The 121,896-nt window shown below is 38.6% G+C and overlaps 1 long non-coding RNA gene, 1 other non-coding gene and 2 pseudogenes across 2 annotated transcripts; 1 reads left to right on the top strand and 3 right to left on the bottom strand.

Annotated features, from left to right (window-relative positions):
• Positions 1–5,922: 5,922 nt before the first annotated feature.
• LOC147365608 (dolichyl-diphosphooligosaccharide--protein glycosyltransferase subunit DAD1 pseudogene) lies at positions 5,923–6,254 on the bottom strand (annotated as a pseudogene).
• A 2,175-nt stretch (positions 6,255–8,429) lies between these two features.
• LOC147365607 (uncharacterized) lies at positions 8,430–9,223 on the top strand (annotated as a pseudogene).
• A 14,904-nt stretch (positions 9,224–24,127) lies between these two features.
• Positions 24,128–88,236, bottom strand: LOC147365606 (uncharacterized). Its single transcript, XR_015132290.1, has 4 exons — positions 88,065–88,236; positions 36,594–36,669; positions 26,721–26,769; positions 24,128–24,513 (listed from the first exon to the last, which is right to left on the bottom strand). It is a non-coding gene; the product is annotated as an uncharacterized LOC147365606 (long non-coding RNA).
• A 24,545-nt stretch (positions 88,237–112,781) lies between these two features.
• On the bottom strand, positions 112,782–112,888 carry LOC147365605 (U6 spliceosomal RNA). Its single transcript, XR_015133537.1, has one exon. It is a non-coding gene; the product is annotated as a U6 spliceosomal RNA (small nuclear RNA).
• Between the last annotated feature and the right edge of the window lie 9,008 nt (positions 112,889–121,896).

Here is a 121,896-nt window from a genome sequence, read left to right as displayed (position 1 = left end):
CTCATGTAATACGGGCTAAGGTCATATGATCATTTTTAGTTACCCCGTTAGCAAATCCTACGGAAATATCAGTCCTGGCTTCAGAACAGGAGACCAGTTAAAATCCATTATTCTCAGTTTTGAACACTCTGCTGGAACTCTGGCCCAACAGAAGAGCCATATGATGCCCTAGGAGGAGAGAAGAATAAACATATAGTTTCTGTGGGTTCACTTAACCTAAAAATTAGTTTAGACTTTATTAAGAATAGATCTATAGCAATCAGAAACAGATCAATGACTCCAGAAGTCAAGAGAAGCTATTTCCCAGGTAATAGGAGAAATAGAGAAAGAAACCTCTCAAAGTTAATCTTTAGTGGCTCACTTATGCTGGGTCATTTCTCCAGAACCTTCTTCTTGCCTTTTCCATTTGTGTGGTGGTTTTAAAATGCGTCCACAAATTCTTTTATAGTCCTCTCTGCAAGAGCTGGAACTTCATTCCCTCTTTTGCATATGGGCTAAATGTACTGATTTATGTCTAAGAAATAGAATACGGCAGAACTGATGCTCTGTAACTAGGCCATAAGAGGCACTCCTTGTTCTTTCTCTTGGACTACTTGCTCTGAGGAAGGCCAGCTGTCATACTTTAAGGACTTTTAAGAATCCCATGAGGAAAGGGGACTTCTCAGGTGGCCCAGTGGTAAAGAATCTACCTGGTAATGCAGGAGATGCAAGAGACGTGGGTTTAATCCCTGGATCAGGAAAATCCCTTGGAGTAGAAAATGGCAGTCCACTCCAGTATTCTTGCCTGGAAAATTCCACGGGCAGAGGTGTCGTGGGCTACAGTCCATGGGGTTACAAACAGGTGGACATGACTGAGTAGCTAAGCGCGCACGCACACACACACACACACACACACAAGGCAAGGAACAAAGGCTTCCTACAAAAAGCTATGTGATGAGAGGTCTTAGAAGTGGACCCTCCAATAACAGTCAAATGATACTGACTCATTGCTAGAGGTCTGTTCTTCAGATGATGTGTTGAGCTGCAGACTCATGAGAAATGCTGCATTAGAACCTCAGCTAAGCTGCTCTCATATCTCTGACTCACAAAAACTGTGTTTTAATAAGTGTTTGTTGTTTTAAGTCACTAAGTTTTTGGGTAATTTGTTATGTAAGAATTGATAACTAATACCATATGATATTTAAAATATCCAAGTAAATTAAAAAACTCATATATTCTTTCCTGAGATATGCATGCCTTGTATGTCCAAAAGGTACCAATATTCAAAAGCACACCTTAATAATTTCGCCATATATAGGTGTATCAAATCGCCACATTGTTCACCTTAAACTTACACAACGTTATATACAAATTATAACTCCATAAAGCTGGAAAAAGTAGCACTTGACCCCAAGTCAGATGCTGTAACTTCTTTTGATATTAGTCTACTCAGTTACACAAGTGTGATTTGTAATGCATAGATGGTTCAGCTGATAACCTCCTCTGCTCTCAGCAAAAGAAATTGTTCCAACAGGAGTTACTTAAAAGATATTAACAAGTTAACATAATGTGAATCTTTTTATTAGAAAATCATCTCAAGGTCAATAGCCACATGGGCCACTAGCAAATAATAAAGATCAGACTCCATTTTATAAAATTATTCCTCTGGTATTAATATTTTAAATTCAAAGATTACAAAGATTACAATTTATTCCTATTTGCTTAAGATCACTGTTAAAATTCAATCCATTTCAGTGGATTACCTTATTTCGGAAGCATTATTCTTCTTAGTATGAATGAACGGTGTAAGATTAGGGTATGGGCCTCCGAGGAGGAAAAAAGAAGGAAAATGATTCAAAAACTGAGTGCTAAGGAGAATTTCATTGTCTTTCCAGACGTTCTAAGAGTGGTCCTGCACGCTTTTAAGATCTGTGAAGTAGATGGCATTAGTTCCTCCAAAGGCAGAGACCAATTGTGTGTTTGTTATGGATAGCACAATACCATCCAGTCAGTGGAATACTAAACCACAACAAAATCATCAGGCACCAGATAAAGTCAGACATCTATCCTAATTAATAGCTGTTAGACTTGGAACTGTCAACAATATCATGCAAAACTTCCTGGACATTTTCACTGGAGTCACCTAGAAACCACATCAACAATAAATAGCAAGACAAAAAATTTACCCAAGGAACAAAACCAGACTTGTGGAGTGTTGCTGGTGCTGAAACGAAGCTTGCAGCCACTCAGCAGAACACTGTTGTCTGTAATCAAGTGATGTAGCCGAAGCCTGCAGCTATTTGAGATGGTCAACCAATGTTGACCACAAACAATCAGGAGAAATAGGGCCACAGTGAAGAACTGAATCAAAAGACATCCACTTTCTATTGAAATCAAAAGCAAAGAACAGGCCATGCTAGGGATCAGAAATCACAGAGGCCTCAGAGTGCAGCTTTAGCAGTAAGCAGAAAGAGATTGTGGATACAATCTCCCTCAGATGTAGAGAATTTTAACCAAAAAATATAGTAAGCATCATGTTATATACACATATAATCAACTGTACAGGCTGTGCCCTATTCCTATCAACAACCCGCCCAGAATATACACATGGAAGCTACCACTACCTCTGAGCCCACTTATGGAGCAATCTTTTCCATTTTCTATTAAGTTAGACTATATGAAATAGAGAACCCTTTTCCTGCATGTGTAAAACTGAAATGTTGTCCTAAAGCCCTCAGGAGTCTCAGTCTTTGACGTAAAGAACACTTGAGATCATAGGAAAACAAAGCATCATCATAAACCAATTTTTTTAAATGCTTAACTTAGATTCCAGTGAAACTGTTTAATGGGAAAACACTAAAAAGTCAGAAATATGAGGCATATATTACTTTGACACTCTAGATTTGTTTTAACCACAGATTGAAATTAGACATTATTTTAGAGTGGTAAAAAGCCATTAAAGTTGATTTTTGTCAAATTTTTATTCAGGCCACAGATGTTAGCATGACACTTGATTCTTTTGGTTTATGGGGAAAACTAGAACAGAATGTTCACAGTACAACTGATATATGGCCTGTCTGCAATATTATTTCATTTTTTTTTAAATGTGAGATATGATTTTGATAATTGAAAGGATTCCATAATAGAGAGACTGGCTTAGTAGGTTGACAGGAAGATCTATAAAATGGAGGTAAAGTGTTTTTTTTTTTTTAATTATTACATTATTTACTTATTGTAAAAGAACCTGAATTATATTCCCAACTTTCCATTACTTATCTAAGAATGCTGCTGCTAAGTTGCTTCAGTCATGTCCGACTCTGTGCGACCCCATAGACAGCAGCCCACTGGGCTCTGCTGTTCCAGAGTCTCCAGGCAAGAACACTGGAGTGGGTTGCCATTTCCTTCTCCAACTTATCTAAGAATATTTCATATATTTTTAAGATTTTAGAGATAAATAGGGAGGATATGTGTTGTCTTATACATTGTATTTTATAAATACACAGTTAACTTTTTAAAATTGTGTATTTAATGTGGCAGCATGTTAAGCAAAATAATTTGTTTCCTGAATTCACAGGATCAAATATTTTCCCAATTCTAAATAATAGCATCCCCAAATAATTTTTCATCTAGACTCCAATATTACTTTATGAAAAGGAAAACAAATAGCATGTTAAACCACTTTATAAAGTAGATTTTGTCTTCAGATATCGTGCATAAACAAAGCCTTGTGACTTGACAGTACCAGGAATTAATTTGCTAGTAAGGCAAAAAACCCTTCAATGTGTTGGCAACACTCTGCCTCTGGCCTTTTAACTTTTTAATTCCTTTTATTAATTATATTAATTCCTTCCACAATACCTCTAATGGCAGAAGTAAATCACCCAAAAGACTCTTTGCTGCTGCTGCTGCTGCTGCTAAGTCGCTTCAGTCATGTCTGACTCTGTGCGACCCCATAAACGGCAGTCCACCAGGCTCCCCTATCCCTGGGATTCTCCAGGCAAGAATTCTGGAGTGGGTCACCATTTCCTTCTCCAATGCATGAAAGTGAAAAGTGAAAGTGAAGTCACTCAGTCGTGTCCGACTCGTAGCGACCAGACCCCATGGACTGCAGCGTACCAGGCTCCTCCATCCATGGGATTTTCCAGGCAAGACTCTTTAGCCACTTTCATATGTCCAGCATCCTCAATCCACCTCCCTGAGACACCGGTATAAATTTATGTCAGAATAAGCATAGATACTTAACATTCCTCTTGGGCTACAGGGAGATCGGAAAATGTCAAGTCATGGTAAATGACTCATGGTCCAGTATGGAAATACTGAGTATGAATAAATGAGACAAGTCCAAAGATGATGAACTGCTGGGAGGCCATCAAATTCACTGGATTCATCTATGATCATCAGAATAAAATGTATTTTTCCCAAAAGGAATCTTATTCTTCTATCTTTCAAAAGCATCACAGCCAAGTTAAAAAGACTAGATATCTCACAACAACCAAGAACTTGAGTTAAGACTCCTTCAAGATTGTCTATTATAAATTCTATCTATATAGATGAGGAAATTCAAGCTCAAACATTTGCCCTGGGTTCCTAGGGATTTTTACCAGCACTCTTTCTTTAAAAAAAAAAAAAATTACTTTTTATTATTAAATGGGTTTCCCTGGTGGCTCAGATGATAGAGAATCTGCCTCCAATGCAGGAGACCTGGGTTTGATCCCTGAGTTGGGAAGATCCGCTGTAGAAGGGAATGGTTACCCACTCCAGTATTCTTGTCTGGAGAATTCCATGCACAGAGGAACCTGGTGGATGAGAGTGTACGGAGTCACAAAGAGTCGGGCATGAATGAGTGATGAACACACTAACACTATTCCATGCACAATCATACATGTATTTATATTCATTTAAACAATAATATTAGAAAAAATAAGCACCCATGTACGTCCCTCACTATGCGTGAAATAGAATATCACCAGTATAGATGTGTGGAGAAGGAAAAGGCTACCCACTCCAGTATTCTTGCCTAGAGAATCCTGTGGACAGAAGAGCCTGGTGGGCTGCTGTCCACAGGGTCACACAGAGTCGGACACGACTGAAGCAACTTAGCATGGATACATGCATTGGAGAAGGAACTGGCAACCCACTCCTGTAGTCTTGCCTGGAGAATCCCAGGGACAGAGAAGCGTGGTGAGCTGCCATCTATGGGGTCGCACAGAGTCAGACATGACTGAAGCAACTTAGCAGCAGCAGCAGTATAGAAGTGAAGTCTCCAATTCCTTCTATGATGGGATCCCTTTCTCTCCATCACTGGTAAACTACTAGCCCAAATTTTTCTTTCTTTTCCTTTTAAAAAATTTTATCATTCATGATACACACATACCCATGGTTGTTTTGGGTTTGGGGTTTTTCTTTTTTACTTTTTATTTAGTTTTTTTTTTTTTTTTTTTTTTCATTTTTAGGAGTGACTGTATAGTCCCTGGAATTCTCCAGGCCAGAATACTGGAGTGGGTATACTTTCCTTTCTCCGGGGGATCTTCCTAATTGAACCCAGGTCTTCCGCATAGCCTATCCCTTCTCCAGCGGATCTTCCCAACCCAGGAATCGAACCGGGGTCTCCCACACTGCAGGCGGATTCTTTACCAACAGAGCTATGAGTGAAGCCCTTATGAATGACAGGGAGTTTCTTTACTTGGAATGCAAAAAAGGTTATACTTCATGCAAGTCAGAGGCTGTGCTAATAAATGCTCATTACAAAGCTGTTCTGACAAGGAAGCTGGGGAACTTCTCAGGGCTATCCACCGCGTCCCAAATCTGAGTTGGTAGGAAGTGTAAATCTGAAAAAAATCCGTGTGTCCAACAAACTGCAACCTCAAGAGCTCTCATCCGGGGAAATCAAAAAGTGAACATTCTTCTGGTCTCCTACTCCTCCATTAAGTACATGGGAATGATTTAGGCAATGAAATTCATGACGAGGTGCAGAATGATGCTGGCACAGAGAAAATCAGCAAAGCCTCCCTCCAGCGAGATACCAAGGAAATTCATTTTGCTCTGTGGGTTGGTCTGTATTCTCATATTAACCTCTAAAATGAAGCTCCCCACACAAGAGATGAAGCTCAAGAGGAAAGAACTGAAGGGGAAGGTCCCCATGAGGACACAATAACCAAACTGCAGTGTCCTGGTCAGCAGTATATAGGGAGACATGCATCCAACCACTTGAGACACAGAGAAAGAGAACCCAAGGACTCCTCTGAGAACTGTGAGGTGACCGACATGACTACACCCTCAATATTCCAGCCCATGCACCCCGAGCTTCCAGCAGACCCAAGCAGATGTAACTACATTCACTATTATTTAATTTTACTCATTTTGTCATTTACATAAATGGTGTCATTTCATATGCATTCACCCGTCACATTTTTTGCTTGGTGTTGCATTATTTTGATAAATATGTTAATGTGTGTAGTTACAGTTAATTCATTTTCATTGTTTCAAGCCATTTTGTTGTGTGTGTGTGATAAGTAACTTCAGTCATGTCCCACTCTGTGCAACCCTATGGATGGTAGCCTGATAGGCTCCTCTGTCCATGGGATTTTCCATGTAAGGATACTGGAGTTGTTATCATGCCCTTCTCCAGGGGATCTTTGACCCAGGGATTGAATCCATGTCTCTTATGTCTCCTGCATCGGCAAGCATGTTCTTTATCTCTAGTGCCACCTGGGAGCCCCATTCTGTTGTATGTATATACAGCAATTTGTTTTTTCACCTCTTCAATTGATGGACATTAAATTGTGTCCTAGTTTTCACTCTTAGGAGCAATGCTAACCTGAATGGTCTCATACGTGACCTCTGGCAGAAACATCCAATGGCATCTCTAGGGAACATACCCTGGGAAAGGAATTTATGGGCCAGCAGGTGTGTACATTTTCAACTTTATAAGGTATTGCTGAACTGGCTCCCAAAGGAGCTACATCAATTTGTCTAACCATTCTTCCTTCTTGATAGCACTATCAATTATCCAGGGGTCCTTATTAGAGAAAAGAAGGACGTTGGAGGAGAGTCAGAGAAGATGTAATGATGCAGTTCCTTGGCAGACCGAGGAATTAGGCAGCTGCTAGAAACTGGGAAAGACAAGGAAACAGTTCCCCCCTAGAGCCTGCAAAAGAAGCAGAGCCTGCTGTTCCATTTCAGACTTCTAACCTCCAGAACTATATAATACATTTGTGTTTTTTAATCCACTAAGTATAGGGTGATTTGTTATAACAATAAGAAACTCATGCAAATGGGTAGAGGCCGTGAGGAACAAAAAGTTGTTCTTTTCATTTTCTAAGATCCAGCCCAACCACTAAAGGGCTGAGTTACGAGCAGTTATTTGGGCTTTTCAACATTTAAGAGACCACACCTTCAATCTTTTGACTAACTCCTGATATATTATAGGGTTATTTCCTCATATTGAAACTGCTAATATTCTGGAAAATAAAACTACCATCTTCTCCTTATTTGATTTACAGAAAGAGATTAAACATAGAGATAAGAAATATTTTGTGGGATATATGAGAGCCCATTCCAGCTTGCCCGGCCCTTTGCATGAAGGAAATGCTTTGGCAGATGCATTAACTAAAGTAATTGCTTTAAACTTACATGAAAAGATTGACAAGGCCAAAAATTCTCACAAAATTCACCATCAAAATGCAGCTGGTTTAAGGTATGAGTTTCCTATCCCTAGGGAAGCAGCTAGACAAATAGTTATGTCCAAATTGCCCAATATTTAATCCATCTCCACCATTAGGAGCAAATCCCCGAGGCCTTAGGCCTAATGCTGTCTGGCAAATGGACGTAACTCATATCCCAGCCTTTGGAAAACTCTCCTTTGTGCATGTTACCGTGGATACCTTTTCTCATGTTATTATAGCCTCTGCTAGATCAGGTGAAGCCACAAGAGATGTAATTCAGCACTTGTTTCAGTGCTTTTCCCAAATAGGACTTCCCAAACAGATAAAAACAGATAAAGCCCCAGCTTATACTTCTGCTGCTTTTAAGAGATTTTGTCAACAATTTTCTATAGTACATTCAACAGGAATACCTTATAATCCCCAAAGCCAAGCCATAGTGGAAAGGGCACACCAGACTTTAAAAAGTCAGATAGCTAAATTAAGACAGGGAGAATTTAAATATTCCTCTCCACATCATGTTTTACACCATGCTTTGTTTGTAATTAATCATTTTAACGTGGACACAGAGGGGCAGACTGCAATGACGAGACACTGGACTCCTGAAGGGGCTATGACTCGGCCTCTGGTTAAGTGGAAAGACCTCCTTACAGGAGAGTGGAAAGGGCCAGATATACCGCTAACTTGTGGGAGAGGGTATGCTTGTGTGTTTCCACAGGATTCCACTTCTCCTGTTTGGACCCCTGAGGTTACTAAAATCCCTGAAATCCCAGAGTCCAGGACTGAAAAAAAGATGAGGAGACCAGAAGCTCATCAGGTCCAGACCTGAGGGAGCCAAGGAAACGCCAAAGGGCCAGTGATCCTTCACTTGAGGCTTCACCGCTAGTACATCGCTTCAGGCACCTGGCGCTTCAGGAGAGACATGCTGATCGAGTTCAACCGTATCCTGCCCCAGCTCGTTGCCATCATCATACTTAAACAACCACCTCCAGCATGGTACCCATTTGGGGCCACCTTAAACATCTGGCTCAGAGGGCTGAAGAATTAATAGAAAGGGGGAGATATGAGGCCACTCCTACGGTAATGTTTGTGGCTATGCTTGCTGTGTTGGCTTGTCAGCCGAGGCCCTCCAGCACAGAAAAATTTCATTGGGCTTATTTGCCTAATCCATCTTCTTTCCAGCCTGTTGACTGGATGAATTCGTGTTTTTGTTAATGATACTCTTCTTTTGGGCAGGGCTTTTATCTATCCTAATAATGCTAAAGCAGTGGTCAGCACTCCCTTCAATTTTTCAGGCGTGTCCATTCATCCACCTATTTGCTTTGCCATACCTTCCTTTTTACAAGGAGCAGCTCCAGTTTTGAATGGATGTGTTAGCACTTCCTTGAAAGGTATGCTTACTGATTCTCCGAGAAGCGATGGCAAGAGAGACTTTTGGTCTTTACAGCTGCTGATGCCAGGGGCGCAAGACAAACTATTTGATGCCTTTAAAAAGGCAGCCCCTCATTTAAAGGACTATCCGAGCTGTGCACTTCCCACTTTGGACTCTGATGAACAAGGACTACAGGCCTGGGAAAGCATAAGCAGAATTTCTGGCTTTCCTCATTGGAAAGAATGCATGTACGCCATAAAGTTATCTATTCCCATTGCTGCCACCAGACATTTTCTGACCGAATGGGGGTACCCCTATCTTTCGAATCAATGACGGGGCTTGATTTATGTAGAACCTTATAGGTCCACATGGAATAATTCATTTCTCCCTATGCCTTTAGTAATTACTAAGTGGCATGCTAATGAGTGGGTTCCTCCTTTAGTGAGCTTCGATGGAACAGGTCCCATGCAGCCTGAGTTATGGAAAGCATTGGCTGCTATGGCACCTGTGACTTTACATAGACTTTTAAATGAACAAAGATATATTGTACGGGCCTGCATGCATTCTCCCTATGCCTTTTTGTTGGCCAGAAATCAGAGTGATTTGTAAGTTTCTGAAGGAGAAACTGTTTACAATGTTATATGTGTGAATTGTTTTATATCAAATTGTGTTGATGGGAATGATTATAATAAGTATAAGGCTGTGATGATTGTAAATCAACCACCATATTTGATGGTTCCTGTAAAATTAGAGGGACAATGGTTTGATGATTATGCATTGAAAGTTTTATATGAACTTAATGGCGTAATTTCTCTACCTAAGAGATTCATTGCAGCGCTGGTTGTGGGAATAACTGCCTTGATTGCCATAATTGCATCAGTTACGGTTTCTGTTGTTGTCCTGACAAAAGAAGTGCAAACAGCCTCATTTGTCGATCAGCTGTCCAAAAATGTCTGTGTAGCTCTTACTATGCAGGAAATTATAGATAGGAAAATAGAAAATAAGGTCAGTGCTTTAGAAGAAGCAGTTCTGCTTATGGGGCAAGAAATTACAAATTTAAAAATTAAATTGTCTTTAAGGTGCCATGCTGAATTTAAATGGATGTGCGTTACCCCTCTACAAGTGAATGAGTCCATGCACTCTTGGGAACACATTAGAAATCATATTTTAGGCATCTGGAATCATTCAGATTTTAGTATTGATATTTCTAAGTTACATCAGGATATTCAGAATATGAAGCAGACGGAGTCTGACTTTTCCTCTCAATGGCTTTCTAATTCCCTCTTTGAAAATCTGGAGGGGTATCTTTCCCATGGTTCCTTTTCTACAATAATGATTAATGCGGCCATGTGCTTATGCCTGTTAGTTCTGATTTGTGTAATAGCTCCATGCCTTTTCAGGATTCTCAGCCGAAGTGTCTCTGCTCTATCTACTGAGTTTCATACCTATGCTCTAAAAAATAAAAAAGGGGGAGATGTCGCGAGCCGCGTTAGGCATTACTGACAAAATGGAAGGGCAGTCCCCAGCCCCCTCCCCTCATTCTGCAGGCACGGACCCGGGTTGAAGGAGTAAGGCCTTGTAATTCTTGTCTTTTCCTCTCCTCGGCTGAGTTGACTGAAAAGGAATATTAAGGTGCTTATTGTTCTTAAGAGGAGCATGAGAAGGCACAAAGCCTTCTGCAGTTGTGCTCAGAAAATAATTCATAAAGTTAATCATTTACATTTGTTCAAGGACTTTTACAAAAGAGTATTCCAGGATAAGCACATAGGCTGTAGCTTGAGGCCATGGGAGGGATTGATATCTGAAGCCTATTTGTGAGGAGAATGTTTATGGCAAAGGAGTTTACTGAATTTAGGGCTTAGAAATAATTTAAATAGTTAGAAGTTAAAGATTTAAGGAATGTTGTAAAGTTAGCATATTTTACTATAGTTTATAGAAGTTAGGAATTTTTAGAGACACTATAGCTAGAAGCCTTTTTAAGAGATAGTGAGCTCAGGATGTTAGGGGCAAACAGGATTTAGGAAGATAAGTAGTAAACTGAGGAATGTAGCATGCTGCTGGGGCTGCTGCTAAGTCGCTTCAGTCGTGTCCGACTCTGTGCGATCCCATAGACGGCAGCCCACTAGGCTCCTCTGTCCCTGGGATTCTCCAGGCAAGAATACTGGAGTGGGTTGCCATTTCCTTCTCCAAATGTCGCATGAGCTACAATGTAATCACAAGTTAACTATAGGACACATTAGAGGAGGTAGATAATAGATGATAAGGCTGATTCCCAGAGAATCACTGAAGCAGGAACTCTGTTTGAAGAGCAACAATGATTTATGGAGATAATAAATCTGGGAGAGGGGGAACTGAAAATGTCAAACCTCTGGCCTAATGTTTTTATAAAAGTATAAAAGAGAATCTTAAACTTGAAATAAACAGGCAGTCCAAAAGAAAAATGAGAGGCTGTCTCATCGCTGACACTGTCCATCTCTTCCGGTTGAATCCGTGGTTGCTGGAGTTGGACTCTGGCAATACCTCATTACAACTAAAATTCACTTTTTTGCCTTTCAGAAACAATGAATCAAATATGTCCATTTAGTTAGATAAAACAAGTATTTACTGAATGCTTAGATTCTAGCAATTAGGTTTGGGGAAATGAGTTTGGTTAAGGACCTTGTGATTATTCCAACCAGAGTGTTTGTTCCCTGTAATTCAGTTTATGTCAGGTTAATAAATTGTTATTGACTGTATATCATTTGTGCCAGGAGCTGGGGGGTTCAAAGACAAAATTCCCCATGGCCCCCAAAATTTAAAACACTCTTAATTGGAAGGACCAGCATCTAAACAAAAGATAGCAGTATAATGAAGTAAGTGCTCTGAGAGAAGTGGGCGGGACAGTCTGCAGGTGCACAGTTTAGAGACACCTTTGCTGAAGACAAAGAAACGCTGTCCTGGACAGGGGCTGCCTGAGCTGGGAGGTATAGACTGGACAAGGCTTCCGTAGAAGTGGTCTCACACGCAAATGCACAGACAGAGAACTCATGTATTTGGGGAAACCACATGAAGTTTAGCACCCGTGATGGGTTGTTGTTATTTAATCATTGAATCACATCCAACTCTTTTGTGACCCCATGGACCATAGGCCACCAGGTTCCTCTGTCCATGAAATTTCCCAGACAAGAATACTAGAGTTGGTTGACATTTCCTTCTTCAAAGGATCTTCCCGACCCAGGAATTGAACCCATGTCTCCTGCGTCTCCTGCATTAGCAGGTAGGTTTTTTACCACTGAGCCACCTGGGAAGCCCATCCATGTTGGGTGCCAGGTGAAAAAAAAGAAAAACAAAACAAGAGACTGAAAGACAGAGTTATAGAGGTTCCTATATGCCATGTGAGTAGATTCTATTTTATCTTACGGGTTATGAAAAGCTTTTAATTGATCTTGACAGGATTTGATTTGCATTTTATATAGATCCTCTGAGTTCCTAGTGGAGACGTACCTAAGACAGAGTGATCAGAGCAGAGAGACTGACTATAGGTGGAGGCTAGAGGTATCAGATCAGAGGTGGGTAGTGGCAGATAGAGACAAGAAGGAGGAGGATTTGAGAAATGACTACAGAGACAGATCAGCAGGAAAGAAACTGGATGATGGTTGAGAAGGAGGAGGGGTCTAGAATTATCCTTACCTCCCTGGCTTGGACATTTGGATATTCAGTTGGGTCATAATTGAGACAGGAAATACAGGAGGGAGTTTCAATTTTTCAGAAGGGGAATAAATGAGTTCCCTGTGGGACATACTGAGTACCAGGGAGAATGTCAATTCAATCTGTTAAAGTATAGAAAGAAAAAAAAAAAAAACAGGTCTAACTGAGTCATTGGGACTGAAGCAAGCTCACAAAGAGAGGAATTTGTTCTTATCTATAGAATTGTTTTCCTAAAAGAGTTTTTTTCTTTTCCATTCATTGCCTGCCATGTGTGTTTGTTTCTGCTTTGAAAGCGTTAAGAAGAGGTTTTGAACAGCTTACCTGTATGATTCTCTGTATTACCAAGTTGAGCATCCAGCGACTAATGGGCAATTAGAAAAGCCTGAGTATTGAAGTCATCACAAAATATATATGCACATAGTTTATACATAAATGTGTGTTAGGTAAATTGTGGAGTGCCTATAAATCTTGCTCTCAGGGGAATGAGGGTGGGGTTTACTGTGGGAAGTCATAAACCACAGAGAGGCTAACCTAAAAATCCTGGCTCTTTTCCACCCTCCACCATGCAGAACAAACATCCTCTGAGCAGTCAGCATGAGAGTGCTTGGAAAAGAGTCATAATAATCACCCAAATATTTTCTGGATAGTTCCTTGATATGCTCTTCTATATTTTTTTCCCTTATTTTTTTCCACTCTAAAGTTGTTCTCTGAGGAGTGGATGTCTGATTCCAATAATGATCCATACTTATCTGCTCTGATATGAGGCCATCCACTCAGCACAAATGAATGTTGTAGAATCCAATCCTATTCAGAGAAGCCGCATCAAGAAGACTGCTAGCCATCAATAACTGAGTAAGACTGTATTTCTATGAACAAATATTAGGCAGAATGGCCCTCTCTGAGAGCAGAGTACAGTAAAGATAAGAAAATAATTGGCCTAACTTCATCTCCTCTATACTCCAGGAAATTGGAAGACCAAGTTAATAAAAGACCAAGAAATTCCTGAAAAAAAAATCTTGCTGTCAGTGTAGGGATTTGTTCCAGAAGTTGGAGCTTCTAGTTGGTGGTGCTTGCAGTTTCTGGCTAAATATAATGCTACTGTAAAATTGCTTGCTTGGATTCCTTATGTTTATTAGAATTCCAAGAGTGATAAAGAATTGACCATGTAACAAAAAATATTTGAAGTTATAAAGCTTAATATGAACACAGCCTAAACCAAAAATCATGGATGGGCAAGAATGCAAAAGCAAAAATGTGCTTCAATCTCAGGGATACAAAGCTGTTATATCTAGCAAATTGATAATTAAGAAATTCTTCAGAAAGCAAACTAAATCCCATGTAAGTAAAATTCAAAATTTTATACATTTTAGAAAATCTAAAATTAGGCATCTAAATAACTCTTTCAAGATACTGAGTAGCCATAATTCAGAGCTCTGTTTCACATGTAGGAGATTAAGCTTCTACATGCAAGATTGTAACTTTCTGTTCATGAGTGTTAATCAAAATTGATATTTAGCCATTAGGTCTTTAAAGTATAATTTTCTCTTCATAAGTAATTGGTAAATTGAGGACTTTCCAAAGCCAGAAAGTAATACAAGACCTCAGAAACCGTTCCAATGTTTATGTGTATTCTCTAAATAAAACTAGGCCAGATAAATCTGCTGCTGCTGCTAAGTCACTTCAGTCGTGTCCGACTCTGTGAGACCCCAAAGACAGCAGCCCACCAGGCTACCCCATCCCTGGGATTCTCCAGGCAAGAACACTAGAGTAGGTTGCCATTTCCTTCTCCAATGCATGAAAGTGAAAAGTGAAAGGGAGTTGCTCAGTCGTGTCTGACTCTTAGCGACCCCATGGACTGCAGCGCACCAGGCTCCTCCATCCATGAGATTTTCCAGGCAAGAGTACTGGAGTGGGGTGCCATTGCGTTCTCCGAGATAAATCTGCAGTTTCTTTCAAACCATGTTAGAGATGGGTATAACCCTGCTTCCATCTGTCATCCTTTCCAATATTTCATCACAAGAACATCTCGTTGGGTCTTCTTTCTCCTAAATATTTTTTTTTTTTCTAAATTGCTTGAGTTCTACTGTTTCAAATCAGTGGGAAATTACCATCCTGAGATAACTTTTATCGATAGTTTAATAGTTAGTGAGCATATGGTATTCCCAAATCAGTAATATATATAAACCATCAGATCAGATCAGATTAGTCACTCAGTCGTGTCTGACTCTTTGAGACCCCATGAATCGCAGCACGCCAGGCCTCCATGTCCATCACCAACTCCAGGAGTTCACTCAGACTCACGTCCATCAAGTCAGTGATGCCATCCAGCCATCTCATCCTCTGTCGTCCCCTTCTCCTCCCGCCCCCAATCCCTCCCAGCATCAGAGTCTTTTCCAATGAGTCAACTGTTCGCATGAGGTGGCCAAAGTACTGGAGTTTCAGCTTTAGCATCATTCCTTCCAAAGAAATCCCAGGGCTGATCTCCTTCAGAATGGACTGGTTGGATATATATATAAACCGATGTATATATAAATCCCCCTGGAATAGCTACTTGAATCTTTAAAGAAAGATTCCTATGTTATATAGAGTGTAGCATTATTAGAAAGACCTTCATTTATTTTTAATGTTTTTACTCTTAAATGTCTTTCAGAAACAAAGTGGATTTTGTTCCATTTCTATGATTGTGTGAAAAAAAAATTACCCCCAAAATTAATAGAATAAAGTAACCTAGGGCCTCAACAAGAGGACTTAAAAGGCTGGGTTCTGAAATGACATAAAGACTTGTTGACTCATGTGTCTGACTGAATGTTGGCCTTCAGCTGGAAATGAACATTGCAGCCTCAGCCTGCAGCAGCTGTATGTGGCCTCCCTATGTTGCTCCTCACACCATGGTATCAAAGTCCCAAAGGAAACATCCCAGGAGAGAGAGCAAGGAAGAAGCCATAGGACATCTTATGCTCTAGTCTCAGAAGTCACATGGTATCCTTTCTGCCATATTCTATTGGTCCAGGTATTTTAAAAACCCACCCACATGTGGGATTAAGAGATGCAAATTACCATGTATAAAACAGAAAAGCAGCAAAGATATATTGTATAGCCTAGGAAAAAATAGCTATTATTGTGTAGTAACTTTAAATGGTACATAACCTATAAAATATTAAATCCTAGATTGTACACCTGAAACTGATATAATATTGTATATCAACTATACGTCAATAAAAAATGAATAAATAAATAAGCTAAAAATATATTTAAGAAACACCCATATTCAAAGAAAGTGTTCACCATCCCAAAATTGGGCCAGGGAAGGGCATGTGACATTGTAAGAAGAGTACAGAATAGGCCATATTCATTGGTGTGGCACTTTTTAGAAAGTATAATCTGCCACAAGTCAGATTCCAGCAAGAATATGTCACAGATCAAAGGACATTGCTCAAACAACACTAATAGCAGTAGACAGAGTAATAATGTGGCAAACATATGTAACAAAGAGAAACATTTTTCTTAAATATTATTTATACAGTATCCACAGTAAAAAGAGAAACTACAGCCATGCAGAATTTTACGTGCAAATAGATAGTGAGTGAATATAAATCTTGAAGCACAGATATTTCCAATTTCAGGAGAACATTTCTAATATTCACTATATTCACAAGCAATTAAAGAGCCATTGCTATACAGCTTAAACAGTAAGCAGTGAAATCACTAAAGGGATATGGAAAGATAGAAACTTCTGTTACCAGTTGTAAATGTGAGAGATGCATTCTTCAAATGCTGGTGAAGTTTATTACAGTTCTTATGGGAAGGCAGTGCAGACTTTGCTAACATGAGAATTGGACTCCTATATTCAGAAGAACCACATGGGTTGAAAAGACCCCAGGCTTTTCTGCTTTCTGAAGTTACCAAAACATATTATGTCATGGGAATCTGATATCTCCTATTTTACTCAAACTTGTTAAGCCTGGATATTAAAAAATGAGCCACAAAAGTTAAAAATAAAAAAAGATGAGACAACTGCTCTTACCCTTAACCACATAAAATATGTAGCTCACAGTGGGCAATTAGACGCATAACATAGGTTGCTCCTGTTACTAATTCAGACTGTAACAGAGAGCTATCGACTTATGTTCCCAGAATGCCCCCACTGCCAATGCCTCTTTCAGCTCCCCTGGCACTTTCTCCATCTATATGCTGCATCTGAGAACTGGTAAGTTCTTAAAAGGTTTCAGTCCTCTAGCTAAAGCGGATTGATACAGAAGTGAAATCTGACATAAGCCAAAACAAGGGCACCATTCTCCAGAATTTTAGACCTGGTGGTAGGAGCTGATGATGTAAAGCTGGGAGCTAGGAGTTGTCATGCTTCACCATAGAATCTACTCTGTTGCAAGTAAAGAATGAAGCCAAAGTGGAAATAAAAATGTAAATGGAGAGTCTTGGCTTCTTTTGTACTCCAGTTGTTCTTGAGAATGGGTCACATCACTTGCTCTCTGAGGCACCCTGCACATTAACCAAAAATTACCCACTCCACTACAAAGAATGAAAAACTCAATCAATAGTGGCTTCCTTTTTTTTTTTTTTTTTTTAATCAGCCTACAAGAAGTTCAGGGCTGAAGTAAAGATGACATCAAGGATCCATGTTCCCTCCAGCTGCCCAGCTCCACCGCTCTTTACAGCATTCACCACAATGGTACAAAAGGTTGTGGCCCCTCTTAGGTTTGAAGAGACTGCAAAGTGATGTATCTGAATTTCACACGAGATGAAGAACATGCATGAGGCAAAGTGCACAACCCTTCTCTTCTTGAGATTTTATTAGAGTTTTCCCAGGGATTCCCACCAGAACACAGGGTTACTCTTAGCTATAAAGGAGATGGAGATTTCTAATTTTATTGAGAAATCTATAGTCATAAATTATCAACATGCAAGGAAGATGCACAAAAATTTTGGTTTGGCTGCAAATAAAAGTATCTGTTAATCTCCATATAGGCTGACTAATTTACCTATTCTTAAGCTAGCTTGGGGATTCCCTGGTGTCTCAGATGGTAAAGCGTCTGCCTGCAATGCAGGAGATACAGGTTCGATCCCTGGGTCGGGAAGATCCCCTGGAGAAGGAAATAGCAACCCACTCCAGTACTCTTGCCTAGAAAAATCCCATGGATGGAGGAGCCTGGTGGGCCACAGTCCATGGGGTCACAAAGAGTAGGACAGGACTGAGCGACTTCACTTCCACTTTTCAAGCCAGATTGAGTTTCTGAAACTAGACACAAATGAAGTTGATCTCTTTTATTTATTTCTAAAGTGTATAATGGCAACTCATCATTCATTGACAGCTGGCTTCCCAGGTGGCTCAGTTGTTAAGAATTCCTCTACCAATGCAGGAGATGCAGGAGACAGGGGGTTGATTTTTGGGTCAGGAAGATCCCCTGGAAGAGGAAATGGCAACCCTTCCAGGATTCTTGCCTGGAAAAAACCCATGGAGAGAGAAGCCCGGCAGGGCTACCATCCATGGGGTCGCAAAGAGTCAGACACGACTGAGCAACTGAGCACACACACACACACACACACATATAATGACAATTACACTGGATCTTGTTGTTCCCAGTTATTTTGATGTATTAGTCATCACATACACACACGCGCACACACACACACACACAAAGTCATGGCTCAGATGAACATCTTAAACAAAAGAGCAAGTAATATCTTGAAAGAAATATCTTTTAAATCAATGGAGTTTACATACAGAAACAAAATATAATAACAAGAATTCTTAAAAAAAAAAAAAAAGAATTCTTATAGGTCTAGCTTTCAAGCGCCTTCTCCTCTATGAGATATTAGTTTTCCCCGTAAGAAGACATATATCATCTGATGCCTTTTCTATTACAAGGACAAAGAAGTATAAACTGTTAAACACAGCTTGTGGCTCTGGATGAGTCTAGCGCACGTCAGCTCTTCCTACCGAGCTCCAGGACTTCATCTCAAATGCATCCTGCATCACTCTCCCTGAACCCTGCCACCCCACTGACAACAAGGTGTTCATAATTTCTCACCAAAGGTAGCTTTCCTTATCTGTTTCTATGTGAAACCACAGTAAACCCAGTAGCCTAGGTTTGACATCCCACTCTTCTCAGTCACTTTTCTCTTCCTCAGCTGTCTTGAACAGCCAACGTAAGCCTCCAAAATAAGTGTTGCTTCATCCCTAACACCCACCACCTCCTCTGCTTCACAGCAAGTCTTTGTATCTGAGGAAATTTTTTAAAAAGGAAAGCTACTGGCTTATTCCATAAGATGAAATGCTCTCAAACCCTCCCAGGTTATCTGTGAGAGGAGGCCCTTAAATGGAGACAATGGCAGATTTTGCAGCCCAAAGCCTCTTGCAGTTCTTGCAGAGACCTCTCTCTAATTCACATCCAGAGAACTCTGCTTCCTCCTTGATGATCTGGCTCAAGGAGATGTACGATTCTTCCTTTAAGACTACACATTATAGCCTTGGTTGTGCCCATATGTGCTAAGTCGCTTCAGCTGTGTTCAGCTCTCTGCAACCCCATGGACGGCAGCCTTCCAGCTCCTCTGTCCATGGAATTCTTCAGGCAAGAATACTGGAGTGGATTTCCATGCCCTCCTCCAGGGATGGCCTTGGATAGAATGTTCTAAATAGTGTTTTGTTAAATGTCTAGATAACAGGGAAAAATACACAGAAATAAAAGCATATTTTCAGTGACTCAGGCCTAATTTATTTTTTTTTCTTTTTTTTTAACTTTATTTTATTTTTAAACTTTACATAATTGTATTAGTTTTGCCAAATATCAAAATGAATCCACCACAGGTATACATGTGTTCCCCATCCTGAACCCTCCTCCCTCCTCCCTCCCCATACCATCCCTCTGGGTCATCCCAGTGCACTAGCCCCAAGCATCCAGTATCGTGTATCGAACCTGGACTGGCAACTCTTTTCTTACATGATATTTTACATGTTTCAATGTCATTCTCCCAAATCTTCCCACCCTCTCCCTCTCCCACAGAGTCCATAAGACTGTTCTATACATCAGTGTCTCTTTTGCTGTCTCGTACACAGGGTTATTGTTACCATCTTTCTAAATTCCATATATATGCATTAGTATACTGTATTTATGTTTTTCCTTCTGGCTTACTTCACTCTGTATAATAGGCTCCAGTTTCATCCACCTCATTAGAACTGATTCAAATGTATTCTTTTTAATGGCTGAGTAATACTCCATTGTGTATATGTACCACTGCTTTCTTATCCATTCATCTGCTGATGGACATCTAGGTTGCTTCCATGTCCTGGCTATTATAAACAGTGCTGCGATGAACATTGGGGTACACGTATCTCTTTCCCTTCTGGTTTCCTCAGTGTGTATGCCCAGCAGTGGGATTGCTGGATCATAAGGCAGTTCTATTTCCAGTTTTTTAAGGAATCTCCACACTGTTCTCCATAGTAGCTGTACTAGTTTGCATTCCCACCAACAGTGTAAGAGGGTTCCCTTTTCTCCACACCCTCTCCAGCATTTATTATTTGTAGACTTTTGGATCGCAGCCATTCTGACTGGTGTGAAATGGTACCTCATAGTGGTTTTGATTTGCATTTCTCTGATAATGAGTGATGTTGAGCATCTTTTCATGTGTTTGTTAGCCATCTGTATGTCTTCTTTGGAGAAATGTCTATTTAGTTCTTTGGCCCATTTTTTGATTGGGTCATGTATTTTTCTGGAGTTGAGCTGTAGGAGTTGCTTGTATATTTTTGAGATTAGTTGTTTGTCAGTTGCTTCATTTGCTATTATTTTCTCCCATTCTGAAGGCTGTCTTTTCACCTTGCTAATAGTTTCCTTTGATGTGCAGAAGCTTTTAAGGTTAATTAGGTCCCATTTGTTTATTTTTGCTTTTATTTCCAATATTCTGGGAGGTGGGTCATAGAGGATCCTGCTGTGATGTATGTCAGAGAGTGTTTTGCCTATGTTCTCCTCTAGGAGTTTTATAGTTTCTGGTCTTATGTTTAGATCTTTAATCCATTTTGAGTTTATTTTTGTGTATGGTGTTAGAAAGTGTTCTAGTTTCATTCTTTTACAAGTGGTTGACCAGATTTCCCAGCACCACTTGTTAAAGAGATTGTCTTTAATCCATTGTATATTCTTGCCTCCTTTGTCAAAGATAAGGTGTCCATATGTGCGTGGATTTATCTCTGGGCTTTCTATTTTATTCCATTGATCTATATTTCTGTCTTTGTGCCAGTACCATACTGTCTTGATAACTGTGGCGTTGTAGTAGAGCCTGACGTCAGGTAGGTTGATTCCTCCAGTTCCATTCTTCTTTCTCAAGATCGCTTTGGCTATTTGAGGTTTTTTGTTTTTCCATACAAATTGTGAAATTATTTGTTCTAGCTCTGTGAAGAATACTGTTGGTAGCTTGATAGGGATTGCATTGAATCTATAAATTGCTTTGGGTAGTATACTCATTTTCACTATATTGATTCTTCCAATCCATGAACATGGTCAGGCCTAATTTAAAAGCTACAGCTTACACTTCAGCTTGAAGGCCCTTGTTTTTTGGACACTATTTGGGATTGTCTCCAAACAGAGCTGTATTCCTTAATATTGGGTGGGGGGGCGGGCATGGAGGGGAAGAGAAGGAAGAAAGGGAGGGGAGAAGGATGGAGAGAGGGAAGGAGGGAGGGAAGGAAGAGGTGAAGAAAGGAGGAAAAAAAGGCAGGCCTCGAACAGTCATGGATCTGTCACCTGTGAAATACTCAAAACAACACAAATCCTACTAATTCAGTTTTCAGGAATGGAGATGTTTCCGAACTCTCCAGGTGATGCTCAAGCTCCTGGCCTCCTGCTAAGAGCCTGGCCAGACAGTGCTGAACACATTCCTGGTGAGCTGGAGATAGTGGCACGAGTCAGTGGCTAAGAACAGAACTGTTTCTGAAGTTGGTTTATCGTAAACATCCGTGTGAGTGTTTCTTCCAACTTCATGATTCAGTAGTATTTCAGAGAAGGCAATGGCACCCCACTCCAGGACTCTTGCCTGGAAAATCCCATGGGCGGAGGAGCCTGGTACGATGCAGTCCATGGGGTCACTAAGAGTTGGACACGACTGAGCGACTTCACTTTCACTTTTCACTTTCATGCATTGGAGAAGGAAATGGCAACCCACTCCAGTGTTCTTGCCTGGAGAATCCCAGGGACGAAGGAACCTGGTGGGCTGCCGTCTATGGGGTCACACAGAGTCGGACACGACTGACTCGACTTAGCAGCAGCAGCAGTATTTGTCTTAATGTAAAAATTCCCCTACATCTACACATAAAATCAATGCTTCAGGAATGTACATGTTTTTCCTGTGGCTTTAAGAACCAGAGAAACCTTTACCCCTTTTGAAAAGCTCGAGATTGGAGAGAGAAGTGGCTCCTCCATTCCCTGGAGGAGAGTCCACTCCAGATCCTCTCTTGGATCAGCCTCTCCCACGATGGCTAACCTGGAGAGTTTCTTCCTGCCTTCCAGACACCCTTACCCTATGGAGTCAACACTTCTCGGGGCTCAAGTCTACTCCCTTTCTTCTCGTCCACAGGTCACCTGTCACATTGCTGGATTTCAAGTTCCTCATTCTGTCCTGATTTCCGGATTATATGCTTTCCTTCTTCTTGCCCACCACGTCACTTTTTTCACCGCTGTCTCACGCGCTCCTTGCCCTATTGCACGCCTCGGGCCTTTGATAGTTCCAAACAGACCATTTGCTCTGAGTAGCCCTGGGCCTGACTCGTTCTTCCTGCATCGCCCTGTGCTGTAAGACTTCCAGTGTATGACCCTGTGGATTTTTACACTCTGGTCAAAAGTCATGGCCCTTCTTCCTTCCTTGTGTCTCTGTGACTGGTCCCTTCATTAATTTCCATTGCTGAGCAAAAGCATCAATAAGTAATCTGCAGGGCCCAGGGCAAAATGAAAACAGAATCTCCCTTGACAAAAAATTATAAATGTCAAGGCAGCAACAGAAAAGCATTGAACCAAACATGAAGCCCCTCTAGATTGGTGTCCACAGGCCCAGGACAGGGAAGCTGTCCCTGCCTGCTGCCCTATTCAAAGACTTTTTACTACATATTTTCTCTTACTGAAAGTAATTTCTAGCCACCTTTTCTCACTCTAACTGACTAGTTGTCCTGTAAGCTGCTTCCATTTTAGTGGTCTAATAACACCATGCCCTTGCTCATTCAACAGTAAACATACTATAAAATCACTGAACTCTCCTGCTGTCTTAGACGGCACAGGTTTCATACATTCATCCTGTTATCTTGACACAAATGGCTATGTTTTGCTTCTGTCTGTGTTCAGCACCCTCTCCCCCCGCATTTGAAGTGCCTTTAACCCACTCTGCCAGTATGTTCATTCTGAAGGGGAAAAGTTAAACTTTTACATAACCTCCTTCTCCTTCTGCCTCTGTAACTCAGCTTGCCCCTTGTAAAGTCTAGATCATGCAAGTCATCTAGTCTCAGAAAGTGTTGGCTTGCAATACTAAGAACTGGAGTGTATCTCACTCACCCTTGTCCTGCTCTTTGCAATCACTCAGCCCCTGCAAACCTGCTTCATCATGTCCAGATCAGGCATCCCCCTCCCCATCTTGACTGCTGTTCCCACGAGCATGAAATCCCTTATTTTACACAAGCCTATTAACAGCTAGTGTTGCCCACTACAGTCTGCCTATAAAAACTCTGTAATCCTTTTGTTCAGGGCTCAAAGCTCGGAGTGTTAACTCCTCTGGGCCCACCAGTGTAATAAACCTGAGTTCTCCAACTCTCCGAGTGTGGTGCTTTGTTTCTCGAGTACTGGTTTCTGCAACAATTCCATAACCGCAGGCCTAGGTAAAAATTGCCCCACCTATTGGTCTGTCCTCTTTGGCCCCAGATGAAATGACATCCTTCCTCTGAAGGCCCAGAACTTTAATTATCTGTGTATCACATGTAATTTATTTCTGTAGGTCGTGATTTGCATCCCTCGTCTGAAAATCAACATCTGTCTTTATCTCCCAGATACTCTGAGCATGTAGTGTGGTCATTGTTTGTCTAAGGGGTTTTGAGTGTAATTAGTTTGATCATACAGTGCTAAAGGTCCTTTAACCCCAGACATGTGAATGCCTCTCAGTAAGTCTGAGAGGGCACTTCTGCTCATTCTTTGCTTCAGAATGAGACCAAGATGTTTATGCATAGGATGGAGACAGAGAGGGAGAGAAACATAGAAGACAGAATTAGAGATATTCCCAATTCCTCCTGTCAGGCAAGTGTATGCTCCTTGGTTCTATCTCATCACGACAAAGATTTGGAGCGACGGACATTAAAGCCCTCAGCGTGTCACAGCTCTCGGGTCTTGGACAGACCGTGTTACAGCTCTTAGACAAATCAGTGTTACAGCTTCGTGTTACAGCTCTATTTTATTTAGATAATAACAAGAAAATCCATCCTCAAGGTGTGAGGGCATGTGGATTCAAAGACGCGAAGAGAAGAGTGCCCTAGCACACAGGAGAGAGAGAGAGAGTCCTTTGGCTCCTCTTTTTATGTTTTTCTTTCCCCCATGGGCCTGCCCTTTGTAAATTGGGTTAGCCAGGAGTGTTGTTTGTTCTACCTGAGGTCCTCACTCCAGTACTCGGACCTTTCTTTGTTCTATTTTCGTGGGCTTTTCTCTTCCTTATCTTTTAGCCGCCGCCATTTGGGACTCCTTTTCCCTATTCTAACTACCTAACACTCCCAAATTGGAAGACATCCAGACCTCTTGATTCACTGGTACTGTTTCTCCCAGGTTTTCGACATGAATCTGCCTGTAAACACAGAATGCATTCCAAAGTCAAATGGGTTGGGGATCTGGTTGCATATTGATGAATTTATGGTTTCTGTTCTCATCATTAGTGAAGATGACCAGAAGTAAACTGGTAAAGTGAACATGTGAGTAAGGAAATAATGAACTAACAAAAGTCTTATCTTTTGGTTTCTTCTGAGAAAATTGGGTGGTTTCTGAAATGTACATACAGCAACACTGGAAATTTTATTAGCTTATTGAACCAACTCTGTATTAGTGCACTGAGGATTTAAAGACTAATGAAATATGGTGTGTGATTCTGAGTAGTAGCCGAAGAGGCAGGTTCTTGCCACTGAAATAGGTGGGGCAAGGGGAGCAGCAGTAGAACAAAGTAAACTATATGGTGATTAAGCAGAAAATAACAAGAGCTAAGGTCATTCAAAGACCCTCCCAGGTGTTGGAATCTGGCCTTCCTCTGTCCCTGGAGAAACTCGTGCTGAGAAATAAGTGCGTGGCAGCCAACAGCTGCTAGGTGGGAGTCAGAACACAGAGCCAGAACATCTGTTTGGGAGTGTCATCTGTTTGGGAGCAGACATCTGAAGTGTGGAACAAGCACAAGCTGGCCCAAAGGATGCTAAAGTTACCGCAACTGGGGAATCCAGGTATTAGTAAACAGAACTGCCCCTGGGAGTTTTCTCAAATTAGGAAACAGTGTAATCTTCTCCTGAGCCCTTCCTTCACTTATTTTTTTTTAGAATGAAAAGCTATGTCATGGCCCTGGAAATTGTTATAAAACTAACTAATCCTGACAAAAAAAATCTCATGATCATATGAAAGAGTAGAAGGTATAAAATGGCTTTTATAGCATTGCGGCTCAGCTGGTAAAGAATCCACCTAATAAAGCTGGAGACCTGGATTCGATCCCTGAATTGGGAAGATCCCCTGGAGAAGGGAAAGGCTACCCACTCCAGTATTCTGCCCTGGACAATTCCACAGACTGTATAGTCCATGGGATCGCAAAGAGTTGGACATGACAGAGCGACTTTCACTCACAAGGTTTATTAAGCAAGTATTTGACTATAAGATGTCATTGTGCCATCTCTTTTTCACTTTGCCTCCCTTACTTTCTGAAGGAAAAAAAAAAAATAGTGGACTGCAGGGGAAGGGGGAATCATCTTTGCATTTAGAAAGCAAAGGCATTTTCCAAAATTAGGTGAATGTCATTAGTCCCATTAGAATGTTATTATGAATCATAAAATATTAGTTGTATAACACTTTTGAAAGTATGGATGGAGAGGACAAATTGGAGAGGATGATGAAATTCCTAGGAAAAATCAAAGACAGTCAGATATCAACCTGAGACTGACAAAGCCCCAGTAGGCTAGCATACATTCTATGAAGATATGAGAAGCATTCCCAAGAGGTACTTGAGGAAAAGAAAGTGTCTTGCAAATGTTAGTAGAAATGAAGCAGGTACCCTATAACCAACATTCCATTCCACCCCTTGAAGCAGAGATTATGAAAGCATGCACACATGACAATATTTTTGTTCTGATCCCAGACTCCCCAGTGGACTTTCACTTGAAGGGAGGGATGGTCGTGAGGGGCTCAGACTTTTAGGAAGCTTTCGGGAGTATCTTTTAACATTGCTTTCAGAATTGTTTGTGGTGAGGGAGGTGGTTTGTTTAATTTTTTAAACTGCTTCATTTTGCCTTTTCAGAACCATTTAATTTCAGCATCATCTCTTAGTCTTTAACTCCAAATGGCTGCTACAGTATCTGAGTTAAAGTACAATGGTCCTTAAAAAGACCGGAATATGCTGTGTGACATTGGGTTTAAAAGGCTGAAGGGCACTTCTGCCATACCCAACAGGTAGCTGACCACAACTTTGCAGCAACTGCTGTGAACATGGTAACAGAGCAGAATCTATTCTAAAACAAGGTCAGTAATGGGGAGTTTCTAATATGGGAGCCTAGCTGATCAAATGTCTTAAATTGCAGAACTGTACCACCGTCTTTCCTGACTCTAGGGAGATACAGTCCAGAACAGAGGGAAAAGGCAGGACAATACAGGTGGTCTAATTAGTTCAGGTACCCCATCCCATGACTGGTGTGATCTAAAACCTCATAGCAGACCACCCTCATTTCCAGCAAGTAAGTAGCAAAGCCACAGCTAGAAATAAAATCCCTCAATTCTAGAGCACATTGTTCTTGCGCTACATCATCATACCTGATTTTGGTCGCCAAAATAGAAAACATTTCTAGAAGAGTGAATCAGCCTAAGAAAAAACCAACAATAGATCAAATTCAAGTCAGTACAGTTGGAATTATTATCACTAATTCTATCTAGCAAAATCCCAGCCACCATATCCTCAACCTCCAGCATCTTCTGGACAATTTAATCTCTAAGATTAATATATATATAAAATTTAGCACTAGTTGTGCAACTTACATTTGCCAAGCAAAAGGGTTACTTGTTTTACGTATTTGATCATCACAGTCAGGTTGATTATAATCCCAGGTTTATAGCTAAGGCCATTAGCTCCCAGTTTTGTAGCTAAGGCCACTACTCCATAACAGAGTAGTGAAGACAGGGTTTAGCTATTGAATGTAGTGTACAATACATCCTTGATACTTCATCTGCTCCCAGTCTCAGTAAGGCATTTCTGTCCTGAGTGTATGGACTGGCTATACCTCAGGACAACCAAAAGTCACAAGGCAAATGATATAAAAGGTAGGCACAATTTAAGATAATATTTGGTTAAAATACATCTACTGTCTGTGTGGATCACAATAAACTGTGGAAAATTCTGAAAGAGATGGGAATACCAGACCACCTGACCTGCCTCTTGAGAAATCTGTATGCAGGTCAGGAAGCAACAGTTAGAACTGGACATGGAACAACAGACTGGTTTCAAATAGGAAAAGGAGTACATCAAGGCTGTATATTATCATCCTGCTTATTTAACTTATATGCAGAGTATATCATGAGAAACCCTGGACTGGAAGAACCACAAGCTGGAATCAAGATTGCCAGGAGAAATATCAATAACCTCAGATATGCAGATGACACCACTCTTATGGCAGCAAGTGAAAAGGAACTAAAAAGCCTCTTGATGAAAGTGAAAGAAGAGAGTGAGAAAGTTGGCTTAAAGCTCAACATTCAGAAAACGAAGATCATGGCATCCGGTCCTATCACTTCATGGGAAATAGATGGGGAAACAGTGGAAACAGTGTCAGACTTTATTTTGGGGGGCTCCAAAATCACTGCAGATGGTGACTGCAGCCATGAAATTAAAAGACGCTTACTCCTTGGAAGGAAAGTTATGACCAACCTAGATAGCATATTTAAAAGCAGAGACATTACTTTGCCAACAAAGGTCCATCTAGTCAAGGCTATGGTTTTTTCCTGTGGTCATGTATGGATGAGAGAGTTAGACTGTGAAGAAAGCTGAGCGCCGAAGAATTGATGCTTTTGAACTGTGGTGTTGGAGAAGACTCTTGAGGGTCCCTTTGACTGCAAGGAGATCCAACTAGTCCATTCTGAAGGAGATCAGCCCTGGGATTTCTTTGGAGGGAATGATGCTGAAGCTGAAACTCCAGTACTTTGGCCACCTCATGCGAAAAGTTGACTCATTGGAAAAGACTCTGATGCTGAGAGGGACTGGGGGCAAGAGGACAAGGGGATGACAGAGGATGAGATGGCTGGATGGCATCTCTGACTTGATGGACATGAGTCTGAGTGAACTCTGCAAGTTGGTGATGGACAGGGAGGCCTGGCGTGCTGCGATTCATGGGGTCACAAAGAGTCAGACACGACTGAGTGACTGAACTGAACTGAACTTAACTGATTGCGCCCTAATCAATATAGCTACATACATGTAATACAGCCTAGGCATACAGAAGGATACATTCTTTTGCACATTAAACAACTCAGTTGTCAAACTGGTACAGTTTACACAGGATTAATATTATACAATGACTTAATATTTACCCATTACATATCTCAATGTAAAAAATGAGCTAAATAAATCATATGGATTTAGAAATTCAAACATGTGTGACAGCATTAATAGATATATAGTGTAAACTTCAAAGGTTATCATCCCTGCTGTTAGTGGTTTTAATGGCCTGTAAGTTTTCTTAAATAAATGTTAATTTCCCTAAAACTACAAAATGATTAGCTGATAAATGTTTAAAGAAAAATATATTTGGGTACCAGGGAAAAAAAGAAAAAAACAATCTAGTAATTTTCCATCAGATAATTTTTTCCAAAGCTTTATTTGCTCTTAGATAATGCAGTATGTTTTGGATTTTAAATCTCAGACTTGGCATGCCTATATCTCAATGAGAAACACATTCTTTCATGAAAAAAAGACTTTGTTGACAGAGTGAACAAAAAATTATAACTTTAATCAAAGATTATGCTCTGCTTCAGATAGCATCTGTGCCATATTTAGCCATATGCATGATGTAGTTTGATGTACACCAAAAAAAAAAAAAAGAAAAAGAAAAAACCTCACAAATTGCAACAAAAAGCTCTTTGTCACTTTCTTGCCTCAGTGCCAAAACTGTCACTGTTGTTTACTGCTCTGGACTGGGTAAAAGGCAGTTGTCAATCCAGACACTGCCTTTGAGGAAAACTGTAGCTGCCGATAGTAATGCCTTAGAGATGGTGAAGCCGTCATGTTACCTCATGAGAAACTGAGACACAGAATGCCTGAATATTGATAGATGGAAGTTTGGAAGCATAGAGAATCAGTAAACAGACTGAATGAGGGCTACGAAGCAGCGGGAGAAGCATTAAAGAAAGCTCCACCAGTTAACTGCTAATTTTACTTTTGGTTGCATTTGTTCTTTTACATCTTGTCCTTAACACAACCGTTTCAATATTAAACTTCAAGAAGGTTTAAAATGCTAAAATATTTAAACAAAATGTTAAGACAGCAGGAAGGAAAGTTATATCCAACCTAGATACCATATTGAAAAGTAGAGACATTACTTTTCCAACAAAGGTCTGTCTAGTCAAGGCTATGGTTTTTCCTGTGGTCACGTATGGATGTGAGAGTTGGACTGTGAAGAAGGCTGAGCGCCGAAGAATTGATGCTTCCGACCTGTAGTGTTGGAGAAGACTCTTGAGAGTCCCTTGGACTGCAAGGAGATCCAACCAGACCATTCTGAAGGAGATCAGCCCTGGGATTTCTCTGGAAGGAATGATGCTAAAGCTGAAACTCCAATACTTTGGCCACCTCATGTGAAGAGTTGACTCATTGGAAAAGACTCTGATGCTGGGAGGGATTGGGGGCAGGAGGAGAAGGGGACGACAGAGGATGAGATGGCTGGATGGCATCACCGACTCGATGGACGTGAGTCTGGGTGAACTCCGGGAGTTGGTGATAGACAGGGAGGCCTGGCGTGCTGCAATTCATAGTGTAGCAAAGAGTCGGACACGACTGAGTGACTGAACTGAACTGAACTGAAGACAGCTGGAGACTGGAAACTTGCAGCAAAAGATACCTTTTACCAGTTGATAAAATTCTGTAGCAGAAATACCAATGTTTGGCCTTTTTGTTGTTGTGCTCTTGACAGAAGTGTATAAAAGAAATTTAAGACTTTATAGAGAATTTTTTAAAAGAACCCAAATAGATATCTCTCTCAAAATGCTAATCAGGATAATAAAATGTGTATTTCGGGACAAACCTTACAGCAAATAGTGAAAATATAAGAAACGGATAAATGTCTGTTCCTGAACTTCACATTCCACTCCTGAAAATGTATGGGTGAGGTTATCTATAGGTGAGCAATTCCAGGCACCAAAACCTGTATCACTCCCCAGCGTCATAAAATGCTTTTTCTCTTTTTCCTGAAAATTATACAGAGAATAGTTCTCTTCTGTAGAGAGTCATAAATAACGCAAATACTCTGCCAAACATGTCACAAAGAAGATGAAAAGCCAAACAACTGGCCATCAGTACAGGCTCTTTCAGCTGACATCATGATGACTTTGTAAGGTCACTTGAAGTACCTATCCATCGAAGCACATGAGCTCTCTACCAGCGGAGGGAGGAAAACTGAGTGGTGCCCCACTTCAAATTGCACCAGATCCTACTGCTTCATCACTGGCTTTTAGGTCCTGAAAGCTTTTGCACAAATAAAACATTTGGGGTTTGTTTTGTTTTGTTTTCACTAAAACCAGGAAACCATATGAGTCTTGAACTTGCATTCTTAATACAGCCTAATATCTGTAATGTAAATAGTATAAATGCATAATATAAACATACAAGGAAAATATGATATTGCCTATAATATTCTCACTTCTCAGTGAGTTCATTAGGAAAATAAATACTTCACTAGTTTGAGTATTCACAGCAACTAAACTACATAAGATACCAATGACATAGGTACTATTTTCTGAGATGACATATATTTCCACTCACAGCTTGACAAAACAAGAATGAGGAAAGCTGTATTTCAAAGAATATCAAACTTGTCAGGAACTTTAAAATCATCTAATCCAGTTGTTTTGTTTTGTTTTTCCCACAATTCCAAGACCAAGAATCTGGAGATATACTTATAGAGCTTTAAATCACTCTGACTGACCATCTAAGGAAACGACTCTCTTTTCAGGTTTTCACTTTCCAGTTAAGTCAAGGAAAATAATCTTAGTTACTTATCTTTTTTTTTTTTTTTAATAAACAGAGCCTTAAGTAGACCCTAGTACCCAGTGTTTCTCTGTGTTCATTGTCAGAGGTGACTTCTAGTCAAAGCATCATTATCCATTTTTCAGTTACAGTAGTTATATGGAGTTTCCTACCTAGATAATTTTACTTCTGTGAAATAAAAGTGTTTTTATACTGCAGATATGACTATTTACTGTAAAATGCATTAATGTAAAAGACAGGATGTGCATTTTGAACAAGTTGTTTCTAATGTACACTCTAGGAACAATCCATTTTTTAATCAGGACTCAATACCTAAAGAGAACTATACTTGAAAGATAATGTGTCCCTAATCAAATCTATACTAAATGCTTCATTCAGCAGTATAAGATAGGTTAGATATCATCTTTGTTGGTTTAAATAAATGCTACTCAAGAGAAGCAATGAGTTAGAAGGAGTCCTGCACTCAGGATCCTGAATGGGATGATCCTGCATATTCTCATTGCATGGAGGACCCTGTGGTCTGGTCATATTCCAAGGATATTAAATAATAAGGATATTATCTGTCCTTATTCAAAGATGGCTTCAATAAGAACACTACAATCACAACACTGGCATCGGAACACTGTGATGTCCCTTTTGGAAGTCTTTCTTGCTATAGCTAGTGTTCAGAAGTGGAACTTCAAAGGTTCTTATAAAATATATAAGCTCTTTTGGTTCTTAGTTGCTAATACCTTATTTCTTTCATCTTAGAGTGCACATTTCCTTACATTTTAACATGCCTGAAATTGGATATGTCATATAATCAATCTCGTTACAATTATGATTAGAAGCGTTTCTCTCTCAGTGGTTTATAGAATTATTGTGCCTCTTACAATAGATAGTATCTCAGTTTTGGTGAAATATGGTAAATGTTTGCACATTTGACAGAATTTGATCTGAGATTTTCATCCATTGTAATATATTATCTAGCAACAAAGTTGTCAGGAAGAGGAAAATGTCCTTTACCAACCTGTTACCACTGGAAAACTCATTTATCAAAGAGATTTTTGCTGAATGGCCAAATTGACTCAAAGATAATTTTGCATCATGATTCAACTCAAAGAACTCAGTAAAAAAAAAAAAAAAAATTAGAGGTTGTTAAGTAAATATGGAAAATATTAGAAAGTCTTAAATGAATGAAGTTTGGGAAAAATTAATCTGGTCAAATTAAGAAACTACAAATTAATAAACTAAGAATCAGTTAAGCAGTCAAATGGCCTAAGATCCCACGTAAACAGAGTGCCAGGATTCGCATAATGACCAAGGTTCATAACTATTTTATGCTGTGTGCACTGTTTCTCAGTCATTTCCAACTCTGTGGTCCCACGGACTGTAGCCTGCCAGGCTTCTCTGTCCATGGTATTTTCCAGTCATGGATTCTGGTGTGGATTGCCACTTCCTCCTCCAGGAAATCTTCCCAAACCAGGAATCAAACCTGCCTTTCTTGCATCCCTTGCATTGGCTGGCAGGTTCTGTGTTATAGTTATCTATTGCTCCATAATAAATTATCCAAAGCATGGAGGTTTAAAATAGCAAATATCCTGTCTCTATTTCTGTATGTTGGAAATCCAAGTGTGGCTTGGTTGAAAGCTTCTGACTCGGAGTCTTTCACAGGCTTCAATCAAGTTGTTAGTCAAGGATGAGATCTCATCTGAAGGCTTAAGTGGGTGAGACTGTTAAGAATAAACTTCTACACTTGTTCACATGATTGTTGGAAGGAATTTTAAATGATGACAGTCGCTCCAGAGACAATAAAGTTCTCCACATCATTTGTTCTATATTATAATAAATACTTACCACTTTTCAGTTTGTATTGCATCTTCCTGATATTAATGGCCAAGATTATCATCGCCACAGACAAAATTTTCAAATGCATGAAAATCATATCTATATTTTGTGCCTATTAGTGCATACATTTTAGGAAAGGCAATTAAAGTTAACAGAGCATTTCTTGGATAATAGAATTATGGTTGATTCTGTTTTACTTCTTAAAAGTTTTCAAGTTTTCTACAATAAGCATGTAAAATGCAAATTATTTTAATAAATGAATTTTCAATGTCTTAAATCTCATCAGCAATTTATGTAAACTATAATATATACACTTTCATGTTTGCTTAAAATGTATTACTTTCTGCACTTAAGATTTTTCCTTGAAAGTTCAGAATTATAAGTCCTTGGATATGTTTTTCCCTGAATAAGTGTAACACCAAAAAAGACTTTCAGCTCTGTGGCCAATTCAAAGTTCATGCCAAGCTGCAGAAGCAGAAAAAAAAAAGGTAGAAGAAAAGGCCCAGTTCCTTCTGCTCTCTCAGTCAAGGCAAAGCAGTCAGAAAGGTCAAATGAATTGTTTTCTTTGTAAATTTGGCTTCCTGAGCAGGTAGATCAATTCACACTTTTCATTTCTGTCTTGCCATTTTGCACAGTCGAACATGGGCTATATAAAGGCATCATTATTAGGGAAAATCTCTTTGCAAAATGTCCAAATGCAGTCATTTGGATGGAGAGGCCTTTTTCTCACCAGGCACAGCCTCTTACAAAGTGGGTGTTGGGTATCCAATGGCCTATGAATTGTACCTCTGGCTTGACTAATAACTGATGTCCCAATTACTCTAGAGAAGATGTCCTACCTATTCTAAGAGATCAGCTCAGGAACCAGGGAAACTCAAAAAAGAAGAAAAAAAAATGATGCTGATTTAGCCTGAAGAAAGTTTTGGAATGTGAATCATTTACATTTCAACATTAAAAACAATTGCATGGCTTTTTTGTCCCACTTTTAAAGATACAAAAACACTGAGCTGTGACCCCACACAAAGACTTGACATTTTGGCCCCTAACATATGATTTATTCTTTTTAAATCAAAATTGTTTACTTTATTAACAGATCAGAAAGACTTATTTTGTCTTAAATGTTTCCAGGATGTGCTTCTTTCTGAGGATCCCACTACAGTCATATAAACTTGTACATATGTTCACACACAATTATAAGCTTAGAAGAGATCATAATTCCATGACTTCATCACAGTGGCTTTCAAGGCTGGAATAGTAATTACAGCTGTGCTCACTGTATTCATCATGCTCTTCACAAAAAAAAAAAAGTCATATGAAACAATAAGTACCTTCAAATTGTTTTAGAAATAGGGTGGTATGTAAATAGAATGAACAAATATATTAGAAGCTAAATTATGATTTATATTTACAGTCTGGTATGATTTTCTTACCCCTGGAGGAGAAAATGGCTACCCACTCCAGTATTCTTGCCTGGAGAATTCCATGGACAGAGGAGCCTGGTGTGATACAGTCCATGGGATCGCAGAGTCTGACAGGACTGAGTGCTTAAACTTTCACTTTATTTTCTTCATAGTATTTTTAACAAATTATAACAACTTCCTTTAATTTAGCATTCCCAAAGAAAAAAAGTAAAATGTTTACAGATAGGTTCAGTTCAGTTCAGTTCAGTTGCTCAGTCGTGCCCGACTCTTTGCAACCCCATGAATCACAGCACGCCAGGCCTCCCTGTCCATCACCAACTCCCAGAGTTTACCCAAACTCATATGTATAGAGTAGATGATGCCATCCAGCCATCTCATCCTCTGTCATCCCCTTCTCCTCCTGCCCCTAATACCTCCCAGCATCAGGGTCTTTTCCAATGAGTCAACTCTTTGCATGAGGTGGCCAAAGTACTTGAGTTTCAGCTTTAGCATCATTCTTTCCAAAGAACACCGAGGACTGATCTCCTTTAGAATGGACAGGTTGGATCTCCTTGCAGTCCAAGGGACTCTCAAGAGTCTTCTCCAACACCACAGTTTAAAAGCATCAGTTCTTCAGTGCTCAGCTTTCTTCACAGTCCAACTCTCACATCCATACACGACCACTGGAAAAACCATAGCCTTGACTAGACGGACCTTTGTTGGCAAACTAATATCTCTGCTTTTGAATATGCTATCTAGGTTGGTCATAACTTTCCTTCCAAGGAGTAAGCGTCTTTTAATTTCATGGCTTCAGTCACCATCTGCAGTGATTTTGGAGCCCAAAACAATAAAGTCTGCCACTGTTTCCACTGTTTCTCCATATATTTCCCATGAAGTGATGGGACCAGATGCCATGATCTTATTTTTCTGACTGTTGAGCTTTAAGACAACTTTTTAACTCTCCTCTTTCACTTTCATCAAGAGGCTTTTTAGTTCCTCTTCACTTTCTACCATAAGGGTGGTGTCATCTGCACATCTGAGATTATTGATATTTCTTCTGGCAATCTTGATCCCAGTTTGTGCTTCTTCCAGCCCAGCATTTCTCATGATGTACTCTGTATATAAGTTAAATAAGCAGGGTAACAAAATACAGCCCTGACAAACTCCTTTGCCTATTTGGAAGACCTACTAGACCTTTTAGAACTAACACCCAATATAGATGTCCTTTTCATTATAGGGGACTGGAATGCAAAAGTAGGAAGTCAAGAAACACATGGAGTAACAGGCAAATTTGTCCTTGGAATACGGAATGAAGCAGGGCAAAGGCTAATAGAGTTTTGCCAAGAGAACGTCTGTCACAGCAAACACCCTCTTCCATCAACACAAGAGAAGACTCTACACATGTACATCATCAGATGGTCAACACCGAAATCAGATTGATTGTATTTTTTGCAACCAAGATGGAGAAGCTCTATACAGTCAGCAAAAGCAAGTCTGGGAGCTGACTGTGGCTCAGATCATAAATTCCTTATTGCCAAATTCAGACTTAAATTGAAGAAAGTAGGGAAAACCACTAGACCATTCAGGTATGACCTAAATCAAACCCCTTATGATTATACAGTGGAAGTGAGAAATAGATTTAAGGGACTAGATCTGATAGACAGAGTACCTGATGAACTATGGACAGAAGTTCATGACATTGTACAGGAGACAGGGATCAAGACCATCCCCATGGAAAAGAAATGCAAAAAAGCAAAATGGTTGTCGGAGGAGGCCTTACAAATGGCTGTGAAAAGAAGAGAAGCAAAAAGCAAAGGAGAAAAGGAAATATATTCCTATTTGAATGCAGAGTTCCAAAGAATAGCAAGGAGAGCTAAGAAAGCCTTCCTCAGTAATCAATGCAAAGAAATAGAGGAAAAAATATAGGTAGGCAAAAGCAACTCAGACAGTCAAGCATAATCCTGAAGAAAATCAGGAAGGCTAATTTTAAAATAAATTTTTGATAACTAGGAATGTAGATAAGAAAACTCCATAAATTGCTGAATTATCTATCAGCTTTGTATTATACATTAGAAACTCCTAAGATTTTGAATTTCCAATGTTTTTATTTCCAATGTGTGTATTTAAACTGTGAGTAATATCTCATATGAAACCTTCCATTTGAAAGATCAATAAGCAGTATAATTTAGCCACCCAAAGATAAATGAAACCTACCTTGCAAGTTTCATATCACCCCAATGCCATGTCTTTAGATTCAATAAATCATGACTATCATGATGATCAGCTATAGCTGGGAGAAAAGAAAAAGTTAACATATTAAATTCTAATGCTTAATAAATGGAAAAAGAATAGCATATCAATTAGAGGGGATACAGAAAGAAAAAAAAGGAGGAATTTTCATACAGTGTTATTTAACATAATCTCTCAAAGGTACATATGGTATGCAAGAGCTACTTTTCAAATTTAAAGAGTGCCAAATAAAAAAGAATGCCAAGAAACGCTTCTGTTGCTTTGTTTTATTTTTGCTTTTGTCATCTGGCTTTACTTGGGACTGTGTCCTGAAGAATATGCTTGGAAAATATCAAATTATCTGAAAAATATATAAGCGCATAGATACTCTAGTAGTCTGAAACAATATTCATGCAACAAAATTGAAGGCCTGTTATGTGTTCTTTTAACAGTAGGATTAATATGAAACTATAATACATAGTCCTTTTCTTTCAGGAGTTTTCCATGTGCATGCTAAGTCACTTCAGTCGTGTCTGACTCTTTGCGACCCCACGAACTGTAGAACAACCTAGACAGCATATTAAAAAGCAGAGACATTACTTTGCCAACAAAGGTCCGTCTAGTCAAGGCTATGGTTTTTCTAGTAGTCATGTATGGATGTGAGAGTTGGACTATAAAGAAAGCTGAGAGCAGAAGAATTGATGCTTTTGAAGTGTGGTGTTGGAAAAGACTCCTGAGAGTCCCTTGGACTGCAAGAAGATCCAACCAGTCCACCCTAAAAGAGATCAGTCCTGGGTGTTCATTGGAAGGATTGATGTTGAAGCTGAAACTCCAATCCTTTGGTCACCTGATGCGAAGAGCTGACTCATTTGAAAAGACCCTGATGCTGGGAAAGATTGAGGGCAGGAGGAGAAGGGGATGACAGATGATGAGATGGTTGGATGGCATTATTGACTTAATGGACATGAGTTTGGGTAAACTCCTGGAGTTGGTGATGAACAGGAAGGCCTGGTGTGTTGCGGTTCATGGGGTCGCAAAGAGTCGGACACAACTGAGTGACTGAACTGAACTGAACTGAACTGTAGCCCACCAGGCACCTCTGTCCATGAGATTCTCCTGGCAAAAACTCTGGAGTGGGTTGCCATTTCCTTCTCCAATAATGTGGTGATTTTAGGTCTTTCAGCTGTAATTTTTTGTTAGCTCCATATCTAAAGGGACACAGCTAGTGATATAAATTAGTGCGTGTGTGCTCAGTCATGTCTGACTCTTTGGTACCCCACAGATTGTAGCCTGCCAGGCTCCTCTATCCATGGAAATTTCCAGGCAAGAATATTGCAGTGGATTGCCATTGCCTCCTCCAAGGGATCTTCCCAAACCAGGGATCCACCTCGCACCTCTTATGTCTCCTGCATTGGCAGGTGGTTTCTTTACCACTGTGCCACCTGGAAAGTGCTAAAATAAATTAGACAGACCACTACTTTTTGTGTTCTTCTATTAAAATGTTAACATAATCCTTCTTCTAAGATTCTTTGCTTTTTTTCACATAAGCAACTGTTACTACCCCCAACAAGGAAACTATTCAGTAGAATTCCCCAAGGATAGTGCTAATCAATTTTACCTGCTCTGAACATTGAAACTGTATTTAAAAGAAACCTAGTGGATATATTTACCTGTGAAGATACCTGAAGGCATTGTTAAACCTAACCTTACAAAAATAATAGTAGAATTTCTCAAGAATGACCATATGCCCGTTTTATAATGAGAATCCTCTTTAGTTCATGATATATATTTATATTTAATGGAGAAGGAAGACTCTGTGCTTTTCCAAGCTAGGTATGAGTACTCCAACACCCCCAAGAAGATCAGAATCAGAGCACAAACAAGACATAAAATTCTCAGATGTTTAATTTTGAAAGTAGTCCAGCTGTATGACAGTAATATTTGGTGGAAGACGTGATCATCCACAGGAATTTTTTTATTACCATCTCCCACCCCCAAACTAGCTAAAGTATCTTAGCCTGGAAGAGAGAGGAGATGGCCATGTCTGCCTCTCTTCTGGCAGACCTCCAGGGAAGGACACATTCTCAGAGGTCCCATCGTCAGGGGCAGAAGTTGTGTGCCTCTCCAGAGCTCCAGGCAGTAGCCTGGTCAAAGCACCCACTCGCCTCCACGGGGAGCAGGGGGAGAGTAGCTACAGAACAGTCTGGACCACGTGGGCTCACAGCACAAGGAGTCTTTTGCAGTCCCCTCTACATGAGGCAAAGCAAAACAGCAAAAGAGCATGGACGTTAGCTGAGAAATGAAATGACCTGGAGATAAGGAGAGATAATGTAACCAGAACCAGCAGAACTCAGAATGAACCAAACACAGGCTGTGGTGCATAGCTAGCAGGTTATGTGAGACCCCAGAGTGCAGATGATTTCCTAAAGAAAAATAGAGCGCTAGAAGATGTCTGAGCTCATCTAGAATTGACTAGATTCAGTGTCCTACCGTCAAGCAGAGTGAGTACTGAGAAAGTAACATTAAATTGATTTGCAAGAAAAAGTGTTATGTTTTTTCACATCCATCTCTAAAAACAGTATCCACAAAACAATGATTTATACCATAAAACAGCAAGTTCTCAAATTGTTCCTTAAGAGAAAACTGGTGATAACTCTGACCAGAGTGACAAAGATACTGGCCTAATCAGAAGCCTCTGTGACTCTCTTGTCCCCAGCTGTCAACACTGATACGGCTGCCACTTGGCTTTCATTCTTAAGAAATCATCTTTATCTTATACCTTTCAAACTATAATTTTTAAGCATAAAATCATTATCAGCTGATTTCTAGGAATGATTTGGCTTCCTTCCAGTTAGCTCGGCAAAACACAGACTGTGAGACTGCCATGTTCCACCCTTCTTGTCTAACTCTTTAAACTAATCTAAACTACTTAAAGGTTTCCCTGGTAGCTCAGATGCTTAAAAATTGTCTGTATTTCTGGGGACTGGGTTCTCTCTGCACTAACAGAAATTTTGTAAATATAAGACAAAAGAAAGGACCCTGTGAAGGACTTACAATGAGAAGAGTCAGTTACTGTTTGACACCCAAGAATTCAGTAAGTACTTGCAGGGGGTTGAGGTATAGGAAGCCAATAAATGAATCTGAGCTTCTGTAGACCTTTTATTACATACTCATGTGAACACTATAATTCTCATGGAGCACCATTAAAAATTATTCCAGAGGATATGGAACAAATCACAACAACTTTTGAAAAACAGTTACCTCTTTATATGGTACTCACTGATTTCCTTATCTGTTTTCTAAACCAGATTATCAGCTCCTTGAAAACAAGGACTATATTTTGTTCATTGTTGTCATAACTAATTCCTATAACAATGCCTGAAATATAATAGGTATTTAATAAATGCTCTTAAAGGAAAAAATAAAGCAAGAAATTGTCTTAATTTAACAAGCATAGATCTCTCCAGCTGTGTCTAGAATACACAGCATCAATCAGAATCGCATGTTAATTGTTCTTTTTCATATCCTGCTTTATGTTTAAATGAGATCATTCCAGCAAGAACTGGAACTTCCTCCAATCATTAAGAACAAACCACAATATCCCTTTCAAGGTAAACAGGAAACTGTCTAAAGTTGTTGCTGGGCTGCTGAAATGTTCCCATTAGAATAGAAATTCTCTCATGTATACACAGGTTGACCAATTTGAATTGAAACTTCTGACTCAACTCAGCCAGTGATGTCATTTCCTCTCTACATTTTAGGTGTTTTGTATTTGATTTTTGCATGTTAACCTGAAGAAGAGGCCATTAAAGTTCAAAGTACCACTCTGCTCCCAGTAGAGGGACAGACTAAGTCTCTCCATGTGCTTTCCTATTTCCGTGGTCTCTTCATTCATATTATCTAATTTAGTGCTCTCAAAATTCCTATGAGCTAGAGTCCCTCTTATCATTTAATGAATAAGCTGAGGCTAATGGTTTTGCTCAAGGTCACATTTTCAAATGGCAAAGTCAAGACCAAAGCCCATCTAGGTTTTCTAACTCTGTAACACCCTCCCTCTCACTCTACACAAACTATCTTTTTTATAGAAAAATATGACATTTTAGAATGCTTTGTCTGGAAAACTAGAAAATTTTATTTTGTTTCACATAGAAATATACTTAACAGTCTTAATTGTGATTGTGAATCAGTAACACTAAAGAAGAAGAAAAGCTGAGTGTAACTGCTATGTATCTGTTAAAATGTCTAGGGCATAAATATATGTCTTAGGGTAACACTTTTTCCTGAGAAGAGTTTGTGGATACATTATCTCATTTCCTGTGGCAAAGTTTTCTTGTCCTGGCTCTGAATGCAGACTGAGACACAGAGCCAAAGTGTAACTCCTGACGGAATCCTGGCAGCAGAGTCCTGGCTTCACTACAGCTTGCTGTCACCCAGAAACCCTAAGGAAATATGCAAATGTTCAACAGATTTGCAAAAGTGGATTAAAGTGTGAATAGTGGTTTTCTTTTTTTAAAGTCACTCACACTGACCTTAGTTCTGTACATAACCTTGACATCTTACTAATGCACATGAATAATTTCACCATAAATTCACAAGGGAAAGGAAGCAGGTATTGTTTGTCATTATTTCCATTTAGCCTAGTTCCTTGTGTGTATCGGTAGGTGCTTCATAAGAGTATGAATTTAGTATAAACGTATGTGTGAAAAATCATTGCTATTATGAAGAAAATGTCTCACTTCCTCACTTCCCCCACACCTTGCTTCTAAGAGGCGGTAGATTGTACAATATCAGTGTGGTGGATATGAGGAGGCAAAGACAACAAACAGACAAATTTATCTGCTTAAGGAAAAAAGGTGAAGATAAATAAATATCAGAGAAGGATTTCAGGAGGTGGAAAAAAAGATTAAGTGAACTGGAGAAACTGCAAGATGAGTTTTCATGGAGAAAGCAATCAAAGACAGAAAAATAATTTGGAGAGGAATAGAACAAGAATTTCTAATTTTTTTTTTTTTTTTAAGACTTACTTTATGGTCTTTGAGCTCTCCATTGCCCACAAAATATTTAGTAAAATCTGTTACTCCCTAACATCATGTCATCAGATTTGTTTCAAGAACATGCAAAGAAATTCTATGTACCTCAAAGTAGGAAAAAAAAGGTTGTTTAGATCTGTGTTCACTAGCTTAGTGTTTATAGTATCTTTTCATCATATATGCAAATTCATAGACTTTTAGAATGAGAAACATCCTCAGAGAATCACTATCCAAACCTCTGTGCATGCAGAAAGGGAAACCAGACGCAAAGAAATTAGTTTACTTTTACTCCATTTCATTAGATCTAAGAGTCTTTGTAAAAAATACCATTTTTTAATATATACCAAGAAAGAAAACTGAATGCCATTAATTAACCTATAGCACAATGCTCTTTATAATTTAGAACTTTATTTTATGCTTAATGAAAGAGCTATTTTAGAAGAACATGTTAAAAGACACCATGAAAATATGTCAGCCAAATCCAAAACGTGAGAAGTTCTGTTATAAAAACAAAACTGTTTATTTAACAACAGCAAAAATAGCATAAAGAAAGGGTGAACTATTACCGATTAAAAGAAAGTTGAAACATACTAACCAAATTATAACATGTAGATCTTATGTGAAACCTAATTCTAATAAACCAAGTGTACAGATTAATTTTTCAGGTAGCCAGGAAAAACTGAATATGAACAGGGCATTAATTTTTATTATAAAATTATTATTAATACTAGTAAGTGAAATAATACTATGAAGGTTATGGGTTTTTCAATTCTTTATGTGTTAGAAATATACTGTAAAGAATTTAAAAATGATGTGATATCTGGCATTTGATTTTAAATCCTGTTATCCATGCCAAAAAAAAAAAGAAAAAAATAGATATAGATAAAGATAAATAAAAGAATAGATAAAACAAAAACAACAGGAAGTTGGTCCCTTTAGAAGCTAGAAAATAGATATAATTGGGTCCTTTATATTATTACCTTTCCTGCATATGCTTTAAAGGTTCTGTTGAAAAAATGTTTTTAAAGCTTTTCATATTTATTTAGGCAAAAGTTTTATTATATACTATATATTAAAACATATAACACATAAATAAAATGTGTTATTTTTAAAGCATCTCACATTCAAAGCCAAACACTTCTAAATCCCTTTTTGGAAACTGTTTTATAATTTTTTTTATAGTTTTAGATTTACTGAGACATTGTAGAGATAGTACAGACTTTTAGAGTTATACAGTACAGAGTATATATAAACATATATATATATATAACCAGTTTCACTTTGTGTTAATATCTTGAATTAGCATGATATATTTGTTGTAATTAATGAACTAATACTGATAAGTTATTAATTTAATTGTTTTAAATAAATGTAACTATTCAAATTTCCTTAATTTTTACTTAATGTCCTCTTTATGTTCCACAGTATCATCCATTACATAGCTTTACATTTAGTTACCATTTCTTTTTAGTCTCCTGTTAAGTGTGGCAACCTCTAAATTTTCATTGTTTTTAATGACATTAGTAATCTGGGGGTGGAGAAGGCAATGACACCCCACTCCAGCCCTCTTGCCTGGAAAATCCCATGGACGGAGGAGCCTGGTACGTGGCAGTCCATGGGGTCCCTAAGAGTCAGACAGGACTGAGTGACTTCACTTTCACTTTTCACTTTCATGCATTGGAGAAGGAAATGGCAACCCACTCCAGTGTTTTTGCCTGCAGAATCCCAGGGACGGGGGAGCCTTGTGGGCTGCTGTCTATGGGGTTGCCCAGAGTTGGACATGACTAAAACGACTTAGCAGCAGCAGCAACAGCAATCTGGGGCAGTATCATTCAAGTATTTTGTAGAATGTCCTCTATCAGGATTTGACTCTTCTCTAACGATTAGACTGGAAGAATAGATTCTAAGGAAGAATATAATAACATATCAAGCGTACATATTATCAAGATGACATCACATTTGAGTTGACCTTCAACACCTCGCTGAAGCCATCTTTGTCAGATTTCTCCATTGTAAAGTTCCATACTATATGCTTTGGAAGAAAGTTGCTCTGACCTTCCCATATTTTTTTTAATGGCTGAAGAAAACATTATTTTTGTTTTTCTTCTTAATTTTTTTTAATTGAAGGGTAATTGCTTTACAGAATTTTGTGGTTTTCTGTAATACATCAACAAGAGTCAGCCAGAGGTCCATCCATATTTTATGCTCCACCTCCTTGAGGGTGGAGTATCTATGTAGTGTATTTTAAATTCTTTAACAGAGAGATTTGTCTCTTCCTCCCCACTGAAGGCTGAGTCTTTATCAGTTGAGCCACAAGGGAAACCCAAGAATACTGGAGTGGGTAGCCAATCCCTTCTCCAGTGGATCTTCCCAACCCAGGAATGGAAACAGGGGCTCCTGCATTGCAAGTGGATACTTTACTGAGTTATCAAGGAAATCCCATTTATTTACTTATCCAATCATTTATTTAATTTCAGTATGGACTCACGGATATTTATTTTATACTTAGGATTATGAAGTGAAGTGTAGTCACTCAGTCATGTTTGACTCTTTGCAACCCCATGGACTGTAGCCCACCAGGCTCCTCCATCCATGGAATTTTCCAGGCAAGAATACTGGAGTGGGTTGCCATTTCCTTCTCCAGGGGATCTTCCCAACCCAGGGATCAAACCCAGGTCTCCCGCATTGCAGGCAGACACTTTACCATCCGAGCCACCAAGGGAAGACCACTTTGGATTATGGTCCAATTCAATTATTATTTACTCAAATTATTCAAATTATTCCAGTTTTGACCAGGGCTCTTCATTTGGCCCCAGTGTTTTATTAACACACTCTTAGCATTATGTTGTTGTTGTTTTTCAATACTTCTTTATTCACTGTTACTATAAGATTCTCCAGACTCAAATATTTCCTAGCCCAGCACAAACACTGTTAATCAAGTCATCAATATCCATTTTTTCTTCACATAATTTGTCCTCTGCATTATCAAGAATATTAGTGAAGAAGTGTATAATATAAGAGTGTTCCAAAGCTGTGTCACGGTTTTCTTCCAAGATGTTGACACCCATTCTAAACAGGACTTTTGACGTAATATCAGAACATAAACAACTTTTTTATGCAGCTGTGAACATGTTTTCTCGTGTGCTTTCAGTTACAACTATTTCACATCTGCCAGATGTCAAACAGCAATTATAAAATCCTTTAGTGCAGTTCTCCTGATGACAAATTCTCTTTTTTACATGGAAACTTTCTTATTTAAGATTCACTTTGAAGACTCTTTTGGCTGGATATAGACTTCTAGGTTAGTAGTAATTTTTTTCCTCTAGAATCTAGGTCATCAGCGCAAATACCAGTGGGGTTCTCGGTCTCATAACTCAACTAAAATTATTACTGGAATTCCCTCTCTCCCCACCTGGCTGAAGACACTCAGCACTTCAAAGATTTAAAAATCTAGTGTTTTCTTTCTTCCATAATTTCAGTCAAGAAGTTAGCTGTCTATCTTAATTGCAGTGCTTTTAGTACTCTCTGTCTCATTTCTTTTCAATTTTTCCCCTTTTGGTTTTACTTGTTTTTCTATAATATGTCTTGGGTGGATATCATGTGACAAAAACAAATTTGGAAAATTCTCAATCACCATATTATTAAATATTCATATTATCCAGTTCTCTCCACTTGGTCTGCTATTCAAATATTTAAATCATATCTCACACTGTCCTTTGTTTCTCAGTCTTTCTAACCTTGAATCTGGCTATTTCATTTCCTCCTTCTTCTAGGTCATATATTCTCTTTTCAATGGTTTCTAATCTGCGGGCAATTCATCCACTGAGGATTTTTTTTCTCGTACTATCCTGTTTTCCTCTGATATAATTTAGCTATAGCCACCTCTCTGACAAATTTTTAATCATGTCTTGAATTCCTTGAAGATGTTCATCATAATTATTTTAAACTCTGTCCATGATAACACATAATTATTTGAATTCCCTGTGGGTCACTTTCAACTTGTATTGTTTCTCTTTGACTTGAGTTATTCTTTGTTTTTTTCATTTGCCTAGATATTTTCTCATGGAATGTTAGATATTATATTTGAAAATTTGCAGAAACAGTTTTAGACTCTGAATTATGTCAAGTCTATCTGACAGAATTTATTTTTGGCAAGAAGCTAGACTAGGAAAAGTAGAATTTTTAGACTATCTTAATCAAATTAGTTACTGAGAAAATTTGAATTGGACTTAAATTCCTTGAAAGGTGCTATTTTGATGGATTACTCTTATTTCTAAAGGGTAAGTATTGGGAATACAAACAAAAACTTATATTTTTCCCCCGATACCTATTCTCATAAGATTCTGACTCCCAGTTTTGCCCTTTTAGTCTAAGAAATCTGTTGGGAGATTTGTTTAGCTTTTTATTTTCTCAGCCACCATTTTCAAAATCAGAAGATTTCTCTGTACAAAAGCAGCCTCAAATTCTGGGATCACATTTCTGTGGTTCTCACCTCTCCTGGATAAGTGATCTCACAATTCCTTACTGTGTTGGTACCTTCATAAGGGCTTAATGCTTCATCCACCTTATTCAATTGTTCTAAATGGGAGCATTGGTCCAAACTATTTACTCATGATGGCCAAGAGTAGAATGTCTTACACTCACATTTCTAATATTGTCATACTACTTCTGCCCTCAGTGACTGATATTATAAGCAAATGATAATATCAAAAAAATTAAAGTCACTGATTATTAATTATCCATTTATAGAATTGGTGTATAAACAAAAAATATTGACTATAATTGGGAAAACTATAAATACTCTAAACTTTAATCATAGAAAGTAACTTTGTAGAAGCTAAGAAATAAGGTTCAAGAAACTTTTTTTAAAAGTCTCAAATAAACAACTTAACTGCCATCTAAATGAATTGGGAAAAAAGAAGAGTAAGCAAGAGGAAGGCAATAATAAAGATCAGAAAGGAAATAGAAACCCCATCAAAAAAAAAAAAAAAACCAGAAAAGATCAATGTAACCAATAGCTGATTTCTTGAAAAGATAGACAAAATTGATGTCATTAGCAAGGCTCCATTAAGACAAAGAGGGGATCCAAACAAACAAAATAAGACATGAGAGGAGAAATAAAACTGATTTTACAGAGATAAAAACATCATGAGAACAAAACTATAAATAGATATATGACAAAAAATAGAAACTTAGAAGAAATGGACAAATTTCTAGAAACCTAAACTTCAAAGAATGAGTCAGAAAGAAATAGACAATCTAAACAAACTCCTCAGTGAAGATGAATTTGTAGTTTAAAAAACTGCCAGGAAATAGAAACCCAGGCCTGGATGGCTTCATAGGGATATTGTAGCAAACATATGAAAAAGAGCTAATACCTATCCTTCTAAAATTATTCCAAAAATTTGAAGTGCAGGAAATATTCTCAAATTTATTCTACAAGGCCATTACTCTGATATCAAAACCAAAGATGCTACAAAATATGTATGTAAAAATTCTCAAGAGAATAATAGCAAATTGAATTTAACAATACATAAAAAGTAATATACACCATGATCAAGTGGATTTAGTCCAGGGATGAGAGGATGGTTCAACATCCACAAATCAACCAATTATGACACACCACATTAATAAAAGGAAGGATTTAAAAAAATCACATGATCATCTCAATAGAGGCAGAAAAAGTAATTGATAAAATTCAACATCCATTCATGATAAAAACTGTGACCAAAGTTGGCATAGAGGGAAAATATCTCAATATAATAAATATATCACAACATATCATAATATTTATGATAATCTGACAGCTAACATCATACCACATGAAAAGCTGAAATCTTTTTCCTTAAAATAAGGAACTAGACAAGTATACTCAGTTTTACCACTTCTGTTTAACATGGTATTAGAAGTTCTAGTCACAATGATAAGAAAAGATAAAGAAATAAATACCTTTAGAAGAAATAAAAGGCATCCAAATTGGAAGGTAAGAAATAAAACTGTCACTGTTTGTAAGTAACATAATACTGTACATTTAAAACCTAAAATGTCCACAAAAAACTATGAAATCTAATAAATGAGTGCAGTCAAGTTATAGGGCTAAAGTTCAATATAAAGAAATCTGTTGCTTTTCTATACACTAATAATGAGCTACCAGAAAAATAAAGGAAAAAAACGATTTCTTTTAAAACCACATCAAAAATAATAATATACCTAGGAATCAACTAAACCTAGGAGGTGAAAGATCTATATGCTCTAAGCTATAAAACATTCAGTTCAGTTCAGTTCAGTTGCTCAGTCGTGTCCGACTCTTTGCGACTCCAGGAATCGCAGCACACCAGGCCTCCCTGTCCATCACCAACTCCCAGAGTCCACCCAAACCCATGTCCATTGAGTCAGGGATGCCATCCAGCCATCTCATCCTCTGTTGTCCCCTTCTCCTCCTGCCCCCAATCCCTCCCAGCATCAGGGTCTTTTCCAATGAGTCAACTCTTCACATGAGGTGGCCAAAGTATTGGAGTTTCAGCTTCAGCATCAGTGCTTCCAATGAACACCCTGGACTGGTCTCCTTTAGGATGGACTGGTTGGATCTCCTTGCAGTCCAAGGGACTCTCAAGAGTCCAACACCACAGTTCAAAAGCATCAATTCTTCTATGCTCAGCTTTCTTCACAGTCCAACTCTCATATCCATACAAGACCACTGGAAAAACCATAGCCTTGACTAGACAGACCTTTGTTGGTAAAGTAATGTCTCTGCTTTTGAATATGCTGTCTGGGTTGGTCATAACTTTCCTTCCAAGGCATAAGCGTCTTTTAATTTCATGGCTGCAATCACCATCTGCAGTGATTTTGGAGCCCAGAAAAATAAAAATTCTTCCCCAGGAACATGGAATATCTCTCCATCTGTTTATGTCATCTTTGATTTCTTTTGTCAGTGTCATAATTGTCTGTGTACAGTTCTTTTGTCTCCTTAGGCAAGTTTATTCCTAGATATTTAATTATTTTTGTTGAAATGGTGAATGGGATTGATTCTTTAATTTCACTTTCTCATTTTTCATTGTTAGTATATAGAAATGCAAGTGATTTCTGTGTATTGATTTTGCATCCTACAACTTTGCTAAATTCATTGATTGGCTCTAGTAATTTTCTGATACTACCTTTAGGGTTTTCTCTGTACAGTATCATGTCATCTGCAAATGGTGAGAGCTTTACTTCTTTTGTAATATGGATTCTTTTATTTCTTTTTCTTCTCTGATTCCTGTAGCTAGGACTTCGAGAACTATGTTGAGTAACAGCGGTGAAAGTGCACACCCTTGTCTTGTTCCTGATCTTAGGGGGAATGCTTTCAGTTTTTCACCACTGAGAATAATGTTTGCTGTAGGCTTACGATATACGGCCTTTACTCTTTTGAGGTAGGTTCCTTCTCTGCCGATTTTTTGAAGAGTATTTAATCATAAATGGGTGCTGAATTTTTTCAAAGGCTTTTTCTGCATCTATGGAGATGATAATATGGTTTTTATCTTCCAGTTTTTTAATATGATGTATCCCGTTGATTGATTTGCCTATATTGAAGAATCTTTACATCCCTGGAATAAACCCAACTTGATCATGGTGCATGAGCTTTTTGATGTTTTGCTGAATTCTTTTTGCTAAAATTTTGTTGAGGATTTTTACATCTATGTTCATCAGTGACATTGGTCTGCAGTTTTCTTTTTTGTGTTTTCTTTGTCTGGTTTTGGTATCAGGGTGATGGTGGCCTCCTAGAATGAGTTTGAAAGTGTTCCTTCCTCTGCAATTTTTTGAAAGAGTTTTAGAAGGATAGGCTCTTCTCTAAATGTTTGACTGAATTCTTCTGTGAAGCCATCTGGTCCTGGGCTTTTGTTTTTGGGGAGATTTTTGATCACAGCTTCTATTTCAGTGCTTGTAATTAGGTTGTTCATAATTTCTTTCTTCCTTGTTCAGTCTTGGAAGATTGAACTTTTCTAAGAATCTGTCCATTTCTTCCAGGTTATCGATTTTTTTGCCATATAGTTGTTTATAATAGTCTCTTATAATTCTCTGTATTTCTGCATTGTCTGTTGTAACCTTTCCTTTTTCATTCCTAATTTTGTTTATTTGATTCTTCTCTCTTTTTTTTTCTTGCTGCCAATTTTATCTTCTTAAAGAACCAGCTTTTAGTTTTAATAATATTTACAATTGTTTCTTTCATTTCTTTTTCATTTATTTATGCTCAGATCTTTATGATTTCTTTCCTTCTACTAATTTGGGGGATTTTTTGTTCTCTTTTTTCCAATTGTTTTAGGTGTGAAGTTACGCTGTCTATTCGATGTTTTTCTTGTTTCTTGACGTAGGATTGTATTGCTGTAAACTTCCCTCTTAAAACTGCTTTTGCTGCATCCCATAGGTTTTGAGTGTAGTGTTTTCATTGTGATTTGTTTCTAGAAGATTTTTTGATTTCCCTTTTGATTTCTTCAGAAATCTGTTGGTTATTTAGAAACGTGTTGTTTAATCTCCACGTATTTGTGTTTCTTACGCTTTTTTTCTTGTAATTGATACCTAGTCTCACAGCATTGTGGTCAGAGAAGATGCTTGATATGATTTCAATTTTCTTAAATTTACTGAGGTTTGATTTGTGACTCAAGATGTGGTCTATCCTGGAGTATGTTCCATGTACACTTGAGAAGAAGGTGTATTCTTCTGCATTTGGATGGAAAGTCTTAAAGATATTGATAAGATCCACCTCATCCAATGTATCATTTAAGATTTGTGTTTCCTTATTAATTTTCTATTTTGATGATCTGTTCATTGGTGTGAGTGGGGTGTTAAAGTCTCCTACTATGATTATGTTACGGTCAGTTTCTCCTTTTATGTCTGTTAGTGTTTGTTTTATGTATTGAGGAGCTCCTATGTTGGGTGCATAGATATTTACAATTGTTATGTCTTCCTCTTGGGTTGATTCCTTGATCATTATGTAGTGTCCTTCCTTATTTCTTGTAATATTTATCTTAAGGTCTATTTTGTCTGATATGAAGATTGCTACTCCAGCTTTCTTTTGCTTCCCATTTGCATGGAATATATTTTTCCATCCTTTCACTTTCAGTCTATATGTGTCTTTAGGTCTCAAGTGGGTTTCTTGTAGACAGCATATATATGGGTCTTGTTTTTGTATCCATTCAGCCAGTCTGTGTCTTTCAGTTGGAGCACTGAATCCATTTACATTTAAAGTAAATATTGATATATACGTTCCTATTGCCATTTTCTTAATTGTTTGGTGTTGACTTTGTACATCTTTTTCTTTTCTTGTATCTGTTGACTATCTAAGTCCCTTTAACATTTGTTTTAAAGCTGGTTTGAAGGTACTGAATTCTCTTAACTTTTGCTTGTCTGAAAAGCTTTTTACTTCTCCATCAATTTTGAATGAGATCCTTGCTGGGTACAGTAATCTTGGTTGTAGATTTTTCCCTTTCAATACTTTAAATATATCCTGCCATTCCCTTCTGGCCTACAGAGTTTCTGCTGAACCTGTTAAGCAGCTTGTATGTTTCCCTTCTTTGTTATTTATTGCTTCTCCCTTGCTGCTTTTAATATTCTTTCTTTGTGTTACAGTTCAGTCACTCAGTCGTGTCCGACTCTTTGCAACCCCATGAATCGGAGCAGGCCAGGCCTCCCTGTCCATCACAAACTCCCGGAGTTCACTCAGACTCAAGTCCATCGAGTCAGTGATGCCATCCAGCCATCTCATCCTCTGTCGTCCCCTTCTCTCCTGCCCCCAATCCCTCCAGGCATCAGGGTCTTTTCCAAGAGTCTTTTCAACTCTTCGCATGAGGTGGCCAAAGTACTGGAGTTTCAGCTTTAGCATCATTCCCTCCAAAGAAATCCCAGGGCTGATCTCCTTCAGAGTGGACTGGTTGGATCTCCTTGCAGTCCAAGGGACTCTCAAGAGTCTTCTCCAACACCACAGTTCAAAAGCATCAATTCTTGGGCACTCAGCCTTCTTCACAGTCCAACTCTCACATCCATACATGACCACAGAAAAAACCATAGCCTTGACTAGATGGACCTTTGTTGGCAAAGTAATGTCTCTGCTTTTGAATATGCTATCTAGGTTGTGTTTAGCATTTATTAATTTGATTAGTATGTGTCTTGGCATGTTTCTCCTTGAGTTTATCTTGTATGGGAGTCTTTGTGCCTCTTGGACTTGACTGACTCTTTCCTTTTCCACTTTGGGGAAATTTTCAACTATAATCTCTTCAAAATTTTTCTCATACCCTTCCTTTTTCTCTTCTTCTGGAACCCACATTATTTGAATGTTGGTGCGTTTGATATTGTCCCAGAGGTCTCTGAGGCTATCCTCAGACCAATGTCACTGATGAACATAGATGTAAAAATCCTCAACTGGGTGATACCAGGTCTTGTATTACAGTGGTTTCCTTTTTGTGAGTTCTCACTATCTGATACCTGTTATGGCTAGTTCTCTGGTAGTCTAGGGTCTTGGAGTCAGTGCTTCCACTCCAAAGGCTCAGGGCTTGATCTCTGGTCAGGAACAAAGATTCCATAAGTGGTTTGTTATGGAATTAAGTGAGATTAAAACAAATACCCAAAAATGAGAAACCAAAGATGAACCCCAGTCAAACGGCAGATACAAAATCAGGCAAATAATAATTAAATAATGGAATATACACATATACATATACACCCATGAACAAACTACAGGCCAATATCACTGATGAACATAGATGCAAAAATCCTTAACAAAATTCTAGCAATCAGAATCCAACAACACATTAAAAAGATCATACACCATGACCAAGTGGGCTTTATCCCAGGGATGCAAGGATTCTTCAATATCCACAAATCAATCAATGTAATACACCACATTAACAAATTGAAAAATAAAAACCATATGATTATCTCAATAGATGCAGAGAAAGCCTTTGACAAAATTCAACATCCATTTATGATAAAAACTCTCCAGAAAGCAGGAATAGAAGGAACATACCTCAACATAATAAAAGCTATATATGACAAACCCACAGCAAACATTATCCTCAATGGTGAAAAATTGAAAGCATTTCCTCTAAAGTCAGGAACAAGACAAGGGTGCCCACTTTCACCATTACTATTCAACATAGTTTTGGAAGTTTTGGCCACAGCAATCAGAGCAGAAAAAGAAATAAAAGGAATCCACATTGGAAAAGAAGAAGTAAAACTCTCAGTATTTGCAGATGACATGATCCTCTACATAGAAAACCCTAAAGACTCCACCAGAAAATTACTAGAACTAATCAATGATTATAGTAAAGTTGCAGGATATAAAATCAACACACAGAAATCCCTTGCATTCCTATACACTAATAATGAGAAAACAGAAAGTGAAATTAAGGAAACAATTCCATTCACCATTGCAATGGAAAGAATAAGATACTTAGGAATATATCTACCTAAAGAAACTAAAGACCTATATACAGAAAACTATAAAACACTGGTGAAAGAAATCAAAGAGGACACTAATAGATGGAGAAATATACCATGTTCATGGATTGGAAGAATCAATATAGTGAAAATGAGTATACTACCCAAAGCAATTTATAGATTCAATGCACTCCCTATCAAGCTACCAACAGTATTCTTCACAGAGCTAGAACAAATAATTTCACAATTTGTATGGAAATACAAGAAACCTCGAATAGCCAAAGCGATCTTGAGAAAGAAGAATGGAACTGGAGGAATCAACCTACCTGACTTCAGGCTCTACTACAAAGCCACAGTTATCAAGACAGTATGGTACTGGCACAAAGACAGAAATATAGATCAATGGAACAAAATAGAAAGCCCAGAGATAAATCTATGCACATATGGACACCTTATCTTTGACAAAGGAGGCAAGAATATACAATGGATTAAAGACAATCTCTTTAACAAGTGGTACTGGGAAATCTGGTCAACCACTTGTAAAAGAATGAAACTAGAACACTTTCTAACACCATACACAAAAATAAACTCAAAATGGATTAAAGATCTCAACGTAAGACCAGAAACTATAAAACTCCTAGAGGAGAACATAGGCAAAACACTCTCTGACATACATCACAGCAGGATCCTCTATGACCCACCTCCCAGAATATTGGAAATAAAAGCAAAAATAAACAAATGGGACCTAATTAACCTTAAAAGCTTCTGCACATCAAAGGAAACTATTAGCAAGGTGAAAAGACAGCCTTCAGAATGGGAGAAAATAATAGCAAATGAAGCAACCAACAAACAACTAATCTCAAAAATATACAAGCAACTCCTACAGCTCAACTCCATAAAAATAAATGACCCAATCAAAAAATAGGCCAAAGATCTAAATAGACATTTCTCCAAAGAAGACATACAGATGGCTAACAAACACATGAAAAGATGCTCAACATCACTCATTATCAGAGAAGTGCAAATCAAAACCACAGGGAGGTACCATTTCACACCAGTCAGAATGGCTGCGATCCAAAAGTCTACAAGCAATAAATGCTGGAGAGGGTCTGGAGAAAAGGGAACCCTCTTACACTGTTGGTGGGAATGCAAACTAGTACAGCCACTACGGAGAATAGTGTGGAGATTCCTTAAAAAACTGGAAATAGAACTGCCTTATGACCCAGCAATCCCACTACTGGGCATACACACTGAGGAAACCAGAAGGGAAAGAGACACGTGTACCCCAATGTTCATCACAGCACTGATTATAATAGCCAGGACATGGAAGCAACCTAGATGTCTATCAGCAGATGAATGGATAAGAAAGCAGTGGTACATATACACAATGGAGTATTACTCAGCCATTAAAAAGAATACATTTGAATCAGTTCTAATGAGGTGGATGAAACTGGAGCCTATTATACAGAGTGAAGTAAGACAGAAAGAAAAACACCAATACAGTATACTAACGCATATATGGAATTTAGAAAGACGGTAACAATAACCCTGTGTACGAGACAGCAAAAGAGACACTGATGTATAAAACAGTCTTATGGACTCTGTGGGAGAGGGAGAGGGTGGGAAGATTTGGGAAAATGGCATTGAAACATGTAAAATATCATGTATGAAACGAGATGCCAGTCCAAGTTCGATGCACGATACTGGATGCTTGGGGCTTGTGCACTGGGACGACCCAGAGGGATGGTATGGGGAGGGAGGAGGGAGGAGGGTTCAGGATGGGGAACACATGTATACCTGTGGCGGATTCATTTTGATATTTGGCAAAACTAATACAATTATGTAAAGATTAAAAATAAAATAAAATAAAATAAAAATAAAGTACAATAGATTGACCTGGCAGACAAAGGAAATAAAAAATTGTATTTACCAGTTAATAACAAAATAACTAAAGCACAAACTGGAAAACAAAACTAAAGCAAAGTGCCAAGCGGGGAATAAAGCAATGAAAACAAAACTAACAAATATGTTGAAAGGAAAGAAAAGAAAGAAAGAATAGATATGCAAAGTTAAATAGAGTTAGATGAAGAAGATTTATATATATTAAAGATTACCTATAAGGGGAAAAAAAAAAACAGTAGGAAAGGCAAACAAAAGAATAAATGTAGAAAAAATATAATAGGTTTAAAAAAAATTAAAAGTTAAAATTATAAAAAAGAGAAAAGGTTAAAAAAAAAAAAAAGGAAAACTCCACAGACCTTCAAAACCCAACGTAGATGCGGAGGTTTATGATAACCATAAAAACTGTGGCTTAATATACTTATATACACAAACACACACACATATACACCCATAAGCAAAATCAAAACAGTTCAAAAAAATAAAGTACAATAGATTGACAAAAGATGCTGGAGGACAGAGGAGCATGACATGCTGCAGTTTATGGGGTCACAAAGAGTTGGACACAACTTAGCAACTAACAAGAGCAACAAAAATCTAAGTACAATTAATACAAGTCACAAAGACAAGCTGTTCTGTTCCTAAATATGAGACCTGTGGTAGTTGTTTTTGAGGTTTATTGTTCACATGCTCAGGAAAAAATATAAATTCTGATTAATTATTCAAACTACTTAGAAATTTTCCCAGATAAGAACAGTAGCAAATATGTTTTCAAAAACAAAAATATTTTGTCAGTGACTCCAAATGTTTAATTCTTGTGGCCTCACTTTCTGGGCATAAATGTAATCTTCCAGGAAACTTAACTATGTTATGGAGGATTAGAGAACATCGTAACCTTCTGTAGTACATAGAACATCAACAGTTGGAGAGAAGGACATTTTTGTACAATCTCTATGGAACAGAAGTTAATAGAAGGCAGTAGGTTTATATATTAGAACCATCAGATCATTTAAAAATTTTATTTTTATTATAGTTTAGAGATTAGTTTGAATAAGTATTCTGTATGAATCTTATCTGAAATAGAGTCCAACATTTTTCTTGATTATTCTTGTTTTAAACATTGAATAAAAATGTTTAATAATATTAATTACTGAGCAGTATTTCTGGCATATAGTTGTTGAAAGTTAAATAATGCCCATACCTAGCTATTATTTTCAACTGAATATTTAATACTGTGTATATCATTCTTGCGTGAGCTCATACATGTGTATTCTTTATGTATTTTATAATCAATTACCATCACATGGTTTTCTTTTAGGAATTGCTTTTAAAATGTCAAACTCTTCTAAAATCATTTGTGTTGATGATAGGCTGACAGGCATTATTAATGCTCAGTATAGCTTCACAGACTTGAAAATATTTTAGCACTGAAATCTTCTCTGTTGTATCTTTACACTCTCAGAAGTTATGCCAAAATGGCTCTGCACCGTGGCACAGGCATGCTATACCTGCATAGCCATGGCCGAGGCTTTCTCTATTGGTTTGACTATTCAGAAAAATGTTTGTATTTATAAAGACACTGATTGATCATAATTCTGGGTTTGGGGAAAATGTTTGAACCCAAGGAAAGCAATAAGTTTTTCTGTGATCCATGTCTGTAGCTAGCAGTCTCTAATCATGGCCAAATTGTTGGTCATAAGTGGGGTCTTGGCAAGAAATGTGGTTGAATTGAAAAGTTATTCCCATGTCAGCAAAATTTCAGAACACATGCCCCACAGATGGTAGGCAAGTGTCACTTTGATATATAAAATAGAACACATTTTAAAGTCAGTTCTTTTACTTACAAAGAGTTGGGCCTATAGAACATAGAATTCAGTTTTCATGTCATATCAATCAATCGGTGTCAGTCACTATCCCAACATAGTAGCTAGTTGAGGGAATAGATTTCATGGATTTCCATAAAAGTCACTAAAAAATGGCTTGCAGAATTAATCAAGTGAAAACTTTTAGTACCTCAATCTTTGCCATACCATCTCCCTCATTTTCCTATCTAAAAGTTTAATGATAATAAATATTATTCTAACAATATTTTATATTTAAAGTGTCTAAACACCAAATTTGGAGAATTTGAATTAAAGAAATTGATAAATCAAGGATTGGATGAAAATGGTTGAGGAGTAGGATCTGGAGTTCACCATCTCCTCACAGATACATCAAAAATACGTCTATATGTGGAATGACTCCCAAGGAACATCTATGAATGCTGGCGGAAAACCTTAGACCTCCAAAAGGACAAGAAAAACTCCACATAACTGGGTAGGGCAAAAGAAAAAAGAAAGGAATTGAGATGGGACCTGAGCTTCTAGGAGAGAGCTGTGAAAAAAAATGTTTCCATATAGGGAAATCCCCTTATTGGTGGAAACAGAAGGTGAGCTTCAGACCCTTAGAGGAGAGCACAACAACAGGTGTGTTAAAGGCAAGGTGGAGAAAGATCTGCACAGAGGGTTGGTGCCAAACAGCACTATCCAGCCTGAGACACTGTCTGCTTATCTGTTGGCATGGGTCAGGGCTGAGTACTGTGGTTCAGGCTTTGGAGTTCAGATCTTGGGACAGTACTGGGACTGACTGCTATGGAGTCTAGGGTGTAGTGTGCAACAGCTGAAGAAGTCTGGGAAGCAGCCTGGACCTGCCAGAGAGGTAAGGGACCATTGTTGGGGGCACAAAAGGGGAAGGGGGCCCGCCATAGGAGCCATGGCTGCCATCCTGGATCCCAGAAGCAGGTATAGACCACTGCCATTGCTGCCACCACCATTGCTGGGGATTCTGTGAGCAGGTACAGGTCCCCAGCTTTGCAGGAGACTGCACAGCCCACCACTGCTGAGAGACCCATGATCTGGGGACAACTTCCCCAGGGCTATACGACTTGTGGTTGCAAAGGAACTCACAGCTGGGAGCCAACTGCTGCTGGCTGCTGCTGCCCTCCTGGGAGCCTGGGAGCTGTGCACCTATACGCCTGCACACCCCCTATCAAGCGGGTAATAGCCAGAACATGCTGAGGAAAGAGATGGCAAGCATCCAAACCAAAACAGCACTCACACCAAAAAAATATTAAACCCACACAAGCTACACAGAGATCCTCCCACTGATAAATAGCCCTCTAAGACTAAGGTAGATAATTGTTTCTCCTAAACTCACAAACTAAGATAACTATTACCAAAATGAAAAAGCAGAGGAACCACTCTCAGTTAAAAGACCAAAAAAAATTCCCCTGAAGGAACAAATAATGAAACAGATCTCTTTCGTCTAATAGACAAAGAGTTCAAATGAGGTAATGGAAATACTGAAAGAAATAATAAAGGCTTTTGACAGAAATGCAGATTACTGAAAGGGAACTATAAACTATAAGGAGAAGCCAAGAAAAGTTAGAAAATTCATTCGCTCAGACAAAAGTTGAGCTTAAGGCAATGAATAGCAGAATAAATAAAATAGAGGAAAGAATTGATCTGGAAGACAGACTAAATGGAAATTAATCAAAACAGCAGACAGAAACTCAAATTGAAAAAAAAGAAAGCAATATAAGAAACCTATGTGATAATAGAAAGCAAGCAAATCTACTCATAATAGGGATTCTAGAAGAAGAAAAAGAATAGAGAATTGAAAATGTGAAGAAATTATGGCTAAAATTTCCCCAAACCTAAAGAAAGAAACAAATATCCAGATCCAAAAAGCACAGAGTTCCCAAACAAGATGAAACCAAATAGACTTATGCCAAGACATATTATAATAAAACTGGCAAAAGTTAAAGAGAAAATTCTAAAAGAAGCAAAAGGAAAAAAAAATTCTTTACAAGGAAACCTCCATAAGGATATCAGTTGATTTCTCTACAGAAACAGCCCCAGACCAAAAGGAAATGGTAAGGTATATCTGAAGTCTTGAAATGGAAAAATCTGCAACCTAGAATACTCTAACCAGAATGATTATCATTTAGAATAAGAGGAGAAATAAAGAGTTTCTCAGAAAAGTAAAAACTAAAAGAATACAGCAATACTAAACCTATCCTAAAGAAATATTGAAAGGTTATCTCTAAATAGAAAAGAAGCAAGAAGAAACAGGAAGTAGGAAATCACAATGGAAAGTAAATGACTTAAATTGGCCAGTATACAGATTAAAAAAAAAAAAAATGTTTGTTACAGCAACAATAAATGCGAGGAACAGCAGAAGGATAAGCACAAACATGTAAAAAGGGACATAAAATCATAAAGAAGAAGCAAAGTAAGAAAATGCAGAATCTTTTTCTTATTTTTAGAATATGTTTGAACCTATATGACTATCAGTCAAAAGCAAGCAGATATAGGAAGGTTAGCACACTTAGAATAACCACAAATCAGAAACATCAATAGATTCACAAAAACCTGAAAGAAGAGAACATAAGGATAAAAATAAAAGGAAATCATAAAACAAAGACAAAGAAAGGAACAAAAAAGAAACAAAGAATAAACTGGGAAACAGGTTTGAAATAACAATAAATACATATGTATCAATAATTAAATGTCAATGGACTGAATGCTCCAGTCAAAAGACACAGAGTTGTAGGCTGGATGGAAAAACAAGAGCCTAAAATATTCTGCCTACAAGAGATTTGCCTTACAGCAAAGGATACACATAGACTGAAAGTGGAGGGATGGAAAGAGAAAATTCATGTTATTGAAAATGATAAAAAAAAGCAGGTGCTGCAATATTCATATCAGACAAAAGACTTTAAAACAAAGTCTATAAAGAAATAAAGAGGAACACTACATAATGACAAAAGGATCAATACACAAACAGGATTTTTACACACATCAACATATATGCACTGAATATAGGAGCATGCAAATACATAAAATAAATACTGCTGCTGCTGCTGCTGCGAGGTCGCTTCAGTCATGTCCAAAATAAATACTAATAGACATAAAAGGAGAAATTGAAAGAATACATTAATAGTAGGAGAATTTAACATCCCATTCACATAGATGAAGAGATCTTCTAGATAGACAATCAATAAGGCAACAGAGGTCCTAAATGATACAATAGATCAGTTAGATTCAATTGACATTTTCAGGAAAATATGTCACCCAGAACACAGCATATACATGTTTTTCAAGTGCACATGGAACATTCTCTAGGATATTGACCACGACCTAGGGCACAAGGCTAATATCAACACATTTAAGAGTACAGAAATTATTTCAAGCATATAATCTGACCACAATGGTATGAAACTAGAAGTAAACCACTGGAAAAGAAATTAAAACAAAAACAAAAAACAACTACATGGAAACTAAGCAACATGCTACTAAAAACCAATGGGTCAATGAATTTAGAAATGCCTTAAGAAAAACAACAATGAAAACACAACCAACTATACAAAATCTATTCAGTGAAACAAAAGAAGTTCTTAGAAGGAAGTTGATGGCAATTTTTTTCTTGTTGAGTTGCTAAGCTGAGTCTGACTCAGAATTGGGGCTATACTTTTACATTAGAAGTGAAAAATAGGCTAGTAGGTGAGATTTCAGTGTGAAATGGAAATTAAGTTTTAAAATGGTTTTAGACTGATAAGAATCTCTTAATTTTATTTTTCCTTTAAAAATATAAACCATCTGGAGTTGAGCTGTAGGAGTTGCTTGTATATTTTTGAGATTAGTTGTTTGTCAGTTGCTTCATTTGCTATTATTTTCTCCCATTCTGAAGGCTATCTTTTCACCTTGCTTATAGTTTCCTTTGATGTGCAGAAGCTTTTAAGGTTAATTAGGTCCCATTTGTTTATTTTTGCTTTATGGAATTTAGAAAGATGATAACAATAACCCTGTGTACGAGACAGCAAAAGAGACACTGATGTATGGAACAGTCTTATGGACTCTGTGGGAGAGGGAGAGGGTGGGAAGATTTGGGAGAATGGCATTGAAACATGTAAAATATCATGTATGAAACGAGATGCCAGTCCAGGTTCAATGCACGATACTGGATGCTTGGGGCTAGTGCACTGGGACGACCCAGAGGGATGGTATGGGGAGGGAGGAGGGAGGAGGGTTCAGGATGGGGAGCACATGTATACCTGTGGTGGATTCATTTTGATATTTGGCAAAACTAATACAATTATGTAAATTTTAAAAATAAAATAAAATTAAAAAATATATACATATAAACCAAAACCAAATTTGGAATCTCACTCATAGGTGCTACATTTATACCTGAGAGAAAACCTACATGAGACCAGAATCTCTAATCAATCAGATCAGATCAGATCAGTCGCTCAGTCTTGTCCGACTCTTTGCGACCCCATGAATTGCAGCACGCCAGACCTCCCTGTCCATCACAAACTCCCGGAGTTATCACCATTGTCATAAAAGTGATATCTCTGCTTTTAAATACACTGTCTAGGTTTATCATAGCTTTCCTTCCAAGATGTAAGTGTCTTTTACTTTCAAGGCTGCAGTTACCATCCACAGTGATTTTAGAGCCCAAGAAAAAAAAATTTGCCACTGATTCCCTTCTATTTGCCATGAAATGATGGGACCAAATGCCATGATCTTAACTTTTTGAATGTTGAGTTTCAAGCCAGGTTTTTCACTCTCCTCTTTAACCTTCATCAAGAGATTCTTTACTTCCTCTTCATTTTTTGCCATTAGAGTGGTGTCATCTGCATATCTGAGGTTGTTGATACTTATCCTGACAATCTTGGTTCCAGCTTTGAGACATCCAACTTGGCATTTCACATAACCTTGCTAGCATGTGAAATATAGGCCTTCATCAAAAAGCAAGAAAATTCTCAAGTAAACAATCTACACTACTGCCTTGAAGAATTAAGAAAAGAAGAACTAACAAAACCTAAAGTGAAAAGAAGGAAGAATAATGAAGATCAGGAGGAAATACAATAAATAGAGTAAAAAAAAGAAAAAGAAAAACTCAATAAAACCATGAGCTGGTTCTTTGAAAGTGTAAACAAAATTTATAAACCTCTGGCCAGAACCCCAACAAAGAAGAGAGAGACAATCGAAATAAACAAGCTAAGAAATGAAAAAGGAGAAATCTTAACTGATATTGCAGTTAAGTACAGAAAACAAACAACCGTAAGAGAATGCTATGAACAATTATACACCAACAAATAGGACAACCTAGAAAAAAAAGACTACTTTCTAGAAACATACAGATCACCAAAATTGAATCAAGAAGAAATAGTTAATTTAGACAGACAAATCACTAGAAGTGAAATAGAATACATAATTTTTTTTAAAATTTCCTACAAACAAAAGTCCAGGACCAGATGATTTTATAGGCAAATTCTCCCAAACATACAAAGAAGAACTTCTGATGATTCTTCTCAAACTCTTCCAAAAGATTGAAGAGAAGAGAACACTCCAAAGGCATTGTATTAAGTCACCTTCACCCTGATACCAAAACTAGACAGACACCGCCAAAAGAGAAAATTACAGGTCAATATATTTAATGAATATAGATGCAAAAATTCTCAACAAAATGTTAGCAAACCGAATCCAACAACATATACAAAAAAAAAAAATACACCACAACCAAGTGGGATTCATCCCAGATTGACAAGGATGGTTCAGAATGTGCAAATCAATCAGTGTAATACATTACATTGATAAGAGAAAAGTAACAAATAATTATATTATGTCAATAGAATCAGAAAGAGCATTTGACAAAATTCAGTATTTATTCATAGTAAAAGCTCTTACCAAAGTGGGAATAGAGGAAACACATCTCAACACAATAAACATCATTTATGACAAACTTACAGCCAATATAATACTCAACAGTGAAAAGCTGAAAGCTATCCCACTAAAGTCTAGAACAAGACAAAGATGCCCATTCTCACCATTTCTCTTCAGCATAATCCTAGAAGTTCTAACCACAGCAATCAGAACAGAAAGAAAAAAGAACAACGGAAGGGAAGAAGTAAAATTATCACTGTATGCAGATGTTGTTTTTGTTGTTCAGTCACCCGCTCGTGTCCAACTCTTTGGGACCCCATGGTCTGTAGCAGGCCAGGCCTCCCTGTTCCTCACCATCTCCTGGAGTTTTCCCAAGTTCATGTTCATTGCATCAGTGATGCTGTCCAGCCATCTCATCCTCTGATACCAACTTCTCCTGCCCTCAATCTTTCCCAGCATCAGGGACATTTCCAATGAGTTATCTATTCACATCAGATGGCCAAAATCCTGGAGCTTCAACATTAGTCCTTCCAGTGAATATTAAGATTGATTGCCCTTAAGATTGACTGGTTTGATCTCCTTGCTGTCTAAGGAATTTTCAGAAGTCTTCTCCACAATTTGAAGACATCAATTCTTTCACATTTTGCCTTCTTTACCATATGCAGATGACATGGTACTATATATAGAAAACCTTGAAGACTCCACACAAAAGCTACTAAATTCAATAAATGAATTCAGCAAAATATGCTGGATCATTGAAAAAGCAAGAGCATTCCAGAAAAACATCTATTTCTGCTTTATTGACTATGCCAAAGCCTTTGACTGTGTGGATCACAATAAACTGTGGAAAATTCTGAAAGAGATGGGAATACCAGACCACCTGACCTGCCTCTTGAGAAACCTGTATGCAGGTCAGGAAGCAACAGTTAGAACTGGGCATGGAACAACAGACTGGTTTCAAATAGGAAAAGGAGTACGTCAAGGCTGTATATTGTCACTCTGCTTATTTAACTTATATGCAGAGTACATCATGAGAAACGCTGGGCTGAAAGAAGCACAGCTGGAATCAAGATTGCCAGGAGAAATATCAATAACCTCAGATATGCAGATGACACCACCCTTATGGCAGAAAGTGAAGAAGAACTAAAGAGCCTCTTGATGAAAGTGAAAGTGGAGAGTGAAAAAGTTGGCTTAAAGCTCAACATTCAGAAAACGAAGATCATGGCATCTGGTTCCATCACTTCATGGCAAATAGATGGGGAAACAGTGTCAGACTTTATCTTTTTGGGCTCCAAAATCACTGCAGATGGTGACTGCAGCCATGAAATTAAAAGACACTTACTCCTTGGAAGAAAAGTTATGACCAACCTAGACAGCATATTCAAAAGCAGAGACATTACTTTGCCAACAAAGGTCTGTCTAGTCAAGGCTATGGTTTTTCCAATGGTCATATATGGATGTGAGAGTTGGACTATAAAGAAAGCTGAGCACTGAAGAATTGAAGCTTTTGAACTGTGGTGTTGGAGAAGACTCTTGAGAGTCCCTTGGACTGCAAGGAGATCCAACCAGTCCATCCTAAAGGAGATCAGTTCTGGGTGTTCTTTGGAAGGACTGATGCTGAAGCTGAAACGCCAATACTTTGGCCACCTGATGCAAAGAGCTGACTCATTTGAAAAGACCTGATCCTGGGAAAGATTGAGGGTAGGAGGAGATGGGGACAACAGAGGATGAGATGGTTGGATGGCATCCCTAACTCGATAGACATGAGTTTGGGTGAACTCTGGGAGTTGATGATGGACAGGGAGGCCTGGCGTGCTGCAGTTCATTAGGTCACAAAGAGTCGGACATGACTGAGCGACTAAACTGAACTGAACAGGAATAACATTCAGAAATTGGTTACATTTCTTTATATTAACAATGAAATATTAGAAAGGGAATGTAAAAAAAAAATAGCTTTATAAGTTTCACCAAAAAATACCTAGGAATAAGCCTGACCAAGTAGATGAAAGACTCATATGCCAAGAACTATAAAATATATTGTCTGACAACACTACAAAGTTTCAGTAATAGAAATTATGCAGTAATGATAAAAAATGAGTGTGGACTTATGGAACATAATGGAGAGCCCAAATATAAACATACTAACAGTCCACTAATCTTCAATAGCAGAGGCAAGAATATAAAATGAGAAAAAAAACAGCCTCTTTAGCATGTGGTGCTAGGAAAGTTGGACAGCTGGCTCTAAATCAGTTAAGTTGGAATACAACTTTATATCATGCACAAAAATAAACTCAAAATAACTTAAAGACTTAAACGCAAGTCATAACATAATAAAACCACTAGAAGAGAGGATAGGCAAAACATTTTCTGACATAAATTGTACCAATGTTTTCTTAGGTCAGTCTCCCAAGGAAGTAGAAATAAAAACATATATAAACAAATGGGACATAATTAAACTTACATGCTTTTGCAAAGCAAAGAAAACCATTTTTTTTTTTTAAAAAAGACTATGGAACAGGAGAAATATTTGCAAATGATGAACCAGATAAAGGCTTAATCTCCAAAGTATACAAACAACTCATGCAATTCAACAGCAAAGAAACAAACAACCCAATTAAAAATGGGACCTTAATAGACATTTCTCCAAATAAGACATACAGATGGCCAGTAGGCATATGAAGAGATGCTCAAAATCATTAATTATTAGAGAATTGCAAATCAAGTCTACAATGAACTACCACCTCACATCACTCAGAACAGCCATCATTAAAAAGTCTACAAATAACAAATGCTGGAGAAGATGTGGAGAAAATGGAACCCACCTACGCTGTTGGGAATGTAAGTTGGTACAGTTACTAGGGAGAACAATATGGAGATTCCTAAGAAAAATAAAAATAGAATTATCATATGATCCATCAATCCCACTCCTGGGAATATATTTAGACAAAACTAATTCAAAAAAACACATGCATCCCTATGTTCATAGCAGCACTGTTCACAATAGTCAAACCATGGAAATACCCTAAACATCCATCAACAGAAGAATGGATAAAGAAGATGTAGCACAGATATATACAACAGAATACTACCCAGCTGTTAAAAAAAAAATGAAACCATGCCATTTGTAGCAACATGGATACAACTTCATTTTATCATACTAAGTGAAGTAAGTCAGGAACGGACATGATATCAATTACATATGGAATCTATAATAGGACATAGATGAATCTGTCTACAAAACAGAAACAGACTCATGGACATAGAGATTAGACTGGTGGTTCCCCAGCAGAAGTGGGGAAAGGAGAGGGATACACTGAGTTTGGGGTTGTACACTGTGTTTGAGATGTAACTATTGATACTTTTAGAATGGATAAACAACAAAGACTTGATGTATATAGCACAGGGAACTGTTTTCAATATCCAGTGATAAACCATAATGGAAAAGAATACTAAAAAATGTATATATGCATATAACTATGCATATAACACTTTGCTGTACAGCAGAGATTGGCACAACATTGTAAACCGATTATGCTCTAATTCAGACTGGAATGGGTGAGTTTAATTCAGATTATCATTATATCTATTACTGTGGACAAGAATTGCTTAGAAGAAATGGAGTAGCCCACATAATCAACAAAAGAGTCCAAAATGCAGTACCTAGGTGCAGTCGCAAAATGACAGAATGAACTCTGTACATTTCCAAGGCAAACCATTCAATATCACAATAATCCAAGTCTATGCCCCAACCACTAATGCTGAAGAAGCTGAAGTTGAATGGTTCTATGAAAAGCTACAAGATTTTCTAGAACTAACACTAAAAAAAGATATCCTTTTCATAGGAGATTGGAATGCAAAAGTAGAAAGTCAAGAGATACCTGGAGTAACAGGCAAGTTTGGCCTTGGAATACAAAACGAAGCAGGGCAAAGGCTAACAGAGTTTTGCCAAGAGAACACACTGGTCATAGCCAACACCCTCTTTCAACAAAATAAGAGAAGACTCTACACATGGACATCACCAGATGGTCAACACCGAAATCAGATTGATTTGCAGCCAAAGATGCAGAAGCTCTATTCAGTCAGCAAAAACAAGACCAGGAGCTGACTGTGGCTCAGATCATGAACTCCTTATTGCCAAATTCAGACTTAAATTGAAGAAAGTAGGGGAAACCACTAGACCATTCAGGGATAACCTAAATCAAATCCCTTATGATTATACAGTGGAAGTGACAAATAGATTCAAGGGGTTAGATCTGGTAGACAGAGTGCCTGAAGAACTATGGATAGAGGTTTTTGACATTGTACAAGAGGCAGTGATCAAGACCATCCACAAGAAAAAGAAATGCAAAAGGGCAAAATGGTTGTCTGAGGAGGCCTTACAAATAGCTGAGAAAAGAATAGAAGCTTAAAGACAAAGAAGAAAAACAAAGATATACCCATCTTAATGCAGAATTCCAAAGAATAGCAAGGAGAAATAAGAAAGCATTCCTCAGTGATCAGTGCAACGAAATGGAGGAAAAAAAGACACTTACTCCTTGGAAGGAAAGTTATGACCAACCTAGACAGCATATTCAAAAACAGAGACATTACTTTGCCAACAAAGGTCCGAATAGTCAAGGCTATGGTTTTTCCTGTGGTCATGTATGGATGTGAGAGTTGGACTATAAAGAAAGCTGAGCACTGAAGAATTGAAGCTTTTGAACTGTGGTGTTGGAGAAGACTCTTGAGAGTCCCTTGGACTCCAAGGAGATCCAACCAGTCCATCCTAAAGGAGATCAGTTCTGGGTGTTCTTTGGAAGGACTGATGCTGAAGCTGAAACGCCAATACCTTGGCCACCTGATGCAAAGAGCTGACTCATTTGAAAAGACCCTGATCCTGGGAAAGATTGAGGGCAGGAGGAGATGGGGACAACAGAGGATGAGATGGTTGGATGGCATCGCTGACTCAATGGACGTGAGTTTAAGTGAACTCTGGGAGTTGGTGATGGACAGGGAGGCCTGGCGTGCTGCAACTCATGGGGTCACAAAGAGTCGGACACGACTGAGTGACTGAACTGAACCGATGTTGTAAGTAGATGTGCTGTCATCCAGGCTTTGTTGCTCTACTGCTAGAGCATAGGCAGAGTAGATTTAGCATAATTTTTAAAGACCCTAGGATTTTTGGAATGCTGAATGAACACTGGTTTCAACTTCTCTTTCTAACAAGAGAGTCAGCCTGTTCTTTGAAGCTTTGAAGCCAAGTGTTGACTCTTGGGCTTGGTTAGTTTTCATTCCAATCCCAAAGAAAGCTCAAACTACCACACAAATGCACTCATCTCACACGCTAGTAAAGTTATGCTCAAAATTCTCCAAGCCAGGCTTCAGCAATACATGAACCGTGAACTTCCAGATGTTCAAGCTTGTTTTAAAAAAGGCAGAGGAACCAGAGATCAAATTGCTAACATCTGCTGAATCATAGAAAACCAAGGGAATTCCAGAAAAACATCTACATCTGCTTCATTGATGATACTAAAGCCTTTGACTGTGTGGATCACAACAAACTGAAAGATTCTTCAAGAGATAGGAATACCAGACCACCTAATCTGCCTCCTGAGAAACTTCTATGCAGTCCAAGAAGCAACAGTCAGAACCAGACATGGAACAACAGACTGGTTCCAAATCGGGAAAGGAGTACTTCAAGGCTTTATATTGTCACCCTGCTTATTTAACTTATATCCACAGCACATCATGTTAAATGCTGGGCTGGATGAAGCACAAGCTGGAATCAAGTTTGCTGGAAGAAATATCAATAACCTCAGATATGCAGATGACACCACCCTTATGGCAGAAAGTGAAGAGGAACTAAAGAGCCTCTTGATGAAAGTGAAAGAGGAGAGTGAAAAACTTGGCTTAAAATTCAACATTCAAAAAGCTAAGATCATGGCATCTGCTCCAAACACTTCATGGCAAATAGATGGGGAAACAATGGAAACGGTGATGAACTTTGTTTTCTTAGGCTCCAAAATCAGTGCAGATGGTGACTGCAGCTGTGCAATTAAAAGAGACTTGCTCCTTGGAAGAAAGCTATGACCAACCTAGACAGCGTATTATAAAGCAGAGACGTTACTTTGCTGACAAAGGTCTGTCTAGTCAAAGCTATGGGTTTCCCAGTAGTCGTGTATGGCTGTGAGAGTTGGACTATAAAGAAAGCTGAGCACCAAAGAATTGATGCTTTTGAACTATGGTATTGGAGAAGATTCTTGAGAGTCCTTTAGACAGAGGATGGGATGGTTGTATGGCATCCCCAGCTCAATGGAGATAAGTTTGAGCGAGCTCCAGGAGTTGGAGATGGACAGGGAAGCTGGCATACTGCAATCCATGGGGTCGCAAAGAGTTAGACATGACTGAGACACTGAACGGTACTGAATACTCCAACTTAAATCAACTTGGAAAAAAGAAACTGATTCACCATTATTACTAGTTTCTCTGAAATTTCCTCCTCTCTGGAAATAGAATTTGCTTACGTAAATAATTGGGCCTATTCTTCTTGTTCTTAAGTCACTGAGTTGTGTCCGACTTTTGGTGACACCAGGAATTGTAGCACACCAGTCTTCCTTCACTATCTCCAGGAGTTAGCTAAGGCTCATGTCCATTGAGTTCAACAGTCCATTCCTCTTCTCTTTCTGTCATTGGAGTGGTATTATCTGCATATCTGAGGTTGTTGATATTTCTCCTGGCAATCTGGATTCCAGCTTGTGATTCATCCAGCTTGGCATTCCACATGCACTCTGCATGTAAGTTAAATAAGCAGGGTGACAATATATAGCCTTGAAAGACTCCTTTCCTGATTTTGAACCAGTCTGTTGCTCCATGTCCATTCTGTTGTTTTTGTCCTGCATAGAGGTTTCTCAAGAGGCAGATAAGGTTGTCTGGTATTTCCATCTCTTGAAGAATTTTCCACAGTTTGTCATGATCCACACATTCAGATGCTTTAGTGTAGTCAATGAAATAGAACTAAATTTTTTTTTTAATTTGTTTGCTTTGTCTATGATCCAGTGGATGTTGGCAATTTGATCTTTGGTTCCTCTGCCTTTTCCAAATCCAGCTTGTACATCTTGCAGTTCTTGGTTCATGTAATGCTGAGGCCTAGCTTGAGGGATTTTGAGCATAATCTTACTAGCATGTGAAATGAGTGCAATTTAATGGTAATTTGAACATTCTTTGGTGTTGTCTTTCTTTGGGATTGGAATGAAAACTGATCTTTTAAGTCCTGTGGCCACTGAATTGGGCCAATACTTTTATGTATATTTTGCTTATGCTATACTAGGCAGTTGCAGTGTCTTTTTTTTTTTTTTGTAAACTATGATTATTTTATTATAATTTCAATTTGTCCTCAATGCCCAGAATAAAAAACTTTACACAAAGTAAAGGGGGACCATATTTCCCCCTCTCCCAGCGCCACCCTCCTAACTGGTGGCAGGTGTTCTGTCCCATCCTTGATGGCACCAAAAGGAAACTCATGGAGTAAAATGTAGCACTTATCCTTCAGCAGTAGGTCATACTGGGTCCTTGGTGTCTGCTTTATTTTGTCCAAAACTACATGTATCCAGACAGCTCAGTGTGACACTGTGATGCCCCTAGAACGCTCTTACTACACTTTTTACAGATTACTATCTAGGCTTTATCTGGCCATCTTACAATTCCATTTGCAGATCTAGTTTTTTCACCTATAGTTGCTCTTTATTATTTTTTTTGTTTTAATTGGAGGCTAATTACTTTACAATATTGTATTGGTTTTGCCATACCTCAACATGAATCCACCATGGGTGTACACGTGTTCCCCATCCTGAACCCCCCTCCCATCTCTCTCCCCGTACCATCCCTCTGGGTCATCCCAGTGCACCAGCCCCAAGCATCTTGTATCATTCATTGAACCTGGACTGGTGATTCGTTTCTTATATGATATTATACATGTTTCAATGACATTCTCCCAAATCATCCCACCCTCTCCCTCTCCCACAGAGCCCAAAAGACTATTCTTTTAAAATTAGCTTGTGTTGTTGTTCAGTCACTAAGTCATGGCCAACTTTTTGCGACCCCATTGACTGTAGCCCTCCAGGCTCCTCTGTCCGTGGGTTTGTCCAGGCAAGAATGCTGGAGTGGATTACCATTTTTTTCTCCAAATAAAATTAGCTTGAATTAAGCTAACATATCTTAGCATTTTAAATATTCAATGTTCAAATTAATGGAAATTACTGTTAATTCAATGAGTGAGTTTTATCCCATAAGCTCAGAAAAATATTCTAGTTTTCAGAACTTTTCCACATTTGAACAAAATGTTTTGTTTTCTTTAAGGTTTTCAAAATAATTTGCTATTTTCCTGATATGAATGTTAGCACTTTACATAAAGTATATTATGAAAGTGTTATGTACAGATCAAAAAATTAGGAAAGGAGGAATTTATTGACTTGATGATAGAAGTTATTGTATTTGGGGAACCTCTGCTAACATTGTCATTATTAAAACAAGGGCTTCCCTTGTGGCTCAGCTGGTAAAGTATCCTCCTGCAATGTGGGAGACCTGGGTTTGATCTCTGGTTTGGGAAGATCCCCTGGAGAAGGGAAAGACTACCCACTCCAGTATTCTGGCCTGGAGAATTCCATGAGGTGGCAATGAGTCAGACACAACTGAGCAACTTTAAATAAAACAATAAAAATATATAAATTAGGAGGAGGAGCCAAGATGGCGGAGGAGTAGGACAGGGAGAACACTTTCTCCCCCACAAATTCATCAAAAGAGCATTTAAACGTCGAGTAAATTCCACAAAACAACTTCTGAATGCCGGCAGAGGACATCAGGCACCCAGAAAAGCAATCCAACTCTTCGAAAGGAGGTAGGAAAAAATATAAAAGACAAAAAAAGGGACAAAAGAGGGAGGGATGGAGTTCTGACCCGGGAAGGGAGTCTTAAAAAGAGAGAAGTTGCCAAACACCAGGAAACCTTCTCACTGCCGAATCTGTGCCGAGCTTTGGAAGCACAGAGGGCAACGTAACAGGAAGAAAAAATAAATAAACAATTAAAACTCGAAGATTGCGAGTCCTACGGTAACTCCCCCAGTGGAGAAGCAGCGCAGACGCCTGCAGGCGCCATTAACAAGCGGGGGCTGGGCAGGGAGGCGCAGCGCGGGCTGCATCGCTTAGAGTAAGAATCTGGCCTGAATACCCTGAGCACTATCTGAGCGAAATAATTTGGGCCAACAAACCAGACTGTGGGATATCTACTACGCGAAAAGCCAGCCCCAACCTAAGACCGCCAGGCCCGTGCACGGAACAAAGAATTGAACAGAGATAGCCGGCTGCAGACCTTCCCCCTCCGGTGATAGGCAGCCAGAGCCGGAAGGGGGCAATCGCAGCCCCAGAGAGACATTATCTATAAAACTGTAAGCAGGCTTCTTTGCTAACTAAAACTTCTTGGGGGTCTGGACGGTTAACATCTGCCTAAGAAGGTGCGCCGGTTTTGCGCCCAGATAACCGAGTGGCAGGGAGGCGATAAGTCGCAGCATTGGCGCTCACCAAACACCTCATCACTTGAGCTGCTCGGACCTGGGAAGAGCACAATACTCAGGCCCAACTGAGTCTGCGCCTCTGAGGACTATCCGAGTGCCTGAACCTGAGTGGCTTGGACCTGGGAGGTACATGCAACCCAGGGCCAGCCTTGGATTGTTCCCGGCGGAACAACCTAGAGCCCGAGCAGTGTGGGCAGGGAGGCTACACGCGCAGTGAGCGGGGCAGACCCAGTGTGGCTGAGGCACTGCGAGCGCACGCCAGTGTTATTTGCTTGCAGCATCCCTCCCTCCCTCCCCACAGCGCGACTGAACAAAGAGAAGAAATACAGTTCCACCCATCAGAACACTGACACAAGCTTCCCTAACCAGGAAACCTTGACAAGCCACCTGTACAAACCCACACACAGTGAGGAATAGCCACAATAAAGAGAACTCCACAAACTGCCAGAATACAGAAAGGACACCCCATACTCAGCAATTTAAACAAGATGAAGAGACAGAGGAATAGCCAGCAGATAAAGGAACAGGATAAATGCCCACCAAACCAAACAAAAGAGGAAGAGATAGGGAATCTATCTGATAAAGAATTCCGAATAATGATAGTGAAATTGATCCAAAATCTAGAAATTAAAATGGAATCACAGATAAATAGCTTGGAGACAAGGATTGAGAAGATGCAAGAAAGGTTTAACAAGGACCTAGAAGAAATAAAAAAGAGTCAATATACAATGAATAATGCAATAAATGAAATTAAAAACACTCTGGAGGCAACAAATAGTAGAATAACAGAGGCAGAAGATAGGATTAGTGAATTAGAAGATAGAATGGTAGAAATAAATGAATCAGAGAGAATAAAAGAAAAACGAATTAAAAGAAATGAGGACAATCTCAGAGACCTCCAGGACAATATTAAACGCTACAACATTCGAATCATAGGGGTTCCAGAAGAAGAAGACAAAAAGAAAGACCATGAGAAAATACTTGAGGAGATAATAGTGGAAAACTTCCCTAAACTGGGGAAGGAAATAATCACCCAAGTCCAAGAAACCCAGAGAATCCCAAACAGGATAAACCCAAGGCGAAACACCCCAAGACACATATTACTCAAATTAACAAAGATCAAACACAAAGAACAAATATTAAAAGCAGCAAGGGAAAAACAACAAATAACACACAAGGGAATTCCCATAAGGATAACAGCTGATCTTTCAATAGAAACTCTTCAAGCCAGGAGGGAATGGCAAGACATACTTAAAATGATGAAAGAAAATAACCTACAGCCCAGATTATTGTACCCAGCAAGGATTTCATTCAAGTATGAAGGAGAAATCAAAAGCTTCTCAGATAAGCAAAAGCTGAGAGAATTCTGCACCACCAAACCAGCTCTACAACAAATACTAAAGGATATTCTCTAGACAGGAAACACAAAAATGGTGTATAAATTCGAACCCCAAACAATAAAGTAAATGGCAACGGGATCATACTTATCAGTAATTACCTTAAACGTAAATGGGTTGAATGCCCCAACCAAAAGACAAAGACTGGCTGAATGGATACAAAAACAAGACCCCTACATATGTTGTCTACAGGAGACCCACCTCAAAACAGGGGACACATACAGACTGAAAGTGAAGGGCTGGAAAAAGATTTTCCATGCAAATAGGGACCAAAAGAAAGCAGGAGTAGCAATACTCATATCAGATAAAATAGACTTTAAAACAAAGGCTGTGAAAAGAGACAAAGAAGGTCACTACATAATGATCAAAGGATCAATCCAAGAAGAAGATATAACAATTATAAATATATATGCACCCAACACGGGAGCACCGCAGTATGTAAGACAAATGCTAACAAGTATGAAAGGAGAAATTAACAATAACACAATAATAGTGGGAGACTTTAATACCCCACTCACACCTATGGATAGATCAACTAAACAGAAAATTAATAAGGAAACACAAACTTTAAACGATACAATAGACCAGTTAGACCTAATTGATATCTATAGGACATTTCATCCCAAAACAATGAATTTCACCTTTTTCTCAAGCGCACATGGAACCTTCTCCAGGATAGATCACATCCTGGGCCATAAAGCTAGCCTTGGTAAATTCAAAAAAATAGAAATCATTCCAAGCATCTTTTCTGACCACAATGCAGTAAGATTAGATCTCAATTACAGGAGAAAAACTATTAAAAATTCCAACATATGGAGGCTGAACAACACGCTGCTGAATAACAAACAAATCACAGAAGAAATCAAAAAAGAAATCAAAATTTGCATAGAAACGAATGAAAATGAAAACACAACAACCCAAAACCTGTGGGACACAGTAAAAGCAGTCCTAAGGGGAAAGTTCATAGCAATACAGGCACACCTCAAGAAACAAGAAAAAAGTCAAATAAATAACCTAACTCTACACCTCAAACAACTAGAAAAGGAAGAAATGAAGAACCCCAGGGTTAGTAGAAGGAAAGAAATCTTAAAAATTAGAGCAGAAATAAATGCAAAAGAAACAAGAGACCATAGCAAAAATCAACAAAGCCAAAAGCTGGTTCTTTGAAAGGATAAATAAAATTGACAAACCATTAGCCAGACTCATCAAGAAACAAAGGGAGAAAAATCAAATCAATAAAATTAGAAATGACAGTGGAGAGATCACAACAGACAACATAGAAATACAAAGGATCATAAGAGACTATTATCAACAATTATATGCCAATAAAATGGACAATGTGGAAGAAATGGACAAATTCTTAGAAAAGTACAACTTTCCAAAACTCGACCAGGAAGAAATAGAAAACCTTAACAGACCCATCACAAGCATGGAAATTGAAACTGTAATCAAAAATCTTCCAGCAAACAAAAGCCCAGGTCCAGACGGCTTCACAGCTGAATTCTACCAAAAATTTAGAGAAGAGCTAACACCTATCCTGCTCAAACTCTTCCAGAAAATTGCAGAGGAAGGTAAACTTCCAAACTCATTCTATGAGGCCACCATCACCCTAATACCAAAACCTGACAAAGATGCCACAAAAAAAGAAAACTATAGGCCAATATCACTGATGAACATAGATGCAAAAATCCTAAACAAAATTCTAGCAATCAGAATCCAACAACACATTAAAAAGATCATACACCATGACCAAGTGGGCTTTATCCCAGGGATGCAAGGATTCTTCAATATCTGCAAATCAATCAATGTAATACACCACATTAACAAATTGAAAAACAAAAACCATATGATTATCTCAATAGATGCAGAGAAAGCCTTTGACAAAATTCAACACCCATTTATGATAAAAACTCTCCAGAAAGCAGGAATAGAAGGAACATACCTCAACATAATAAAAGCTATATATGACAAACCCACAGCAAACATTATCCTCAATGGTGAAAAATTGAAAGCATTTCCTCTAAAGTCAGGAACAAAACAAGGGTGCCCACTTTCACCATTACTATTCAACATAGTTTTGGAAGTTTTGGCCACAGCAATCAGAGCAGAAAAAGAAATAAAAGGAATCCAAATTGGAAAAGAAGAAGTAAAACTCTCACTATTTGCAGATGACATGATCCTCTACATAGAAAACCCTAAAGACTCCACCAGAAAATTACTAGAACTAATCAATGATTATAGTAAAGTTGCAGGATATAAAATCAACACACAGAAATCCCTTGCATTCCTATACACTAATAATGAGAAAACAGAAAGAGAAATTAAGGAAACAATTCCATTCACCATTGCAACGAAGAGAATAAAATACTTAGGAATATATCTACCTAAAGAAACTAAAGACCTATATATAGAAAACTATAAAACACTGGTGAAAGAAATCAAAGAGGACACTAATAGATGGAGAAATATACCATGTTCATGGATTGGAAGAATCAATATAGTGAAAATGAGTATACTACCCAAAGCAATTTATAGATTCAATGCAATCCCTATCAAGCTACCAACAGTATTCTTCACAGAGCTAGAACAAATAATTTCACAATTTGTATGGAAATACAAAAAACCTCGAATAGCCAAAGCGATCTTGAGAAAGAAAAATGGAACTGGAGGAATCAACCTACCTGACTTCAGGCTCTACTACAAAGCCACAGTTATCAAGACAGTATGGTACTGGCACAAAGACAGAAATATAGATCAATGGAACAAAATAGAAAGCCCAGAGATAAATCCACGCACATATGGACACCTTATCTTTGACAAAGGAGGCAAGAATATACAGTGGATTAAAGACAATCTCTTTAACAAGTGGTGCTGGGAAATCTGGTCAACCACTTGTAAAAGAATGAAACTAGAACACTTTCTAACACCATATACAAAAATAAACTCAAAATGGATTAAAGATCTCAACATAAGACCAGAAACTATAAAACTCCTAGAGGAGAACATAGGCAAAACACTCTCTGACATACATCACAGCAGGATCCTCTATGACCCACCTCCCAGAATATTGGAAATAAAAGCAAAAATAAACAAATGGGACCTAATTAAACTTAAAAGCTTCTGCACATCAAAGGAAACTATTAGCAAGGTGAAAAGACAGCCTTCAGAATGGGAGAAAATAATAGCAAATGAAGCAACCGACAAACAACTAATCTCAAAAATATACAAGCAACTCCTACAGCTCAACTCCAGAAAAATAAATGACCCAATCAAAAAATGGGCCAAAGATCTAAATAGACATTTCTCCAAAGAAGACATACAGATGGCTAACAAACACTTGAAAAGATGTTCAACATCACTCTTTATCAGAGAAATGCAAATCAAAACCACTATGAGGTACCATTTCACACCAGTCAGAATGGCTGCGATCCAAAAGTCTACAAATAATAAATGCTGGAGAGGGTGTGGAGAAAAGGGAACCCTCTTACACTGTTGGTGGGAATGCAAATTAGTACAGCCACTATGGAGAACAGTGTGGAGATTCCTTAAAAAACTGGAAATAGAACTGCCTTATGATCCAGCAATCCCACTGCTGGGCATACACACTGAGGAAACCAGAAGGGAAAGAGACACGTGTACCCCAATGTTCATCGCAGCACTGTTTATAATAGCCAGGACATGGAAGCAACCTAGATGTCCATCAGCAGATGAATGGATAAGAAAGCTGTGGTACATATACACAATGGAGTATTACTCAGCCATTAAAAAGAATACATTTGAATCAGTTCTAATGAGGTGGATGAAACTGGAGACTATTATACAGAGTGAAGTAAGCCAGAAGGAAAAACATAAATACAGTATACTAACGCATGTATATGGAATTTAGAAAGATGGTAACGATAACCCTGTGTACGAGACAGCAAAAGAGACACTGATGTATAGAACAGTCTTATGGACTCTGTGGGAGAGGGTGGGAAGATTTGGGAGAATGTCATTGAAACATGTGAAATGTCATGTATGAAACGAGATGCCAGTCCAGGTTCAGTGCACGATGCTGGATGCTTGGGGCTGGTGTGCTGGGAAGGCCCAGGGGGATGGTATTGGGAGGTTGGGAGGGAGGAGGGTTCAGGATGGGGAGCATGTGATTTAAAAAAAAAAAAAAATTAAGATTGAGTTAAAATTAAAATGCCTTTTTAAGACAGGAATAATTTATGGCTATTAACACTTTATCATGAATTATTTTATTAAGGTAATTTCTGTAACATAGCAGGACCTCAATGATTGAATCAGAAATAGTTGAGTGTTACCTGTGGAAAGAGTTCAGAACACAAGGAAACTCAGCTAAACACAGGCTGAGAAAACAATCTATCAATTCAATTCACAAAGGATTATTGAAATTGTACTAGATGTTATGGGAAAGCTCATAGATAAACTTTATCCCCCACATGGGATTTAAAATACATTAAAGAAGTAAGCTATGTTCCAGTATATTCCATCATATTAGGTGTACACTGCTACAAGGAATGTATGAACGGTACAGAGAAGGCAGCAATCCCTCAGCTGCAATAGTTCATAAAGTTCTTTGGAGGACCTAACACTTAATCCTGACCTTTAAAGTGGAAAAAATTAGGATATATGGAAACTTCAGGGGAGAATCTGATACCATTGGATGTGGATGTGAGAGGAGCCAAGTGTCCACTAAGCGAGAATGAAAGCTTAGAATAGGGAACTAAATGAACACTGATAACAAAACACACATTTTCCCCAATTAAAATAAAAAAATATATATATATATATAAATTAAAAATAATGAAGTTTTGTTGAAGTTAGACTAAAGGAGAGTATGAAAGAATAAATTAGACATTTATTCATATAAATTCAGCTTCTTGACATACATTAAGCATACTTGTTGAACTTTGCCAAAAGTCACAGAGTAACTGATGTTTTTCTTCTTCTAACAATAATTCCAATCATAATATAGTCATTTTGCAGGCTTCCCTGGTGGCTCAGACAGTAAAGAATCTGCCTGCAATGTGGGAGACACAAGTTTGATCCCTGGGTCGGGAAGATTCCCTGGAGAAGGAAATGGTGACTTGCCTAGAGAAATGTATTCTTGCTTAGAGAATTCCACAGACAGAGGAGCCTGGCATGCTACAGTCCAAATAATCAGATACGACTAAGTCACTGACACTTTTAATTTCATAGCCATTTTGTGTAAGCAACTGAAGGAGTTTAACAGCAAGTCAGCACAGCTATATGATGGAATTTTAGAAAAGACAGAATATTAGCTTTCTGCATGAGAAAGTTTTTTAATAAGTCTACATAAACAAGTGAAAATAGAGAAGGAAAATATTCCAGGATACACTGGTGAGCAAGCACTTAAGTTTCTGACAAGACTACTTTGGTTAGCAGCCATTAGCCACATGTTATGCTGATCTTATACTTCTCTAGATATATGTGGCTACTACTCACACTACACATGAATTTAAAATTAAAATGCAAGAATTTCTAAGGCCATAGTTTTTAGAAATATTACAGATAAAAATAAAAGGTTTCTTACTAAGCTATTCAGTAATAAGAGCCTGAAAGAATGAGAGCACTGAGAAGAAACTACTCGATAATAGGTGAAGAAATCTAGAGTTTGGCAGAACTTTGCCATGGACCAGCGAATACACACCAGTAGAGTGACATTATAGCATCATTTGTGTGCTTGATGCTACAAATTTACTTCCTTCTTGGAAACTGAACTACTTTATATGCCAGTCTTAAGATGGTTGACATTTTAAAAGCTACAAACCATGGGACTAAGACTAAGTAACCAACAAAGCTGAGTCCCAGGTTTGAAAAATTGTAGGAAGGCAACTTTATGGTCAGTCAGTTCAGTCACTCAGTTGTGTCCAACTCTTTGCAACGCCATAAATTGCAGGACACAAGGCTTCCCTGTCCATCACCAACTCCTGGAGTTTTCTCAAACTCATGTCCATGGAGTCAGTGATGCCATCCAACCATCTCATCCTCTGGCAGCCCCTTCTCCTCTCATCTTCAATCTTTCCCAGCATCAGGGTCTTTTCCAATGAGTCAATTCTTCACATCAGGTGGCCAAAGTATTGGAGTTTCAGCTTCAGCATCAATCCTTTCAATGAACACCCAGGACTGATTTCCTTTAGGATTGACTGATTTGATCTCCTTGCAGTCCAAGGGACTCTCAAGAGTCTTCTCCAACACCACAGTTCAAAAGCATCAATTCTTCTGTGCTCAGCTTTCTTTATGGGCCAACTCTCACATCTGTACATGATTACTGGAAAACAATAGCTTTGACTAGATAGACCTTTCTTAGCAAAGTAATGTCTCTGCTTTTTAATATGCTGTCTAGGTTGGTCATAGCTTTTCTTCCAAGGAGTAAGCATCTTTTAATTTCATGGCTGCAGTGACCATCTGCAGTGATTTTGGAGCCCAAAAATACAAAGTCTGTCACTGTTTCCATTGTTTCCCCATCTATTTACCATGAAGTGATGGGATTGGATGCCATGATTTTAGTTTTCTGAATGTTTTAAGCCATTTTTTTTTGTTCCCCTCTTTCACTTTCATCAAGAGGCTCTTTAGTTCTTATTCACTTTCTACTGTAAGGGTGGTGTCATCTGCATATCTGAGGTTATTGATATTTCTCCCGGCAATCTTGATTCCAGCTTGTGATTAATCCAGTCTGGCATTTCTCATGATGTACTCTGCATATAAGTTAAATAAGCAAGGTAACAATGTACAGCCTTGATGTACTCCTTTCCCGATTTGGAACCAGTCTGTTGTTTCATGTCAAGTTCTAACTTTTTGGTAAGTTCTCAAAATTAAAAGTTTTAAAAATTTTAAGAGATTTTAAGAGATTGGTATTTTCAGGAAAAAATGGGATTTGTGCAGTGGGGAAGGGGTGTACAGTGGAATATTATGCAATCATTGAAAGCATCCTCTTAAGGAACACTTAATGAAGAGAAAAGACTCATGATACAAGGTGAAATAATTTAAAAATCAAAATATATGACTATAAATTTTATATGATCCCAATTTTAATATAATGATGAACATGTGTTATTCTTTCTGACTACTCAATATCGTTCCAACATTTGGAGAATTTTCTGCCTTTTATGTCCTGGTGGGAACGAAGAGTGGCATCCAAATTCCAGGAGCCAATACTGTTTTCCACACACTCCTTCACAGTTAAGCCATAGACATGTAAACCGGCTTGTGCAACTGTCACAGACTTTGACTTAAGAGCTACTGACCCAAGAGATTAGAGACAGAGTATTCTACCTGGCACAGTAGGAAGAGTTCCTTCAGAACAACTAGTCCCAGGTTTGAGCCATTTGCCCTGGCTGCTTAGCAAATCTGACTCTCCAGGACTCCCAAAAACTCTCTACGTGATTAGTCACTCAGTCATGTCCAACTCTGTGACCCCATGGACTGCAGCCCACCAGGCTTCTCTGGCCATGGAATTCTTCAGGCAAAAATTCTGGAGTGGGTTGTCATACCCTTCTCCAGGGGATCTTCCCAACCCAGGGATCAAACCCAGGTGTCTCACATTGCAGCCAGTTTCTTTACTAGCTGAGCTACCAGAGAAGCCCAACAACTCTCTAAGCAACTCAGTATTTACTCAATGATTCCTCTACTGCTTAATTAAGCCAGTATCAACTTCTATTGCTTATGATTAACAACTCTTAGAGTAATACCAAAAATTCAACTTATCTGAAAGGTTTATGAGCTCATTTTACTTTCTTCTTTATATTTGATTATTACTCACATAAGTATGGCCTTCCCTGGTGGCTCAGATAGTAAAGAATCTGCATGCAATGCAGAAGACTTGGATTCAATCCCTGGGTTGGAAGATCCCCTGGAGGAAGACATGGCAACCCAATCCAGTATTCTTGCCTGCAGAATTCCCATGGTCAGAGGAGCCTGGTGGGCTACAGTCATAGAGTCACAAAGAGTCAGACACAACTGAGCAACTAGGCCCACTTAAGTATACATCATTTTATAATGAGAGAAATATAATAGTTTCTACATAAGATCTTTATTTGGTGTATAATGTAGTAAAGTATGGTTTATAGAGCCAGTGGTATGGTGGGGCTGGTTGGTACAAGACCATAGGGGTTCACAGTTTCCAGCTCTACACTCAACGATGTCATTAATAGCTTGTGATAAGCCATGGGATTATTTACATGAAAGGGATTGACATGGCTTTCATTTCCCTTCAGAGCTGATTTTTCAAAATTCAGGACTTTCTTTTTTTTTTTTCCCCCTCTGAAGAGCCCATTGTTACACATTTACCGGCACACAGTTGTATGCTGCCTTAGCAAAATACATTAAACTCTAAATTCTATTCTTAAATTCCTTAAAACTTATTAAGTGTTATTCTTTGCCAGAAATTTTTACTGCCATGACCTAGTTGCTCTCACCATTAGGAAGTAGGGAAATGCAAAGGATGTTTTAACTATGTATTATTGCTTCTGATTAAAATGACATTATTTCTTATGAACAAAGAATGGTCCATAAAACAACAGTATCAGGATCACCTTAATACTTCCTAGAAATGCAGAGTCTGAGATCCTATCCTAGAACAACTGAATCTAAATCATCTCTTTAGCAAGATGCCCAAGTGGTTCATAGTCACACTAAAGTTTGAGAAACTGACAAATGGACTTTTTCTTACATATGCAGAAGTCTGGAAAAAGATGACAATGTTTTTTCCACCTTTACTGTGATATAACTGATATATAACATTGCTAATGTTAAGGTGTACAATCTAATGACCTGATAAATGTGTGTGTTATGAAAAGTCTCCCCCAATAGATTTAGTTAACCCATGTTTATTTTTTATTACACCTAATCACCTAGCAATTTTAGAGTATACAATACAGTATTGTTAACTAAAGTCATCAAGTTATTTGTTAGATACTCAGAACTTTTATTATAACTAGGAGTTTGTATTTTTGGACCAATTATCTCCCTACCCACCATCCTTCAGCACCAAGCAACCACCATTCTCCTCTTTGTTTCTATGAGTTCAGCTTTTTGAGATTCCACATATAATTTTGTTATTTCACTTAGCATAATGCCTTCAGGATCTATTCATGTATCACAGGTCATAAACTTTCCTTAATTTTGTGGCTGAATAATATTTACATATATCTTTTATCTGTTCATCCATGGATGGACACAGGCTGTTCCCATATTTTGGTTGAGACCTGAGTTCAAACCCTGGGTGGGTAAGATCCCCTGGAGAAGGAAATCGTAACCCACTCCAGTATTCTTGCCTGGGGAATTGCATGGACAGAGGAGCCGGGTGGGCTTCAGTTCATGGGGTTGCAAAGAGTCGGAAAGGACTAACATTTTCACTTTCACTTTCATATTTTGGTGATTGTGAATAAGACTGCAATAAACATGGGAGTGCAGGTATCTTTCAAAAGTGATTTCATAACTTTTGGATGTATACCAAGAAGTTGTATGGCTGATTTGTATCATAATTTATTTTTAATTTTTGAGGAATTGACCTATTTTCTTTGGGAGACAGTGAAGGACAAGGAAGCATGGCATGCTACAGAGTAGGACATGACTTAGCAACTGAATAACAACAATCAACTATTTTCTTTCGTGGCTGAAGTAATTTATGTTCCCACAAGCATTCTCTTGCTCCACATCATCACTTGTTATCTCTTTTCATAACCATTTCAACAAGTATGAAGTGATATCCCACGATAATTTTTATTTGCATTTCTCTAATGAGTAGTTATTTTAAAACTTTTATTTATGTATTAATTTATTTTAAGCTTCACTGGGCCTTTGTTGCTTCGCATGGGTTTTCTCTAGTTGCAGCAAGTGGGGGTTATGACGGTGTGATCACTCACCTAGACCCAGACACCCTGGAATACAAAGTCAGCGGGCCTTAGGAAGCATCACTACAAACAAAGCTAGGGGAGGTGATGGAATTCCAGTTGAGCTATTTCAACTTCTAAAAAATGATGCTGTGAAAGTGTTGCACTCAATATGCCAGCAAATCTGGAAAACTCAGCAGTGGCCACAGAACTGAAAAAGGTCAGTTTTCATTCCAATCCCAAAGAAAGGCAATGCCAACGAATGTTTAAACTATCACAAATGGCACTCCTCTCACATGCTAGCAAAGTAATTCTCAAAATTCTCCAAGCCAGACTTCAACAGTACATAAACCATGAACTTGATCAGACTGCCAGCATCTGTTGTATCATCTAAAAAGTAAGAGAGTTCCAGAAAATCATCTATTTCTGCTTTATTGAATATGCCAAAGCCTTTGACTGTGTAGATCACAACAAATTGTGGAAAATTATCCAAGAGATGGGGATACCAGATCACTTACCTGCCTCCTGAAAAATGTGGATGCAGGTCAAGAAGCAACAGTTAGAACTGGACATGGAACAACAGACTGGTTCCAAATCGGGAAACGAGTACATCAAGGCTGTCTATTGTCAGCCTGCTTATTTAACATATGCAGAGTACAACATGCAAATTGCTGGGCTGGATGAAGCACAAGCTGGAATCAAGACTGCTGGGAGAAATATCAATAACCTCAGATATGCAGATGATACCACCCCTATGGAAGAAAGTGAAGAAGCACTAAAGAGTCTCTTGGTGAAAGTGAAACAAGAGAGTTAAAAAGCTGGCTCAAAACCGAACACTCAGAAAACTAAGATCATGGTGTCTGGTCCCATCACTTCATGGCAAATAGATGGGGAAACAATGGAAACAGTGACAGACTTTATTTTGGGGGGCTCCAAAAATCACTTCAGATGGTGACTGCAGCCATGAAATTAAAAGACACTTGCTCCTTGGAAGAAAAGCTATGACCAACCCAGACAGCATATTAAAAAGCAGAGACATTACTTTACCAACAAAGGTCCATCTAGTCAAACCTGTGGTTTTTCCAGTAGTCATGTATTGATGTGAGAGCTGGACCATAAAAAAAGCTGAGTGCCGAAGAATTAATGGTTTTGAACTGTGGTGTTGGAGAAGACTTTGAGAGTCTGTTGGACTGCAAGGAGATCCAACCAGTCAATCCTAAAGGAGATCAGTCCTGAGTGTTCATTGGAAGAACTGATGAAGCTGAAACTCCAATATTTTGGCTACCTTATGTGAAGAACTGACTCATTGGAAAAGACCCTGATGCTGGGAAAGATTGACTGCGGGAAGAGAAGGAGATGACAGAGGATGAGATGGTTTTATGGCATTACTGACGCAATGGACATGAGTTTGAGCAAGTTCCAGGAGTTGTTGATGGACAGGGAAGCCTGGAGTGCTGCAATCCATGGGGTCACAAAGAGTCAGACCTGACTGAGCAACTGAACTGAAAGTAACTGAGGCAAATTGAAAGAACCTGGGGCCGCTTTCTTCTCTTCCCTGTCCTCATCTCCATCTCCACTTCCGGTGCACCCACCACTTCCTCTCTCCATAGGCGTCTTTTTCTCTTAGCCTCTCCACACAACCTTCTCCCCCAAACTCACTAAAATCTACTCATTTAAAGTCAGGCATATCCTAATGCGTCTAAATCCTCTGAAGACCCTAATGCTAAACCCCTAATTTTCAATATCTCCCAACTAAAGCTGTCCTTACAGATATTCCTAAGTAGCTGCTGCTGCTGCTGCTGCTAAGTCGCTTCAGTCGTGTCCGACTCTGCACAACCCCATAGACGGCAGCCCACCAGGCTCCCCCGTCCCTGGGATTCTGCAGGCAAGAACACTGGAGTGGGTTGCCATTTCCGTCTCCAATGCATGAAAGTGAAAAGTGAAAGTGAAGTCGCTCAGTCGTGTCTGACTCTTAGCTACCCCGTGGACTGCAGCCCACCAGGCTCCTCCATCCATGGGATTTTCCAGGCAAGAGTACTGGAGTGGGTTGCCATTGCCTTCACCTAAGTAGCTGAGGATCCCCATATTTTTGCCAAGGAATTTAATATAGTCATTGATACTTACATACCAGGTTTCTCAGATTTATATTAACTAGTTCAAATGCTCACTGCTACTGCTGCTAAGTCTCTTCAGTCATGTCCGACTCTGTGTGACCCCATAGATGGCAGCCCACCAGGCTCCCCCATCCCTGGGATTCTCCAGGCAAGAACACTGGAGTGGGTTGCCATTTCCTTCTCCAATGCATGAAAGTGAAATGTGAAAATGAAGTTGCTCAGTCATGTCCGACTCCTAGCGACCCCATGGATTTGCAACCCACCAGGCTCCTCCATCCATGGGATTTTCCGGGCAAGAGTACTGGAGTGGGGTTGCATTGCCTTCTCCACAAATGCTCACTGGTGTAAGCCAAATTCTATAATGATTGAAAACAACTGATTGGGATAATCCTGGAAAACCCTGAAAACTCTCTTGCACTGTATAGCTGATTCACTTTATTGTATAGAAGAAACTAAAAACATTGTAAAGCAACTATACTCCAATAAAAATCAATTTAAAAATAGAACTGTAAATGAGACCAATATCCTGCCTTGTTACATGATTGGGCTCAGCAATGGCTAAGTGACTTCACCAGCCATCCCCAGGGCTTTCCCAAAACCTATCCACTGGTATAAAAGTGAAGCTAATATTCAGTGAATATGCGAGAAGTGAGAAACACAGTGAGCCCATAAATGATTATTATACCTGCTCCAAATTGTTTTTAAGGCAAAATCTGACCTTCCTATTAATGGTGAATTCAGTCAGGTAGCCTTCAGTTGTTTGTTCAGTAATGGGCAGAACTGGGATCATTCTAGATAAAAGGACTAAAATGAAATAGGAAACCGTGTCCACTCTAGCTTTAATTTAGCAAATCAGCTCACTTGCACCTTTTGTTGTTCAGTCGCTAAGTCATATCCAACTCTCTGTGACCCCATGGACTGCAGCACGACAGGCCTTCCTGTCCTTCAACATCTCCTGAGGTTTTTCCAAGTTCATGTCCATGGTGATGCCATCCAACCATCTCCTCCTCTACCACCCTCTTCTCTTTGCCTTCAATCTTTCCCAGCATCAGTGTCTTTTCTAATGAGTTGGCTGTTCACATCAGGTGGCCAAAGTATTGGAGCATTAGTCCTTCCAATGAAAAAGCAAAGCTCTCCCCAACCCATGTCATTGTCATTACTGTGAAAAGCCAGGATATTGGAAGACAGATTATTATAAATTTAAGCACTCCAGGTACCCTCTGCCCTCTGACTAGCCTTTCTGATGCCTTCCTAACTCCTAATTACTTCCTAACATCCTAACTTCCTAACTCCTAATTGGGCTTCCCTGGTGGCTCAGATGGTAAAGCATCTGCCTGCAATGTGGGAGACCCGGGTTCGATTTCTGGGTCAGGAAGATACCCTGGAGAAGGAAATGGCAATCCATTCCAGCACTCTTGCCTGGAAAATCCCATGGACGGAGGAGCCTGATTACAGTCCATGGGGTCGCAAAGAGTCGGACAGGACTGAGTGACTTCACTTTCAAGGAACAACAGAAACTTTTCCTATCCTTCCTCTTAACTAGTTTGGAGAAACAACTTTCCAGATTGGAAATGAATCTACTTCTGTCCTTATCAACACCATAGCTACACTCTCTGTGCTCAACCCCATTGTTATTAGACAGCTCCTACCTTGAAGTACTAAAATTGTACAAATTGTGGAAGTTCTCTAATAAGTCACAACAACTTTCTACCTATAAACCTATTCCCTTTTGTTTATGTTCTCTAAGAGATAGTCATCCTTTTTTTAGCTCCTTTATTCATTTTTAAATTTAAGGAACATCATGCTGAAATTTCTTTCACCTGAAAGAGAAAAAAAATCTAGAACTTGATAGCAGCAACACAAACAGCCAACCTGGTGAATTAAATGACCCCTCAAGGAGGCTGATAGGCTATAGTCCATGGGGTCGCAGAGTCAGACATGACTGATCAACTTCACTTTCACTTTCACTTCACTTTCAACGTATTTTAGTTGCCCTTTCTCCGACCACACTAGAATTAATTTTGAGGATACCAACCATTCATCCATATTGGAGCAGCTGCAAGACATCAAGCATGTAATAGATAAGGCACTGCATCAGTTTATCCCCCACACTAGTCCCTGCAATACTTTTATTTTGTCTGTGAGAAAACCCAATGACTATAGATGGAAATTTCTATAGAACATCTGGGCCATAAACAATATTTTTAACCACCTGTTAAAACATTTAAAAGTATAAAGACTCCAAAGAAATTCAGTTTGCTCAAACTCAGGTTTGATACTTGGGGCACCTGACCTCAGAACAAGTTTTCATTTAGATCTAAATAGGCCTCACAATGTTCTGAACTTACTAAAAATTCAAGAACCAGAATAACTTAGCCTTTAAAGTCCTAAGGAAAAGTTTGATAAATATTCCTGCCTTTGAATATCTCAGCGATTAACTTCCCTTTCTCCTTTGTATTTGAAAAGTAAGGAAAGCCTTTGGGGTACTCACCCAAAAACATGGAGACCACCATCAAACCAGAGTGTAATATACCCAACAGCTAGACTCTGTGGTATGAGGATACTCCTCTTCCCTCAGAGTCATTTCAGTCGCCACTTTTTTAGTCAGTCACTGAAGAGCTAGTCATAGGATCCCTTCTAACCATCTTTGTACCTCCTGCAGAACAGCCCTCCTGAATTATCATCACTCAATATCATTCAGCCAATCATCTCACCTCCTGTGAAATCCTCTTACTAACAGCTCCTCATATAATTTTCTCATTGTAACACTGAGACACTTCATCCCTCCACTGTGGATAATATCCCTCATGAATCACTTGACAGATCACCTGACCACCTTCCACCCTCCTGCCCCACCCCCCATTATCATTTACAGAAAATTCGTTTGGATAATGCCAACTTTTCACAGTTTAGCAATGGCCGAGTTAAAAGGTGAAAATGGTAAATATTTTGGATATGCTATTGCAACTCCTTCTGAAGTTATTGAAGCAGCACCTTCACACTTGGCTAACTTGGCCCAATGGGTTGAATTGCTCAGGCCTATATGTTGGCCAAGGGCAAAAATGAAAATATCTATACTGACAATAGGTATGCCTTTGAAGCAGCTGATGACTTTGGGATGCTATGGAAACAGTAAGGCTTCTTCACATCAGCAGGACAAAATTGAAAGGGCCCTTTTGTCCAAGAATATTCTTGCCCGCTGACTTGGCCATTATCAAGGTTCCTGAGCCTCCAAACTGGAGTTCCTGGAGGATAAAGGAACCACCTTACTGATATTCCTGCAAAGAATGCTGCTTTCAAATGAACCAACAACCAAATTTCATCATGGTCCTAAAGAGTAGTCCCCCAGATAAAATATGGAAAAATTGATTAGTGATACCCAAGAATCAGCCCCAGAAAAGGGGAAGCAGTATTGGAAATCTAATAATTCTTGGTTCAATAAAGATAACTCTGATTTAGCCAAATAATCTAGTCCTGCCAGGCTCTAAAATCCTCATTATTCTCATTATTAATTACCATACACACATAATAACTTTAGATTACCCAACAAACCAATCCTTTTAGAAGAGAATTTTATTCAGCTTCCTCGTCATGGATATAAATGTCTTATTTGTTTCTTTCTCACCATACTGAAGCCTTCCTTTGTACATAATCTACTGTTACTTCTTTTTTTAATTAATTTACTTATTTTAATTAGAGGCTAATTACTTTAAAATACTGTAGTGGTTTTTGCCATACATTGACATGAATCAGTCATGGGTGTACATGTGTTCCCCATCCTGAAACCCCCCTCTCACCTCCCTCCCCATTGCAACCCTCAGGGTCATCCCAGTGCACCAGCCCTGAGCACCCTGTCTCATGCATCAAACCTGGACTGGTGATCTGTTTCACATATGATAATATACATGTTTCCATGCTATTCTCTCAAATCATCCCACCCTCACCTTCTCCCACAGAGTGCAAAAGACTATTCTTTACATCTGTGTCTCTTTCGCTATCTCCCATATAGGGTCATCATTACCATCTTTCTAAATTCCATATATGTGCATTAGTATACTGTACTGGTATTTTTCTTTCTGACTTACTTCACTCTGGATAATAGGCTCCAGTTTCATCCACCTCATTAGAACTGATTCATATGCATTCTTTTTAATGGCTGAGTAATATTCCATTGTGCATATGTACCACAGCCTTCTTATCCATTCGTCCGCTGATGGACATCTAGGTTGCTTCCATGTCCTGGCTATTGTAAACTGTGCTGCAATGAGCACTGGGGTATACATGTCTCTTTCAATTCTGGTTTCCTTGGTTTGTATGCCCAGCAGTGGGATTGCTGTGTCATATGGCAGTTCTATTTCCAGTTTCTACTGTTACTTCTGTGGCCAAAATCCTTGTAGAAAGGATCATCCTTTCTTGGAGAACTCCCTTCAAATTTTGTAATGGCCAGGGAACTCATTTCACCAGTCAAATGCTTCACCAGGTATATGCTATTTGGCAAGTTTTACAACACTTTTACTATGTTCACCACCCTTAATCTTCAGGGCTAATCAACCACACTAATGGTATCATTGACTCAATTGGAAAAATTTATAGAGACTCTTCAAATACCCTGGCCAAAAGCACTGCCAGTTCTTCCCAATCTCTGGTCTGCCCCTTTTGGAATCCATAAACTCTTACCCTTTGACTCTTAACTAATAAAAGTAGGATATGCTTCAACATTGCTAAAGTCTAATTGTTCCTGTTGAGAATAACCACGCTTGATTAACTACAGCATACTCCAGGGAGATTATGAATTTAAGCACCACACTTTGCAACCTGGAGATTTTGTCTATTGGAAAAGACACCTCTAGAAAGACTTCAATACCATGGGAAAGGCCTCTATTATTAATCAACCTCTGTGCCATAAAACTCCAAGTATTAGACTCCTGAATCCATCTAAATAAAAGCACCAAACCCAAGCTAAACTTGTATATCAACTGAGGACCTAAAAAATAAATAATTCTAGGAGTTGAAGCAGAATCTCACTGAAGGAGACAGCTATTCCAAGATGACCAAACCAGGCTTGTATACCCTTTTCTCATCATTGCTTCTTACTTTAGTTTCTCACCTCTCTTTCTTGGCTCAATCTATTGGAAAAAGTATAAGCCTTTCTGACCATTGGATCTGTCAGCAGAAACTGATTTGTTTATGATGTCAGAAATAATCTTGCTCTTACCTGTAACCAATTACTCCCTTGTCTGTTAATTATAATCAAAAGCCTATGGGTGTTACCTATCAAGGAAAGCTGACATGGTCAGATGTCAAAACTTTTGCCAATCATTACCATATGAGTTCAACTAAAGCTCTGCGTTTTCCAACTGTCACCTGACATTCCATAGTCCTTTTTAGGTGATTGCTTTCAGGTTTGAGCTCCTGGTTTGGCTACTGTACAAACAGCGGTCATTATTATGCTCCTCATCTGAATATTTAGGCTTTATACCTATTGCTTGTCAAACCTTTGCAGAAATGACATACTCAATAGGGTGATGCAAGATCAGAACTTTGAGGTGATTTCCAATACTTATGACCTTGATAGAATACAGGCCATGGACATGAAATGCTTGTGAGTTCTCCCTCTTACCCTCCTTGTTACTCAAATGTGGCATTAAATTTCCAATCTGTACTTTCCTTCTAATTTGTGACATAATATCCAGGAAAGGTCATTCCTGGTCAGTCAGTTCCATCACTCAGTCCTGTCTGACTCTTTGCAACCCCATGGACTGCAACACACCAGGCTTCCCTGTCCATCACCAACTCCTGGAGCTTCCTCAAACTCATGTCCATTGAGTTAATGATGCCATCCAACCATCTCATCCTCCATTGTCCCCTTCTCCTCCTGCCTTCAATCTTTCCCAGCCTCAGGGTCTTTTTCAGTGAGTGAGTTCTTTGCATCAGGTGGCCAAAATATTGGAGTTTCAGCTTCAGCATCAATCCTTCCAATGAATATTCAGGACTGATTTCCTTTAGGATGGACTGGTTGGGTTTCCTTGCAGTCCAAGGGGCTCTCAAGAGTCTTCTCCAACACTACAGTTGAAAAGCATCAATTCTTTGGTGCTCAGCTTTCTTTATGGTCCAAGCCTCACATCCATATATGATTACTGGGAAACCATAGCTTTGACTAGATGGACCTTTGTTGGAAAATAATGTCTCTGCTTTATACTACCCTGTCTGTGTTTGTCATGGCTTTTATTCCAAGGAGCAAGCGTCCTTCCTGGTGCCAAGGGACAAAATATAATTCCGCTAACAATGGATACCCTGAGTTATTTAGTTGATGCTTTCAAGAAAAGATCTTGATCAAAAGGGGAAAATGAAAAAGTTAATAAAGTAAACCTCATTTAAAATGGAGTCAACAAGCCCTGAAGCAGGCAGCCCTCATACATGTTATCACTCACCACAGCTTACAGACCCTATCAGGGAGAAAGGATTTTCTTCTAACCCAGCAACAAGCTGCCCACCACCTGCAGTCAATTAAGAGCCACCATAGTCCTCCCAAAATCCTTCTCCTCCTCTGTAAAAAGCGAGCCCCTCTCTGTTCTCCAGACTTGCCTATGGTTTGCTTAGCTTGCTTGAACTGAATTGAAATTCCTCTACTATTCCTGAATAATTTCACTTTGTTGGTAAAATAACTGCCTCTCTTTTTTGAAGGTAAATAATACTTTTCTACAAAGAAATACTTTTCTCTAGGCCCAGATTATATACTGAAGAATCCTACCAAGGTCCTAGGAATAAATAATATCAACTCAACAAATAATACTAATTCAACACAAATTCTTTGAGGAAGCTGAAGAGAAGGAAACACTTCCACCAAAATCAGATGAAAGCATTACAAGAAAAATAAAAATACTCCTCATGAAAGAAAATGTAAAACTTCTTAAATTTTTATGAAATCCAATCCAGAAATAAATTACATAATACATCATGACAAATTGAGTTTTATCCTAGAAATGCAATGCTTGTTAAACACGTGAAAAGAATTATATGATTATAACAATAGATATGGAAAAAGCATCTGACAAAATCCAACATTTTTTTATGAGACTGAAAAAGAAACTCTCAGCAAGCTAGCAATAAAAGAGAACCCCTACATAATAAAAAGCAGGTCTACAGCTGATATCATACTTCCTGGTGAAGGCTGAATGATGTCCCCTTAACATCAGGAACAAAACAGTGATGTTTGCTCTGGCCATTTCTATTCAACATTGCACACAAGAAATAAAATTAAAAGAAACAAAAGGAATCCAGATGGGGGGAGGGGAACTATTCACAGGTAACATGATGATATGTGCAGAAAATCTTATGAAATATGTATAACTATTAAGCATAGCAAGTCAATATGGTAATTTTGCAGGATAAAGATCAAATGCAAAAGCCAAATGAATGTCTGCATATTAAAAACAAGTAGAATTTGAAGTTCGAAAAATAACACCTAAAATAACAAATTATAAAAGTTTTTAACATCAAAGTTAAATCTTTTTCTTTTTGTAAGGCATTGTTTAAAAAATGAAAAGATAAGGCATAGATGAGGAACTGAAGAGCTTTTTGATGAAAGTGAAAGAGGAGAGTGAAAAAATTGGCTTCAAACTCAACATTCAAAAAACTAAGATCATGGCATCTGGTCCAATCACTTTCCAATGGAGAAAGAATGGAAACAGTGACAGACTTTATTTTCTTGGGCTCCCAAATCACTGCAGATGGTGACTGCAGCCATGAAATTAAAAGACACTTTCTCCTTGAAAGAAAAGCTATGACCAACCTAGACAGCATATTAAAAAACAGAGACAGTCCCTTGCCAACAAAGATCCATCTAGTCAAAGCTATGGTTTTTCCAGTAGTCATGTATGGATATGAGAGTTGAACTATAAAGAAAGCTGAGCACCCAAGAATTGATGCTTTTGAACTGTGGTGTTGGAGAAGACCCTTGCAAGTCCCTTGGACTGCAAGGAGATCAGACCAGTCCATCATAAAGGAAATCAGTCCTGAATATTCACTGGAAGATCTGATGCTGAAGCTGAAGCTCCAATACTTTGGCCACCTGATGCGAAGAACTGACTCACTGAAAAAGACCCTAATGCTGGGAAAGATTGAAGTGGGGAAGAGAAGGAGATGACAGAGGATGAGATTGTTGCGTGGCATCCCCGACTCAACGGACATGAGTTTGAGCAAGCTCTAGGAGTTGGTGATGGACAGGGAAGCCTGGTGTGCTGCAGTCCATGGGGTCGCAAGGAGTCCATGACAGGACTGAGCAACTGAACTAAACTTGCTTTATCTATGATCCAATGAATGTTGGCAATTTTGTCTCTGGTTCCTCTGCCTTTTCTCAACCTAGCTTATACATCTGGAAGTTTTCAGTTCATGTACTGGTGAAGCATAGCTTAAAGATTTTTGAGTATAACCTTGCTAGCATGTGAAATGAGAGCAACTGTATGGTAGTTTGAACATTTTTCGGCATTGCCTTTGTGTGGTGACAAACAGTGACTAGACTTATCACGCTGATCATTTTGTTATCTATAGAAATATCAAATTACCATCATGCTAACTAACATAGTGTTCTAGGTAAATGTCAAAAAACAAACAGAGAAATTCCTAGTAAAAGAGATCAGATTTCTGGCTATCAGAGACTAGGAGAGGGAGTAGGAATCAGAGAAAAGTAGTCCAAAGGTACAAACTTCCAGCTTATAGATAAATAATTATTAAGCAAGTGATGTACAGCATGCTTAATATAATTAATAATGCTTCTGTCATATATGAATGTTATTAAGAGTTATTAAAAGAAGTTATAAATCCTAACTTCTCATCACAAGAAAAATTTTTTTATTTTTCTTTTATTTTGTATCTGTATAAGATGGTGGATGTTCACGAAAATTATTATGAAGATCATTTCCTGGTGTATGTAAATCAAATTATTATGCTGCACACCTTAAATGGATAGTGTTGTATATCAATTGTAACTCAAGAAAACTGTATGCAAATTATACCTCAATAAATCTGAGTTAGATGATAGATAGAGGAAGCCAGCAGCAGTGCCCTGCAAAGTGGTCTCCAAACTTACTTCAAATTCAAGTTGGAGGACTTCTGACAGCATTTCCCTTGTAATTCACAAAGGCTGTGAATACTTGGAGCTGTTGGGCTGGTGTCAGCTCTCTATCAGGCAACCCCAACCTGGCAAAATGCAAGTTTTTAAGGGTGTCTTTCTGAATTCATTTAGAATCAGAGGTTTGACTGCAAAATACCATAACTGCCAGTTTTTAAATGAGCCACTATTTTCTCAAGCAGTTCTATAATTTCTGACTTTCACTGTGAGTCCTACTGAAACAGGGATCATTTTATTATTCTAGTACCTTTGTTGAAACTGTAAAAAATATAATACTTTTCATAGATGGGCTTCAAATGGACATCTGATTTCTTTCTTTGACTTTTCTTGTTTTGTTTCTAAAGACTCTGGTGAAGTTTGAAACATCTGACTTCTGATTGCAAAGGCTGACTTTCTTTTTAATTCTCTCCATTTTTGTAAGTCTTAAGAATAGTGTGCTGCTTTTATATGCATATTTCTTTTTATATTTTAAATGATTTGTCTAATATTTTCACAGCTACTCTTGCAATGTATTATTTTTAAATTAACAATCTTTTGAGAGAAGTAAAGAAAATGCAAACTTTCTCTACTTTGTAAATGACTTCTTTGAATATAGGATCAACATAACCATGTAAGTAAATGCTAAACTGCAATTATCAACAAAATTTTTAAAAATACAAATATAAGCAGAAAATAAAAAGAAAATTTGTTAGCAGCATGTATCACATAAAACAATTAATATGTGACCCAATAATCAGTAGTTATGAGACATACTATTATGATACAGTTGAAGAGGGAAATCAAATACTGACTTCATTCCTCAGCAGGCTTGAAATCTGAATGATGAGACAAAATAAACATTTAGTCAATATTTAGCATAATGTTTCATTTCACTTTATGACTCAAATTTGCACTATATGAATCCATCTGAGGAAAAAAATGTTTCACCTGCATTTTCCCAGGACATATATGAAAAAAGTTTCTGCTCTTTTACCTAGACTGATCTGAAACTGGCATAGAAAAAGATACATATAGAAAGTTTTCTACAAAAAAGTTATTCTCTGTGATATACAAAAAAAATTATATCAAAGCTAATATAAGTAATGGTGAAGTTTCTTTTTCAGTAATTTCTTTTAAATTTTAGTAAAAGAAAAGAAATGAAATGTTTTAGAATTTTTCAAAATTGTTTGAAAATCCTATGTATTTCTGTGTGAATGTAACAAATATATTTTTATTGAAATATAGTTGACATACAACATTATGTAAATTTAAAGTATAAAATCTGTTGCAATTACATACTGTAATACAATTGTCATTGTAGTGATAACACTTGTATCATGTTCCATAATTATCCTTTTTTTTTTTTTTTAATTTTGTTGGTGGGAATGCAAACTAGTACAGCCACTATGGAGAACAGTGTGGAAATTCCTTAAAAAACTGGAAATAGAACTGCATTATGATCCAGCAATCCCACTGCTGGGCATACACACTGAGGAAACCAGAAGGGAAAGAGACACGTGTATCCCAATGTTCATCGTGGCACTGTTTATAATAGCCAGGACATGGAAGCAACCTAGATGTCCATCAGCAGATGAATGGATAAGAAAGCTATGGTACATATACACAATGGAGTATTACTCAGCCATTAAAAAGAATACATTTGAATCAGTTCTAATGAGGTGGATGAAACTGGAGCCTATTATACAGAGTGAAGTAAGCCATAATTATCCTTTTTTAGTGGTTGAAATAAATAAGTTCTAGTATCTTAGCAAGTTTTTTTTACTATAATACAATATTTTTGTCTATATTCACCATGTCATGCACTAGCTCTCTAGGGTCTATTTACTACTTCTTATAAATTTGAATCCTTAAACAACATTTGTCCCTGTAGAAAGAAATTGCAATCCACTCCAGTATTCTTGCCTGGAAAATCCCATGGACAGAGAAGCCTGGTGGGCTATAGTCCATGGGTCGCAAAGAGTCAGACACGACTGAGTGACTAAACCATAAACAACATTTGTACTATCTTCTTACTTAAAAAAAAAAAAAAACACTCCTCATAATTACCATTTTACTGTCTGTTTTTTTATGAATTTGGCTTTTTAAAGATTCCACATATAAGTGATACCATACAGTAATATTGTCTTGTCTTGTCTCACTTAGCATAATATGCTCAAGGCTCATTTATCCCATTGCAAATGGCAGAATGCCCTCCTCTCTTGTGGCGGAATAACACTCCACTGAATATACACACCACATCATCTTTATCCACTCATCCATTGATTGGCACTTACATTGTTTCTATATCTTAGCTATTATAAATATACTGCAGCCAACAGAGGAGTGTATATATTTCTTCAAATCCTGTTTTCATTTCATCTAGGGATGTACCCCAAGTGGGATTGCTGGATCATGCTAAGTCACTTCGGTCATGTGCAACTCTGCAACCCCATGGACCTTAGCCCACCAAGTTCCTCTGTCCATGAGGTTCTCCAGACAAGAATATTGGAGTGGGCTGCCATTTCCTTCTCTGGGGCATCTTTCCAACCCAGGGATCAGATCACATCTCCTGTGGCTCCTGCATTGCAAGTGGATTCTTTACTGCTAAGCCACCAGGGAAGCCCTCTGCTGGAACATATGAAAGATTTATTTTAATTTTCACTGTGGTTGATTGTATTCCCACCAACAGTGTACAAAGATTTCCTTTCTTCACATTCTCACCAGAACTTATCTCTTATCTTTTTTGATGATAGCCATTCTCACAGGTATGAGATGATGGCTCATTGTAGTATTGATTTGCAGTCTCCTGATGATTGGTGATGTTCATATTCTCTAACTATCTAACATTCAAAGGTTCTAAAAGATATTAAATAAGACTTATTTCCTCTATACAAAGAGTATATAAAATAAAAAGATCCAGTAGTAGCTCTCATAAATCACTAGTGTTTGAAGAGACTATATAAAATGATGACTCTCTTGGGATAGAATATAAACAGAATTTATAAAGATATAGATGAACAAGATTGGAAGCTTGAAGTTCAATTTTGGGAACAATGGATAGGAGAAAATTAGTCAAAAAATAGATTGAAACTGAATAATGAGGAGAGAGAAGCTTGCGTGGCACACTGCTAATTTTCTACTTATATTAATTCCACTAGAACCTTGAAAGCAGATACTATCTCACTCATATTGGCTTCTTAGCAATGGACATGATACCTGGTACCTAATAGGAATAAGTAGCTGGGACAATGACATACTTTCTTGTTTTCTTTCTCTCTCGGACCTAGATTTGACAATCGAATCCAGAATAGAGCAGGGAAACATGTGGTGGGAGCTTAGGCAAATGAAATAAAATGAGTTATCTTTTGTTATGATCTTAGTGTTTGGAAAGTGTTTCATAATAGACCAAAGCAACTTTCTTTTTGAAGACGTAAAGTAAAACATTCAGAAACCAACAATTTCATGGTTTTATAAAAGCGTAATTAATGACTGGCAAAGTATGAAAAGGAGTCACGCTGTTTTACTAAACACGTGTACTAGTGTGTTAGCCCAGTAAGAGTTCTGTGCTCCCAAGTGACTGAGCTCCAGGCACTGGAAGGCCTGTCCCCCTCCTGGCCTGGCCCAGAAGAGCCTCTTACATGCATGAATTCTGCTTTTTGGAGCACTTCACAGAGCTCGTTCCCTCTCTTGGCCACCTGGGGCTGAGACCACCACGGCAGTTGGAAGCCATGCGTGGAAGATGGTTGAGCCTCTGTCAGTTTGGTTATTGATTCACCCCTAGAGGATTTCTGGTCTCTCTGACCAGAAGTGTCACCTCAAACTGTTGTATGAGCAAAAAATAGACTTCTATTTGTCTGAGCCACACACATTTTGAGTATATTTGAAAGGACACCTATTATTAGCACAAAGTACCACTCTTTAAATACAACTTGAATATCTGCCAGGAGTCAATCAATTACTTTTCATTCAACAGCACTGTTTTTCAGCTCCTCATCACAATAGTTACAAAGGATACAGGAATTTTTAAACTATATATTTTTTTGTCACAATAACTTCTGAAACTGATTGGAAAAGGAAATAAGCAAACGCCAATAGCTGGGAGATACAGGAAGATCCCCTGGAGAAGGAAATGGCAACCCACTCCAGTATTCTTGCCTGGAAAATCCCAGGGACAGAGAAGCCTGGTGGGCTACAGTCAGTCCATGGGGTCGCAAAGAGACAGCCACAACTGAACGACTTCACACTCACTCACTCACAATCTTGTCACTGTATAAGCATGAAGGAGGACCCATACAAGATTGGGGGTTAAGTGGCGACAGATCAAGGAAGGTTTCCGGGAGCAGGTGATATCAAAGCTACATTTTGAAGGATGAGTAGGAGTTAGTCAACTGAAGAAAGAGTGGAAGGGCATTTGAGGCCAAGGTTCCGGTCACCTAGGCAACACAGTAGGTTTGGGGAGCAATCAGTCATTCTGAAGGCCATGAGCCTGGGGTGAAGAGGCAGACCTTGAGTGGGAAGAAAAGGCAGCTTCCAGAGTAGAACGGGGGGACCCATAGCTACAGCAACATCTATAGTTTATGTCTGAAATGGCAAAATGCAAGTAGCTTTTGGCACTAACTATGAATAGGTCAGCTTGAGAAAGAGAGGGTCCAGTATCTGACCAAATGTTCAGAAGCATAAAGCACACGTAACTCCCACACACTCTCCTGTCAGGGCAAAAATGCAACAAGAAATATAAAGGTTCTGTACAAAAGCCAGCATAGTTTTTGTTTAGTTTTCTTTTTATTTTCCCTTTCTTGTTTTTTTCCTTAAATTTTGTATAGCATATCAGATCAAATTATTCTGATGCATACCTTCATTTGCTAAAAGAAATAAAATAAATAATCTTATTTATTTGCTACCAAATTATTTCCATTGGCAGATATGTGGATGCAAACAAATCAATGTTAAGAAAATATGGATAACTTGTGCAGTGAATAATAAATGCAATAACATTTTCCATCAGAGAAATCGCTATGTTTATTCCACTTTAATTACTTGATGCTCCAGGAGATAACATACACAGGATGCAAATACATGAAATATCCATAAGAAAGAGCAAAAAGTGATGGGGACTTAGAAGAATAAGATCAAGCTCCTCTAGCCTCTCATTATATATGACAGATTGGGGATCATGCACATTGTCGGTAATGCCATGGTTGTAGCGTGTTCAGAATGTTGGTCGACTTTTCTCTAGTCAATTGTCCCTAAAAATCCCCAGTGTTGTTGACATTTTTTAAAACCTGCTAGTGCTGTTGCCATTTTTCTTTGGCATCAGCCTTTGTGCTCTCTGTTCTGCAGGTCAAGAAGCAACAGTTAGAACTGGGCATGGAACAACAGACTGGTTCCAAATTGGGAAAGGAGTACTTCAAGGCTGCATATTATCATCCTGCTTATTTAACTTATATGCAGAGTACATCCGGAGAAGGCAATGGCACTCCTCTCCAGTACTCTTGCCTGGAAAATCCCATGGATGGAGGAACCTCATAGGCTGCAGTCCATGGGGTCGCTAAAAGTCGGATATGACTGAGCAACTTCACTTTCACTTTTCACTTTCATGCATTGGAGAAGGAAACGGCAACCCACTCCAGTGTTCTTGCCTGGAGAATCCCAGGGACAGAGGAGCCTGATGAGCTGCTATCTATGGGGTCGCGCAGAGTCGGACATGACTGAAGCGACTTAGCCGCAGCAGCAGCAGCAGAGTACATCATGAGAAATGCCAAGCTGGATGAAGCACAAGCTGGGATCAAGATTGCTAGGAGAAATAACAATAACCTCACATATGCAGATGACATCACTCTTATGGCAGAAAGTGAAGAAGAACTAAAGAGCTTCTTGATGAAAGTGAAAGAGGGGAGCAAAAAAATTGGCTTAAAACTCAACATTCAGAAAACGAAGATCATGGCATCTGGTCCCATCAGTTCAGTTCAGTTCAGTCGCTCAGTCGTGTCCGACTCTTTGCAACCCCATGAATCACAGCACGCCAGGCCTCCCTGTCCATCACCAACTCCTGGAGTTCACTCAGACTCACATCCATTGAGTCCGTGATGCCATCCAGCCATCTCATCCTCTGTCGTCCCCTTCTCCTCCTGCCCCCAATCCCTCCCAGCATCAGAGTCTTTTCCAATGAGTCAACTCTTCCCATGAGGTGGCCAAAGTACTGGAGCTTCAGCTTTAGCATCATTCCTTCCAAAGAAATCCCAGGGCTGATCTCCTTCAGAATGGACTGGTTGGATCTCCTTGCAGTCCAAGGGACTCTGAAGAGTCTTCTCCAACACCACAGTTCAAAAGCATCAATTCTTTGGTGCTCAGCCTTCTTCACAGTCCAACTCTCACATCCATACATGACCACAGGAAAAACCATAGCCTTGACTAGACGGACCTTTGTGTGAATGGCAAATAGATGGGGAAACAATGGAAACAGTGACAGACTTTATTTTATTGGGCTCCAAAATCACTGCAGATGGTGACTGTGGCCATGAAATTAAAAGACACTTGCTCTTTGGAAGAAAAGCTATGACCAACTTAGACAGCATATTAAAAAGCAGAGACATTACTTTGCTGACAAAGATCCATCTAGTCAAAGCTATGGTTTCTCCAGTAGTAATGTATGTATGTGAGAATTGGACTATAAAGAAAGCTGAGTGCCAAAGAATTGATGTTTTTGAACTGTGGTGTTGGAGAAGACTCTTGAGAATCCATTGGACTGCAAGGACATCCAACCTGTCAATCCTAAAGGAAATCAGTCCTGAAAACTCATTATAAGGACTGATGCTGAATCTGAAACTTCTAAACTTCAGCCACCTAATGCAAAGAATTGGAAAAGACCCTGATGCTGGGAAAGATTTAAAGCAGGAGGAAAAGGGGATGACAAAGGATGAGATGGTTGGATGGCATCACTGATGTGATGGACATGAGTTCGAGTAGGCTGTGGGAGTTGGTGATGGACAGGGAAGCCTGGCATACTGCAGTCCATGGGGTCGTAAAGAGTCAGGCATGACTGAGCGACTAAACTGAACTGTTCTGTCTCTGTGTCAATACCGGTGAGTTTACTTTGGAAGCAGCAGGACAGACAGCCATCACCAGCAGATCTTCTTGAGAACAGTGAAACAAAGAGAGCAGCCGTGTCCAGGAGTTAATACAGAGCACATTTAATAAAGAAAAAAGAAATGAAAGGGGAGTAAGAAAGAAAAGAAATCTCATTTCCTATTGTAAACTTTAGAAGAACTTTCAGACTCGCAACTCTGGATGGAGTTGGTTTCAGAAAACAATAAAAACAAAGTATAACTGGAGATATCTAGCTTATAAACAAACAACCTGCCAAGACAGTCTTCCAAGTTCATTAGATGGAAAATCATCCTTCATTCTTGGAGATGAAAAGTATGGTCTTCTCTAAGGGACAGCTGTAACCCACATGTACTTTGCTAATCACGCATAGCCTTGAAAAGAATCTAAATCTTTTTCCTTAGTTTTGCCATGGCTTCTTGGCTACCACCTGCTGTATTCCTGAGGCTCACCCCAGGAATTCTGTGGCCCCGTTTCTTTCCTTAATAAATGTTTTTCCCAAGCTCAGAGATTAAAGAGCTCCTTTTCTGAGTGTGTGCAGAGCAGGTGGTAGGGGCCTCTGCAGCTGCTGCAGGGGGCTGCACTTCACATCTGAAATGACAGAATGAAAGCAGCTGTAAGCCTCTTAGAGGTCTTTTGGCCCAGAGTACAAACAGGTCACCCTGGGAAGTGAACACTCTCATTGGGTTAAAATGTTCTATGTTCCCCATTTGATGATCACAAACATTCCACACACTGCTCTGCTCTGTAGTGTTTAAAAAAAAAAAAAAAAAACACTGGTTATGTTCAAAGGCAGAAAGAAAGAAGAAAAGCAAAACTTCCCATTAGTAACATTAACATTCAAATAGCCACCATTTTGATCATAGGGAAAATTGTCATGGTTCATTTTATTTCACCTAGCTGGAGGTCTCTATGCAAGGAAAGAAAAATCAATAATTCTTTTCTAATTCTTACTTTTTTTAATTGAAGGATAATTGCTTTACAGTGTTGTGTTGTTTTCTGCCATACAACAACATGAATCAGCCATAAATACATCCTCTCCGTCTTGAGCCTCACTTCCACCTCACCCTCATCTCACTCCTCTAGGTCATCCCAGAGCACCAGGCTGAGGTCCCTGTGTCATATAGCTACTTCCCACTAGCTATCTCTTTCACATATGGTAATGTACATAGCCCAAGGCTACTGTCACTTTGTCCCACCTTCTCCTCCCACATGCTGTGTCCACAAGTCAGTTCTCCACATTTGCGTCTCTATGCCTGCCCTGCAAAGAGGTTTATCAGTGCCATTTTTCCAGATTCCATATATCACCTCACACTGGTCAGAATTCAAATTTAATTTTAACTGGCTATCATCAAAAAAAAAAAAAATCTACAAACAAAATACTGGAGAGGATGTGAAGAAAAGGGAACCCTCTTGCACTGTTGGTGGGAATGTAGATTGATAGACACTATGGAGAGCAGTATAGAGGTTTCTTAAAAAACTAGGAATAGTCAATAATTCTAAGTCTATAGAAACCCAAAGATAGCTTTAACAGTGATCTAAACATCACACCATCCATAACCTGAACTGCTACATGAAGAGACAATGTGATCAAGTGGGAAATGTACTAAACTAAGAAATCCAGATGGCATCACTGACTTGATGGACGTCAGTCTGAGTGAACTCCCGGAGTTGGTGATGGACAGGGAGGCCTGGCGTGCTGCGATCCATGGCGTCGCAAAGAGTCAGACACGACTGAGCTGATGAACTGAACTGAACTGAAGAAATCCAAAATGTTTTTCCTTGAGCTTCCATTAACTATCTGTGTGACTTTGAGACTGTCGTTTAAAATCTTTGAGCTCAAGTCTACAAAATAAAGGAGTGACCATTTTTACCCAAAGAAGTGCTTTATTAAAAAAATCAAGAAAAGTACATAGAACAAAAGCTGAAATTCAAGCTACTGAAACATAACTAATCTTCACTTTCATCGAAGCTCTTGACTGTCAGGTTTCATGTTTCTAAATATGGTTAAGACCTAGAGATGACATGGGATTCATATACTCTACTAGATTCCTGTTAATAAATTGCATTTGCAAATAAAGGTTATATTTAACAAATGAAAATTAGTCAAATCCTGATACCAATTTAAAATGTCAAAGGGTGGGGGAGAAAAATCAGATCTCCAGGTAAGAAAAGTCAAAATATAGAGGGGAAGAAGGGGAAGGATAGGAGGGAAAAGAAAATGTTTATTTGAGGCTAAAATTAAGTTAAATCACTATGCTATTTGAATACCCTAGAATAATAGTTTTAAAAGTATATATTCGCTGGACCAGCAACACCTAGGTACCTAATAGAAATGTACATCCTCAAGTTCCAGCCCAGAAACCCTGGATGGGAGACTCTGTGTTGACACAACTTGAAGGTGATTCTGATGCACAGTGAATATAAGGACTACAATTAAGTTTTTAAGTTCTACCGTCTAATACTAAGACTACTACTGTACTGAAAATGGGATAAATTTAATTAATGGATATTACATGTCTTAATGGGACATAGAAATAGTCAGGAATGTAAGGAGGTTACAATAAAATATTATTTTGAATTATGTTACTTAAATGTATATCAATAAGGAAAGTTATGACCAACATAGATAGCATATTAAAAAGCAGAGATATTACTTTGCCAACAAAGGTCCATCTAGTCAAGGCTATGGTTTTTCTAGTGGACATGTATGGATGTGAGAGTTGGACTGTGGAGAAAGCTGAGCACCAAAGAATTGATGCTTCGGAACTGTGGTGTTGGAGAAGACTCTTGAGAGTCCCTTGGACTGCAAGGAGATCCAACCAGTCCATCCTAAAGGAGACCAGTCCTGGGTGTTCATTGGAAGGACTGATGCTGAAGCTGAAACTCCAATGCTTTGGCCACCCCATGCGAAGACTTGACTCATTGGAAAAGACTCTGATGCTGGGAGGGATTGGGGGCAGGACAAAAAGGGAATGACAGAGGATGAGATGGCTAGATGGCATCAGTGACTCGATGCAAATGAACTCCTGGAGTTGGTGATGCACAGGGAGGCCTGGCGTGCTGCGATTCATGGGCTCACAAAGAGTTGGACATGACTGAGTGACTGAACTGAATAAAGTATTTTGAACTTGCAGGAACAAAGGCATGTGGAGAGGGGAATTGGAGAGACACTGACCTCCCTAGAGCTTGAATACCAGGATCACCCAATTGGGGTCCTTTTTCTAAACTAGACATGTCTCTTTCTCTCTTACCCATTGAAAATTTTTTGCTGTAGTGAGCCATTGTACTGACTGGAATATTTTTATGTCCTTCAGTTTAATCCATGAGGGGAAAAATGCTGAAAGACATTAGATTTTAAAATATCCATTCAGTTCAGTTCAGTTGCTCAGTCGTGTCAGACTCTTTGCGACCCCATGAATTGCAGCGCGCCAGGCCTCCCTGTCCATCACCAACTCCCAGAGTTCGCTCAAACTCATGTCCATCGAGTCAGTGATGCCATCCAGCATTCTAATCTTCTATCACCATTAATAATAAATTAAAATAGCTGAAAATTATTTGATACCTGTTTTGTACTAAAACCAGCATTGCACTGAAATCTTTAAAATTTTTTTAGTTTTAATTCTTACAACAAATTAAGCATTATCCCCATTCACAAGTTAGTAAACTATGATGTGAGAAGTTAAGTAAATTAAACAAGATTCACACGTGGTAGCTAATATGTTTCGGATTTTGGGAACCCAGTCTAGAGCCTATATCCCTTTTTCAGAAACAGTGTTTGGACTTAGTAGAACACTAATGGCTAGAGACATAGAATTGGTCACCACTGACCAATAAGTAGTGGAAGAAAGTAGAGAAAGAGATAAGAACTAAGAACAGAAGCCTGTGGAATAACAACACTTACCAGACAAGTTGTGGGTGACAAAATTTCTTGGTTTGGGGTTTCCTAGAAAAGGGGGCTTTGGATACTAAATGTGGAATAGTTCCTGGCAAAATAGGATGATGGGTTACCCTACAAGTGGAAAAATAAGAGACAGCAAAAAATAATGGAAAGGAGCAATTGGAAAACCAAAGCATGTAGCATGGTGTCACCAAGACTGAGTGAGGCAATGTAGAACATCCAGAAGGAGTAAACTCTCACGAGTCTCACAGGCTTCAAAGAAGATGGAAAATACCAGGGAGGCACTGCAAGCCTTCAGAGGGCATTTCAACCAGGTGGTGTTGGCCAAAGCCAATTTGTAGGTTTGAAAAAGAAAAGGTTGATGACAAAGACTGCTAAAAAGTTGAAAATTACAGGAAAGAAACAAATATAAATTCAAACAGAGGAAGATTAGAGGAAGATTGCAGTCTGTCTGTCAAGGATTGGGGAGATATAAACACATTTTTAAATTACAAGGAAAGAAAGTAAAGAGACTAGTTCATGTAGGATCATCGGTCAACAATCCTATATGCAGGGCAGCAAAGGAGACACAGATGTTAAGAACAGACTTTTGGGAAGTATACTCATTTTCACTATATTGATTCTTCCAATTCATGAACACGATTCAGTGCAATCCCTATCAAGCCACCAACAGTATTTTTCACAGAGCTAGAACAAATAATTTCACAATTTGTATGGAAACACAAAAAACCTCGAATAGCCAAAGCAATCTTGAGAAATAAGAATGGAATTGGAGGAATCAACCTGCCTGACTTCAGGCCCTACTACAAAGCCACAGTCATCAAGACAGTATGGTACTGGCACAAAGACAGAAATATAGATAAATAGAACAAAATAGAAAGCCCAGAGATAAATGCATGCACCTATGGACCTTATCTTTGACAAAGGAGGCAAGAATATACAATGGAAAAAAGACAATCTCTTTAACAAGTGGTGCTGGGAAAACTAGTCAACCACTTGTTAAAGAATGAAACTAGAACACTTTCTAACACCATGCACAAAAATAAACTCAAAATGGATTAAAGATCTAAACATAAGACCAGAAACTATAAAACTTCTAGAGGAGAACATGGGCAAAACACTCTCTGACATACATCACAGCAGGATCTTCTATGACTCACCTCCCAGAATATTGGAAATAAAAGCAAAAATAAACACATGGGACCTAATTAAAATTAAAAGCTTCTGCACAACAAAGGAATCTATAAGCAAGGTGAAAAGACAGCCTTCAGAATGGGAGAAAATAATAGCAAATGAAGCAACTGACAAAGAATTAATCTCATAAATATACAAGCAACTCCTACAGCTCAATTCCAGAAAAATACATGACCCAATCAAAAAATGGGCCAAAGAACTAAACAGACATTTCTCCAAAGAAGACATACAGATGGCTAACAAACACATGCAAAGATGCTCAACATCACTCATTATCAGAGAAATGCAAATCAAAACCACAATGAGGTACCATTTCACACCAGTCAGAATGGCTGCTATCCAAAAGTCTACAAGTAATAAATGCTGGAGAGGGTGTGGAGAAAAGGGAACCCTCTTACACTGTTGGTGGGAATGCAAACTAGTACAGCCACTATGGAGAACAGTGTGGAGATTCCTTTTAAAAACTGGAAATAGAACTGCCTAATGACCCAGCAATCCCACTACTGGGCATACACACTGAGGAAACCAGAATTGAAAGAGACACGTGTACCCCAATGTTCATCGCAGCACTGTTTACAATAGCCAGGACATGGAAGCAACCTAGATGTCCATCAGCAGATGAATGGATAAGTAAGCTGTGGTAAATATACACAATGGAGTATTACTCAGCCATTAAAAAGAATACATTTGAATCAGTTCTAATGCAGTGGATGAAACTGGAGCCCATTACACAAAGTGAAGTAAGCCAGAAAGAAAAACACCAATACAGTATAATAACACATATATATGGAATTTAGAAAGATGGTAATGATAACCCTGCATGCGAGACAGCAAAAGAGACACGGATGTATACAACAGTCTTTTGGACTCTGTGGGAGAGGGAGAGGGTGGGATGATTTGGGAGAATGCCATTGAAACATGTATATTATCATATGTGAAATGAATCTGCAGTCCAGGTTTGATGCATGATACAGGATGTTTGGGGCTGGTGCACTGGGATGAACCAGAGGAATGATATGGGGAGGGAGGTAGGAGGGGGGTTCAGAATGGGGAACACATGTACATCCGTGGTAGATTCATGTCAATGTATGGCAAAACCCATACAATATTGTAAAGTAATTAGCCTCCAATTAAAATAAATAAATTTATATTTAAAAAAAATAGAACAGACTTTTGGACTCATTGGGAGAACGCAAGGGTGGGATGATTTGAGAGAATAGCATTGAAACATCACATTACCGTATGTAAAATAGATGACCAGTGCAAATTAGATGCATGAAGTAGGGCATCCAAAGCCAGTGTTCTGGGACAATCCAGAGGGATAGGGACAGGAGGGAGGTGGGAGGGGGGTTCAGGATGGTGGGGGGAACACATGTATCCTGGTGGCTGATTCATGTTGATGTATGGCAAAACCCATCACAATATTGTAAAGTAGTTATCCTCCAATTATAAAAAATTAATTAAAACAAAGAGACTAGTTCATGATGCTGGAGATGATGATTAATGGCTAGGGTGACACACCATGAGAGATAAACATAAGCAACCACATACCCTTTGAAACAAGATACAATATGTCCATTGGGGCTGGGCTCTGTGACCAGTACAGTTGACCCTTGAACAATGAGGGTTTGAACTGCGTATGTACATCCACTTTTATGCAGATTTTTTCAGTAGTAACTACTATAGTACTACATGGTCTGCAGTAGGTTGAATCTGAGCTCACCATACATTTACTTATTCTGTCACATTAAACCCTTGTGAAAGGAGTCAAACACTTACTCTAAAAAGAATTTTATTGGTGATTGATGGCACCATCTACAAGTAAATATGTGTTTTCTTGGGAACTAAAATAAATAAATAAACCAAAGAAATTTACTCTTCTAGAAATATTTTCACGTTTCAACTGGTTTTCTTCACATAAATTAACAAAATTCTTTCTGATTCTTGCCTTATTTATATAAATAATCATACATTAAGTTCTTAGCAAAACTGCAATTTCCCCTTCTATTCACCTGTCAAGGTCTAGATTTAATCCTAACTGTAAATGTCAGTGTCACATTATTTTTCATCCATTTCAGCTTAAAGCTAAACAGAATCAGGAAGATTGAGTGACCTCAAAAATTTTTTCTTTGGTCTTCTAGTTCCACCCACTCCAGGGTAAGGGGTGGCGGGTAGCCACTTTATATTTTTTAAATACCTTTATCCTTACCTAAAATTATTTGTTCAAGTATTAAAGGTTTTGCCACTTAAGTTCAACTTATGCTTTATAACTGCATTAAAAATGAAATAATTTTATCTGTGAAAAACTATGATCATATCCTTAGGATAGTGTCAGAGCTAGAAATTATCTATAAAAGTTCACCAAAAAGAACAAAAAATCCATAAAATACACAACTCAGTGCAATTTTTGGCATAGAACAGAGGTTAAACAAAGGCCAATTCTCCTCAGCTTAGAGATAGATGTACAGACTCATTTATAAAGCACTTTTTACACAGAATCAATAATTTATTTTAGTCTTTGTTCCCAAACTCATCAAAAAGTTAAATCATTTTATAGAAAAAAGTTCATATCATTTTTTTTTCTGGAGAGATTTTTCCCTGTTTATATTTATACACCAACATATCTCATTCTGCCAAATCAACAGTTTAAAATACTTTAGATTGTCCTATCGGTCAGTACTATAAGTTTTGGACTACAGGTCATAAAAACCATAGAAAATAAATATAATGTTTGTTGAAAATGGTTTGGGTTATTGCTAGCATGGTTAACATAGTCAAAGCTACGGTTTTTCCAGTAGTCATGTATGGATATGAGAGTTGGACCGTAAAGAAGGCTGAGCACTGAAGAACTAATGCTTTCCTTCTGCGGTGTTGGAGAAGAGTTTGTTTTTTTTTTTAATTTTTAAACTTTACATAGTTGTATTAGTTTTGCCAAATATCAAAATGAATCCACCACAGGTATATATGTGTTCCCCATCCTGAACCCTCCTCCCTCCTCCCTCCCCATACTATCCCTCTGGGTCGTCCCAGTGCACTAGCCCCAAGCATCCAGTATCGTGCATCGAACCTGGACTGGCAACTCGTTTCTTACATGATGTTTTACATGTTTCAATGTCATTCTCCCAAATCTTCCCACCCTCTCCCTCTCCCACAGAGTCCATAAGACTGTTCTATACATCAGTGTCTCTTTTGCTGTCTCATACACCGGGTTATTGTTACCATCTTTCTAAATTCCATATATATGCATTAGTATACTGTATTTATGTTTTTCCTTCTGGCTTACTTCACTCTGTATAATAGGCTCCAGTTTCATCCACCTCATTAGAACTGCTTCAAATGTATTCTTTTTAATGGCTGAGTAATACTCCATTGTGTATATGTACCACCGCTTTCTTATCCATTCATCTGCTGATGGACATCTAGGTTGCTTCCATGTCCTGGCTATTATAAACAGTGCTGTGATGAACATTGGAGTACACGTGTCTCTTTCCCTTCTGGTTTCCTCAGTGTGTATGCCCAGCAGTGGGATTGCTGGATCATAAGGCAGTTCTATTTCCAGTTTTTTAAGGAATCTCCACACTGTTCTCCATAGTGGCTGTACTAGTTTGCATTCCCACCAACAGTGTAAGAGGGTTCCCTTTTCTCCACACCCTCTCCAGCATTTATTATTTGTAGACTTTTGGATCGCAGCCATTCTGACTGGCGTGAAATGGTACCTCATTGTGGTTTTGATTTGCATTTCTCTGATAATGAGTGATGTTGAGCATCTTTTCATATGTTTGTTAGCCATCTGTATGTCTTCTTTGGAGAAATGTCTATTTAGTTCTTTGGCCCATTTTTTGATTGGGCCATTTATTTTTCTGGAATTGAGCTGTAGGAGTTGCTTGTATATTTTTGAGATTAGTTGTCTGTCAGTTGCTTCATTTGCTATTATTTTCTCCCATTCTGAAGGCTGTCTTTTCACCTTGCTAATAGTTTCCTTTGATGTGCAGAAGCTTTTAAGGTTAATTAGGTCCCATTTGTTTATTTTTGCTTTTATTTCCAGTATTCTGGGAGGTGGGTCATAGAAGATCCTGCTGTGATGTATGTCAGAGAGTGTTTTGCCTATGTTCTCCTCTAGGAGTTTTATAGTTTCTGGTCTTACGTTGAGATCTTTAATCCATTTTGAGTTTATTTTTGTGTATGGTGTTAGAAAGTGGTCTAGTTTCAATCTTTTACAAGTGGTTGACCAGATTTCCCAGCACCACTTGTTAAAGAGATTGTCTTTAATCCATTGTATATTCTTGCCTCCTTTGTCAAAGATAAGGTGTCCATATGTGCATGGATTTATCTCTGGGCTTTCTATTTTATTCCATTGATCAATATTTCTGTCTTTGTGCCAGTACCATACTGTCTTGATAACTGTGGCTTTGTAGTAGAGCCTGAAGTCAGGTAGGTTGATTCCTCCAGTTCCATTCTTCTTTCTCAAGATCGCTTTGGCTATTCGAGGTTTTTTGTATTTCCATACAAATTGTGAAATTATTTGTTCTAGCTCTGTGAAGAATACTGTTGGTAGCTTGATAGGGAGTGCATTGAATCTATAAATTGCTTTGGGTAGTATACTCATTTTCACTATATTGATTCTTCCAATCCATGAACATGGTATATTTCTCCATCTATTAGTGTCCTCTTTGATTTCTTTCACCAGTGTCTTATAGTTTTCTACATATAGGTCTTTAGTTTCTTTAGGTAGATATATTCCTAAGTATTTTATTCTTTCTGTTGCAATGGTGAATGGAATTGTTTCCTTAATTTCTCTTTCTGTTTTCTCATTATTAGTGTATAGGAATGCAAGGGATTTCTGTGTGTTGATTTTATATCCTGCAACTTTACTATAGTCATTGATTATTTCTAATAATTTTCTGGTGGAGTCTTTAGGGTTTTCTATGTAGAGGATCATGTCATCTGCAAATAGTGAGAGTTTTACTTCTTTTTTTCCAATTTGGATTCCTTTTATTTCTTTTTCTGCTCTGATTGCTGTGGCCAAAACTTCCAAAACTATGTTGAATAGTAATGGTGAAAGTGGGCACCCTTGTCTTGTTCCTGACTTTAGAGGAAATGCTTTCAATTTTTCACCATTGAGGATAATGTTTGCTGTGGGTTTGTCATATATAGCTTTAATTATGTTGAGGTATGTTCCTTCTATTCCTGCTTTCTGAAGAGTTTTTATCATAAATGGATGTTGAATTTTGTCAAAGGCTTTCTCTGCATCTATTGAGATAATCATATGGTTTTTATTTTTCAATTTGTTAATGTGGTGTATTACATTGATTGATTTGCCGATATTGAAAAATCCTTGCATCCCTGGGATAAAGCCCACTTGATCATGGTGTATGATCTTTTTAATGTGTTGTTGGATTCTGATTGCTAGAATTTTGTTAAGGGTTTTTGCATCTATGTTCATCAGTGATATTGGCCTGTAGTTTTCTTTTTTTGTGGCATCTTTGTCAGGTTTTGGTATTAGGGTGATGGTGGCCTCATAGAATGAGTTTGGAAGTTTACCTTCCTCTGCAATTTTCTGGAAGAGTTTGAGCAGGATAGGTGTTAGCTCTTCTCTAAATTTTTGGTAGAATTCAGCTGTGAAGCCGTCTGGACTGGGGCTTTTGTTTGCTGGAAGATTTTTGATTACAGTTTCAATTTCTGTGCTTGTGATGGGTCTGTTAAGATTTTCTATTTCTTCCTGGTCGAGTTTTGGAAAGTTGTACTTTTCTAAGAATTTGTCCATTTCTTCCACGTTGTCCATTTTATTGGCATATAATTCTTGATAGTAGTCTCTTATGGTCCTTTGTATTTCTGTGTTGTCTGTTGTGATCTCTCCATTTTCGTTTCTAATTTTGTTGATTTGATTTTTCTCCCTTTGTAAAAATATGGAACACTTCACGAATTTGTGTGTCATCTTTGCACAGGGGCCATGCTAATCTTCTCTGTATCGTTCCAATTTTAGTATATGTGCTGCCGAAGCGAGCACTGGAGAAGAATTTTGAGAGTCCTTTGGACAGCAAGAAGATCACACCAATCAATCCTAAAGGAAGTCAACCCTGAATATTCATTGGAAGGACTGATGCTGAAGCTGAAGCTCTAATACTTTAGCCACCTGATGCGAAGAACTGACTCATTGGGAAAAACCCTAATGCTGGAAAAGATTGAGGGCAGAAGGGGATGACAGAAGACAAGATGTTGGATGGCATCATCAACTCAGTGGATATGAGTTTTGGCAAACTCAGAGAGATAGTGAAGAAAGGGAAGCCTGGCATGCTGCAGTCCATGGGGCCGCAAAGAGTCCGACACAGCTGAGGAACTGAACTGAAAAACAAAACCACAGTTATAGGGCTTGGGAATAATTAACACATAATACTGTTATAGTGGCAGTGGTAGTAAAGAAAGTGAAGTCGCTCAGTCGTGTCCTAATCTTTGCGACCCCATGGACTGTAGCCTATCAGGCTCCTGCGTCCATGGGATTTTTCAGGCAAGAGTGCTGGAGTAGACTGCCATTTCCTTCTCCAGGGGATCTTCCCAACCCAGGAATTGAACCTGGGTCTCCCACATCGCAGGCAGAGCTTTACTGTCTGAGCCACCAGGGAAGCCTAAGGTAGTAATAGAAGCAGTGGTAGTAATGTCCACATTAAATAGCACTCCAAGTTATAATAATCATACTGCTAAATTAATATGTATTATGTTATTAACATTTTCTTCTTAGTATAATAGTTCAAAAGAGCTAAACGTCTGGACCTAAAAATTCCACAGTATTTTCTCCACTGAATTGTGCCAAAAATGGGAGATTTAAGACCACACAGAACTAAAAATTTCAACTGCAAAGTTCAAAGAGTCAACTAGTGATTAATTCATAAGTAAAGTCAAAGGACAAGTTTGAATGTCATTTTTACACAATAGGCTAGCTTTTTCACTACTAAAACTAATTTGATAGGATACTGAAAGAGGAACTCCCAAGGTTAGTAGGTGCCCAATATGCTACTGGAGATCAGTGGAGAAATAACTCCAGAAAGAATGAAGGGATGGAGCCAAAGCAAAAAAAATACCCAGATGTGGATGTGATGGTGATAGAAACAAGGTCCGATGCTGTAAAGAGCAATATTACATAGGAACCTGGAATGTCAGGTCCATGAATCAAGGCAAATTGGAAGTGGTCAAACAGGAGATAGCAAGAGTGAATGTCGGCATTCTGGGAATCAGCGAACTAAAATGGACTGGAATGGGTGAATTTAACTCAGATGACCATTATATCTACTACTGTGGGCAGAAATCCCTTAGAAGAAATGGAGTAGCCATCATGGTCAACAAAAGAGTCCAAAATACAGTACTTGGATGCAATCTCAAGAACGACAGAATGATCTCTGTTCATTTCCAAGGCAAACCATTCAATATCACAGTAATCCAAGGCTATGCCCCAACCAGTAATGCTGAAGAAGCTAAAGTTGAATGGTTCTATGAAGACCCACAAGACCTTTTTAGAACTAACACCCAAAAAAGATGTCCTTTTCATTATAGGGGACTGGAATGCAAAAGTAGGAAGTCAAGAAACACCTGGAGTAACAGGCAAATGAATGAAGGGCATGAAGCAGGGCAAAGACTAATAGAGTTTTGCCAAGAAAATGCACTGGTCATAGCAAACACCCTCTTCCAACAACACAAGAGACGACTCTACCCATGGACATCACCAGATGGTCAACACCGAAATCAGATTGATTATATTCTTTGCAGCCAAAGATGGAGAAGCTCTATACAGTCAACAAAAACAAGACCAGGAGCTGACTGTGGCTCAGATCATGAACTCCTTGTTGCCAAATTCAGACTTAAATTGAAGAAAGTGGGGAAAACTACTAGACCATTCAGGAATGACCTAAATCAAATCCCTTATGATTATACAGTGGAAGTGAGAAATAGATTTAAGGGACTAGATCTGATAGAGTGCCTGATGAACTATAGATGGAGGTTCGTGACATTGTACAGGAGACAGGAATCAAGACCATTCCCCATGGAAAAGAAATGCAAAAGGGCAAAATGGCTGTCTGAGGAGGCCTTACAAATAGCTGTGAAAAGAAGAGAAGCAAAAAGCAAAGGAGAAAAGGAAAGATATAAGCATCTGAATGCGGAGTTCCAAAGAATAGCAAGGAGAGATAAGAAAGCCTTCCTCAGCGATCAATGCAAAGAAATAGAGGAAGACAACAGAATGGGAAAGACTAGAGATCTCTTCAAGAAAATTAGAGATACCAAGGGAACATTTCATGCAAAGGTGGGCTCAATAAAGGACAGAAATGGTATGGACCTAACAGAAGCAGAAGATATTAAGAAGAGGTGGCAGGAATACACAGAAGAACTGTACAAAAAAAGATATTCGTAACTCAGATAATCACAATGGTGTGATCACTCACCTAGAGCCAGACATCCTGGAATGTGAAGTTAAGTGGGCCTTAGAAAGCATCACTACGAACAAAGCTAGTGGAGGTGATGGAATTCCAGTTGAGCTATTTCAAATCCTGAAAGATGATGCTGTGAAAGTGCTGCACTCAATATGCCAGCAAATTTGGAAAACTCAGCAGTGGCCACAGGACTGGAAAAGGTCAGTTTTCATTCCAATCCCAAAGAAAGGCAATGCCAAAGAATGCTCAAACTACCGCACAATTGCACTCATCTCACATGCTTGGCACCCCACTCCAGTACTCTTGCCTGGAAAATCCCATGGACAAAGGAGCCTGGTAGGCTCCAGTCCATGGGATCATTAAGAGTCGGGCACGACTGAGTGACTTCACTTTCACTTTCACTTTCACGTTCATGCATTGGAGAAGGAAATGGCAACCCACTCCAGTATTCTTGCCTGGAGAATCTCAGGGACAGAGGAGCCTAATGGGCTGCCCTCTAGGATCACACAAAGTCGGACACGACTGAGGCGACTTAGCAGCAGCAGCAGCACACGCTAGTAAAGTAATGCTCAAAATTCTCCAAGCCATGCTTCAGCAATATGTGAACCGTGAACTTCCTGATGTTCAAGCTAGTTTTAGAAAAGGCAGAGGAACCACAGAACAAATTGCCAACATCCGCTGCATCATGGAAAAAGCAAGAGAGTTCCAGAAAAATATCTACTTCTGCTTTATTGACTATGCCAAAGCCTTTGACTGTGTGGATCACAATAAACTGTGGAAAATTCTGAAAGAGATGGGAATACCAGACCACCTGACCTGCCTCTTGAGAAACCTATATGCAGGTCAGGAAGCAACAGTTAGAATTGGACATGGGACAACAGACTGGTTCCAAATAGGAAAAGGAATACGTCAAGGCTGTATGTTGTCACTCTGCTTATTTAACTTCTATGCAGAGTACATCATGAGAAACGCTGGGCTGAAAGAAGCACAAGCTGGAATCAAGATTGCCAAGAGAAATATCAATAACCTCAGATATGCAGATGACACCACCCTTATGGCAGAAAGTGAAGAGGAACTAAAAAGCCTCTTGATGAAAGTGAAAGTGGAGAGTGAAAAAGTTGGCTTAAAGCTCAACATTCAGAAAACGAAGATCATGGCATCTGGTCCCATCACTTCATGGGAAATAGATGGGGAAACAGTGTCAGACTTTATCTTTTTGGGCTCCAAAATCACTGCAGATGGTGACTGCAGCCATGAAATTAAAAGACACTTACTTCTTGGAAGTAAAGTTATGACCAACCTAGATAGCATATTCAAAAGCAGAAACATTACTTTGCCAACAAAAGTCCATCTAGTCAAGGCTATGGGTTTTCCAGTGGTCATGTATGGATGTGAGAGTTGGACTGTGAAGAAAGCTGAGCACTGAAGAATTGATGCTTTTGAACTGTGGTGTTGGAGAAGACTCTTGAGAGTCCCTTGGACTGCAAGGAGATCCAACCAGTCCATTCTGAAGGAGATCAGCCCTGGGATTTCTTTGGAAGGAATGATGCTAAAGCTGAAGCTCCAGTACTTTGGCCACCTCATGGGAAGAGTTGACTCATTGGAAAAGACTCTGATGCTGGGAGGGATTGGGGGCAGGAGGAGAAGGGGACAACAGAGGATGAGATGGCTGGATGACATCACTGACTCGATGGACGTGAGTCTGAGTGAACTCCGGGAGTTTATGATGGACAGGGAGGCCTGGCGTGCTGCAGTTCATGGGGTTGCAGAGTCAGACACTACTGAGCGACTAAACTGACTGACTGACTGATATCCTAAAGGGAAATACATAACAATTTATCATTTAAGTGATAACTACCATGACACAGTTCCTTTAAAAGTTCACCTGTTTAATTTCATGTAGTGTACACAAAAATATAAAGCCATAATTATAGTTCAGTCCCTCAACACCTCTGACTCTTTATGACTCCATGGCCTGCAGGAGACCAGCTTCCCTGTCTTTCACTGTCTCCTGGAGTTTGCTTAAATTCATGTCCATTGAATCAGTAATACTATCTAAACTAAAACATCATTATTTGTAATTAAAATATTGTATCAGGGAATCTCTTTGATCTGCACATTTCAGTCTTACTTTTAATGGTTTGAAGTGTTCAAGTTAACGTTGCAACTGTCTAAATAGTAAAAGATTGGAACTCTGAGTCTACAAATAGAGATAGAATTATAATGTCAGTGAAACATTTTACAGACTGAATGCCTTAAAGAGATTATAATCCTGATGTACAGAATGTTTTAAAACTCTCATTTCTACTAATGGAGTAGATTTCAGCATATTATTTATTCTCTATAATCATTCACCCATGGGTTTCTCTTGTGGCTCAGTGGTAAAGAATCCACCTGCCAATACAAGAGAGGCAGGTTCAATTCCTGGGCCAGGAAGATGCCCTGAAGGATGGAATGACAACCCACTCTGGTATTCTTGTCTGGGAATTTTTTTCCCCTGGACAGAGGAGCCTGGAGGGCTCCTGCTGTCCGTGGGGTCACAAAAGAGCCAGACACAACTTAGCGACTAAACAACAATTATAACAAAATAATTCACACTACCATTCATTTAACAGAAACATTGTTTTCCTGCCACTATGATCTGGGCTAAGTGGAATGAAGGGGCACATGCCACCATTAGGAAGCCTTGACTGACTGGAAACCCAGAAAATAACAACCAAAAAAGCGTAATATTTAGAATAAAAAGGCAACCTATCAGAAAAGCCACTGGTATATATAACTGAGTTAAGTGAAGTCCTCAGCTAGGAAAAATTATGGTTAGGAATTTTGCTAAACAAAAGAAGCATGTGTATTATATTACACCCTTTCCTCCAAGAAACAAGTGTCATAGAACATCAAAGCTGTAAATTTTCATAGGTATTTTTGTTAGGACACTAAATTATTTTAATATTTTGCAACTCCCATCTGTTATAAATCTTAGAAAATATTCATGGATAATCCTTTTTTTATTAATGAAAGAGCTGCCAAAATAGCACTCAAAATGATACTATTGAAATATCATAAAATTTGTTATAAAAAATGCTTATTTCCCTACATTTCTCCCCATTCAGTAGAAAACCTTAGAAATTAGTTAATGCATCACCATAGTGGTGCTAAGACACGAGGATTTACATTTATCTTTCTTTCTCTCATAGGAAACGACTGAGTTTTGAAAACACTCTATCATGGCTCTTTTCATGGAAGAAAATATCTTCTAGCATCTGATGTGGTTTTTGGAGTTTATTGTTGTTGGTCTCTCTCTTTTCAACTTGTGTCTCTTGCCATTTAATTGTATCTTGGACAAATAAATTATTCCTCTTTCTCTCTTTGAGTCTTTCTCACAATAACTGTATGTTGTCCCCCCTCTAACAGTCATATCCTATCTCCCTCGTGAAATTTAGTTTATCAACTGAATTTGCCACTTACTTTGTTACCTATTTATTTTTCTTTTTCTTCTTCTTCAGACTTCTTGTAAGAAAAGCAGGGGAAAGTCCTGAAAAGTTTCTTCCAGTCTACATCTGGAAGGGAGACCATTATATTTAGGTAGAGCATAAGATATAAATAATCTTGCAGCCAAATTGTCATTACTTTCAGAGTTTTAGAGCAATAAAGGGCTCAGCACTGCTCTGAGATCAACCTTAAACAAGCCGACCAGTACTGATGAAGTAACCCAGCATTTCAGACAGACAAGAAGAGCTCGGATTCTAATCAATTCACCACTACTCTTTCTTCGTGTGTCCCAAGGATGTCATATTCTAAGCTCATCCCCTTAGCAAAATAGATGCTAATAGATTTAGAATATGCTCAAGTCTGAAGGCTCCCTGGCCCACCCTCTGTCACAGGTTTTCCGTGGTTGTCTCAGGGAGAACACTCCATTTCTTTGCTGTCTGGCTCACTCAAGGAAGCTGACCTTACTTGGGTTCTCAGTGTCACAAATCTTAGCTCTTGTGTTATTTTAAAATTTTTCATATGTAGCCAATGCCCTGGGTGCCAGCCATACCACACTTGAAATATTTGTCCCCTTTCCTTCCCCCTAGACTTCATCACTGCCAAGATTAGGCAATTTTTCTTCTGTCCTTTGCAAACCTCAATTGCAAAGGGTTGGTTGCACCTTATCTGACCTCTTCATTATACCCAACCTCTAAAAAACAGCTATTCAGGTTGTCTTCCAGGCCCTACACCTCTCTGAAAATCTCTCTTTTTTGCCTCAGTGGATTCTGTTGGACCCCTGAAGATCCACTCAGCTCCATCCTATTCCAACTTTCCCCAATCTTCTTTAGAAAATTTGACTTTTATAAACCATAATAACCTGACTCCTTGGCCCTCTAGCTCTCAATTGCTTGGGCGATGGAGAGTATAATAACCAAAAAAAATGTGCCTCTCAGATCTTAAACTGAAAGGCCAACTGGTGCATTCTAAAATCCATCACCCCGCTTCCCATGTGCTACTAGGGCAGTTATTGGCTGCAACAGAGAGCCTAAAGGAAGTGCATGCCTAAAAGACCTAGAATTCCTCTGATGGATGGTTTGACTTGAGGACTTCCCAGTGGTATTTTCAAGGCTTTATTAAAACTGCATTCCAGTCTGACTGACTTTTCCTTCTAAATCTTCCTTCTTTTCCTCTCTCTACAGGTATTAGATGGTGGTCTAATGACTCACAGCCTCGTCCAGCTCCCTCTCTATTTCTCTCACAGGCATTTCCCTGATAAACCTACTGCATGACTAATTCCATTTTGATGTCTGCTTCTTGAAGGTTCTGAACCAATATAGAGGATAAGAAGAGAAGAAGACAAGGGTACTCATTTCCCTGAGCTCTTCCCTGTTGGGTCACAGGTTGGAAGCTCCTGTTAGGTTGCTCTCTCTAACAGCTGCAGGTATTCTGGGTTCTGGTAACTAACTGCTCAGTCAACTTGTTCTTTCAAGGTAACAGTGTCATCCTGTTGCCAACCCTGATGCTTTACCATCCCTATCTTGTCCTGTCTTTGTCCCTTTATTAAACTCTCTTCAATCAACCTCTCCTTTTCTAATTTTTTAATCTTATTTTATATAAAGATATGTTTAAATATCTTTAAATATCAAAAATAATATAAAGATTTCCCTTATAACTTTCACCCAGATTTCTCAGTGTTCAGCATCATATATATTGGTTCTCTCTCTCTCTGCATAAAACTTTTATTGCTTTTCTCAATATCTAAAAAGCATAAGTTAATGCTTGATGACCTTTTTACCCTAAAAATCCAGTGTATGTTTCTTAAACATAAAGACCAAGGACATTCTCTTACATATCCATAGAATGGTTATGAAAACAAGAAAAAATGAGCATTAATGGAATATTATTTTCTAAACTGTAGATCTTATTCAAATTTTTTTCCAATTGACCTAATAAAAAAGAAGAAAAACATCCTGGACTAGATTTGAATCCAGAATAATACATTGCAAATATCACTCTCTTTGCATGCAGCATCTATTCTCTTTTAGAATTCTAAAATTTATAGTAATTGTTACCAGGACGGGCCCAAAGAAATGCAACCTCAAAATTGAGTTTTAAAGTAGGTTTCCTTGCATGTTTAGTAGGCATATAGATAATCTTATTTCTTGGTTGGTGAGTCCTAAGTTACTTCATTTGTGTCTGAGTCTTTGAGACCATATGGATGGTAGACTACCAGGTTCCTCTATCCATGGGATTCTCCAGGCAAGAATACTGGAGTGGATTGCCATACCCTCTTCCAGGGGATCTTCTCCACCTAGGGATCAAACCCGCCTCTCCTGAATTGGCAGACAAGTTCTTTACCACTATTTCCACCTGGGAAGCCCCTTAGTGGATGGCGGACATTAGTAATCCCTGGCATGGAGTAACTGCATGATCACTCAAATTATCAGCAGTGTTATGGAAGATAGTGTAGGTGGAGACCAAGTCATTGACAAGTGACTGCAGTCTTTAGTTGCTGTGATGATAATGACCATTATAAAAATTATATCATGTGATAGCTTCTTCTGGTAATCTTGGAGAACATCACAGGGAAAAAGACAAATTGAAAGCTACAGAAAGGTCTAAACTTAGGAAGCTTCCACAGCAGTTTTAAAACAGTTTCTGTATCCCAGCAGATACAGACAAAGATCAATACAAAGTAGAAAGAAGAGGCAAGAAAATGTAGATGAAAGTATGAGATATTTAACCCAAAAGAGAAGAAGTGAGATGAAATAATTGCTTTATCGGCATGTAAAATTTTATATTTGACAATCATGAATAAAAAGATAAAAGGATTTTCAAAAAATAAATTACTTAAAAATCTCCAAATACAGAAGGATAAAATTTTAAATGTACCAGGAATTAATAACAAAATCTTAGTTATTAAGTACTATAAATAATAAATCAAGATTAATATTCTAATTAATAAATTGAAGACAAACACATAAAAATGCTAAAATTTTGACAAAATGAACAATTATTGAAAATATAAACTAGAAAACATCAGCATAAACTGAAGAAATCCATATTAAGCTTTTAAAAAACTCTTTACTGACTTTTTTTTTCTTTACTGACTTTAAAACATACTTTT

The sequence above is a fragment of the Bos grunniens genome, chromosome 9 (assembly GCF_055505025.1).
Source record: "Bos grunniens cultivar Pamir isolate PY7600 chromosome 9, Bosgru_T2T1.0, whole genome shotgun sequence".
Taxonomy (NCBI): domain Eukaryota; kingdom Metazoa; phylum Chordata; class Mammalia; order Artiodactyla; family Bovidae; genus Bos; species Bos grunniens.
Note: the sequence above shows the minus strand (reverse complement) of the source record. Positions and strands in the feature narration are given on the sequence as shown.